Consider the following 144,179-nt stretch of genomic DNA (forward strand, 5'->3'; position numbering starts at 1 on the left):
CAAAGGAAAGACAATATAAAGATGAGCCCTACATGGGATAAGAAAGTGAGTTCCTGGTCATGGAAGGAAGCCATGGGAGGACAAAGAGAGGATGGCCAGCTGGGTGGGATGCATCTAGGAGAGACAAGTCTTACGGGTTTGGTCCACAAATACCTTTGGAGACCAAGTAAAGGGGACCCTCAATTTTTGAGGTGGCGGCACGAGCTAGACTTCTTGCACTTCTTGAATGGTGTCTGAGGAGGTAAAAGCCATGCAGCAGATGACGCTCTCAAGAAATCAGGCCATGAGTAAGAACTGGGGAGGTGGCTGGGAAAGGATGAGGGTCCAGGGAGGGGTTCCTTCTGTTTTAACTTCTTGGCCAATGTGTCTCCAATATGTCTAGCATATTATGTCTCCTTAATATATATAGAATGAATGAATGAATGAGAAAAAAGTTAGGGACCAAGTTTCAAGATTCCCACTCAGTTTTCTATCACTGCTACAACAAATTACCACATATTTGCAGCTCTAACTAACAGTCATTTATCATCTCACAGTTGCTGTGGGTCCGAGGGCTGGGCACAGCATGGTCAGCTGGATCCTGTGCTTAGAGTCCCGCCGGTTAAAAAGCACGGTGTCAGAAGAGCTGTGTTCCTTCATGGAGGCTCTGGGAAAGCACAGCTTCCCAGTTCAGTCAAGTTATTGGCTGAATTCAGTGTTATACGGTTGCACAACTGAGCTCCATGTTTCCGGTCGGGCTGGCTCTCAGCTAGACGTTTGTCTTTGCTGCTGGAGATTGCCCACATCCCTTCCTTATGCTTTCCGTGTGACTCTCTACAGCAATGGCAGGCCAAGTCATTCTGATGCTTTGGGTTGCTCTGACTTTAGTTTCTGCCGTATCTCTCTACCCTCTAACCCAAAGATAGTTCTCTGCTTTTAAGAACTCACGGGATCAGATTGGACATGCACCAGTAATCCAGGACACTCTCCTTATGTCTTAAGATCCCTAACCTTAAGTAAATCTGCAAATTCCCTTTGCTGTGTAATGTAGCTTATTCACATATTGCTGAGATTAGAGCATGGACATCTTTGGAGTCATTCTGCCTGATACAGCCATGGAAGGGTCAGTTTGACCATCAGCATCATAACGCATGTATTGTCCGTAGTAGAATTCAGTTCATCTGACTGACCGTAGACTGTTCAGGCTGGTTTTCAGACAGCAGCACTTGGAGGATGGAGAGAGAGAGTGTAGCTGAAGCCAAAATGTCTGTGCTGAGGGAAAGTCAAGTTTGTCTACATGGTGTTTGTGCTCTTTGAGGTACCATTACTAGGGAACATTAGTTTCTTCTTCATGTCCATATATGCTAAAGTCTATTTATTTTTAAAGGAGAATATATATATTCTCTTTAAAATGTATGTGTGTAAATACATATACACATATATAGTACATATATACACACATAACATTTGGTGGGATTGCCATAGCAAAGTACCACAGACCAGGTGGCTTCAACAATATTTATGGTCTCCCAATCCTGGAGGCCGGACTTCTGAGATCCAGGTGTGGGCAGGGCCGGTTCCTCCTGAGGCCTCTCTCCTTGGCGTGTAAACGGCCATCTTCTCCCTGTGTCCTTGCACAATCGTCCCTCTGTGCATGTCTGTGTCCTAATCTCCATCCTTATAAAAGCAGCAGTCCTATTGAAGTAGGGTCCATGCTAATGACCTCATTTTACCTTAATCACCTCTTTAAAGACCCTGTCTCCAAATACAGTCGCATTCTGAGGCTCTGGGGGTTAGGATTTCAACATATGAATTTTGGGGGGGAACACAGTTAAACTCAACCCTTAACATCCTTACTTCAGTTAAGGAGCAATCACGGAAAACTTGTAGAGATCTTTTGTAGGCAAATATAGCCAGCTTTGATCAACTCAAGTGTGTTTTCCACCTTTGGTACTTGGCAACCAGGTACGCAATGAAACAGCTAAAATATCCTATTTCTCAATATTTTATATAACAAATGTTAGCCCTTTTTGTGGTTGACTTGTTATTTTTATATTTCTTAAGCATATTAGGCACTGTGTCAGCGGGTGAGTCATGAGACTAGGTGTAAGTCTCGAAACATTGCAACCATATTCATCAAAATAATTAGAGCAATAACTGGGTAAGATTTTTCTGGGCTTCCTTTTCATAGCCCTACTGTTTTAAACAGGATTCCAAAGAGTCATTGCGGATGGTGAAGTCAGCCAGACTGCCTTGAAAAAAAACCCAACCAATTATACCCCCATCGAGGTGTTTGGGTTCTCTGAGTTATAGTTCACTCACACATAATGTGGTAAAATTAACACCTCCTGGGTAGAGAACAGATAAAGAAGGTTTTTAGCGGCATAGTAGGTATTAAACAATGGTGTACATTAGTACAACATATACATGCAAAACAATTTGTTAAGTAAAACTCAGTCTTATCCTTAAGACCAACTCTTAAGACTATAAATTTGAAAGCCAAATTCCTCCTTAGTTTGTCTTTTACAGATGTTCAGACGCTTAAGAGAATATAGGACAGCCACACGCGCAGTTAAACTACCGAAAGCAATGCCACTAATTCTTCTAGGATATAAGATGATATCTTAACTGCTTTCTTCACCCAAGATTACTCACTTCTCGGCTGTGGCCATAGTCAACCTTCTTTATATAATAAAACTTCACTGCCTGAAAGTCTTACATTTTCTTAAGGCAGTCGGTTCCCTTGACATGTCTTTTTAACAGATGATCATGATCAGAGCCCATGTAATTCTGTCACTGTTTTCAAAGAAGCAAGTTTATCTAATAACTTCTTATTAAATTTTTAGTTTTCACAGTAGCACCTTTGAAGGATATTCAAGGTAAACCACCTCACATCAGAATTCCACCGCTGGCTACCCTCACCCTTCCTAATGAAAATTTATTTCAGGCTAATCACGAGGTCTGTTCTTTGTTATATTGTTGAGGATTTCTGCACATGAGCTTTTGTGATATGCTAAGTTGATAACCGATAGCTTATGCTTGCCTAACTTACTTTCCATCTAGAAATGAATGGTAAATAGATAAAGCCGTAAAGAAGAAAAATCGGATTTTAAATCATGTTTGTTTTCTCTAAAAAAAAAAGAACTAACCGAGGATTTAGAGTTGGAACTAAGCCAGACATGTGTGAACTATATTAAAGATGGAGACCGTAATGCCGCTATCTAACTGGACATCTCTTTGCCATCTTGCTCTGTCTCCACTCGGTAAGTTTAGATTTACAGAATTATCACATATGAGGGCACTCAATCCTTTGCAGTGATTGGGAATTCAAATTCCTTTAGGGCCACAGGTCATAATAAGGAGACGTGGGTGATGTAGGATACTGATGAACCTGTGTTGGGCTTAAAGTACCTATGGCTTAAACATTTTTGAAAATCTGCTTTGCAGGCCAAACAAAATATACTTGTGAACTCAGACAGCCTATTTGTCTCCTCTGGCCCCAGGTCCAACGTCTACTTAAATCATCCCCCCCTTGTGTCTCAGTTGCACGTTCCCAGGATGCTAATGGTAGAACACTAGACACCTGGGGAAAGGGCCTCCTGTGACTGAGGGATTAGCTGTTGTTCGTACAAACTGTCACAAAGGTGGAAGATGATGTCCTATGGCACAGCCAAGGGAGCAGGAGTGGGGCAGCATATGAGGTGACATGTAAATGTCATGCCTCATCCATTGCCTGCAGTCCATTCTCCTCTCACCACCCTCCACTCTCCCTTGGGACTTCCTGGAACAGTGATTGGCAATTCCATCCCTCAGGCATGTAGGGTTCTCTCTGTTCCTCTGTTGAATAGCTGTGTTGGCTTCTCACTCAGTGAGAACATTCTCTGTCTCATTTCATCGTATGTTGCCAACATTCCCAATTTCCTTTATATGAAAAAACAAAACAAACAACACCACCGATGAATCTCTGTTTTTCAGAGAGAGGACATTTTGAACACAATGACTCAAATTTACTTCTTGAAATAGAAGTGTAGGGAGATTTCTTTTTTCACTGGTTGTGGTCTTGCCACATTAGGAGAAACATTACCCACCCTCTTTGCAACATGGCACAGGATACATGCAAAGACCTTGTGCAGGACCAGCAAAAATTGCTTTTCTCATAAGGGGCACAACTGGACGCAGCCACTTTTGAAAATGTGTGCATAAGGGATATATACTCGAGCCCACAACTCTGGGTGGTGACCCTAAGTATCTACTGATGTTATTTCTGAAGGCAAGTTTTAGTGCTGACTGAATGCTCCATGGTTTATTCTGACTTGTTTCCCTCACAACAACAAGAAGCTTATAGGGGTGTGCTTTTGTTCACTGTTTTTGTTGCAGGTGTGCTTCTGCCAATGCTTTATTTTTTCCTTCCATGGTCAAGAATCTCGGCCTGACAGGGACTTCTCTCCAGCCATTCCCGTCTGCACCATATCGTGTAGACCTTCCTAGCATCTTATGGCTTTGGATGTTATTCTTTTCTTGCCCCAAGATGTTGATAAAGATGGCCTCCCATATGAAATTATTACATCTGTATTTATAATTTACATCTGTAATTATACAGATTACATCTGTAAGGATTTGGAAGACGGTGGGATTAAATGAAGACTAAATGATTTTAAAGAAGGTGAACACTTCCTGTAAAAGAAAAAGCACTGCTTATTGAGTGCACACATGTGCCTCAGTAAGTATCGTTAGTTTCGGAAAATTTTTATGCTAATGGATAGATTGCAAATTGCGATCCCTTGAACAAAATGGCGCCATAGCAACATGCCGTTATTTGGCACCATCTTTTTTTTTGAAAAGATACTTTCCTTTGGCTTAGGTAGCAGTTTTTACTATCTTTTTTTTTTTTGAGATAACATTGATTTATAACATTATATAAATTTCAAGTGCCCATCATTATATTTTGCCTTCTGTATAGATTACATTGTGTTCACCACCAAAAGACTAGTTGTCATCCATCACTGTTCACATCCGCCCCTTACCCCTTTCACCACCCTCCCCCCCGTATTGTTTCTAAACAATATTTCCCTGTGATCCAATAAACCATAGTTTCTGACACATTCTTCACACAGAATCTTGAATTTGTGGACATTGACAAATGAAATTCTGTCTTAGTGCTGATCTACTTTGGGTCAAAATGATTTATTTCTCTGTAGCAACGTACAAAGGCTGTGCCAAGGTAGGATACAGTGCAGGGAGATGAGCAGTTTGCCTTTAAGAAGTTACTACGGAATTCATAGATGCATTCAATTATAGAGCTCAAACTGACCTTCAGGTCAAGGCACTCTCATGTCATCATTTTAGAAGTAAGAAAAAAAATAGGCTCAAAGGGACTATTAGTAGTTATTAATATTTTGGGGGATCACAGAGCCTTTCAGCTGATTAAAATGATGAGCCTCTCTCTAGAACAATGCACATGTGCATCAAACATTGGACACTCTCTTTGGGTTGTCAGGGCCTTGCTACAGAATTTTGTCACTGGACCTTAAGAGCCCTGAGGTTGGATGATTTGTCCAAGGTCACTCAGATGAGTTTCATAAGTCACTCCTGAAAAAGATGCTTTGGCTGGAATTGAAACTACATATTTCAGGAATAGAGAACCATCCCTTATGTCTTTGTAACCAATGTTCCCTTTAAAACAGAACTTTTAAGCTCTGCCTCAAAATATTGAAATGCTTACCTCAACAACTTGTCCATTTTCAAATGACAATTTAAAATTTATAATTGTTGTTCAGTTAGGACTCTGGCTAAGTCCTAACTGCTTTCTTTAGGTGTTTTATTTTCTTCATACTATTACATTCCTATTGTCAATGAGAATGGAAAAATAAATAAACACTATTTTGTCCATAAGAGGGTCCCCATCTACTGAGAACAGCAGTATGCATTAGCTGAATATATAAAACCCTTGGTGTTCCAAGAGACCCTGAGTTACATCCACTTCCCAGATCTGAATGCCCTCGACAGTCTTAATATGCTGACTGATATCTTCACATTCTTCAGAGCTGAAAACAAAGGTTTTGTTAATGGATGCCATTTGTTAATTCATGCCAACACATCACTGCATCTGTCTTGTAATGATAACATTTTACATTATTACAACCAAAGGTGCACACAACTGTCACAATTCAAAAATTGTGCCAGCCAAGTAATCCCCCTCAGATCCTTGGGGTCAATTTTTTTTTTTTTTTTTGCATCATTCCTGCCCAAGATCCTAATCTCCATCATTTTGAAACAAATGCCCAATTTTGGGCAAAACTCACTGTCTGCCCTTACCTCTAGCTCCTACCCTTGACAGGGTTTTGAGTCTCTTCCTATCCATAGATGTTATTCATCACTGCTTATATTTTTAAAAATCAAATTTAAGTCTAGACCAGCAAAAGAGTTACCCTCAATTTGGGCAAGATTCTATTGTATTCTTAGTGTATTTGGTCTTATATAATGAACATCATACAATATGTGAAAACTCTAATGTTCTAAACATTATTTTAATACTAAATAATCCTTTGCAAAGTTAAAAAGAACGTGGAATACACTCTTCATTTCCACGGAATCTGTTTCAAATTTTTGTTGAACAAGTAGTTCATATTGAACAGTGGTTTTAAAAATGTAATATTGGGTGTTGGATAAAGCAGTTTCACTGAAATTATAAAAATCCCCCAGCAGAAAATAATTATGTCCACTTAGGCTTAAACCATTAATGCTTTGTTCCTTTATGATTTGTCCAAAAAAAAAAAAAAGCCATAGAAAGAACTGAGGATATTTATTCTGTACATGAGCAAACACAAAAATCAAATATTAAGATTCCAGGGTTATGTTGACTAAAGAGTTAAGTTTATAGTAGGATTTCTGAGACCAAAGTCATCATACAATGAAAATATGCTGTGCTCACAAAGGCTTTCCACATGGTAAGGCGTTTATTGCTCTGTTATCAGTATCAATAAGGAGCATACGGTGGTAAAACAGAAGACTATGACTTAGGAGAGTCAGTTCAATAACTTTGGGAAGAAGAAAACCGTAAAGCTAAATATGTTGGAGTGTTTCAAATCCCAGCCCAACTATTACCTCTGGAGAGAGCCCTGCAAGACCCAAACCTGGCTTCATCAACTGAGTCATTTTCAGAGGCGTTGAGTCAGAAACCACGAGTGGAAACGCAAGTACGTTTTGATAAACAGTTTAGTAAAATCTATGAACTCTCCTGAGGATGACATGTGTGAGAAAACAAGACTGTGAGAAGAATTTGACTCTCAGAAGTTTTCATTTCCAACGTGAAAGAAATAAGTGGAAACAAAACAAATGGGTTCTTTTTAAGTACAACTTGTGTATTGTGAGTTTAATTGCGTGGAGTTGCCTTTAAGTTACGTTGGCACATCAGAAAATAGTTTGGATATCTGAAAATGTTCTGGTCACCATGAAACTGAAGTGAGTGTCTTTTTGGAAAGATTTAATTCAGATAAACAGATGAACAAACCAGCAAAATTGACCTCACATTTAAGGTTTTCATTTTGAAAATGGAGCTTGGCATCTCAAATGGTATGAACATGTGGGCTTCTGCACAGGGCATTGTCTTATTTGCCTAGAATGAGCTCTGTCCACCGGTTTTTTAAACAATATTTTCAACGGCTCAGCCAAGAGTTTGTCTAAGAATTCTGTCACCCAGGTAATCTCTGCACCATTTTCGTCAGTTACACAGGGACCATTCTTCAAACCCTATTCTGTTCCTTTCTTGCTTTCTCCCAGTGACAGCTTAGTCATTGTGCCTCAAGGAATGTTTGCCTGATGCCCTCATTCTGGTCGACCTGCCGTCCTTGCAGCCGCCTTAAGAAATCAAATACACCAAATCCCTCAAAGTTTCCAGACCAAGTGTGCAGAAGTTCCATAAAGTGTTACATCTGATGCTTTATCATCCTCCAAGTAAAATTGATTCCCTTTATACTAAAATTTAAGAGGATTTTTAAAATATTTTTTAAACAATTATAATCTATTTAGTTATGAATATACCATGTTATCTTCTCTTATTGTAAATTGAAAGTGTTTAGTATTTTATACTTCCTGTGGAAGGCTCCATAATTTTTTTACAAGCTTGTTTGGGAAACTTGCAATAATTAATACTATTTCTTTGCAGAAGCAAATACTTTATTTTTTCCAAACAAATGACTCAGTTGAACCCTGTGGGCACTGCATATAAACATTCACAAACTTTGAACCCTCCAAAGCTCATGAAGGATGCGCCAGCAAAACAGGGCCTGATCGTGAGCTGTTGTAGGTTACACACGACACCCTCACAGCTGTAGACATATCTCAGAATTCCCCTGCCTCAGATAATATTTCTCCCTTAAAGTGTGCATTATTTTAAGCTTCAATTAAAACTACTAAGAAAATGTTTTAGGATCTATTTTATAACCACCAGCATTCATTTTCTTTTCAATATTGATTAACTCCCTGCTGTAGGAAGCTTTTAACAAGCTTAAAATATTATGTTACGCCAGATTTTGATGACAACCTCAGGCACCATATTTTAAAAAGTTTTTGTCGTATTTTATGAATTAGTCCTTCGGTTGTTCAGAAATCAAATGAGTCCATTTGGGTATATGCAAATTTACAGAATTAAAGCTCTTCCACAAATAATTACATGCTAAAATACAGTGACTAAATTAAAGATGATTATCTAAACACAAATTAACGAATTTTTAAATGAAACATCCTGTCATTTTAAAAAGCTGTCATTATCTAATTCTAATTAATTTTCCACGAGATTAAAAATAGCTCATTTGTCCTATCCACAATTATTTGGATCTCTTTCTATAATATCACACAGCCTTAAAAAACTAATCAAAATACATGAGCATTGCCGGCAAAGGTTTGAGATAACCATGACTCCTTGCAGTATATTTTCATAGAGCATGCGCCCTACTAGCTTATTTATTTTTGTGTTCACAATGCTAAATTAAAGATGCTGTTCAGTGCTTGCCAAGGTCTGGAACTGATGGAAAGAATACCGCTCAACACACATAGACATCTGGACACATTTCTCCCCATTGCCTACTATGGTATTCTGCTTGTACAGATGCTCATGGCTGTCTAGAAACAGACATTCCTTGTTTTCTTTTAGTCTTTAGAAGGCTGATCTTGTACTGTTGCCCTGGAAAGCTCAGCCTCTCTCCAGCCCAGGGAACAAGAATCATTAGTGTTGGCCAGGCAAGAGACTCTTATTTTTATTGGGTTGTGAATAATTTAGGAAAAGCCATGAGACCTATTTCTGATCAAAAGCACAGGAGAAAGTCTGAAGGCAACAGTGTCTTAGAAGAATTTGGCTTTTTGAGCTGAAAAAGGTAATGTCTTTTTTGTGGTCACCCCATAGACCTGGGATGGATCTCCAACCCAAATTTGGTTTGGTTGTTAGGGCTTGGTGCTGGGGTAAACTTCCTGCTGGCACCAAAGGAGGGGGCACTGGGCTTTTTCTTATTACTTTTCCCTGATGTGGAGCAGAAGGAGATAAGGGAGGGGGTGGAAGATTAAAAGTTGTCAGGAGTCTAACATCCAACAAATGAAGTCCAACTTTTTGTTACAGCCTTGACCGCAAATGTTTGAGACTTTGCTGATGGTACCTCTGATAGACATCTTGTGAACGGAACCCCAAGACCTAAACATGCCGAAGGGAGCTGAGAGGTGAGATAAAGAGTCCCTGATGATGTCTCAGAGGAGCTGCACCAAACAGGGTAAAATGTACCTCTGAGCATCTTGTTAAATGAGATCAATAAGTGCCCCAACACTTACGTTAGCAGGAGTCGGGTCATCTTTACTTCCGGCAAATCCCATTCTAGACTTTTCACCACTCTTTCACCTTGGATTCTTCCATGCTTCCTTGATCAGCATAAAGAGTGGTCACCATCAATGCGATGCACACACAAATGGGGCTGGCGCAGTCTCTCTCCCTCATCTCTACTGCTTGGAGGACACTCCCGATGACTCACAGGAAAGAAGCACGATTACAATGTACCTGTGAAGACGCCCTCTCTAATGTCTTCATTTCCTTCTGTTCTCTCGTGCTCACAGCAGCCTGACTCTCGTCCTTTGAGCACTGTGTTACTCCCCAAAGCTCATTTAGCAACATGCGTTACAAAAGGAAGGCAAATTCCAAAAGGAAGAGAATTGTGAAAGTTAGAAAAAGTCCATCAAAATATCTGGAGGTGAAATAGCTCTGCCACTGCTTGTTGTGCAGCCCAGAACAAGTGACAGTCAATGAATAAACACGGCTGGGACCCCACACATGAATAGGATCACGCAAGCTGTATGTGCAGCTTTATCTCAATATTCGATTGTATATCTGTGATTTTGATTAAAATGTCAGGAATTAGTAATTACATACCATTTTTCAAGGTATAAGTATTATTTTGCAAGATGCATTATACACATTCATCATTAAGGTCACAACAGTTAACAATGGCAATGGCAATGAACGATAAAAATAAAAGTCCCAATTTGTTCTCATTGATGTTAGAGATGAGTCGTGGCTGGTGTAAATTTGTTGGCTAGGGAGCTGTGGTAGAAATGTTCCAAACATGAAGAACAACAATCCTTCAAATGTTGGCGGTCTAACATTCAGTTCTACACTATAGGATGTGGGTTTGGGCACGCGTGCACTCTGAAAACATGCCAGTCATTAGTGATTATGCCATGTGCAAGCACGTCTTGCCCTCTGTGTTATTTATATCTTGCACCTGTATAGATGGAACACGAGGCCATACGGGAAATGGAGTATTTACTGATTTGAAGGGTGGCTCCTCCATCAACACACAGTTGGACACCTGGTTTTCTAAGGCGGTTTTTCCATATGCTGTCCCTTTGCTCCTGGCAATTTAGATTCTGACCTGTCTTCGGATTTCATCTTTAGCTGACCATGAGTATTGCACACTCTTGGAAGCGCTGGCACAGGCAGCGGGCAGTGGTAAACGTGACAGAAAGCAAGTCACAGCTTGAAGTAACGGACTTTCAGCAGAGATGGGGAGGAGACAGGAGGAAGGGGAACGGGGAACGTGCTGATGGCTTGCCTCTCAGAAGTCCAGCAGAGTCACTACAGTTCCCTGTGGTGAATGTGGGGGCAGTGAGCCCCCACTCCGTGTCCTAGAAGACCTGAACTCTGATAGTACACCGTGATCGTTGAAATGACTTTGTGCACTGTGACTTTTTGACTGTGAAGAAAGAAAAAAAACGCCTGCAATTTTGGGAGTTTTCTTTCTTACTCTTTAATTTGATTCAGACGCTATGTTTGCCGTAAACTTTATTCAATAAAATAAATCCATGTAGCTGAGAGGTTGTATAATGTTATGAGGAAACAGAATATTTCTCGGGTGGCCTGTGATGATTAAATGTGAATTTTTTTGTGATAAGCTGCCTGAAGGTTTACTCTACCTGCGGGAATCTTATAGCAAAGTGCCTGAGAACATCCTGCTCTCATCTAAAGAGAAAAGGAAAGGCTTACCCATTCCACCTCAGCGGCAACCTGTCACTAGTCTCCTTTCTTCACTTACAAATGCTGCTCTTGTTTCCTCCTTGATTATTTATATGATACATCTGTGAGGTGGAGCTGACGATAGGGAGAAAACTCTGAGTTTTCTGTCTGACCTTTTCTCCATTTCTTTTGTCTCTTGATTACACAGCCATGGTAATAGTTCTGATCCAGATTGGGCAAATAGTAAATGAGGCATAGAATAAATACATGTCTTATTTGGGAATGCATGAATGAGTGAATGGAATTAGCCAACATAGACTAGAATATTCCAGTTCTCTGGCCAGCACTCCCCAAAATCCATAGGAGGGAGCCTTGCTTCAATTACAATTTTATCCTTTGTCTTAGTCATCTTTAAGGCTAAATTCATTTCTTGTGAAATAAATAAAGGATGAGGCCAACTTCGTAAAAATGATTGAGAATTATAAAAATGCAATGAAACACTTCTAAATACAAGAAAGGAGAAATTATATCTTTTTTGGAAGAGAAACTTTATTTTTCTTTCAGAATTTTTATGCACTTTATTTTCCTTTCAAAACTATTTTTAAGATGTTTCAGATTAACTATGAAAATATTACAAAGACTTTCCATAAACTCAGCTCTTAGTTACGTCTATTAGCATCCTGTTTCAACATGGTGCTTTTGCCATAACGAACGCCTTGATGTTGATACATTATTAGTAACTAAAGCTCATAGTTTCTTCAGATGTCCTTAGTTCTTACTTAATGTCATTTTTTCTGTTCTAAAGTCTGATCAAGGATCCCACCTTACTTTTATTCTTCTTGTCTCCTGAGGCTCCTCTTGGCTGTGACAGTTGGGAGTCTAAGGACTTTCTTTGTTTTGGACGTTCTTATCCACACTGAAGAAGCAGGCAGTTACGCAGGACATCCTTCAGGGCCGAGTATTCACATATACTATTTGAAATTCTTCTGTATGTGAGATTTGTCTCCTCTCTTATTTATTTCTTTATCTGTCTATCTATCTCTTTTATTGTAAACTTTATCGAGGTATAATTGACATACAAGAAAATTGCACCCATTTAATGTAGATATCTTGACGAGTTTGGACCTATGCATGTACTCATGATACCATCACTATAATCAAGATACTAAACCTATCATCTCCAAAAATTTTATTGTGTTCTTTTGTGTGTGTGTGTGTGTGTGTTTTGTAGCAAGAACACTTAACATGACATCTATCCTCTTGATGTATTTTAAAGTGCAGGAAAACTGTATATCTTGATTTGAGCAGACATCTGTGATATTGATCCTGTTCATTCAATATTATTTGCTCAGCTCTCACAGCTCATGACACAATGAGCTGTTAGATGAAGAACACTTGTCATGTGATATCTTAGTCTGTATAGGCAGCTATAACAAAGAACCCCAGAATGCGTGGCTTATAAACAAGCGTTTATTTCTCTCACTTCTGGAGGCTGGAAGTCTGAGATTAGGGTACCAGCATGGTCGGGTGGGGGCCCTCTCTTGGGTTGCAGACTTCTCCCTGTGTCATCACGTGGTGGAAGGGGTGAGGGTCTCTATGGAGTCCGTTTTATAAGAAGTGCTCCATTCATGATGGCACCACCCTCATGACCTAATCACCTCCAGAAGGCCCACCTCCTAATAATATCACTTTGGGGGTTAGGATTTTAACCTATGAATTTTTGAGGGGGACACAAACATTCAGGCCAAAGCAGGCGATAGCCCCAGTCATGGTGTATTACTATACAACAATAAATATAAGAACCAAGTGAACAGACATTAGTGCTTGATTTCAGGGCTTCCTCTCCCTTTGAACACATCCATAATGGAAACCAAGTCATAGTCAAGATTATTGGGAAAGAATGTGGTAAAAGGAAGTCAAAAGAATAGGTTGATCCCTACGTCTTGGTCACCAAGCTGATCCATCTGTCTTTCATGGTGCCCATGAAGACTGCTAGGCAGTCCTGATCTTGGAATTGGTGCCTTCTCACTGAGAATCTGCTCTCCCAAACTCCACATGTCCTTAGGGAAGCTTATATGGAGCCCACGTTCAGTGTGAAGTCCTGTACTATGGGCACATCATATTGACTCTGGCAACTAATACTGGTCCTGGCAAACACCTGATGCAATATAAGTGTTTGATGAATGAAGGAAGGAATGAGTCAGGTAGAGCAATTCAATTCAGCTGGAGAGTGGGCAGGCAGGGAGCGGACTCGTGGTGTCTTTCAGGTCGTGCTAACAGGCTTGCATCTTATCCTAAACAATGGCGGCAAATGAAAGGTTTTAAAAGGGACTTTTTATTGATAGAAAAGTTGTATTTTAGCAACATTGCTTTGGAACTACAATCAAGCATAGCTTAACGATGGGGATATGTTCTGAGAAATACATCGTTAGGTGATTTTGTCGTTGTGCGAACATCATAGAATGCACTCACGCAAACCCAGATTGTATAGGCTACTACTCACCTAGGCTGTATGGTACTAACCTTATAGGACCACTGTTGAATATGCAGCCTGTCATTGCCTGAAATGACCTTATGTGGTTCATGGCTGTAACGAAAGGGAAGCAAAGAACACTTGTCATGGCCAAGGCAAACATTCCACTGGTGAATCAGTGGAAGAGAAAGGTGGAAGGACAAAGAAATATTAGAAAGAAAAGTCCAGCATGAGCTCTCTCCCTCAGCATTATGTAGACACTGGTGGTTAGAATATTCTTCACTGACTAGCATGCAGAAGCATCTTCTTTGCCCTACAGGTTGCTTCTTATATTTAGAAATGTGGCATTCGAAGACTCTTATGCAAAAATAAAAGCTATTTACTCCCCGGTAAGCCAACTCTGGGAACACAGAGCTGTCAGAGGGCTCCTCTGGAGAAGCGTCCACTGGCAATTAGGAGTTGAGGATGGAGTGAAGAGCAGCGGGGAACGTCAGTGCCACGTTGAAATGCCTCATCCTTTCCACTTCTTTCTTTCCAAAGTTTCCCAGAATAATGGCTCTAAATTATTTGTAATTTTGATAGAAATTACTCCTCCTCAACTTTCTACCTGACACATCTCATGTATTAAATATCAAAACAGCAGGCCCTGGAGATAAAGACTTTGGAGAATACCATTCGAAACCCTGCAAATTTTGTAATATCAAGAGGGTTTTTTTTTTTATCAATGCTTTTAAATCACATACACAGAGTCTTTAATAATGCTTTGCTGATACTAAAGCAAGGGCTGATACTTTCCTAGGGAACTCATGTACGAACTTTTGTAAGAGACATCTACATCTTTACTCTTTATCCTGGCAGGTTCATCTGCAAATTAACTCACACAGGAGAGGGTTATAGATAAGATACGCTGTGCTGAATATGCTCAATGAGAAACAGAGTTAATTTCTGGAGGTCTGACCTTAATTCTGGTTACTTGGGGGCAGTATCAGGAGAAGAAAGTTTCTGTTTGGGGAAAAAGAAGAACATACACTGTTCTTTCAGTTCTAAAACTCATCTTTCAAGGATGGGTCAATAATTGTGGGATGATTACTTTGATTTGGCAAGAGATTGTTCACCCACAAGAGAACCTCACAGTCCACTGTAATTCTGAACACATGCATTTCTGGAGTAGGAAATTATATATTATTGAAGTGGAGAGATACAGTTTATGTTGGCACATTTTTATTGTGAGCTTACAATCTGCTAGACACTTGGTTGCCTTATCTCATCACATCTTTTTTCTAACTCTATTAACATTTCTATTTTATATATCGACAAATTAAGGTTTACAGACATTTGCCCCAAGACAAAATGCTGTAGCATATGACGATCTCAGTTACGTCATCTGGGATCTCAACCACAAAGCCACTGACATTTCAGACCAGATCATTTTTTGGGGGTGGGGGCTCTCCTGGGCATTGTAGGAAGTTTTTCTTCATCTCTGGTCCCCACCCACTAGATGACGGAGGCATCCCACCGTCTCCCAAAGATATGACAACTGAGATGTCTCCAGACATTGCTAAGTATCCCCTGGGGGCCAAAAGAACCCAGGTTGAGAATCACCGCACTTGATATTCAAGTACACTAGAGATTAAAATAGTAGTTCCCAGAGTGTCCTCCCAACACCAGAAGCATCATCACCCCCCGGGAATTGTTGGTATTTCAAATTCTCAGGCTCCGTCTCAGACCTACAGCATCAGCGTCTCTGGGGTAGGGGCAGCAATCTGTGTTTTAACAACTCTCCAGGTGGTTTTGATGCTCCCTCAAATTTGAGAGCCAATGAATTACAAGTATGCTTCATAGCTCTCCACACTTGCACTTTAAAGGGAGAGAAGGAGAAAGAGAGAGAAGGGAAATCTTCGCAAAACTTCAGACAGAGGCTGCTTCAGTTACCTTTAGATAATACGTACTAGATGAAAACTGGCTGAAATGAAGTCTCCAATTTGTAACTTAGTGTGTTTTGTTTTCTTCATCTGTAAAGTGCAGTGTTGAATCACAGCACTTGTGAGTGAGATGCTAAGAATCCTGATTTACATTTCAGTTGTCTTTAACTGATGGATGTAGTGACTTGAAAAAATTAGAAATTCTTTGTCTTCTGGTTCTTCAGGGAGGAACTATAGTCACCAGCTTGTCTCCTTAAGATGGATGACGGTGGGATTGAGTAATGTAGAGGAGAAATAATTTCCAAATTCCTCCACAATGAGGGGGCGACCAGGCTGGCCATGGTGGGAGGCTATATGAGTTTCTTCTTGCCTCTTTAACAAATTACCACAGACTCAGTGGCTTAAAACAACACACATTTATTCTTTTACAGTTCCGGAGGTCAGAAGTCCAAAATGAGTCTTAAAGGGCTACAATCCAGGTGTCTAGTAGGGGTGGTTCTCTGTGGCGATCCCAGGGGACAATCCATTTCTTGTCTTCTCCAGCTTCTAGAAGCCACATTGGCTTGTGGATATTTCTTCTATATTCAAAACATATCACTCCACCTCTGCTTCCATCATCACATCTCCTTCCCTCTGCTTTGAGAGTCTCAGCTCCCTCTTATAAGGACCTTGTGATGACAATGGGCCCACTGGGATAATGTAGGATGATCTCCCATTCTCAAGGTGCATAACTTAATCACACCTTCACAGGCCCTTTGCGGTGTAGGCTAACACATTCACAGGTCTGAGAGATCAGGACGTGGACGTCTTTGGGGGACAGTTACAAAGAGCCAGTTCTCTTCCCTTTCCCAGATGTAACCATTAGTCTGCTGCCCTGACTCCTGCAGTTTCCTCTGGACACCACCACTGGTCCAAGCAAATGGGGATACATCTTGTTCCAGAGTCATGCTGCACTCCACTGCATCTCTCAACAAATTTTGTTCTGCAGTCCTTTGGAAGAAGCACATCATGCTCTCTTTCTGACCACCCCTTAGTCATAAAGAAAAGAGGGCCAGGGGCTAAGAAGATGAAAGGAAGGATTTGCATGTCCAGAAGGGCACTTAGTCATACCTCCTAAGGATTGGTCTTCTCTTATGATCAAATGCAAGCACTTGGGAGCCTCCATCCTAATCATGGCTCCATTATTCACTATCCTAGGCAAGGCGCCTTGTGTTCTCTGGATTTTCTTTCTCTCATAAGTAAAATGGGCATAAGAAGAGTCACTTCAGTATGTCCTTGTAATGATTTACTGAACTAATAAATGGGACAGCCTTAACACCGTGTCTCCAATATTATAGGCACTCAGTGATTGATAACAACATTTTATCAGGGATTTAAATGCTACCAACTCAAGTCATTGTGTCTTTGCTGTTTATTATTTGCTATTTATTATTAGTTAACAACTTTCAAGTGCCTTCTAGGTGGTAGGTCTCCAGGATAGAAATATTAGCAAGTCCTGCTCACCAACCTCAACAGCTAAAATTCTAATCTAAAAAATCAGAGTAGGTTTAATTAGCAAATATCCACTATCTAGTCGTGTTCAATGGGCTTGTAATTGAATTGAGAGTAAAGGAAGACACGTCAACTGTCATAGTCTCTCTATTACATGTCCTCAACTGCTGAACTCCCAAAGGGCTTGCTTCTTGGAATTGCATTTGCAATAGGGAAATTCGGGGCTTATGTTGTGCAAAAATATGCACCCAGCTTCCCTTTAGCCTTATAGGCCACACCTACTGCAGGGGCAATATTTTATGCATCCTAGGAGCAAAGGGAATGATTTTTAAGATAAAGCTTATATTTTTCCATTAATTAAAGTAATACATGTCCTATGGAAAATCTCTAAAGTGACCCTTATGAAGAAAAAAGTACATTTTTCCATGTTCCTTTCCTAGAACAACACTGGTGCATTTGTGGACCCTATCTATTTAATTCATGTTTTACATAGCTTGTCTCATATTCTGCGCAAAAGAGAAGACATAGCCCTCTCTGACGGAAGTTATGAAGAGGGAATTAAGGATAGTAAAATCTCCTGGTGGACAATTTATTTTTTGTCTTCCCAGTTAAATTTATCCAATGATGGAAGGTATTATAATATGGATTACTGGAGAAAAGAAAAGATGATGTAAAAAGTCATTAAATGATTTCAGTGCAGATGGGGTCTGGTTATTGTGCGGTCATATAACTTTAGATACGAATCTGGCCATATAGATAGGCATGTAGGTGAGGATGCCCTGGGCTTCTCTCCCTGGGGGGGTCCTAATTCAATATACCATAAAAAAAGTCCACTGGGTCGTATAGTTTGGCATGTAGGCCAGGTCACCTTAGGCTTCTCTAGCTGGGGCAGCCTTAATCCACATCAAAGGGAGATAAGGAAGGGATGAGCAAAGAAAGGAAGAAAGAGAAAGAAAGGAAAGGAAGGAAAGATAAAAGAAACAATTCATGACCAAAAACGAGAGTATGTCATAAATCAAGAATTATTTCATTTCCATGCAATGAGTTCAAATTTTAAAATGTGGGCGAGCTACATGGATTAAAACCATTAAGTGAGGGACATTTTGATATGAAGAAGGTCTTCAGATTGTGTAATTCTCTAGTTGGTTGGAAATTTGAGAAGTTTGGCTCTGTTTAATAATTCCTCACAGTCTATGGATTAGAAGTGTTATAGCAAGAAGAAAATTGTCTAAAAAAAAGAAAAAAAGAAAGTTGTCTAAATAGAGAGCTATTTTGAATAAAAATGTTATAATGTTTAGTATGTGTGCGTGTGTCTGTGTAAGTTCATCTCATATGTCCTTTGTTTTCCTGCTACTGTACATTATTACGTTGACTTTTCACTTGGACACGTGTAGAATCAAAGGATGGTATACTTACTATTTTTGTCTGACTTGTACAATTATTTAAAATTCTCCAAATTCAACCAGTTGCAACTATGTTTGTGTCTCATATGTTTTAGCTTTCTCATATTACGCTGTATTTGTTTACCCTTGTAGAACTGCTTGAATTCATGTCTTTATTTGTATATTAGCTTTCCAATTACACATAGAACTTCTTTAAATTTTTTTCATTAGATGCATCTATTACACATTTTGACTGAATGTGATTTAAATATAAAGCTGATGTTTAATTTTCATTTGTATTTTATGATTCTACAAATACTAAAAATATTTTTTATTTTAATGTCATCATGGAATTTTGGCGGAAATGTTAAAACTCATTTCTCTGTGGATGCATGTTTTAAATGTTGGGAATCACAATTAATGCAAACATAAATATTTTAACCAGCCCCATGTGAGTCTCCGTGTTCTATTTTGAGAAATCTGATGGACAAGCTGGTAATTGCATTGGACATGGGCTTTCAATCAACTCAGCCGCAAGCTGCGCTTCAATGATTCACTGAGCACCGTGATAATTAATCATTGACTTTCCTATAAGATAATATGCCCACAGCCCCAGGAGACATCTAAGTATATGTCAGCCTCTTCCAGGGGAGGGTTAGCTACTCTGAGAGCAGAAACCTGTAATTGTATCTTCTTGAATTTTACAAGTGTGCTCTGTCAAAGGCCTCCCCCAAAGCAACTTTTCTTTTCCCCTTGGAGGAGAGTCAGATTAATTACTGTTCATCACCTCCCTGCTGGGTCCCATCGTTACCATATAGGGAGAATCCATCAGTGGAACTCTAGTTACACATGTGGGGACCTGAAATTGGCCACCCCAAGATATGTCTCTTTGGCATCATGATTATTTGAGGCTCATTGCTTTTGATAAACTGGGACAGGCAAGGAGGCTCTGAGGAATGGAACTTGCCCTTTGTTAGGACACATTTACGTTTGTAAGGTAAATCTCTATCTGTAAAAGGTGCCTCCCTCTCTGTACCAGGAAGAAGAGAGGCGATGACCTTCTCTCTAAAAACTCTTAATCAATACCAAAGGCAAGGACTTAAAATCTGCATTTTATTGTGCTTCTCTGGTAACCTCCTATAACTGACTTCCCTCCCCCTCCCAACGTTGGTGTCTCCTTAAAGATTAAGCATCTTTCTTTGGGCTGGGAACCTATTGCGGCGCTCATCTGTGACCCCCCAGCCCGAGGCAACACACCTGCCACCCTGCGGTGCTCACTGAGACAGCAGACCTATCTGCCGTTTCCATCAAGGGCTGTGCTGACAGAGCGGCCTCATGACTGTTGTAAAAGGGACATTTCAATCACATGTGAAACACCCTGTTTGGGGGTATATAACAACTGTGTGCACCCCACTTCTTCGGTGCCCTTTCTTCCTTCGGAAAGAAAGGCCCCGGGCCATGGTTCCTCATAAAGCTTTGTTTAATTTTCTCTTGCTATTCTGTCTCATGTGAATTTAATTCGTTCTCCGGCCAGATGAACCCCCATTTGGGGAGAGGAAATGTCCTCCTCCCCTACACACATTTTCTTTAAGCCACATTCAATTTGCACAGACTAGTTTTATCATTTACTTATTATAAGTTCTCCAGAATAAATATAGTATTTAGAGTTGCTCTTAACACAGTGTTAAGGGTAACTCTTAAAGTGTTAACACTTTACTCTTAACGTGGTAAAGAAAAACATAAAAAATTATAACTGCTCCAGATTCTATACTGTCAGGGACCATGATGTCCTGAGAATGGGATAGCTGGATTGGCTAAATCCGAAAGATGGATAAAAAAAGCAGGATAAGGGAGGACATCCAGATTAACAGTAAATAAAACATTTCCCCATAAAACATTCTATCAATTGAGACAGAGGGAAATTAGGATACAAATTTTACCAGGAAATCGACAATTCTGAAGAAATGTATAAGAAGGAGAAGTGTGTTTGCAAACCCATGCTAAGGGCAGGACATCTGTTGAATGAGTTCGTCTTTGGTAAGCATCATTCTGCAAGCTTATGCATCGTGGGTCTCCTAGAATGGAGGTCTTTTGATGTTGTACCACCCTCTGCCTGCAGTCTTTGATGTTATCTGCATCTGTCACATTGATTGACTAATAATGTTCTTTGTCTAAGTGTTTACTCTGTCAGGCTTTGGGATAAACTCTTTATTTATATTTGCCTCTTACCTTCAAAGTAAGTTTGAAAGAAGTAGTTAGGGCATTGTCCCATTTTGACCTCCACACAATCCAATGAGGTGAGGATAATGTATATTACACTCATTCTATAGGTGAGGGAGGTGTGTGTAAAGGTTCTCAATAAGAAGAAAGTAAGGATGGTAAGGAGGGAAGATGGGAGGGGAGAAAGGCAGGGAGGGAGAGAGGAAGGGGGGAGGTAATAAAGAACAAGAGAGGCATTTTTGTGAGTTACCAGAGAGATCACCCTCGTTGTAAACCTGAGCCAAGATGGAAATCTTGCTTTCTTGTCTGCCGTCATTATGGTGCCCCCAAAGAAAGGAGGAAAGACGTACCTACAGACATACAGGGAAGCATGATATTAAGATGGGATTTTGCAAATAGGCCTAGGTTCTCTCCAGGGCAGGACAGCATCGAATGTCCGAGCTCAAGGTACAAAGGAGTTAGCAAATGACAGTAGCTGCATAACAGAATCTCATCTGTAGGAGAACTTCAAGCCTGTGATTATTATGATCATTTAATGACAAGCCAGAAGAAAGCCACTGTGGCATTCTGAAAGGAAAATGAGATACCAGGAATGACACACAAGAGCAACAGTCAGTGAATGGATTGATTTTCTCAGACAGCGATGTGTGAAAACACAGCAGACGGTGCGGCCAGTTCTAACAGTGGGATGAGCCACATTCGGCTGTGAGCAAACTTTGGGAGAACTAGTGGAAAAATAGAATACGACAGAGAGAGAAGAGGCAGCTCTGGTTCCATCCATCCTTGTGACTCACAAGCTAGGTCTCTTTGGGGACATCAACTGCTCCTCTCAGCCTGGAAAGGTTCTTGGGTGACTAAGGCTCCTGAGCCACACTCAAGTACTTTTTATCCTTAATTCAATTAAAATGACAAAAAAAAAAAAAAGGACTTTAGAAGGTCCACGTTGTCTAAGAATAGTGAACACCAAAAAAAGCCCACAAAGTGAATGTTGGTTGACTTTAAACAAGGACTGAAATTTCCGAGTCAATAGCAAGGACAGAGTCTAATTGGGACCTTCACTTGAAAAATAATACTAAATTTCTAAAAAGTTTCTTCAGCTGTTGACAACCAGGTCTATGGGTGTCAGTGTGTTTCAATTTGGTTGTAAATACTAATTTCATGTGGCTTCATGAAATGTCACATCTTTTAGCAGACCTGCGATTTCATTTTGCAAGGATTCGTACTGCATTTACATTGAATTGTCAAATGTCTGCAAGATAGGATGTCGTCTAAAGACTGACAGACACTGACAGGGTTGAGCTGAGAGAGATGTTTGAGTAAGAATTAGAGAATATTTTGTGTTATTATAATTTTGGCTATTCTATACATCTCAATAGTACAGACCTCGCAAACAGGAATCCCCTTACCCCATATCCACATCTGGTTAAAAAAAATAATAATAAAATAAAGAAGAGGGAGAGAGAAATGGACAGAGACAGAGAGGCTATAAAATAAAAGCGAATATTTCTAGCCCCTTGTTCACTGGCGATCCAAAGTTTAACTATTTATCATTTTAGTTATTCAGCTGGGTTATCACCATAAATCTATACAATATGCTTATACACTTATTTCATGATGTGTCAACTTGAGAAAGGAATTTCTTGCATTTATGATACCTGTTGACTCCCCTGGCCCCCCTCCTTCAGACTTTTAGTCTCCAAGAATTATTCAGATGCCATGACACACAAACAACAATGGACTTTTTCTGAAAATATTCTCATGTTTAGTGTTTAGCGCTCATCATAATTATCACATAGGTTTGCCGCCTGTGCAAAATAAACATTGCAAATAGCCAGACAACAATTCTAGCTCAGGGACCCTTTAGACTGCTGTGCCTTTCAGGAGAGGTCAGGTAGATGAGGGGTGGGAAATGAAATCGCTATAGTTATGTAGATGATCAAATTTGCCAGGAAAGGAAAGGGGCCTGAGTTTTTGTTTGTTTGTTTTTCATTTTTGGCTCATATTTGCTAAAGAGCTTTATGCAAGGCTCAGGTTTACAACGAGGGTGATCTCTCTGGTAACTCATAAAAATATTTGCTTAAAGATCACTTTGATTTGCCTAAGTCAGCACAGCCTAAGGGTGCAATCTAGTCTTTCCTTAAATCCTACTGTTATGGGTTGAATTGTACCACGACGCCCCTCGATGCCACCTTCCAAAAAATTCTTATGCTGCAGTTCTAACCCCTAGTGCCTCAGAATGTGACTGTATTTGCAGATAGGGTCTTTAAGGAGGTAATTAAGGTAAAATGAGGTCATTAGGATGGACCCTAATGCAATCTGACTGGCGTACTTAAAATAAGAGGACATGAGGACACAGACACGCACAGAGGGACGGCCATGTGAGGACACAAAGAGAAGACGGTGTCTAACTCCAAGGAGAGAGGCCTCAGGAGGAACCAGCCCTGCCTACACCTGGATCTCGGACGTCCAGCCTCCAGAACTGTGAGAAATAAATGTCTGTTGTTTAAGCTGCCCCGTCTGTAATAGTTTATTAGGGCAGCTCTAGGAAACGAATATACCGGCTGATTTATTCTTTAATGCTCCACGTAAAAGCAAATCATGTGTCTGGGGAAAGATGACACACACTCTCACTCAGGTGCATGCACAAACTCATACACACAAATGCACACTCACATACACACTCAAACACAAACGCACTACATGGAGTTTTAGAACTCAGCATTTTGCTCTTCGATTCTTCCTGCTTCCCGGAAAGACTGCATTCAAATCTTGCAATGAATTAAAAAGGGAAATGCGCTTCTCCCTGAAGATCTTTTTTTAAAAAACAAGTAAGTACATTTATGGGGTTAAATTTTACAATTCTGAAGAGAAAGACATGTTTTTAAGCACATGGTATAAACAAAACACAAAAAATAGGAAGAAAGCCCAGTATACGTTTCAGCAAGTGCTTGCAAGTCCTTTGACAAAATTGCAGAATCCTTTTAGGAGCTTAGCACATGGATGTAATTCACACGCCACTGCAGCAGCCGTCTCTTTCTAATTCTCTGGACACAATCACTGTTAGCATGATAAGTGAATACAAATTAGCAGATGAAAGAGATACTATGAAATCGGTAAATTAAGCTTAGCCTGAACCTTCCTGCAGGGGATGCTCTTGCACTCCCCAGAATTATCAGGAAGCTTCAAAATGATGTGAGAAAGTCAGGGAAATAGGACTGCATTTCTGCCCTTGGTCATTCAGGTGAAAACAATGAGAAGTATAATTGACGACGCTATCTGCGTTTTTATGGCATAGATCTATTCAAGGCTTTGAAGTAAAATGTGTATTAAAGGAAATTGTTTGGCTTTTCTGATTTTATTCATGAAGCCTCATTTGGGAAACCATAAGCTAAGTGATATCACATTGATAACTATAACCTTGGTTTAATATTAAAATGTCCCCACAGGTGCCCTCTGGCATGCGTAATTCTGTGCGCTAACAAACATGCTAAGCCATTAATAATGAGTTAACCAGGTAAAAACGGGACATTCATTTAGAACTGGAAATGAAAGAAGGAAACATAAAAATGCAAAACAAATAGGAAGGTTCTGAAACGCAATATAAATTTAGGATATGAGAAAGAAACAAGAGCACTCAATGCATTTATATGCTTTTTTAACATTTAAAACTACTTCTCTAATTAGGTGAGGATTCTGTGAACTTACTCGGCAGAGATAATTTTACATCATTGAGGTCATCTTCTGCATGTTTATTCAGTTCTCATTTTCACTTCAATTACCTAGAATTTATTTCCTTGGGTAATTTTTTTAACTGCAAATGTTACACATCAAGGTGTGTTGCACTGCCATTCAACTCTGGAATTTTCGTTTTATAGATATACACGGGCATATAGAGATACACACATATATATCACATATTTACATGATTACACATATATTGTATATATATATATAATTTACACATATTGAACTATATATGCTATAAATACTCACATATAGAGGTATTTGATGCGGGGTCGGTGAGCCGAGGAGTCGAAAGAAAGATTTCTTAGACTGTTAAGATCTGGCAGTAGTGCTCTTTTATTTAGAGAATAGTATAGAATAGCATGGGGACGGGACCCATGGGCAGTCAGAGCTTCTGCGTGGGGACAGGGCCCACGGGCAGGCAGAGCTGCTGCCGGCATGTTGCTGTAGCTGCTGCCGCTTCTGCTGCAAAGTTGGGTGGAGAGTAAGGCTAAATTTAAGGCATAGGTATGTGAGTTATCTCTTTACAAGACAAAGGAAAGAATATGTAAAAAAGTTAAAATGGTATCAGTGCCTGTAGGGTCTGGCCATTTGGCGGTCCCACAACTTTTAGATAAGAATCAAACTGGATTGAGTAAATGGCAGAAGTCACCGCTCAAATATTATCCTCAGCCAAAGACAAAAGAGGATTTGGGGGGCGGGGGGAGCGCGTTACATGAGGTTGCCAGACAGTAAACAACTTAAGTTCTCGCCTCTGGCATTGATTAAGACTTTCTAGAGATAAGGCCATCCCCTTTCTCCCTGGCACAGAGAGGGAGGCATCTTCACAGATACAGGTTTCCCTTAGAAATGTAAATGTTTCCCAAGAAAGGGACAAGCAAATTCCACTCCTCGGAGCCTGCTTCTCATCTGTAGTTTTAAAATTAACCAGCCTAAAAATCCTCATCAGTATTCACGTATGTATTATATATTAACATATTTATACACACAAACTCATAAATATGCACATAATTCAATGAAGAATTTGCAATTCCATGTAGATCTTAGATCTATAGTCAAAATGACTAGGGGCCGGCCCCATGGTGGAGTGGTTAAGTTCATGCGCTTGGCATCCGAGGCCCAGGGTTTCGCTGGTTCAGATCCTGGGCGTGGATGTGGCACTGTTCAACAGGTCATGTTGAGGTGGCATTCCGCATGGCACAACCAGAGGCACTCACGACTAGAATATACAACTATGTACCAGGGGGCTTTGGGGAGAAGGAAAAAAAAAAGATTGGCAACAGATGTTAGCACAGGTGCCAATCTTAAAAAAAAATAAAAATGACTACATGAACTTTTGTTCATACCCTAAAATGCCAGATACCTCCACTGCTAATAGACTATAACCTAAGGATGATTTGTATTTGTATTAATTCTTTATATTGAGTGTATGTCCATTCTAGGAAAATTTGGTAAGATTTTAACCAATAAAGAAACCATGGATATAACGATGGATATGTTGAGTTGAGGTTTCATGCAGACACAGAGATTTGGGGGAAGTAGAGTGACATTCTACCATAAAAAGTCACAGTGTGGCAGAAATAGAGAAAACATTGAGTTTGGCAATCTTACATATGTATTTACAAATTCAATGGTATTAAATGCTATTTTATTATTGTTTGAACTAGTACTTCTCTATTACGGAAGATTATCATCATTTTAATATATTCTTTATTCCAATTTTTCTATTATTAATTTGGCTAGCCTATTTCCTTTCAATTCTCTTCCATTATTTGATTTTTTTCTACTTACTTTGGATTTGACTTGCTCTTTTTTCAGTTTCTTAAAGTGGAAGCTGGGTTCATGGATTTAAGACCATCAATTCTTTTTCAATATAGTCATTTAAAACTACAAATTTAAGTCCTGCTTTAGTGCCATCCTACACATCTGACAAATTGTACTTTCACTTTAATTTTGTTCAAAATACTTTCTGATTTCCCTTTTGATTTCTTCTTTGACTCATTGATAGTTTTGAAGTGTGTTATTTAGTTTCTAATATTTGTGGGTTTTCTAAACATCTTTCAATTATTCATTATAATTTAATGTCACTGTGGTCAGAAAACATATGTTGTATCAGTTGGATTTTTAAAAATTTATTGAATTATTTTTATGCCCAGGATATGGTCTAATGTGGTAAGCATTCTGTGCCCATTTGATCACGTACGTGCATCTTAAAAGTAAGCTCAATAAATACTTACACGATACAAAATATTGAACACCCAACAGGGTCAATTTTGCAATGTCTAGAATCCAAACAAAAATTTCCAGGCATGGGAAGCATTTAGAACACATAACTGATAAGGCAGAAAAAAAATAAATAAATCAACTCGTGAATGACACAGAAGGTAGAATATGTAGAAAGTGACATTAAGTAGTTAATATAAATGTATTTCATATGTTCACAAAGTTAGAGATGTGAAAGAGATATAAAAGACCCAAACCAAAATCTAGATATGAGAACTACAACATGTGAGATGACAAATTCATTGAGTGGAATTAATGGTAGTTTAGGCTTTGCAGAAAAAATGACTGGTGAACTTAAAGACGTGGCAATAAAAGCTCCACAAAATAAAACTCAGAGAAAAGAGATTTTTAAAAATGAATGGAACTTCTGTGAGCTATTGGAAAACTTTAAGCACCTTAACATACATGTAACTGAATTTCCTGATAAAGGAAGTTACAGAAATAATATTTGAAGAAATAGTGACAAATCATTTTCCATATTTGGTGTAAATTTATAGTACCGAGCTCCAAGAAGCTCAGTCAACCCCAAGCACAAAAACTACGAGTTAAGCTCCAACTTATCATATCTGTAAGATCATGCTAAAGCAATACTTAGGAGAAATGCATGGCACTCCATCATCAAATTGTTGAAAGGTAGTGATGGAGAGAAAAGTTTAAAGGATCCATAGATAAAAGACAGTTTACATAGCATGGGCAAAGAGAAGGATGGATGCAGATTTCTTGTGAGAAACACTGCAAGCAAGAAAAAAGTGGCATAACATCCTTAACGTGTGAAGTGCAAAAAAAGTCCATCAAGAATCATATAACAAGCAAAAATATATTTTAAAATTAAAAAAGATATAAACATTTGCAAACATATGAAAGCAGAAAGAATTCATTAGCACAGACTACACTGCAAGAAATATTAAGAGCATCACTTTAGTGGAAGGCAAATAGTATCAAGTGTGATTATGGAAATATGGATCTATACAACAGAGTGAAGGAAATCGGAAATTGTACTACATCGATAATGTGTAAAGTTTTTTTCTTATTATTTAAATCTCTTTAAAGATAATCAATTGTGTAAACAAATAAGATTGCAACATGGAAATTATAACTACATGAGTGAATATTTTTCTTGTTTAAATATCTTTAAAATAATTGATTCTTTAAGCAAATATGATCTGGTGTGAGAATTATAACATAAATAAACATAAAATGGATGACAACATTAGCACAAAATTAGGGAAGAGAGAAATGCAAGTGTATTCTGGAAATATTCTTATATTCTATGTGAAATGTAATGCCACTTGAATGTAGATTGCGATAAGTTAATAATACATACTATGAACCCTAAGGCAACCACCAAAATAAAAAAATAAAGATTTGTAGCTAACAAACTTACTAAGGAAATAAAATGAAATCATGAAGAAAATTCAATTAATACAAAAAAGTCAAAGAGAAAAAAGAGAACAAAAAACAAATGAGACAAATAAATAGAAAACAAATAGCAGATGCTATTTTAAACCTCATCATATCAATGATAACCTTAAATGTAGATGGTCTAAAACTCCAATTAAAAGCTGTATTTTGTCAAGTTGGAAAAAAGGCAAGACCCAACCCTATGACATGCTGCCAACTATATGTTTCTTGTAAAACGTGCTTTAAAGACATAGGAAGTTAAAAGTAGCGTGATAGAAAAAAATTATAACATGCTAACCATAATCAAATAAAATTTGCTGTGATGCTATTCCTATCACATAAGGGATGTTTCACAGCAAAGAATATTACCAGTGATAAGAGTTATTTCTTCACAATAAAAAGGCCAATTCGTTAAGAGGATGCAGAATTCTAAACACTTATGCACCTAATAACAGAGCCTCAAAAATGCAAAAATCAAAAACTAATTGATATACAAGGACAACCAGAGAAATTCACAATTTAAGTGGGAGATTTAAACACCACTCTCTCAACAATTGATAGAAAAAAGAGAGTAAAATTAGTAAGGATCTCAGAGATTTGTTCAACACTATTAACCAACTTCCCTTAATTGTTGTTTATAAAACAATCCCCCCAAGAATAGCCAAATACTCATCCTTTTCAAGAGAACACAAACACTTAGAATATTTAGATTATATTCTGGGCCATAAAACTTTTTCAATAAATTTTAAATGATTCTGTTCACATCTTTAACAGTTTGTTTCTGATAATGAAGAGACTTTTAGAACTGAATAGAGAAAAATATAGTTATCTTTGAAGTTTGTATAGAGGGTGCTTGGCTACCTGGCATTGTTTTCTACATTTAATTTTACATTTCTAATACTTATAATTTTTTTAAAAAGATTAAAATTAAACTTATATATTAAATAATTTTAGACTGTTTTTATTTTTGCCTTTTATGTAACAAGCGTAAATTACTACTGCAGAGCAAAAAGCCAGTGAAACGCATGATTGTTCACGATAGCAGGATTTTTGCACCACAGAATTTCATTCCTAAACAAATCCAAAGACTCTTTATCTTTGTTCTTAAAATACAACATCTGGAGGAGTTTTACTTGAAATTTCAGGCATGACAAAAAGCTATCAGAGGCCTGATAAATATCAGACTTCAAACGACCCTGAATAAGAGCTTTGCTCCAGTATTAAAGGAAACAGGTTTGACCTTGGGGTGCAGAGAATTTTATATTAACAGAGCAGAGGAATATCATACAAATCCTTCAAACATGAAGAACACAGTGAGCCAGGGTGATGAAGCAGTCTGAAATAGCTGAGTATGATATTGTGATTTGTAATAAGAAATATATATTTGGTCTTCATCCTGGTTTCTGGCACAGAGCTCCTAAAAACCTTAGCATTTCCTAAGTGGTGAGAGCAATACAGGTGTTTGTCGTTAAGTTAATGAGGTGACTTTTGGAATGCACCTAAGCATGGGAGCTGGTTTCCAGGGGAACCAACCATGTGATTAGAAGGTTGGAACTTTCATTGTCTGTCCCCTCCCACCTCCAGGGAGAGGAGAGAGGCTGGAGATTGAGTTCAAATGTCAATGGCTAATGATCTGATCAATCATGCCTATGTAATGGAGCCTCTATGAAAACTCAAAAGGATGGCCTGATGAGCACACAAAGATTTGGGGAGAGTGGCGCCTGGAGAGGGCCTGGAAGCTCTGCGCCCTCTCTCCACGCCTTGCCTTGCCCTATGCATCTTTTCCCTCTGGCAGTTCCTGAGTTGTGTCCCTTTATAGTAAACCGGTAATGTCGTAAGTAAAATGTTTCCTAAGTTCTGTGAGCAGCTCCAGTAAATTAATTGAACCCAAGGAGGGGGTGATGTGGGAACTCTGATTCATAGCTGGTTTGTCAGAAGTACAGATGACAACCTGCACTTGTGGTGATTGACGTCTGAAGTGGGAGCAGTCTTGTGGGACTAAGCCCCTAACCTGTGGGATTTGATGCTATCTCCAGGTAAATAATTCAGGATTGAATTGAACTGTAGGACACCCAGCTGGTGTCGTAGAATTGTTTGGTGGTGGGAAAAAAAACCCACACATTGGAATTCGGTGTAGAACCCTTACTGAGAAAGGATGAATATGTGTTTTCATATTCTGGGTAATGGGCTGGGTAACTCCTCCTAGTCCCGGCTTGGAATGGTGCAAGATGTTGGCCACCTTTATGAAGAGCCATGAATGAGGAACATAGTAGTCTTCAGACAGGATTTGAAAGGAGAAGGTTATGGATACTGATAAATAAATGGCAAGCAATAGGATATATTGGAGTAGATGAGGAAGCTGTTTGGTGTAAAACTCATTCAGCGTGACTTTGTTTTTCCAAAAGGGCCTGATGTGACCATTGAGCACGCATCATATATCTGCTTTAAGTATTTACTATGTCCCAAAGACAAGAAAAATGACCTTTAAGATAAAGAAAGATGTCACTTCCCCCACATTGGCATTTCCTTAAGGATAAGCATCTCTCCCTAGGCTAAGAATTGATTGCTGACCTACTATGACCACCCAGCTCAAGACCACAGGTCTGCTGCCTGCTGTGTTCATCAATTGCTGTGTGAATCACTGTGCCAGCTAGGCAATCTCGTGACTGTTATACAAGGGACCTTCCAATCATATGTGATACATGCTCTTTGACGCTATGTAACCACTCTTTACAGCCCAACTTCTTTGGAGTGCTCCATTCCTTTGTGAAAGGACTCTCCCAGGCCGTATGGTCCTCAGATCCGGCTCATAATAAACTCGCACAAATGTAGATTTATAGATTGGTTATGGGTTATTTGTGTCGACAATATATGGCTCTTTCATTAATCTCTTAACATGCCATACAACCTCTGCATTTTAGAGCTTGAACCTTCTTGGGAGTGTGAGAAGTAAAGACATTGGTAGGAATTAATTGTGGCAGAGACTGAATGTAAGAGAAGAGTTGAACTAATTCATCTTAGCTGCTCGTGATTGGGTTAAAGGTGTCAATAGAATTGAACTCAGAACACATGACTTTATTTTGACTGTCAAGATGAATAATATTAAGGTAATATGAACTAGATCTCATGGTGTGCCATATAGCAAAAGTACAACTAGTCTACTTAAGACCAATCTAATGCTTTTTGTTTTTTATTTTTTGAGGAAGATTAGCCCTGAGCTAACTGCTGCCAATCCTCCTCTTTTTGCTGAGGAAGACTGGCCCTGAGCTAACATCCGTGCCCATCTTCCTCTACTTTATATGTGGGATGCCTACCACATCATGGCGTGCCAAGCAGTGCCATGTGCACACCCGGGGTCCAAACTGGTGAACCCTGGGCTGCCGAAGTGGAACGTGTGCACTTAACCGCTGCACCACTGGGCCGGCCCCCAATCTAATGTTTTATCTAAACTGTAATATTACTCTTTTTCACCTAGTAAAATTGCTTTTTTGTCCTCAGTGTGGACAATATTGAAGGAGCCAGCATTCTGCTAACATGCTGGAACTTACACTGACCAATTGGAGACGTTAAACAAGTTAACACAAGCCTCAGGAAGAACCTTTGACCCTAAAACTATTCACTTTTAGATAAGTTTCTTTTTTTATTTGTTTTCCTTTTCAGAACAGAAACTGTGCATGAGAGTTTTACAATATGACAAAAATTTCAGAGAATGTCTATATGTTTGCAAAGATTTCCCAAGGTTAGGCATTTGAAAGGACTCACCAGGCTCCATGGAGCTTGCACATATAGAGATTTCACAGAAAGGCAAAGGCAAAGTCCAAGGTGAGAGAGAGGGAAAGGGAGGGAGAGAAAGAGAGAAAGAGAGGAGAGAGACAGAAAGTGGGGGGAGAGGAAGAGAGACAGAGAAAGGAGAGTGAGAAACAGAACCAGAAAGATAGAGAGCAGAGAGATGCAGAGAGATAGAGAGAGAGAGGGAGGAAGACAGAGACTCAGAGATACGCAGAGGGAGCAACAAACCCCAAGGGTCCAAGAGACATCCCTGGCCTGAGCTCTCTGCATTTTTATTCTTACATGCACTGCGCTCTGTCTCAGAATTGCGCCATCAGCATCTGAAGGGGCATCTTGATTTCTTCTTCGCAGGAGTGCACAGCAGAAGTTCTCAGCAAGCTTCGAAAGTTGCCTAGCAATCAAGCCAAGTTATCTAACTGATGAGACCAGCCGGCCACACACCATCGGTAAAGAATCTGACCCTAGGGATCACCATAGGCATCGTGGACTTGAATAACAGGTCATAAATTTCACTGCACACTGCACTTATCTTATCCCAAGACCAGAGAAATGGACACAGTTGTCCCAGTCCACCTGTAAATCAACTCTACCTTCCATGATTCTTCCATCTGCCTGGGCTGGGGGGGAGGAGGCGGGGATTGCATTCAGGGACTAATTGAGAGAAGATGCATTTATTGGCCCAGATACTTGTCTCCACAGGGTCACATTTAACACTTGGGTGCAATGAAGGAAGCATCTTGAAGTTTATAAACCAAACATCTTGAATTTCTGGTGTGAAACACAGCATTATTCACTATAGACACAGGCTGTATATGAGATCCTCAGAATTTATTTACCTTATAACTGAAAGTCAATTATACCTCAATAAGGCTGAGCAAATAAGACAAACATGCAGTTAAGTCTTAAAACTCACCATCTTATCTCCATTCTCTACAAATACAGAGTGAATAGAGTTAGTGGCTTTGCCAAAGCCACTTAATGGGTGGTTGCTCAGGGAAATAGCATGACCCAAAACAAATGCCACCACCACAGATTCAAAACAAAATAAAATGCCAAAGAAAGAGGTTTTGTTCCTGTGACTGTCAGAGATTTCTCAGGTTAAATGTGAGAATTTTGAGCTGTGGCGTGGTGGTGCTGTATGCTTTATGATGTCATGTAAAGGCTCTCCTAACCGCTGAAGTCTACAGGTCGGAGAATGAAGTGGTTGCATAAGGGGGGTTTCTCCAAGTGTACTGTGGTTGTACCATAAGAAATATTGGCTTAAAAAAACTTAAAAAATTTGTTTGTCCCCCTCTCTGAACTTCAGAGTTTTAATTGGACAATCTCCAAGAAGATGAGTTAGAAGCAAAAGGTTTCCCAAACTTTTTTTGACCTCAAACACCTATTTCCCTCTGAATATATATTAGGTTGCCATTGCCCACACTGATGAAAAGCGTGAGCCTTTAGATTATGTATGGCAAAATAGCAATTCAACATCACTTTGCCCTTACACTATCGCCAAACGATCCCTTTTAATTTCCTTATTTTTTTTAAAATTTCGCATTGACATGGCTTCCTTTAAGCTTTGCCAGGACTCCAATCACTTCGCCTGTCAAAGCGTCAGCCATCTGTTGCAACTGATGTAGGTGGTGGTGGCCAGACAATTGCAGAAGTCAGGCAATTAATCAGAAAGCTGAAAACATTTTTACTGAAAGAGTCAAGTAATTGAAACATCCCTGAGAAGCTATGATCGATCTACTTATTTCTTAGAAAATATCTAGTTACTAAATAAGTATGTCACATTTTTTTCCTCAAGTTTAAAACATTTAGGTAATTCCTATCTGAGTGTTTAAGGTTGAGTTATAATCCTTTAGTCACAACCCTCAAAATTCCCTCCCCTTCCTTTTCTCTGTCCAAAGGGGAGGTGGAAAATAGGAAGGAAGTATCAAAATAAGAAGAGTCCTACTTTATCTTTCTGAAACAAAATAAGCTAGCATCTTTTCTTGAGGGCCCATAGTTTCTAAAGTAATTTTCCTTGAGAGAGGGATGGAAATCTGAGTTTTCCTTTAAAATAAAAATATATTAGTTTTCATTTGAAGACTAAATGCATATGGGTTTATTGACTTTTTTAAAAATTAGAAATAGCATATTTGGAAAATATTTGGGGGGATTAGAGTAAATACATGGGACAGAAGATAGGCTTTTACAAACTCTTAATGCATTATTCATCTCAAATATTATCAAGTGTTCATAGAAAGTCAGAGTGACCCCAAATGGCAAGGGAGAATGTTTTCAGAGTGTCCTCATGGGGACCTGTTGCCAGAAGTAGATGGGATTAGGCACCTTTCTTAGTTCAGAGCGTGTCCAGAATGTCATGCACCAGCTGCAGGTCCGTATTGAATGGTCCCTACAACTTTTGAGTCTCTACTTGTGTGTGATCAAGCTGTTTGACCCGGCTTAAAACACAGAGTTGAAGCAGGACTTCCTTCAGCTGCCCTGTCTCGTTCTCCTTTGGATGTCCCTCTGCGTGGTTTAAAATCAGGCACCTTCTAAAGAGCAGCACCGTAGAGAGAAAGCAAAAGTTCTACATTTAATGATAGTTCTTCAATCACTGAAACCACCTCTATAGCATTGGGCTATCGCGAAAAATGTTATTTCTGTAAAACCTATTTAAGAAGAGTCCAACTACATTATTAGGCTATTTTACCGGATCATTTAACACGTGTCTATTTGCTATTCACATTTGGTGCATCTCTATCTAATGATGGTCAGGAAAGCAAAGGTTGGGGACCAAGAAAATGGAGCGTTTCGGGGCAGAATAGCAGGAAGTGTTTTATGCCTTTAATTCTAGTAGCAGAAAATATTTGCATAATATCACTGAAATGCAAGTTAGATCCCCTACGAATGTTCTGAATGGCCCATTAGTGTAATTTTCCTTGGGCATTTGCCCTTTTACATTGTATATGATCTTAAACATTTTCAAATAGCATCATCATTCTAATTATCTTCAAATCCTGTGAAGAGGATGGCCCTCTTTTACCTGAGTTTTCCCCAAATAAAAAAGAGTATAATTAAGCAAACTGTCTCTTACTGATTGCATAGTGGACAGTTTTCCCTCAGTCTAGAGTATTATCAGTCATAAAGTCAGCCATGGGACCTCACCTACTGAAAAAAAACAGAACCCAAATAATAATGGCTAAGTGTGTTTTTCTTTTTTAATGTTGAGTTGTATGCCTCCATGAACAGGCATATAAAGTGTTTTTTGTTTTAATGAACAGGAAGTATTTTGATGCAGGGATGGCTAGACTTTGGCTGTTGGTTGACTGGGACATTCACGTTTGTAGTCCTAGACCAGTGGCCACCATGTATTGTGCTGCTTGCGTATTAACCACAATGAGAAGGAAAATCGTGAGAAGGATGGGACTTGTCCACTGTGGTGTGGACGGGGAGCCCTGCCCTGTGGTCTCAGCTCTTGCCAGAGTGCGTGGGAAAAGCCTATGCTACGTGAGCATTTGAGGAAAGCAGTCAGAATCAGGCCCACTTGCTGGCCTCAATGCCCCATGCAGCCAGCAGGGCCAGGGATACAAGCAGGGATGGATCCAACTTGCTGCTTGCTGGAACTCTTCTTGTCTAGGAGCAGACTTGCATTCATTTAGGATCCCATCCCAATTGTCAAGCCCCAGTGAGTCCTGCGACTATGGTCCATACATTGTCACTGCCGCTGAACTTGCATAGCTCACACGTGTGATTGATCTACTGCGAATGCCACAATACCCTGCAACATGATCTCATACCTCACCTCCTGTGAGCTGGCTCAAGAAGAAACCCTAGTCTTTTTTCTGCTTGGTTTCCCATCACTTGGCACAGTCACTATAAATGTGTAGTGTATTTGTTTTAGACAAATGGGTTTGGGGAAGGAAGGTACACATGGGCAGAGGCAAGACAGACTCTCAGAATGTGGAATTGGGATGTGGAGTGTCTTGCATGCGAAAAGGATGAAGAATGCGCCTCTCGGGTCCAACAGCGCTGGAAGGACAGATAACTTGAAGTTTAAACACAGGAGCAACAGACCTAAACTCTCTCCTAGCTCATCACTGAGGTGCCCCTCTCAGGAGTCTTTTCTTGACTTTTCAAGTCCATTTTGGGTGGTATATTGGGGAAGATCATGGATTAGAAGACCAATGATCCTATCTTGATTCTGCAGCTTTCCAGGAGGAAGACATTGGGTCAGACCTGAGATATAGTTTAAGTGAGTTTGAAGGAGCAAAGTAAGGACAAATATCTTCCTTTCATAACGTAACTGCACAGCCACAATGAGATGACATGCAAGGACTCTGGCTAGGACAAAGTTATGAAAACGTGTTGCACTACCCGGAGGAGACGTCTATATTTTTGGAACCTTGACAGGATCAATGGAAGGAGCTTTCAACTTTCGTGGGGAACCAATATGGTGCAGAACATTCATTTGCATGAATAGATTCAGGTAAGTTTTTTTAAAAAATCATCCAGCATATGTATATTTTTAAAACATCATTTAAGTGCAGGAAAAATGAAAAGCAATAAATTAGTCATGCAGTGAAAGTGGCCACCCAGTATTTTAAACAGCAACCTTACATCTGGGGAGTTCAACTCTGGAATCTAGAGGCCAATTTCAGAGGTTGACGGTGCAGGATACAATCCAAGAAGAAGCAAGACAAATTTAAAATTTTAGAAAACCTAACATATTCGTATATAAAATCTTATATCTGAGTCATTTCTACACCTTATCTTCTTGTTTTATTACTGCTCAAATAATAATGATCTAGTGTAGGCTAGGAAATATCACAATAATTTACACATAGGTTTATATTATATGCTTGCAAGTAACTATCTGGAATTGATTTTATGGTCACTAATCTTCGGCTTCTTTTGAATTACAAAGATATTAAAATTAATTTACTCTTGACTTTTTCTGAGGCAATCACCCATTTCTTTCGGATTACGTGCTTCTACACTGTTCAGATTCTATTATTCTTCTCTAAGGAATGTTATGTTTTTTCTGGCTTTAGATTTAAAAAGGAAACAGCATATTTAAAAGTCAAGGAAGGGTTCAAAAAGAAAAGGTTAAAACAATATAAGTTCCTCATAATGCTGCCAGCTAATTATCTGTGTGGTCCCTGGAAAGTGAAAAGGGCACGTCATGCACAGGACAGTTTGTTTTCTCAAGTCTGTAGGGTAGTCACTTTAATCTTAAGGGCTACAGACTGTCTATTCACGACAAACTAAAATCTGCCCGTCAAGTGCCTGCAGTTCAGTGTGGGAATTTTCCCCCAAATCACTGCCATGGGTTGGCACTGGGAGCATTTGGGCACCTCCTTGTTTTCTTTAGCTGCGCTTTCTTTGATTTCACCTTTAAGAGGTTCTTCTCGCTGTCATTTCAACATTCATCCTAAAGCCGTTGAATACATTTTCTGATGGCAGGTTTTAATTGTCCTTATGTTCTAAAACAGAAGACAGCACATGAAAAGATACACCGTGTGACATACGTAGCAACAGAATAAGCCTGGCTGCTGCAGGGAGGAGAGGGCTTTCTGGCTGCCTCAAGGGGGACTTTGGTGAGTGGCACAACAGCAAGATAAACTGCATATGTAGTATACGAGGGTGCAGAAGAGAACTGGACATTCAGAGAGCAGTGAGTATTCTGAACAAATGCAGGTCTCCTCAAGCTGCTGGCTCTCCCAAGATCAATCCGTCAAGAAGGCCCTAGAGGGCAAGGGGGAAAAAATAGACAAAGCCAGCCCACGGGTGGTGTGTGACTAGGGCTGTCTGAGCCGGTGTGTTGGCAGGGTGGGTGAAGTTGATGGCTGAGTTAGCCTGGGGCAGCTGTGAGTGTCCGTGGAGATCAGACCAAGAGGACACAAGAGAGACATTTGCTTTTATTTTTGTCCCACCATTGCCTCCTTCCTCACCTCTCTTCACTTGGACTTTTGAGGCAGCTGGTGTCCTGAGTCAAATAAAGCCAGTATAGAAGCTTGAGCTTGTGAGAAGCTGAGAAAAACAGGTGGAGGGCAGATCCCCTCTGGCAGTTGAACTGTGTCTCACAACTGCCCATTCGGGGATGGAAGGTGAAAAGGGGGGACACTGAAGTGGGTCTCCATCACGCATTTGCCAAACCTAGATCCCCGTACGCCTTGATGCCCTCACACATCCTGTTTGCCCTGAGAGGTGGCAGAAGTCTGCAGCTTCGGAAAGGTGCTGTCTAATGTACCTGCAGAGAACTCGTCAAAATCTGCATGGAGTGGATTACCAAAGCCATTAGCATAAGAGGTAGGACCCAACGACTTTGAAGTGGTGCACAAAGATGTCCAGAAGAATGTGTGGTGCTAGACTGACCATTTTAAAATATAGTTGTTTTCTTAAGCACTTACAGACTATTACAATAATTTATCATGAATTAGGTCATAGAAACACTCAAGAAATATCAAAGATACAGTTTCATAGAGAGCACGCTTTCTCTTCACCTCTCAATTTGTATTATGTTGACATTTATTGACATGAATTTATAAATTAATAAGAAAGTAGATAATTAATTCTTGCATATTTAATAAAACAGAAACATGCATAGATAAACACCTCATGGGTTACAGGAAACATCATCACTGGAATTCTAAAGTATGATTAGAACTAAATCATAATGGGTATCCTTCCTATCAGAATTCTATGTTGAAGTAAAATTGGGTCACGTGGGGAATTACATCCTTAAAAATTTAAATTTGAAAACAAACTTCCTCAAAAATGCTGATCTAAGTGTTCATATGAAAAACAAAAAGAACATTAGCATAAACCCCAAAAATGTACAGGGAAAGAGATAATATAAATAGAAGAAGAAATCAACAATACATTATGAAAGTACAACTGAGAAATTCAACACAACCAAGAGTTGCTCTTTGGGAAAACCTAGAAAAAGATGCACGCCTCTAGCAGTACTGACAAGAGATGAGGAGACAAAATACATAGGAGTAGAGATGTGTGTCAACTACTTCTCAATAAAACTGGAAAAAAAATACAAAGGAACAATGGTTTAATGTAGGAGGGGTCGTAAATCCAGATAATGTAGAAAGTAAAGAGAAGAGAATATTATCACACCTTCAAAGACTTTGACATGTGGGAGAAATGTTGAGGCTAAGTTTAAGAATCATTTTAGGGCTGCTTACTAAGAAGTAAAAAGATGGAAAATTTTATGTGTTAAAGACACCACAGCAGTGGTTAAAAGTCTTCCAACAGAGACGACCACACTGTGGTCTGTGGGTACTCGGTAATACAGAGAGAAAGGGAGTGGAAGGTAATCAGTACGGAATTGGGTATTGCTTCCCTAAAAACTATTCTTTGGGAACCATATTGCAAATTTTTGATGAAGCATTTTATTTGCTGTGCTGAGAGCAGAAATGATGAATGTTTGTACCTCAAGAATAGGGAAATTTCCCTTGTCAACAAGGGAAACATAAAGGAGAGTTCCTAGTCCGCAGCCCTACCTTATGCTGCTACCAGGTAGATGACATACATTTATGTTGAGTGAACAGTAAAATTTCTAGTATTTTATTATTCTTCCTCCTATGGACATCCGGGAGAAAGATGGTTTAAAAAAATAAGAAAAAGTTGCCTAGTCAACGCTGATTATACTTACATGGCTGTAACACTCCTCCCCAAACTTGATCTTTGTAAATGAAAAGAAGATTTTTTCCCCCCCAAAGTCTTTTCCGGTTGATCATTCTGAAATCAGACTTTATCAACATTATATTTAACTTGGATGTTGGTGAGTATTTTCTGAAGCTGATCTTTCAGAATAATATGCGCCTCAGGCTTGCAAACTCAAAACTAGCAAAGAGCATGCGCTCTGTGGTTTATACACGTTTGCTTTTGCATATGCGAAGTTTATTAAAAACATTGAGATGATTTAACTTAATTAACCATATTCTAGCAATTAGAAACTCCTTTTACAGATATAGACTTCGGAAAGTCAGTGGGTTTGTGGGTTGTCTCCATATTTCTTTAAAGGAATGAAGCCAGTGCTGTCTTTAAACAACCTTGGTGTTGAGTATTTAACACAAATAGTTTAAACTGTAGCAATTTGAAGAAAAGGAAAATTTGAAGCAGGTATATGCCAAATAAAAGCAAGTCGTTAAAAAATCAACATAAACATCTTCACACCAAATCTTATCTCTGTCAAGGAACATGCTTTCCTTCATGTCTCAGCTGGGAGTGAAAGGCATCTGAGCCGTCTACTCATATGAGTTATAAGAGAAACAATTATTTTAAGTAGAAAACTGCAATTTGAAGGCTCCTGGATATTGATGAGGCTATTGCAGATTCCTAAGATGCAAAGCCAATGCCAGGTGGCTCATTTTATGCACATCTCCTTCTCCCAATTCCACCGCAAGCCTTGAGCACATACACTGACTAGCTGAAGGTAGTTAAAACTTAACCATTTCACTTCTGATAACGTTTTTCCAAATGTAGTGTTCACGACGCCATTTGGGAAGTTTGTTAAAAGACAGATTCTTTGTTTTGTTCCAAGAGAATTAGTAGTTATGCAATGGTGGGTGGGGAAGGGGCACTCCAAAAATGTATAACTTCAACAAGCACCCCAGGTGAACCTGATTCTGCTGAGACGCGCAGTTTGCACCAGATGCTTTAGATCCACTCAAATGCTCGCACACCTGGAATGTTCAATGATTGCCCCTCAGTATTCTCTGAGCTTGGCTCAGCTTCCAGCTGAGTGGCAAGGAAGCATGGAGGTCTAAGGAGAGTGATGGAGAGCACTGACAAAATGCAAGGAGAATGTAACTGGGGAGAGATCTGGAAGTAAATAAAAAGAGGGCCTAATTTTCTCCAGGACCAGGACCAATATTGAATTCTGAGTGCACATTATCTCTTTTATTATTCATGAGGTCATGAGTCCTACCTGGGAGGTGGACTCCAGCCAGTGGGTGGTCTGTAAAGAGGACAACAGCGATTTGAAAGGTATCGTGCCTTCTCCAAGACTGAGATGCTTTCTCCGAAACAACAAAGTCTTCTCTCATGTCCACAATTCCCCATCAGGGGAGCTTCCATAGAGATGTCAGTTTCCGGTGAGCTTGATCAGGCTCCTTCGGATCACTAACATACAAGTAGATGCATATATTTGTATTGAGGTTTTGAATGAAGGTCATAACGAGATATTATGCATCTCCTTTCTATAAGGGGGCATTTCACTACATCCAAGATTATTATTTTGCTCTTAGCGAAAGCTTGTCATTGCTCATGAGCCTGTTTTAGTGTTCTTTTTGTGTGCCGTTCTGTTTGGCATATGCATGGAAGGCAATATTGAATGCTATTTCAGAGCAGATGAATCAATGTCATATAGAATTCTCTTGGTTTTGAGATACCAAGTTTTATTGCTTCTAAATTCAATTGTATAAAAAAGGAACTATATCTATGCCTTTATGAGATAATATAGCTCCAAGGACACACAGAAACACACACACACACAAATGGACTCCACCATCTTCGACGGAAACAGGAAGTGGAGAATATGAAAGAATGAGTATCCAACTGAAAGAAATGAATGAGAGAAATGAGATTCTGGGATATCTTTAATTAGGAGATCTAAAGATATCAACTGATCCCCCCAATTCTAGTCATGACATCAATTGATATAATGGACCCAATAAATTCAATATCACATAAACACTCTCTACCAAACAACTTGATGTTTATTTCTTTGAATCTTCAGCATCTATACAATATCATTGAAATTATTGGATGAATGAATTAATTAGTTTATTTCAGCTGGTTATCACTTTCTTAATATTTAACTGAATGCACAATATTTTACATATAGTGGTTGGTTTGTTTGTTCTAAATCACAAATGAGCTCAAAAATTAGGCATGAAATTCTGCTTAGATGAGAGAAAATGAAGTCTCAATGAGGTTGCCAGCTTGCCCAATGCTGTCAGTTGGATCTTTTGAGAAGCACGTGTTGGGGTGAAGTTAGGAGTGCTAGTGGTTAATCGGGGGAAACACTACTGAAAGGTAAAAGTTTGGGGGGGAATTGGGCAGGGAAATCCTGTAGAATGTGACACAGCTCTGATACCTATGAAAGAAGTGGAGGAAGCAGCAGGATTAAACAGGAAGAGCTTCCGATGGACACGCCGATCTGACACAGCAGAGTCAGCCCAGCGCAAGGTTATGAAGCAGAGATTGCCCATTGGCAGAGTCCTGCTTGCATTGGGAAGACACGGTAAGAGCCCTGTCCTGCTCAGTCATTAACCTGAGCGTAATCCTAAAGGCGCTGAAGCTGGAGGCGCTCTGCCCAATGCGTGCCTTGCAACTGAATAGCAAGTTCTTGAAGGGAGATCTGAGCCTCACTCTCTGTGGCCACCACACCAATGTCACATAGCTAGAAGGGAGCAAAGCAGAAGCAGAATCCAGTCTACAAAACTCCAAACCCTTGGATCTTTCCAGTATGTTGCAAAAAAAGATTAAAATAATGACAGAAATGCAAAATTGGGAAACAAGTTGTTTCCCATCATCTTATATGTCTACTTTGAGCTATTCGTACTATAAGTCAAGATGCAAGAGCTACCAAGAAACGAAGGTTGCATGAGGAAGCAGCAGAAGATAGACTAGAAGCTCAAGCGCTAGAACTACTAGCTAGCTCAAACAGCTGTTTACTCAACTTCCCCTCTAAGAAGAACCAGCTGGAGTAGAGGTTGCCAATCCAGCTTCCCATTATCCTGATGAATTCTCACCCAGGAACGGTGAGAAAGGCAGAGCTGGAAGACTCTAGCCTCTGCTATTTATGCTCCCAGAATGTTATAGATCTTTCTTTCATGGTGATTTCCTTCCTCTGGTGAATCCCTACTACTTTCAGCTTACAGAATATATTTTCTATATTCTATAGGCAGGAACCTCCTGTCTCCACGTCATGGTTATTTCTAACTGTGTTCTTCCTCTTCGTTCTTCCCCTCAAAATGCCAATAAATTTCATTTTTCTGTTCAGAGGTATCTAACAAGGAGGATATTCACCCAGAAAAACATTGTGTTTCACACATCAGATAAAAATTAGTAATTTACTTTGATGCAGTGTTGACTTATTAAAAGCCCAGAATTATAAGAATGTAATTTGCTATGAGAAAAAAAAAAATGATACCTCTACTTTTGAGGCATAATTTTGCTTTTTCTCAGATGTTTCAATTAATGCTCAGTATTATCACTAGCCTTCCCTGTTTTCACAACTAAACAATAATTTAGGATGAAATAGTGTAACTGGTATTAAATAAGAGTCTTCAGAGTATTAGAAATTATTGAATGCAATCTGTTACTCTCATATGTTTTTTCATCAACGATTTCTAGATAACATATTTGAGGTGGTGGCATTTTGAACATGTCTAGAGGGTAGAAGTATTCAGATGATTTTTGCTTTAAAACTGTCAAGACAACCAACATGAAAATCCTCCATGTAGACTTTTCATGTAAAATTCCCAGTGCTTCTTAAAGGCAGCTACATATCAAAGCTTTGTGGATAGTACGGAAGGGAGATTGGCAATGTAACATTTAAAAAGTGGTTAAGGGGCCAGCCAGGGGGTGTAGTGGTTAAGTTCACGTACTCCACTTCAGCTGCCTGGGGTCCCCAGGTTTGGATCCCAGGGTGGACCTAGCACCACTCAGCAAGCCATGCTGTGGCAGCATCACACATAAGAGAGGAAGATCGGCACAGATGTTAGCTCAGTGACAGTCTTCCTCAAGCAAAGAGGAAGATTGGCAACAGGTGTTTGCTTAGGGCCAATCTTCCTCACCAAAAAAAAAAAAAAAAGGCTAACTGTCTAAAATTGCAAATTAAATGTCTGTAGGCATATCTTATTGTACACTCATTTCTATTTGTGATCAAATAGGCATTAGGATAGGAGTAAGATAAATTAGTAATTCTGAGCAGAAAATGAGGTTTGATTTACGACATGAACATCAAGTCTTGGCACAGCCTGCAACGCTTTTAATGTTTCCTTAAATTGAAATTGATCCTCTTTTCTCAAAGAGTGTAATTTGAAACACCTTACAACCAATTATCCCAAAATGAAGTTATTTAAAATGTACACAGGACAAGGTGCATTTGTTAATATGTAACCAGTTCATTTGCAAACGGAGACCATGACAATTTTTGAATGTGTTTATAGAATTACCGAGATATATTTAACAGAAACCTGTTGAATTTAGGGGCAAAGCAAATACTGCAGTGTGTCCTTCAATTTTTCTTATTCGTTTTGAGTTTAATTATTAGCAAGTTTTACAATATTGCAGATAAATGTTGACAGATATAATAAGACGTAATTAGATACAAAGAAATTGTCCTTAAAACTTATTGGAGGCGGAAAAGAAGGGATGTACTCTGTATTCTTCTCCTCAGAGCACAAATACTTGTAATCATTGTCTAAATTCTCTGGGTCTTGGGTTTTAATCCCTTTCAGAATACACCTGTTGGTCCTCTCAGTCGAACAGTTATCATCTGCAGCAGGTCCACTGTCATCCTAATTTGAGTTTGAAAACCGAGGCAGCCATTTCAGGACCACACCTCACTCCATGTGGTGAAGACAGAATGGATTGGTTCTACATGGACAACTAGGTGCCCACGTGGAAATCATCACAGCAGGCAGGAGCTCCAGAGGATTGGCACCCCGCCTGCGCCTGGGCCAATAAGTCTCCCTCACTTCAAATCCGGTGGAACGTAATTCCAAGGAATTAGTGAGGAAGGAGGTTTCACTGTCTACTTTGGAAATCGTTGCAAAGGTATTCCTTAAACGGAAAGTATTCCTCTCTTCAACAGTTCTTGACACTTTGATTTGGTTTAAATATCCCTCTATCCGTAGCAGTGTGTATACATGTGTGTGTGTGTTATGCTTTCTCTTTCTCAATAAAAAAAATCAAATCTGTGCATTATTTTAATTTGGAGAACAAATCCATTACAGTAATCGAGAGATTCTAAGTAGGAATCAGAAGTCACCCATGGAAGACAAAAAAATACATATATATATATGTATGCATATATATATATTCCAAGAGCTTGCTGGGACAAATCTTGCTACATTCTCAATGATATTAATATTTTCAGCAAAATATGCTTTTGACTTAAAGGGTCCTTTTATCACAAAATTTAAATCTGGGAGCTATTTTGTATATAACCTTAATCGACTGGATTTTCTGAGTGATTTTGCCATCTGTCAAGAAGCCCCAAGAGCCGACCTGCTCTATTCACTTACCCAAGTACTTCTTCTAAATAGAGGTCCCTGGTACGACGTGTTCATATTTATGCAGAGCTTCAGGATGCACCATCCCAGATTTCCTCACTATAGTCCTGAGAAGGAGCCAGAAAAGGTACATGTCCAAACCGGAGCTGACGTTGTCTCGAGCTCAGACCTTCTGAAGCCACGTCTAAGGCTGTGGATACCACTTTACGCCACCTCTCGGGTCTCCTCCGAGCTTGTATCCATGGAGACTCCCAGCTGAGTTTATTACAAAGAAGACTTGAGTAAGTTAGAGGAAGTTGATATTTGTGAAAGAGACTGTTTTATATAAAATTTTATAAGAAGGCAAAAAAAAAAAAAATGGACAACATCAGTAACACAAAGAAACTATGTCCCACGGAAACAGGAGGAAAAGAAACGTCTGAGTGGGACGGCACGAGCCAGGAGACTGCTTCAGTCTTGGAGAAACTATGTGGGAGACAAGATTCTTGGTCGTCCCAAAGGACAGAAGCTCTTGGTTTAAATCTGTGAAGATATCTGCATGGAATAGATTGTTTTCTCCCTCATAAAATCTGCCAGTGTTTGTGTTTATGTCGGTGACCTGCCGCGGTGTTTGGGTAAAGACTTACGCCTTTGCACCAATTCAATGGTTGCACTCATGGTCCGATAAATGCACACGGATGAGTCAGGCATAAATCTCCACATGCCCCATTAATTTTGATGCTCTGGGAAGTGCATGATGCTCCTAAGATTTAACCTTCATGGGGCACCTAGAGATTTCAGGGGGAAAAAAAGAAACTACCATTTGGTAATACCTTAGTTAACATGAGTTGAAAGATTTCTTTAAGGTATTCTGTTGCAATCCCCACCATTATTGAGTTCTCCATAGAAAACAAGGCATAGCCCAAAGGATTTTTCATCTGGAGGACACTATACTCGGATCAGAGGCAAAAGTGATAACTATATTAAAATATATGGAGTTGATTATGTCCAAGTAGGAATGTACTTGTTCTCAATTTCAGGAGGAAGGGCAGGAATGAAGAACTAGTCAATCCAGATGTCCTAATGGGAAACTAAGCACATGGTACATCTTATATCTCCCTGCAGTAAAAATGTAGCAATGACTGAAAATATATAAATACACACATGCATGTACATACATAGAAATGCCTGTAATCAGTGTGGGGATTTCTCAGAAGACCAGACACAAGACTAGACAGGAAGTAATTAAAGGGAAGCTAGATATTGGAGGAGGCACCGCAGTGCAGGGCATTATGGGAAGTTCTGAAGGGTAAAGGCGTAAGGTGTTGGGAACAGAGCACCACGCAATTCTAAAGAAGAAAATAAAAGGTAGGATGTAGGGGGCTTAAACTATTAGAAGATGAGAATCTGGTGTTATAGATCCCCAGTCAAACTCACTCGGGTGAGCTGGAGACGTCAGCAATGCTGGAAGTGGTTGTCTCCAGGTGAGAATGACAAGCATGCAAATTTGACTTGTAAAAGTGGCAGCATCTAAGAGAAGTGAAGAGTCTGAAGGCCAGTATCCAGCCCCACTGTCATGGGAAACAGTATAAAACCCACCAAGAGCGAAGTGCACATCCTTAACCAGGCAGATTAAACAAAGGTTCTACCAGATAAGTAACAAATGTCAACCAAATGGATGAACATGTACTCAAGCATCAACCAATCTGATAAGTAGGCTTTCAAGAGTTGGAAATCAAACCGATGAACAATAAGCTTTTGAAAACAATGCCCAGCATTCAATATAAATGATACATTTGATAAACCAAAGAAGAACCCCATCAAAGTGAAAAGAGTTAATCAAGAAAACAAAAAATCTTTTTAATTAAGTTTGTTTAACAGAGTCAAAGAGATAACCAAGAGTAGGTGGTCAGGAAACAAGAAGAGATGGCTACAAAAACAAAAGATTAGATTTTATGCAAGCATAAATATCACTATAATTAAAAAAATAACAAAAACAACTCAGTGAACAGTGAGCAGTGAGGTTTACTAAATACAGAATGTGAGGTTGTTAAGAGTACAAATGCCCCTAAGGGAGATGTGGTTCAGAGACTGTGCTGTGGGCCACTGCAAAGACGGCAGAACTGATCCAAGAACCACCACATGAAACAGAAATGGAGTGCCAAAAGGAGGGGACAGGAGAATCAAATTGGTGTGTAGTACCCCTTGTTTCAGACCTCAAGCAAACACACATTCACTTTAGGAATGCCTCCCTGATTTAGGTTTCCAGAAATTCCAAAAATTAATATCCACCAAATAGGAGTTTTCAACCAAAGGTCACTAGCCACAATTAGTAGGTCAAGAAAAACTAAATGGCCACACTATGGATACTGGAGTTATTACATACAGAATATCAATTAACTACGTATGCAATATAGGGACATAATATATGTAATCACAAAATTTCTATTGCTAGAACTGCCATTATATGTTCTAAAATGCATTGTTCTTGTAAATGCACAGAGATAGAGATAAAATGAGATATAATGGAGAGAGGATTCTTCCTCTAAGCTGTGTGAGGAAGATGTGTGCGTGTGTATGTGTGGATGGGTATACACGCACATGTACCCACATCAATCTGTTGGCAAAAAAATTTCCATTTTGCAACATTCCCTTTCCATTTTGTTCATCCACAAAATGAAATAGAAAGTGTAAAGAACGTGGAAGATGCCTCTTGAAGCAATTTAAGAAAATTTAATAGAAGGAAGCTCATTCCCTGCTTTAATAAAGAAATGAATCCTCTAATCCAAGAGTCTGTAAACTTTTCCTGTGAAATGCCAGATAGTAAATATTTCAATTTTTCAGGCAACATGGTCTCTTTTGAAATTACTCAGTTCTACTGTTGTAGCATGAAAGCAGCCACAGACAATATGTACATGAATTGTTGTGGGTGTATGCCAATAACATGTTATTTACAAAGACATCAGGCAGGCCAGAATTGGTCCATGGGCTGTAATTTGCTCGCCCCTTCTTCCCTTGCTACAGCATCAGCATTGCTTTGGAGACAGTTAGAACCTCAGCCCCACAAAGATGTATGAAAGCAGAAGCTGTATTGTAACAAAAGTCCCAAGTGAACGTTTTAAAATGCATTGCTGATCATTCTGCTCTGCACTGTCGTCTTATAAGATTCAGGAGAAGTAAAATTAGTTATTCCCTGTGGTCCCAATATATGTTCCTAACACACACACGCACATACATACACACACACTAAGGTTTGAAAAACACTGCTCTCACACATGGTTACTAACAGCGTCAATTATTAATTAACAGAACCAGTTCATTCCATGTCAAAGGAAATGTCTTCCTTGTTGACCACACCTTGACAGTTGTTATGAAAGCCTCAAAGTGGGTGAAAAAATAAAAATCAACTCCATAAGGAAAACATATTAAAAGTGTTTAAAGAGGAAGAATCTCTTTGTTATCTCCAATGTTCAGTGAGTTCTGACCAAAAAGGATCCTTCTTTCAGATCTTCCATGAATCTAATGTCTTCCATGGTCCAGGAAACCATCACTGTTAGGTGCTGGTTCTGCAGCCAGGCTCCCACAGCTCTTTGATCAAGAGGAAAGTGAGTGAGGCTGCAAAGAGAAGTTGGCAGCAGCCATGCATAAGAAGCCCTAAAAGTAGTCCAGTGGGTAGAAGTGGGCCGCAGAGTATTCAGGGGGAACTTCAGCAGTTCAATGAGGCAAAGAGGCTGTCTCAGTGTCCTAGAACCGCAGGAGTAATGAAGACCATAAAAAACCTCATTCCAGGGAGGCCTACACTTGTGGCTCCAACAGCATCTAACTGCAAAGCCTTAGCAGGAAAATACCGTATGTCAATTGTTCATTCATGGATGGTGAATGGCAAAGATGAAGATGATATAGATGTAGATGATATAGATGCAGTTGTTGATATAGATGTAGATGATATAGACGTAGATGTTGATATAGATATAGATATATAGATGTAGCTGTAAATAGTGATATAGATATAGATGCAAACAGATGATACAGATGTAGATAATGACATAGATGCAGATACAGATGTAGATATAGATATCTAGAGAGAAGTAGGTGTAGATATAGATGTAAATGTAGATGATATAGATGTAGGTGTAGATATAGATGCAGGCATTATAGATGCGGACGTAAATGATACAGATGTAGATGTAAATAATATAGATATAGACAGAGATGGAAATGGATATATAGACATGTATACATACATCTATATGTCATTGTCTATGTCTATATTTCCATTTCCACATCTCTATCCCAGACTGGAGCTACCTTCAAAGAATGTCACTCTCACAGAACTTCACGCTTTTTGGCCTCCTGTGGATGCACCAGAATGTTCCACCTACATGATGACCCACAACACACAGAATCTCGAGCTCTGAAGCACTCCCTGCTCCACATAACCCACATAAAGAACCACTTGTATGACTCCCAGGAAAAGAAGGAAAACCACCACTCTTATGGTAATTTTCATCACTCCTGTTCATGGAATTTATGGGCCAGAACTTCACTTTCACTTCCCCAGACTTTGAGATTTAGATTTAACAAGAAGAAATACAGTGGAAAAAAATTAACAGCCGAATTGGACATAACTGCTGAGTAAACCGTATTTTATGTGATCGATTTAGACAAATACATCCTTCTCCTTATATTTCAAAAGTTTTGCTCCTGTGCATTTGAAAAATTTTTTTTTCTCTAATCATGCTTGGGAATCAGTTCTATTTGCATGGTTATTTCTTAGAAATAAAAACACAAAGGAATCTTTAAGAAACATTGAAAACAAAGAGTTGAACCTTCTGTCTTGCAATGTGGTCTTGTGAGATTCAAGAGGAGTAGTTCCAAGTATTCACTATGGCTCCAATATATAATTTGAGTATGCACTGCACACACACACACACACACACACGCACACTCCTCATAATCCTAGACATTCCGCATAGCTTAGACAACTAAAATACCGCTGCCATGCAATTAACAAGTGGTTGCCTACTTGAATAGGTTCATCCAGCTGATGAGTGAAAATTTCAATATAAGAAAAAAAAATCCCAGTCCTTTTCTCTTGTTGACTAATTCTAACAAAACTAATCAACCTGACTCAATCAACACAGCAAATATAGTGAAAAAATAAGTAAAATTGATGTTTTTTCTCCATCAATCTTCCCATACCATCATACACCAAAGATACTTAAAAAGTGATACTTAATAAAGAAATTAGTGCCTCTCCCTGCAAATAAGCTCAATCCTGTTGTGTTTAAGTCAACAATATAGTGATGAAGGGAAAAGGAGGAATGGAGATATTATTATGGAATAGAATTAAGAAGACTGCAGTTCCTATTAAATTGGTGAATTGGATGCTAAACACGTTCAAGTTTCTGCAAGTCTTCCAAACCCCACCTCTGCACACCCACCACGGCCCCTAAAGAATTCCTCTCATCATCTATGTTTCTCTAAAGACATACTTCAATTTTTGTTCATTTCCTTAAATGCCTTTGCTTCTCCAGGCTTCTATCTGAGTAACTACTGAAAATGCCTTTAATGTTTTCAATGATGAGCCTGTTGTTTCTAAATTCTTTGGAAAATTTACAGCACTTACTCTTTGGGACTTTACAGCTATGTGACTTTATCCCTGAATTCCCTGAGTGACCAAGATAAGCAGAGTCTACTTGCCAGCTGTCAACCCACAATGGAGGAAGAGTGAGTGAGAATAAGTCTTGGTTGATTTAGCCTGTGGAGACAGGGAAGTGCTTGTTACAGCATCATCACCTTGCCTACCAGACAAATACATCACTATTCTCAAGGTTGTGTAATAATATCTTGCAACACTTCCAAGAAATTATATCAAAGCCATATTTTACTCTGTCTTCTAAGTATGATTCTGCTTCTTTGGGGCTCTCCTAATCTCTCAGAACTCATTGCTTTTACACTCTGCCCAGGATTCACTCCTCAAGAACCTACCAACTGAGTACTGAGCTAAGCTGTTTACAATAAACCAGCAGTGATATTAATTCAAGGATTTTCCCATTCAAGGATTATTTGCCCATTAACATAACATAATCCCTTAAGACTAAATTTCAACAGTTAAATTTCAGGTAAAAGTGAACAATGGGTACTTGAAAGATTTTGAGAAATCATCTCCTACAGGTACATTAAAATGTACAAAAAGCCTTAGCCTTACTTAGGAGAATCAATTCAAGTTTCGATCTGTTTTTGATTAAATCTGTGTGCTCTTTTAAATCTTATTTGTGGAAAGAAATAGATCAATGTTGAATAACTAAATACTGTTTACTTTATTAAAATATATCTAAATATATATAATATATATCTGTACAAATCTTATCTAAGATTTATATCTTGCCTGTACAATTTAATTCAGATCACCTGGACAGAATCTGGGTGGTGATGAAAATTTAGCGAAAAAAGGTACTACTCCTGACTTCCTGTAGAAATGAGGTTTCATACCAGCAAGCTTCAGAAGTGATCAATAAAACCCCTGCATTATGCAACTAAAACACATAGACAGTTATGGTAAGGCCAACAGAGCTTGAGTGTGGAATAAAATTTTACTATAAAACAGCATGAATTTTAGTACCATTTTTTTCATATTTTAGATGGAAACACAATGCATTTTTCAAGAGGAGATGCTATAAATAAATATCAATAATGGTCTCTGACAATAAAATGTTAGTTAGCAATACACAGAAACAGGCTTGAAATGGACACATTGAATGCATTGTGTTGCACACATGGGTTATATAACCCATGCTATTTTACTTCCCAGCTTATTGGGTTGGGAAAGCACAGTGGTTTAATTCAACTGAGTCTTGACCATTGCTAGTTAAGTGATGTTGGGCATGCCCCTCAGGCTCTTGGAGCCTGTTTCCTCATATATGAAAGAGAAATAAGATAAATTGGATAAATATATGCAGTATAGAGCTCAGCGGCAAGGCTTATTTCTGGCCAAAAGAAAAGAATGAGATGGAGAAGATGCACCCTGTCTATAAAATGGGTCATCATGAATACTCGAAACTTGAATGTCATGAGGAGACTCAGTCCTTTCTTGAATTCTATCATATGAACAGAGGTTTCAGAGAACACTCAGACAACTGATTGGACAAGCCAAGGAGATGACTGAGTGCATTTTTTCTTGGAAATTTTAAGTAGGTAAAGGTTGGAGTCAAGACTGCCCAGGCTCTTACTTGCAAACTGCCTGAATCTCTTTGGTATGGTGTAAAGAAGAATCCCTTCAAGTATCATAGATGACGCTTAGCTCAATAATGACAGATAGATAGATAGACAGATAGATATGATAGATGATGGTAGACTAGATAGATGATTGGTAGATTGGTAGGTGATTGGTAGATGACTGATAGATAATTGATAGATGATTGATAGATGAGGATAGATTAGATAGATGATAGACAGATTGATAGTTGATTGATAGATGATAGATAATGGATATATAGATAAATGGATGATTGATAGATAATAATAGATGATAGAAGATCGATTTACAGAAGCTAGTTAGCCAGCTAGATAGACAGACAGATAGATATATAGACAGATTGATAGATAGAAAGACAGAGAGAATAGACAATCACACTTAAGCATGAACGAGCCAGCCCTAATGGCCTAGCAGTTAAAGTTGGGCATGCTCCACTTTGGCAACCAGGGTTCAGTTCCCCAGCGTGGAACCACACCACTCCACTGTCAGTAGCCAAACTGTGGCGGCAGCTCACATAGAAGAATTAAAAGGACTTACAAGTAGAATCTACAACTACGTACTAGGGCTTTGGGGAGGAAAATGAAAGAGAGGAAGATTGGCAGCAAATGTTAGCTCAGGATGAATCTTTCCCAGCAAAAAGAAAAAAGGTCTCTTTCTTCAAAAAAAAAAGAAAAAGTTAAGCATGAAAGTTTAGTGTAAAAAGTAACATATTGTCCAAATTTATGGAGGTACAATTTACACACAACACCCACCTTTCTAAACTGTAAAGTTTATGAGTTCCGTTAATTGTATTATTTTGTGTAACCACAGCCACAATGAAGATACAAACAGTGTGAACCTTCTAGCGAGTTCTCTATCCCCTTTGCAGTCAATCCGACATTACTCCCAGTCCCAGGCGAGCACGAATCCTTTCACTGAGCCTCTAGCTTTGCCTTTTCTAGCATTTCATATAAATGGCCGTAGGCAACGTAGGTAGACTTTTGTGTCTGACTTCTTTCACTTGACCTATTGTTTTTTGAAACGCATCTATGTTGTTGCATTTATTAATACTTTGTTCCTTTTGATAGAAGAATACTGTTCATTGTACAGATGGGTAGACAAGATGTTTATCATTCACTAGTTGATGAACATATGGTTTGTTTCCAGTTTTTTGGTTTTTTGCTATTTTGAATAAAGATGCTATGAATTCATGTACGAATCTTCATGTGGGCACATGTTTTCATGTCTCTGGTAGATACCTGGGAATGACACTGCACAGTCATATAATTAGTATATGTTTAAGCTTGGTACAGTCTCACTGCTCTCCAAATGGATAAAACCTATTATAAATGGTAGAGTTCTCCAAGTTTGTGTTCTTAACACATGATCACAAATGTTAGCAACCAGTGATAAATTAAACAGTGATGAATTATTTAGAATTAAGGCTTTGCTAATCTAAGAGGGTTTTTTAAAATTAGAATTTAAATACCCGATGTCTTATATGTCCTTTATATTAAATACACATCTTTGCTCAAATGCTTAATCTAAGAATAATTGTATACCAATTGAATTTCTCCAAGCACCATAAAATTTCTGATTGTTTAAATCGGAGTTCACAGGCTGGTATTACAAACAGACCTCTCCGATTGATGGCATATCCTAACTGACCACTTTATCTGTAAAATCTCAACATATATTGAATATATATTTTCAAGATAGATGGTTTCTTAAATTTATTCTCTTTGATTTTACATCATAGCATGTGTGTCAAAGGAAAGCAAACTCAATAATAATAGCCTTTGGAGTTACTTTCTCTTTTCCACGGCTTTGCAGTGTAAAATAAAGAATTTTGGAGAATGGATGACTAATTTCCCACGCACCAATTTCTTCTTCTGCAATTCTTGTGCCTTATGCTCTGATTCTTTTCATTCATCATGATAATGAATGAGACTCTCATGGACTGTTGGAAACTGGGGAGCAGCTACATAGTTTGTGGGTAAGATAATTTTTTTGAAGCTGTTGGTTTGCTCTGCTTGATAATTTAAAATGAAGAACAATTCTCTTTAGGCAAGCCTTTGCAGAAGGCAGAGTTCAGTGTTCTTCAAAATGATTCATTGATTAGAATCATGATTTGCCTGCTAGAGTCAAGTCTTCGTGGAGCACTGACTCATTTGGGCGTTAACGACACACGATTGTCTCGTTAGATACACTGAAACGAATGTTCTGTCTGTTAAGTCCCGCTTCACTATGTTGTAAATATTTGTTGATTCTGGTTAGACTTCCCACATTGTTACTTGCTTTCAGAGGTGGCCAAAAATATTAAGATGAATAATTATATTTTTAAGTACCACAATTATGGCATACTTGCATGGTGATCTTTGCCCTCGGCTGTAATTTAATGTGTTGCTTTATAACGCCACCGAAAGTAACCACAATGATCTTTCCCTTTTGTAAGACAAATTATATTGTCTATTATCCTTGATTGAACAAATTAAATCTGATTGAGTCTTCTTTATTCAAGGAAAGATTATTTTGTGCTTTCTACAGGAGCATATTTTTCTTGGAAAAGCAAGATCAATATAAACAATTGAAAGAATTAGTGATTGTACTGTTTGAATATGTAATTTAAAGTACTGTTCACAGAACTCTCTATTTAAGGAGTCCCTGGTGGTTAATTGTTGAAGAATATTCATGAGAACTTCAAGCTTCAAGGACAGAACTTATTTCTTCATTAAATTAGGGCAGGAGAGAAATAAAGGTTTAGAAAATAATTATCCTATAAAATATCTTTAAATGCAGAACTTCTTTTCTTTGTTTTAAAAAAAAATCTCCTGAGCTCTTGACTATATGTGAACTTTCCATTTTAAATTAGCTTTTGTTGTTTATCTTATCAATGGATGGTTAGTTGACTAGTATATTAACTTGATCCATTCCCTTGCTCGAGAACTGGCTATTAAATCAGAAGTCGGTATATCAAGATGATATACCACTAAAGAAAATACAAAGTTGTTGAATAAATTGGCTGATGGTATATTGGAGATTCTGAGACTGGCCTTAGAGATTTCACTATGTTTTGTCTTTCAGTTCATTGTTCAGGACTTAGGAAAAATCCCCAGATATATTTTAGTGAACCTTGTTTTTCTCTACCAAGAGGGATAAGTAAGTTCTTTAGGGTTGTGATTCAACTATGGGATGGCAGATATTGCAAACATAGTTGATATTTTAAGAAGAATATTCATTTATGGATGCTAAGAAGCCAGATAGCTACTACAAAAACATAGTCATTTGCCAAAATAACTTAGAGAAAAAAATGTTGCTTTCCATTAGAATATATTTGTGTTTTTAACACTGAATTTGGTTGTACCTTAATTTCTGGGAATTTACTTAAAATTAATGGAATAAGTATTAAAGGACCCAGGACATTACTATATTAGTACATTTTTCAAACATATAGAAAAGGACTGTATTGGCTGGAGTAATAGCAGCTGCACTTACATATACACCCTGAATTCTAACTGGCTTTATACAACAAAGGTATATTTTTCATATCACAGCTATGTCCACCATTTGGACAGAACTCAGGCATCTGGTCCCATCTGTCTTCTTTCTCTGTGCAGGATGTGTGTATATATTTATACACATACACATATATATGGATACATACTATGTATCCATATATATAGGATATCTGTGTATTTAGGGTATCCATCATCTAAGTTTCAAAACTTTTATTCCTATGGGACATGCAAAATATCAAGAAAACACAGAGTTAAAATTCTTTTCTTTATGGTAATTCCAGCATTCAAACATACGGCCGAGAAACAACCGATGCCTGAGACCTGTTATTCAGGTATATATTCTACTTTTGTGACACTTCCTGAACTATGAATGCCAATAAATGTCAGCGGCAGCCCTGTTCCTTGGGGTAACGCTGTCTCTGCCGCCCTCCAGGCTCCATCCAGAGGAGCAAGGACGAGCTCCCACAATGACTGCTGCAGTTTGGTGGGTGCCCAGGTGCAGCTTCAAAAGAGGTGTGTTATTTTTCTCTTGCACCCCTCATTCTACCTAGCCGCAAAGAAGGGATGTGTTCTCTTCGTTACTTTGAGCTGCTTCCTATCTATCCCTCATCTCTCCGTCTGAAAACACCCAATGTTGAATCTCAAGCACAATAGCCTCGACAGCTCACAATTCTTCTTGTTGCAATCATCTACCAGCACCCAGGCCTCACAGTCATCCTTGTGGCAATCATCTACCACCACCCAGGTCGCTGTCTCAAATTCCTTGAAGATTTTAAGTCCTGGCTTACTGTCATCATCTCCAACATGGCCCTTGCCTTTATTTTTGGTAATACCCCGTTGAGTTCATCCTTCCTTCATTACTTCCTCCTATGACCATGCCGTGGATTGCCATTAGAAAGACTGTATCACCACGCTCTCCGTTCCTAGCCTCCCACTCTCTGACCATCGTCTTCTATCATTCAGCTCATTATCGTTAGTCCAACGATACTGCAGTATAGACTGGAATATAAAAGTCCACTCCCGTGACCTTTGTTCACAAGCCCCTCATCCCTGAAGTCTGGAGGGACTGAGTCTGACGTCAAAAGAAATCTGCATCATTTACTTTACAAATCACTTCCAGATTTTCTCGCCACCACTAGGAAATCTTGTATGATTAAATGCAGTCCTTATTAAAAATTGTCTGAGTTTTATGTAGCATGCTGGATGGTCAGGTAATTTCATTGATTGATTGGCTATTTGACGAGGTTATGTTCCTCTGTGACAACCCCACCAATAAAACAAAATGAACTCCAATAGCCTTTAAAATTCTCCCCACCATTGTAGAAAAATTTCCCACTTTGCTCTTACTTCCTTAAGAATACATGGGATTTATGTTGATATATTGCCATGATATGGCAACTAGCGGATAATTAATAAATATTTGCTGCATTCATTGAATGAATGAATGGATATTTTGATTCTAATTTATAATGTTTATTCTAAATCCATTTTATAGTAACTTTGCTTGTCCTATATTTCTATTCTTATCAGTAAAAAACAAAGACTGTTTCTCCCTAAATTTACCAATTCTTGCCCGTCAAACCTCCTTGATGAAGTCACAATCCCATTATTTTTGAAAACGCAGTCACTTTTGTACTTTTGATGAATCCTTAATCTTTTCAAATTGCTGAAGATTCTTTCATTGATTTTTCCCCTCCGTGGGATTTATCTTATCTTCTCTTTTAAATTAAATAGAAATAAGATTTTGATGAGCAAATCCTATTGGAAAATATTATGGCTTGTATCTTCATGTCCATATTAAAATAAATCCATAAGGCTGTAATCAGCTGCAGTTTTATTTGACAATGTACCTGTAAGAATCATCTCACATATTCATGGACATTTGATGCTTGTTAACAGGATTACATGTATTTCCCATACAGCATAGATGAAATAAATACACATTATTATTAATATTTAAAAGATTCTTAGTGATGTTAACTTCGTTTAGTTTTCTCATTCTGGTGATATATAGTTAAATTTGCCTGTGGGGATAGTTTAATGAAATACTTGATCTTTCAATACCACTCCAGTACTGTGAAATTATCCTGTGCACTAGGAGCTCAAAGAATCCTTTTTTGAGTTAGGGTCCTGCATGGGGCTAACTTATACCAGACAGGTAGACTAGAGTGATATGCAAAGGATGAAGGTGACCTTTGCTCTTTTGGTTACCTAAGAGGTAGAAGTGACATATATAATGGTATATGATGACATATCATTTTATAGATGCTTATATGGGTTTATACTGCTGTGAGCAGGAGTGTCCAGACCTGCCTTGTGTCTCTTGATAGGGGTTTTCATGGGGCCAGTTTTGTGGTCCAGTTGGGTCTTTCTCCTGCCTGAGTCACTTCTGGTTTTGAAATATCCATATCAATTTCTAAAGCTCTCACAAATTCCACAAATTAATGGCCACACATTAATAAATCCACTTCTGTTTAAATTGACTGGAGTACTTCTGCCACAAAGAATGCTCTGACTCCTGGAAATATGAAATTGATCATCCTAGCTTTATTTATTTTTTTGTGAGGAAGATTGTCACTGAGCTAGCATCTGTGCCAATCTTCCTCTATTTTGTATGTGGGATGCCACCACAGCGTGGCTTGACAAGCAGTGCTAGGTCTGCGCCCAGGATCTGAACTCCCAAACCCCAGGCTGCCAAAGTGGAGCGTGCGAACTTAACCACTATGCCACCAGGCTAGCCCCCCATCCTAGCTTTAATTAGGGTTCTGTTAACGATTTGCTAGTGAGCCCTGGGATTCGAACATTCCCAAGGATTCCCAGAACATCTCAAAGGTATAATCTTTTCCAAACTTCCTAATCCTTTGCAGCCTTAATTTCATCCATGCTTGTATTGTGTCTATTTATTCACATTTTTCATAAATTGGCACTATGTATTTAAGAGATGTGTTGCCAAGTGACATTTTGACATGAGGGAATTGGTCCAAAGAAAGGCACATTCATCTCAAGGATATTACTCAAGATCGTATGTTTTTAAAACTTATTTGATTGCATGTTTATTCTTTTAATTGGATTTTCAAGCAACCATGTTACTCCTTAGAGCTTGAGATCAAACCCCAAACCTCCCATTATGCCTACATGTTATTTTAAGAGCAGCCTCTTGGAATATCTGAAGGCATGTCCACGTTAAATTCTTCTACATGTCTTAGGGTAGTTTTCATTTCACACTTTTCTCCTTTGCTCCATGTTAAGAGTCTCCAGTTCTCACTAAAATTTCTCCAGGATAATATTTCCAGGAACCTTTTTGGCATCTTTCTCTGGAAATAACTGTGATTGTCTACTTTTGCATGTGGTGCCAAGCTTTAAACAATACTCAGTATGTTTATCAAGACTTGTGGCATCTATGAGCCTCCAATGAAAGGTGCCACCTGAACGCACTCTTTCTGAATCAGCTTTCCAGCAAGAGTAATAGCCCTCAGCCACGGGGAGCTTAGATTCAAATCAAAACTCTAGTGTTTTTAACCTGGATGTCTATTAAGGCAAGAAGATTTTAAAGAAGAAACCAAATATGCATGAACCCACCATGCTGAGAAAGTGACTTTTAATATTAATATAAGCATTGCCTTATAGTCTTTTTTTTCTTTCTACGTATGGAGAGAAATCACTTAAATATTTGGGATCCTACATTAGATGCTATTTTATTTGTGTTCTGTTCATTTAACAGTCTCTTATAACTTTCTCACATCATTCAGTATCATGAGTGTATATAAGAAAAGCTTTAAAAAGACTTGCAGCAAACGCGTGCACACTTTGAAGAATTCCCGCGAAGAAGACAAAGTGGATGGTGGGCAGTGATTTGTACTAAAATTGCAAAATGGAGGGCTTAGCCATGCCAATGAGAGATGTCAGCGACAGGTTTGATCTATTTTTGATTTTTTGAGGAGCCTCCACAGTTTTTCCCTACAATGGCAATCATATTACAATATATAAATGTATCAAATTAACGTTATACACCTTAAATTTGCACAATCTGTAAAAAATATTTCAATAAAAAATAAATTCAAAAAAATACAATGACCATCTTCCAGATAACCTCCTCAGTCATTAATCCATCAAGAAACCTGTTATTTTTCAGTGCCTGCTACCCTCCAGCTATGTAAAAGAAACTAGATAAGAAGCTCAATGCATTGTGAGATAAATTCCTCATTTGTATGCTCACAATACTCATATTTGGGTTATGGTTTGCGTCTTGGGTTTCACATGAGCAGGAGATCAGAGCTGGCTACTTTTATAATGTGCATTGAAGTTTGTTATCTTCTACCCGAGACTAACACAGTTAATGGAAATGATTTCACTCTACTCCACTGTAGTTCACTGGGCTGAGTTTCATAATTCAGCTGTGGGTAGCCGGAAATGCAGGATTGAACTTTATATTTTTTCAAAGTCCCTTCGACTGAGAGTCACACATTTCAGGTTGTTCAAGAGAACAGAAATGATGCCTCCAAGGGATACTTTATCATAGCTCTGCATGTGGAAGGAATTGCACTGAAATTTCCTTCCCCACTAGTTGAAATGGGCTGTAACTTTTATTTGAAACTCTTTATGGAAAAGCATAATCTTTGTATCCAAGGTTAAGTAGGACAAGAACAATCTTTTTTTTTTTATTTTTTAATTCCCCTTGGTAAGAATGGATCAAATTGCGTTTTCCATCCATCAGGATATCTCTGAAATCAGTAGGGACTAAAGGTATGAATAATTGTTCTGTATCTGGGGAAGAAGCAAAGGGACTTTCCTTAAACTCGTTCCATTGTATTTCTCAGATATTTTCTTATTCCTTTATTCCCTCCTTCCACCCATCGTTTACTTATCAAATATTTATTGAACACCTGTTAAGGGAAAGGCTATGGGGAAATCAAGATGTCTGAAGTATCTTGAAGAGCTTAACGCAAAGAGCCAGACTTCTACAAAACTGGGGGGAAAATGGAGACACCCTAATAATAAATGAATGAGTGATGTGCCAGGGTCCATCACAGTCAATATTGGGACAAACAGACATTTAGAAATGCCCTCAGCCCTGTTGATTTGAAATGACGACGGTGAGGTTTTGGAGACTTTGGCGAGAAACTGACAAGTGTGGAGTGTTGTGGGTGACTACTTGAAAGAATGAGACCCCACTTGAAGGCAAATGGGAAAGAGCATCCCTTTCTCCTGCGAGCCTCCCTCAGGATCAGAATGTACTCTTCCCCCCGGTTTCTTTTTCCTCCAATATCTGGTAATACATAGAGACATCTAAAATATGCTGCAGAAGTTGAAGGTATGCACCTCACTTTGGAAATCTCCTTTGCCATGATTTACACAACAAGGGTGTAGCTTGTAAGAATATTGTGAGAGGTTTGCGAAAGTGTGAGCATGGTAAAACGCTGATTTACTCAGTAAGGTATCTGGAGGGGTAGAGAACACATTTGTAGACCTAAAAAATAGTTTCAGGATTTTACAGTGAAGACTGTTTCCATAGGAAAAAATATCAATAACTTTATTGTGGGTACATAAAATATTGCAGAGGGGCATATATCAAATTTCAACATTTTATAGTCAAATTTTAGCCTGGCAATGTTTTCCTGTCTGTGCAGTACCCATTTGATGGGACTGGATAAGCTAGATTGATGCCAGTCTTTCTTGTAATGGATATGTGGATTGTATCTGGATAATATGTTTTTTTTTTTTCCTTTTTCTCCCCAAATTCCCCCAGTACATAGTTGTATATTTTAGTTGTGGGTCCTTCTAGTTGTGGCATGCGGGATGCCGCCTCAGTATGGCCTAATGAGTGGTGCCATATCCGCGCCCAAGATGGGAACTGGTGAAACCCTGGGCCACCAAAGTGGAGCCCGTGAACCTAACCACTCGATCATGGGGCCGGCCCCTAGATAATATGCTTTTTAAGACACTAAACCAACTCTTGTTCGCATTTGATCATCCTGGTGTGTTGTATGTATAATGTGCTTGATCAGTATTCACTTGAGATTGTGTGCATGTAAGTCCCATCCTACACTGTGCCTGATGTAATAACTCAGGTGTGTGTGCCATTTTATGTGTAGAGTCCTTAATAACTCATTACAGATTTAAAGACACTTTGAATATTCATTATTTCATTTAATTTTCCCACAAACTCCTTATGTGAATAAGTGAGTTGGTATTACATTATGTTTGAGAAATCTGGGTGTCGGGTAGGTGAAGAGAATGGTCCATGATCTCGCAGCTCACAAGAAGTAGAATCAGACTGAAAACCCTAGAATTTCACATCCTCTAATTATATCCACACAAAACAGTCTGAGAGGTGACTTTTATAAATTCCTGCGCTGGTACATAACTATTGGATGTTTCGTTTAATTTTTTTTTCTCCCTTTGTGGTCTTATCTGTACATTTTAGGAACTAGGTCAGGTAATTTTGTGTTCGTTTTAGCTGTGGACCTCGTTCTATTCTAGTCTATTCTATGTAAGTGTTTTCAGCTAGCAAGAAAGTCCTGAGAGCTTTTAATGTTCGATGAACTATTCATATTTTTTTAATGAAGTTAAGTTGGTATGACAAGTATGACTTAGAGAATTCTCTACAATACTGAAAATTATTAATGGCCTGCTCTTCATATCGTAATGTCCAATTATGGCCAATGAAATGGGCACTTTGAACTGCACCTACTAAGGTACAATGACACAGGAGGACTTTCATCTGTGCTCTGATCCGGTTTGCTGTTAATTATTTTCCAGCAAAGAGAGATTAGCAGAACTTTGAGTCATTAAATCCCTTATAGAGCTCACACCCAATAACCCCTTAAAGAAAGGGAAAAAGGAGCTGACTGAGCGTGGATTGCCCCACAGCAAGCATCTCTAATTCATGGAAGTGACTAGAGATGTTGCCTAGCTCCTAAGCCAGAGAGGTTCCCAAAGCTGCTTTCAATGGCAACAGTGCTACTGGCCATCTGATCATGTCATCCATAGTTCTGACATCGACATCATTCCTGGCTAAGCCGTGCAGTAGAGAAAGGCTCGACAGGGCCTCTGAGCTTAGCTGCACATTGGAATCACCTGAAAACTTTTAAAACTACAGATCCACGCGTAGCACCCTCAGAGGCTTTTACTTAACTGCCTTGAAATGCACCGTTGGAAATGCGATATTTTAAAGGTTCCCGGTGATTCTAATATAGAGGAATGTCCAAGAATTCCCAGCTGGGAATGTTGATTAATTGTCACCCATGACGCCTTTTGCTCGGAGTATAACTTTTCTTAATGCACGCATTGCCCAAGAGACTTCATCTAAGAACAGCGTGCGTGTTAATATGCACTACGACGGAAATACCACTGCTGATGTTCAGGAACATGTGCAAAACGTCCTCGGGCCATCTCCAAGGTGCATGCAGTTCCAGAGAGAGGCCAGCAGGTGGCGATGTTGATTTGATGGCTGGGAAACGAACTCGTTTGGTAGCTCTCAGGGACTTGGGAAGTTTTCCTTAAAATCTGGCATCTTCATGCGACCCCCTCAGGGGCTTTGCTTTGTTTAACTACACCTGCAGCTTCTGATGCCTGGAGAGAGCCAATTATGCATCATTAGCCTTCCTACCTGAGGTGCTGAAACCACACTTTATTCACTGTTTTTGTCCAAACCACGTTAATGAGTGTATTATGTGCATTTGTTCTCTTTTAATGTGCAATGAAAAAAAAGAGAAAGATTATCCTTCCAGACTGACGTTTGATTGTGGACGTTGATTCCAAGAAAGGGGCATGCTGCAAGAGGACGCTGAAGGAGAGAGAGCAAGCAAAGAATTTGTGAAGAAATCTTCACCCATGAGCAACAGAGGAAAAAAACACTTCAGGCTGGAAGTTGAATCCAGCTGAAAAGACATGCATTTAGTCTAATTAAGTTAATAGACCCTTCAGTGGGTGGAACAGAATTTTTAGTTCCTGTACATTAAAACCATGGAACACCACCAAGAAAAAAACGGCAGAACAAAAGCACATTTTCACCCACTGGAGATCAATTCATACAGTGAATAAAGTCAGATCAGACCTAGGAAAAAGAAGCACAAAGGAAAATATTTATGGAGCATTAATTTAGCTTTCAGATGTGGTGAAGTGATTATAGACAGCTTTGTAAATCATATTGGTTATATTTTTCTTCCACACACAGTATTATAGGCACCAGGCCATCCCTTTATTCATTTAAGGTATATGGAGCACCCACTACACACGAAATACTGCCCGGCCCTATAGAGATGAAAGCAGATAACTTCCAGCTCCTTCTAAGAGTTGTTCTACCTCTAATGCTGCTTCTATGGCAAATTGCATATAAGGTGGCCTCTATCTGTTTCTCCATGTTGATAGAAATTGCTGACACCTGGCCAGTGCTCAAGATTGTTAAGGTCATGAAAGTCCAAGAAAAGGTTGAGAAATGGCCACAAACAAGAAGAGGCTGTGAAGACATGACAACTAAATGTAATGTCATCTCCTAGATGGGATCCTGGAACCGGGAGTGTGCAGGGTGGGGGGGAGGGTGCAGGCAGGGAAGAACATTAACAGAAATATTGGTGGAATCTGAAAAAATCTGCAGTTTAATCATGATGTACCAATGTCAGTTTCTTAGTTTTGACAAATGTACCATAGCAGTGTAAGATATTAATAATGGGGGGAACTGGACGGGAATTACGTGGGGACTCTACATATTATATGACAATCTTTCAGTGAATCTAAACTTATTTCAAGATTAAAGAGTCTATTTTTAAAACTCAGTAATAAGCAAGCAAACAACCCTATATACCAAATAAACAAATAAAGATGAGCACATGGTTTGAACAGATACTTCACCAAAGATGATAGACAGCAAATAAGCCCTTGAAAAGATGCTCAGTATCTTTAGTTATTAGGGTCATGCAAACTAAAACCATAACCATAGGGAGATATTACTACACACTGATAAGAATATCTGAAATGTAATCAATATCCACAAACAACCCCTAACAAGACCAAGGGTTGGGGCTGGGGAGTGTGAGGACTAACATGCTGCTGGTGGGAATGCAGAATGGTACAGCCACTTCAGAAAATATTTTGCTGGCTTCTTATAAAACTAAACATCCAATTACCATATGAACCAGAAATTCTCTCCTAGGCACTTACCTAGGAGAAAGAAAAAAAAACCTTATGCTCAATCAAGAACCTGTCAATGAGTATTTATCATGGCTTTATTTGTAACCATGAAAAAGTAGAAACAACTCAAACGTCCTCCATTGGATGTTGGGTAAGCAAGCTGTAGAACATCTATAAAATGGAATAGGACTCAGCAATAAAAAAGCAAAGAATTGCTCATGCATGTAACAACCTGGGTGAACTTCAAATGGGTTAATCTAAGTGAAAGAAGCTCATCTCAAGAAGGTGCATATTGTGTGATCCCTTTATAGAACATCCTGGAAAAGACACTATAGGGACAGAAGACAGACTAGCAGGTCCCGGGCGCTGAGTTTGGATGAGGGTTGACCACAAAGAAGAACAGAGCGATTAGGGAGGTTGAGGAGCTGCTTTAGGTACCGATTATGTTGTCAATTTGATGACTGTGTTTTTATCAAAGCTCACAGGACCGTACAATTAGAAGGGTTAGTTTTACTTTATAAACATTATAGCAACTATTATTTTAAAAATCGTCATCATAAGAAATAATGAGAACTTGCACCAATTATGGAGCATATATGCCAGGCTTTGGGTAAGGCGGTTTAGAATGCATTATTCTCACAATTCCTTGGCTGGTTAGAAACTATGATTATCTCCAGTATATATGAGAGAAACCTAAAGCTGGGAATGGGTTGACCGTGTGTCTTCGGTCACACCCCTGAGGATGCCCAAACAAGGACTCAAACCCAGGTCAGACCAGCTCCAAAGTCCATGCCTTTCCGAGTATCTCGTCACAGTTCTTACTTTCCAGCACAATTATAAAGTTTTGAGAGAGGAACATGAAAAACAAAGAGGTCAAGAGGTGACCGGGGAGCTGGTATGATGACTCAGAAGGGAAAGGAAAGCAATGCAGCACCAATTTTCCAAATTCCTTTAAATAATCACATAACATCTCTGTTTCTAAATTGACTCAGGTTTGAGAGCTACTCCCAACCCAGATAGTAATGCGCTAATACAATACAATAATAAAAGTTTTATAAAAACAGAATAATCAGTCATATTCACCTCTTTGATGATACAGGGGGATTTAAGACTATCAGTATTCTTGATAATCAAAAAACTATTCACAGACCTGATGAGAATGAAAATGCATCTGATGGCACCTATAGTTTTGAATTGACATTCTCTCTATATGGCCATCCTGCAAACAGACCCCAAAAGCAACATTTCAGGAGACACTCTCAATGTTAGAAAGTTATATGATCCTAACTTTGAACTTCTCCAGATTTGTGGACTATATCTAGTTTCTCTACGTCTCCAGAGATGCTCATTTTTAGACATCCGTTTAAATGTGTTAATAGTGTATTGGAGAAGACAGCGCATTTTAAATGGTTTCCATAGTTCCCTAATTTGAGCCGCAGAATCTCTTTGCCTTTGTATAATTATTTTCCTGTCTACTAAGATGACTACAGAAAAACCTCTGGCAGAACTTGAAAGAAGAACTTGTGATTCAAATGACAGAAATACTCAGAGCTCTGGCCCCTGTGTGTCCCAGGGATGGCAGCTAGCAAATTTAGATGATCGATGTGAGGTTGTGTGTTTTGTAAATTGCCACCACTGAGATAGGTGAACGCCATCCTCTAAAGAGGTTCATTTAGCTCCCAACCTTTAGACAGAGGTTGCTTTTTAAAGTCAACTCTCTTGGCTTTTTAGCTCATGGAAAAAAACAGCTACTCTCCTGGTATCAAAGCTTAAAACTCCCAGAACAATGAAATAGGTTTAGAATATGCTTATAATATTTTTCAACAATAGAAATAAAGTTACAACAGGAAAATCTTATTGACAGTCTCATTCCTGAGCTATTTTTCCCCTGGTTTTTCATTTACATCAGATTCTTATTTTAAATCTCCTTTAAATGTGCGGTTCAACAAAATTCAAAAGCAAATGCAGTTCTCTCAGTAATAAGCGTTATGGGATTTGTTTTCCCATAAAGAAGCTGGTACTTATGTAAAGGTGGTTAAAAGAGTTTAAAATTTTTTAAACAGCAGTGAAAGAAGCTGTTAAGGGCCTGGTAGGATTCAAGCTCAGGATTAGGTAATGCAGCTAAAACACATTCATACATGCATGTGTTGTTGAATCTGATTCACTCGAATGTGAAAAACAGTCTGCAATTTTCGAGAATAATGCCCCAAATTTTCTGTCCTTCTGTTTACTTAGTCAATCTGATTCATCATGCTATCCAATTAACATTTGTGCACTTTATTGTATATTATTTATACTTGAATAAAAAAGTTTAGATTCCAAAATTTCATTTCTTCATAATAAAGCTTTGTTTTTAATATCCCTCGGCATTTTGTTGGTATATTACAGTAACATAAAAAGTATCAGACCAAATTTCTGATTTCCAATATCTCCTTAGTCACTTACGTTCTTTTGAATTATATTCTGTCTGTGATATTCTGTCTGTGATTCTTCAATGTTTATAAGGCTTTGTACCGAATCCTTTTTCGTATAGTGAGTTGTTTCTTTTATTTTTCCCTCTGTTTTCTTAGCCTCTCAATACCGTGATGCTCTCCATTCTCTTTAGCATTCCTCCGAAAAGCATGTTTGACAGAAAATTGCCAACAATGATTAGTTAGAAACTCCCAGTTTTGCACCTTCACCGTGCCTCCCCAGAGCAAACGTTATGGGACCATGTGTTACAAATTCTTAAGCAGATAAAGTGTTCTGGTTAGTGCAAGGTAAAACTTAAGCTGTAATGCTAACACACAGATTATGACATAATAAAGGGAAGCGACATCGTAAGTAGAAGGTATGTTGATTGGATAACCTAGTCTCCAACATAAACCACACCCACTGCACCGTTAGGATTGACGTGCACTCATAGTTTCCACAGAAGGTTAGACGGCTGATGGCAAATCCGGCTTGATTCAACCAACATTTATGGAGCCCTTTTGTCAAGAATCAGGTCATATTTACTCTAGTATTCTTTCAAAGAACCTTGATGACATCTGAATTATTTCCCCCACATTTTACTCATGAGGGACCTTGGGCTTCCAGAATTAACTAATGTATTAAGAGTTAGACAGTTACTCTTCAGTCTCTATTTCTATCTCAAACTCCAGGATGTTTTCCAACTTCCCCGGGTCAACTTGGAAGGGAGAGAGGATTTGGTTCAAATTCTGGTCTTCCTCTAAAATATTCTTATTGTGGTGGTTGTTACCCTGCTTTGAATATTTGCCGCAACTACACCTTATTTGAATTTCTGAGGTTTTGAAATATCATGTACTTGTGAATTTCATTCATAATCCATTGTGATATCTCCTAGTGCTTATAGAATATGACTTTTTATATTTAAAACTATTTAAAATTATATAAAATGAAACAAGAAGGACAATGGATTTCCAGTGGCCACTATCTAGCATCAATAGATTTAAACATTAAATTTTCCATTCAAATTTTTATATTAAAAAACACAACATGAAGAATCCCTTTGCCTTACAGGAAATATGTCCCGTCCCCACCCCCACTGGACAACCATTTTCATGAATCACATATTTTGAATTTTCTTGAATTTTCATGAACGTCTTGTATCATTCAAATGCATGTAAGTACACTTTTACTGCTCAGACACATACTGATAAATACTATATAGTATTTTTGTGCTATTTTTTTTAAAGATTTTATTTTTTTCCTTTTTCTCCCCAAAGCCCCCCAGCACACAACTGCATATTCTTTGTTGTGGGTCTTTCTAGTTGTGGCATGTGGGATGCTGCCTCAGCTGGCTTGATGAGCAGTGCCATGTCCCCGCCCAGGATTCGAACCAACGAAACACTGGGCCGCCTACAGTGGAGCGCGCGAACTTAACCACTCAGCCACGGGGCCAGCCCCGTGTGCTATTTTTTACATTCAGATGAATTTATCATCCGCAGTATCACTTTCACACAATGTTGACTCAGATGTATCTAGTTCATTCATTTCAGCTGCTGAGATTAATCCATTTATTTTTTCCATTTTTCATCTCATAGAAGTACTATTAATTTTATTTTATTTTTTATATAGCATGACATTTTTATTTTCCTTTTATGTTTGAGCATTTGTCTGAAAAGATTTTATTGACTCCTCGACCTTGAATTATATTTTAATTTGGCATAGAATTCTTTGTTGGTATTTATTTCTAAGGGACTCTTTCAAGATACCTACTGTGTCCTGCAGTCTAGCATTGACTGAAATTATGCATATTTGTATTTCTTTATATGTAATTTTCTTTTCCACAAACACGTTTCAGCTCCCCCAGGCACTTTAGTCTGTGTACTAGTTTTTTCTTCTGTTCTGGCATTTGGAATTGCCCTTTCTTGCTTTTGAGGTCGGTAATAGTTTAGGCTTCTTTGAATCCAGTGTCTCTCCGTGTTTCCAGCTGTATAGTGGATTTCCTGCGTCTCTCAGGCAGGATGTGACAGTTCTGTCTTAACTGAGGCTATGATTTGTGGGGGCTGTTTTGGTTTGTTGGTTTTCTGCTTGGTGAGGAAGATAGGCCCTGAGCTAACAACTGTTCCCAATCTTCCTCTTTTTGCTTGAAGAAGATGGTCCCTGAGCTAACATCCGAGCCAGGCTTCCTCTATTTTGTATATGGGAAGCTGCTGAAGCATGGCTTGATGAGTGGTGTGCAGGTCCATGCCCGGGAGCTGGACCTGCGAACCCAGGCTGCCGAAGCAGAGCACACGAACCTAACCACTATGCCACTGGGCTGGCCTCTGTGTTTTCTTTTGGTTTTGTCTTCATGAACACTATCGATGCATGCATATAGCCATTTGCCTTTATGTATCAGGCACTCTGATAGAAAAAGGTTCACAAAGCCAACATAATCTAGGTCCCTGCTCCCAAGGAATTTATAGCATACACATGTACTAATAATTAAATCTGTGTTTTTGATAAGGTGCTATCATTTCTACGAGGTTACATAGGAAATGCATTGATGTAGAGCAGAGGGGCATTTACCCAACACCTTGCCCGTAGAAGTCCTTACTAAAATTTAGATTATGATTGTCCATGTAAGTGGTATTTGAGCAACAAGGAAAGAGAGCAAGGCAATGAAATAGCAGTGTGTTGATTCATGGAGAAGGGTGGGCACAAGTGAATGCATAACGGTGGTGGGCATGGTAGGTGAGGGTGGGGGTCTAAAGGGTTCTATTTTCTTCAGCAATCTTTGGTTGCTTCCCACATCCATGTGACATTCCTGAAGCATGGGACAGTCAGAGATACTGACTGTTACAGTCATTGGAAAGGTTGTCCTTGTGTTGTAAATCATATCATTATAATTCTCATAATTATGTTCTGATTTATCTGCAATTTTCATGGCCTCCAGCCTCCAGTTACACATCCCAAAGGAATTTACGGGGGGCATTTGTATCAGAGAGTTTGGACTGTAGTCAATTCCAAAAAATAAAAGAGTTTCAAACTTCTCCTCTGTTGAAAGGGATTGGTCCCACTCTATGCATATATATGCACAAGCACACATCCACAGAGATGTCCCAAGGTGAGGTGTACCATTTCTCATAGGTGAGAAATCAAAATATGCTCTTGAATCTTCATGATTATTATTTTTCCAGGTGTGAACCGTATGGTAAATATCTCTGTAACATTATTTTTTTTCTTTTAACACGTGGATAAAAATTCTCATTTCTAAGAATTATCATATGGTAGCTTCTCAATTAATATCCCACATAAAGTGTCAAACCAAGATGATGTAATTCTTTGATCAAAAATTGAATCAGTTTCTGGGATGATGGCTGTGGCAGTAACAGCATAGTTTCTGGCTATTTCCAAATCCTCACACAGGAACAGACAAACCAAGGAGATAGCAAACCCCAAAATCCACGGGCAATGATTACAACAGAACTAGACGACGTGGCATCCAGAACTGCAGCCAGCGTATAAAATGAGTGCTAATGTGATTCTTTCATAATGTTTTTAAAATGCTGCGCTGTTTGTTGGTGCACTTCAAACCAAGCCCCACAGTCATCATCACGTGTCCAGGATGACACTCTTTTCGCATCTGTTTGATTCTTTGCGTAGCGGAGCCAGCTCTGCAAACACCCAGATGTTAGTAGCTGGGCTAACTTACTGATTTTGAAAACGCAATGCAAATACTTAAGCTATGGTCCTAAATATATAGATCCTATATTCAGATTTTAGCTATCAGTTTATGATTCTGTTATACAATAAAACACGTAAGACAACTCCCTTTGGGCTAATTTTTATTTTGAAAATTGTCAAATATACAGATAGACCATGTTTTCACTGAGAGGCATCTCGTAGGTCCATTCTGCAGTGAAATGATTTAACATTCTTAAATGAAAAACTGCCAGGAGCCCCTAGGGGATTAGAGGGAAATGATTGGGGTTTATTTTGTCAGGCATTCCTGAAGTAGACTGACTGATCTCACTAAAGTGGAAATATTCACTGGAATGATGAAATGTTCATGATGGACACGTGGATTTCCAAACACCTGTGCACCCCCAACAGGAAGCTCTATTAGTGATCTGCACAGGACCCATCATTTGCTCTGTAACTGTGGTTTATTTTTCCTGAATTTGCTTAACTAATAGAGAGAATGATTTCAGAACCTGACCAAGAGTGATAAGGAAAAAAATATCCATCAATACAAGTAAGACATTTTACTATCTTGCTCCAGATACTCAGTAAAATTAGATTGACCTAAGTCACCTATTAGTGACTCAAGTAATTATTTTAGTGGCAAAAAGGTCAGCTGATTGATAAATAAAATAAACTGTGATGTCAATGTTTTCACCAGGTATGAGCTCATTAGTGGTGAATAAGGAGGTGTTTTAGCTCATTGGGGCAAATATAGGAATTTATTAGAAGAATATAGTGCATTGTGCATAGTCAAAGGGAGGATAGGAGCTGACTTTCAGGAAGCACTAGAATCAGGACATACGGGGAAAGAAAGGTTGGAACCCATGCCTGAAGATGCGGTGACATTTCCCAGAGAAGGAGTGCAGTACTGCAGAATGCTATGGACTGAACATGGGTGTCCCTTCCAGATCCATATGTAGAAGCCTTCACCCCCGCTGAGATGCTAGTAGGAGGTGGAGCCTTTAGGAAGTGATTAGATTTAGACACGGTCATGAGATTCATGATGGGATAATGCCCTTATAAGGAGAAGAGTGACCAGAGCTTTCTCTCTGCCAGGTGAGGATACAGTAAGGAGATGGAGGTCTGCCAGCGGAGAAGAGAGCCCTCACCAGGAAGCCAATCAGCCAGCACCCTAATCTCGGACTTTCAGCTTCCAGAACGGAGAGAAATAAATTTCTGTTCTTTAAGCCCCCCAGTCTGTGGTATTTTGTTCTAGCAGCTCAAGCACTCTAAGTCACAGACTGAGCAGATATTACCCCCAAGTGACTCTACTCCAATTGGCTCATGCAAGCCGCGGGAGAGCTGAACGTTTGGGGCATTATGTTATGTGTTAGGGGTTCTGTCTCATGATAAGCATGACATAGGTACACATAATTTGTCTCCTGCACCTGTCTGACTTCAAACTTTATCCCAGCATAACTTCTGAGTCTTTCCCAGAGGAGTTCGTGATATTGATTCCTCTTCAATCCATTGGATTTTCAGTTAAAGAATAAGTACCTTCCTCAAAGTTACTGGGATGGCCACTTTTATGTTTCAATGAGGCTATAGTTTAAAGTTTTCCAACAGTCCTTGGTTTTTCAGTTAAACACTAATTTAGGTGTTGCCATGAAGGTATTAAGTAGATGTGATGAACGTCTATAATCAGTTAACTTTAAATCAGGGAGATTATCCTAGATGATCTGGGTGGGCTGGATTCAGTCAGTTGAAAGGCCTTAAGAATGGAGTTGAGTTTTCCCTGAGAAAGAAGACATTCCATCCATGGAAAGCAGCTTTGGCTCATGCCTGAGAGTTCCAGCCTGTCATTCCTTATGGCCTGCCCTACAGATTTTGGACTTGTCTAGCCAGCCCCTTGATCACATAAGCTAATTCCTAACTGTCTTAGTCAGTTTGGGCTGTTATAACAAAATACCATAAACTGGGTGATTTATAAACAACAGAAATTTATTTATTACAGTTCTGAAGGCTGGGGAAATCCAAGATTAAGGTGCCAACTGATTTGGCTTCTGGTGAGGACTCACTTCATGACTTGTAGATGGCTGCCTTCTCACTGGGTCTTCACATGGCACAGAGAATGAGTTCTGAGGTCTCTGCTTATAAGGACACTCATCCCATTAGAGGGGCTCCACTCTCACAACCTCATCTAACCCTAATAACCTCCCAAAGGCCCCATCTTTAACTACCGTTACACTGGGGGATAGGGTTTCAACATATGAATTTGGGGGAGACACAAGCATTCAGTCCATAACACTTAAACTAAATCTCTTCGAACGGATCTGCTACTTGCTCTGCCTCTGTGATTGAGCCAGCGTTATACCATCACAGTTTCTTTAGCATTTCTTCCTAGAATTTACTTTGGGAGTTTTATTGCTGTGTAGCTTGCTCCAGAATTGTACTTTCATGAGAACCACACCATGGGGCTACCCATCTTAAAGTGATGGTTCCATTTTAATATTTTGTTCTTGGTGTAGGATACAATGAGAAGTTGAACATTGTATAATGAAATTAAAGAAAAATAATGAAAATAATAAAATTTCAATTGGCTTTTCCATTACTGATGAAACTTGGTGTCATACTTCGATGACATAAATGACCCAAGACTATGGACAGATGTTGGAAACAGGATCACAGTGCTCATAGCAGACATACTAGGATGGGATAGAAAAGACCCCAGAGGCAGACGTGTAAGTCCTGACGGCGGGCTAGTCCTTGAGTTGGTGGTGGAGGCCTTCCTAGAACTTCTAACAGAAAAGAGAATCATGAGGAAACAACAGTTTTTTGTTACTCTTGGCTAATCTCTTTGGAAAGTTGTGTAGCTTTACAGAAGACCTCCAAATTGTAGCTCATAATAGTTACCATGGGGTGAGAATTACTCAGCTAGAGTTTCGAGCCAATACAGATTCTCAACAGAATCTGTCTTGTAAATCAGTCCCCTGAAATGTCATTGGATCAGACAGAGCTCAGAAGCAGCACTTTGGCTCAACCTGATAAACACAGATGCCGCTGGCAATGGCATTCTTCTTTAGCTGAAAATCAGAGTGAGCAACAGGAAAATACCTTGAAGGCCAATGTTTTTCAGTTAAATTGGGAGAGATACAGGGACCTTTCAGTTAAAAATACCGACTTTATTCTCCATAAAACAATGAAGACTGATATATCTAAATATATTTGCAAACATTAGTGGGAAATTAGAGTTAATAACTTGCATGGTAAAAATGCACACAATAACAATTTGGAAAAGAGCCACAAACAAATTGAACCAGTCCTATTGGTAGTTGAAACAGAAAGATTGCATTTTTAGAACCAAATTTTTTGTAGTTGCAGACAGACTGATGAAAGATTTCGGCAGCTAGCCTCTGAGCAATGACACGAGGAACCGAAGAGACCTGCATGAACTGATGCAGAGCTTAAAGGAGGACGGAGCGCATAAGAGATACATAGCAGAAGGCAGGGTTTGCATGCATGCCACACAGAGTTATATGCTTTCTTGCAAAGTTTCAGTTACCCAATGAGATCTTTCGTAGCACTCAAAAAAATCCATGGTAACAAACCACTTCTAGAACTATTAAGGAGAGGGACTTATTATTTTTGAGTCTTACAAAATAAAAAAATTCTGCAAACTTCACTATGAACCCTTCCCCCACCATAGCTGGAACCTTGTCACTTGATTAGAAATCTTTGTCTGTTAACACAGCTCTAACACGAGTGATTCATATCGTGGGGATTCAGGCCTCATAACGTCAGCCTTCCCAACATTTACTGTCCCTTTGCAGCCCAAGATCAACTCTTTTCCCCTAGAGACAATGCTGTGGGCTAAGGGAATGCAAATCAGACAGAGTTCTTAACAACCACTCTGTATCTTCCTTGGCGTGTTCTAGCTCTATTGTGCAAAATGCTCTGTTCAGAAAGTCTACCTCACATTTTTCTCACTCCCTAAGCTTCACTGGCTCTATCAAAAGGAAAAAGTCTGCTTATTAGTTAGGAAAAAAAAGTGTGGATTACTTCAATGCAAGGAATTTCAGTTGTGCTGTCATTTGGCATATCATTCACTGGCTCTACTGCACTTTGTACACCCTGACATATGTTTTTGGCACCTGCATGGACCCTGGCCACTGACTCAGTCTTTTTGGAAAGTGGAGGTCAGAGAATGTGCACCTGGTTAACCTCATTCTACTTTCCTTGGCCTACGGTATCCCTCAAGCTTTTCCATATAACACAACTGTTTGCATTTTTTTAAAAGTTAAAGTTATATTGATTTATAGCATTGTGTAAATTTCAGGTGTACATTGTTATATATCGGCTTCTGTGTAGACTGCAATTGTTCACCACCAATAGTCTAGTTTTTATCCATCACCATACATGTGTGCCCCTTCACCCCCATGCCCTACCCCTCCTCCTCTAGTAACCACTAATCTGTTCTCCTTATCTATGTGTTTGTTTATTTTCCACATATAAGTGAAATCATGCAGTGTTTGTCTTTCTCTGTCTGACTTATTTTGCTTAACATAATACCTTCAAAGTCCATCCATGTTGTCACTGCAACTGTCACAATTTCATATTTTTTATAGCTGAGTAGTATTCTGTTGTATATATATACCACATCTTCTTCATTCATCCATTGATGGGCACTTGGGTTGCTTCCACATCTTGGCTATTGTGCATAATGCTGCAGTGAACATAGGGATGCATAAATCTCTTTGAATTGTTGATTTCACATTCTTTGGATAAATACCCAGCAGTGGAATAGCTGTATCATATGGTATTTCTATTTTTAATTTTTTTAATTTCTATTTTTAATTATTTTTAATTTTAACTTAATTTTTAATTTTTTGAGGTATTTCCATACTGTTTTCCATAGTGGCTGCACCAGTTTGCACTCCCACCAGCAGTGTATGAGGGTTCCCTTTTCTTCACATCCTCTCCAACACTTGTTATTTCTTGTCTTGTTAATTATCGCCATTCTGATGGGTGTGAGGTAATATCTCATTATAGTTTTGATTGGTATTTCCCTAATAATTATTGATGTTGAACAGCTTTTCATGTGCCTGTTGGCCATCTGTGTATCTTCTTTGCAAGAATGCCTGTTCATATCCTCTGCCTATTTCTTTTCTTTTCTCCCCAAGCCCCAGTACATAGTTGGATATCCCAGTTGCAGATTATTCTAGCTCTTCTATGTGGGATGCCACCACAGCATGGCTTGATAAGCAGTGTGTAGGTTCATGCTGAGGATCTGAATTGGTGAACCCTGGGCTGCTGAAGCAGAGCATATGAACTTAACCACTCAGCCATGGGGTCAGCCCCCATTCTCTGCCCATTTTTTGATTGGGTTATTCATTTTTTTGTTGTTGAGTTGTATGAGCTCTCTATATATTTTTGAAATTAACCCTTTGTCACATATGTGATTTGCAAATATTTTCTCCCAGTTGATGGGTTGTCTTTTTGTTTTTTGGTGGTTTCCTTTGCTAGGCAGACGTTTGCTAGTCTGATGTAGTCCCATTTCTTTTCTTTTCTTTTATTTCCCTTGCCTGAGTAGACATGATAATTCAAAAAGATACTAAGACTGACGTCAAAGAGCCTACTACATATTTTTTTTTTCTAAGAGTTCTATGGTTTCAGGTCTTACATTCAAGTCTTTGATCCATTTTGAGTTAATTTTTGTGTGTGGTGTAAGAGGATGCTCTACTTTCATTCTTTTGCATGTTGCTGTCCACTTTGCCCAACACCACTTATTGAAGAGACTTTTCTTCCTCCATTGTGCGTTCTTGGCTCATTTGTCAAAGATTAGCTGTCCCCATTTACATTTTTAAATCCAGAACAAAGGAGAGAGGACACAGTGCAACCTCTTGCCACAGAGGACCACACAAGGGGCAGCAGCTGTGGAAAGAAATTTGACAACTGATGGCAATTCTTCACATGTTAATGACTTCCTGAATCTCACTGCTCCTTGACTTGCTTTTAAAATGCACGCCAGCACTGATTACATTATGGGGAAGCAGAGACCAGAGTACATCAGAGTTCAGTTTAGTGCCAAACAAGCCATTAAGCTGATGCAGGGGCAAAATTCATGTGAACAAAGAGAGACTCCAATTCAGGGGAAGTGCTTCAGGGAGGCATCCAAAAGCCTTCATCACCCTTGTCTGAACTTGAAATTGGGGGAAAACATTGAAAACAAGCTACCATCAAGTTTCAGGGTACTGCCCACAAAAATTTCCCTTTCAATTTTCTCCTCTTTTAATAATCATTTAGTGAGTATCTGCTCTGTGTTTGATACTCATCCACAACACGTGGAAAATACCAGCAAACAAAAGATTAATAGTAATAAAAAAATCCTGCCACTAGTAACTATTCATTTTGGTAGTGAAGGCAGGAAATGAATAACATACATAAGTAAAACATATGATAGGTTAAAAAGTAAAGGATAAGGAAAAAATAATACATAAAGAAAGGGGTGTAAGAAGAGAGATGCATCAGCTGAGAGAGAGAGAGGGGCAATTTTAGGTAGGATGGGTACAGATAGCCTGACAAGGGAGGTGCTATTTAGATAAAGACCAGAAGGGATCAAGGGGCCAAGTCTTTGAGTGAACTTAGCGATGGGAGATGGACACGAGTGGGCAGCAAGAACACAGGCGGGCAGTTTTAGCCTTTAGAAGTCCTAGAAGTAGAAGCCTCCTTGATGAAGGATCCAGGAAAGGATACATCAAGCTGTAGTTATGATGGCTGTGATTTAAGGTAATCAAAAAAGAAAGCTGGCCTCTGACATCCCCCTGGGTTAGAATTCCTGCCCCTTGAGTTCTAGGATTGGTTGCAGCCTTTCTTCTGACCAGGATACACCTTGGATAGCAGCAAAGGTTTTACATAGCCCTACTTTTACCTCTCGTGATTCTGCTCCATGAACAGCTATTAAAATGATTCGCCATCCTGGTATCGTCACTCTCTTGTTCAGTGGTTTTCAAAGTGTGGTCCTCACACTTAAAATGATTCTTTAACATTTTAAAAGAATAGTTACGTTATCTTACCTGAAGTCATTTGACTGATTCCCATTGCTTAAGATATAGACTGTGAGCACCATTCATCCTGGCCAGCAACTTCTGCTTCCGCTGCTTTTTCTATTCCTGGATCCTTCAATTGACCTTCCCAAATAATCTGAATGTTTAAACTCCCCCAAACACACGTTGTCTTTCAGCATATGTGATTCTCTCAGCCTGGATTTTCCCATCCTCTTTTAAAATGTACCTGGTAAAAAGCTAATGTTTATTTCCATCCTAGTTCACAAGTCACCTGTTCTAGGAAGCCTTTGGTGAGCCCTCAGGTAAACTGAGTCACTCTCTCCTTAATCCCCTCTCTGTATTTAAGTCTGCTCTGGAACTGTAAGGTGATTGGATTATTTTACACATGTATCTCTCCAGATGGACTGGATTCCATGAGATTTTTTTCTTTTGTTTTCTTATTGAATTTTGGATGTGAAACTTTGTAGACCTCTTGGCCCATAGAGAGAAGGAAGGGAAGATAGAAAGAAGAAAGGGAGGGAAGGAAGGAAAGGAAGAAGGAAAGAAGCAAGGAGGGAAAAGAAGGAAGGAGGGAGGAAGGGAGGAAAGAAGGAAGGAAGGAAGGGAAAGAGGGAGGGAGGAAGCGACGGAGGAAGGGAGGGAGGGGTGGAAGTGGAAAATGAGGAGGGGATACTTTCTTTAAATGGAGTATGTGATATTTGGAGGAAATGAAGTAACAATAGGACCCCTATTGAAAATTAAAATAAAATGTTTATGACGTCACCTTAGCTAGTAGAATTCATCCAAAACATAGGTAGAGTCTGATATTAATAGATTTACGAGAGTATTCGATCTCACTTCCTTAGATTTAAAGCTGAAGTAAATGATCATGGCCATCTTTTCTTGAGAGTGGCTGCATATACATATTTTTCAGTATATTCCTCCTGAGAGATCCAAAGGGGAAAGAGCACCACCTTGATTTTGTGTGTGTGATTCCTCAGCTTCCCACAAGTCTCCAACATGTTTCTTAGTGCCCAGTCTGTACCTTCTGACATCTTCCTTCTTCCTCTCTCTAGATTTGTGTCTCTCATTTTAGCCCTGCAAGTGGCATGCTGTGATCTCCAAAGCCCTTTGGTATGGAACTTCACTCCTGAACTTGCTTACATTGATAAAACAAGCTAATGAATTCTTGTGGAAATGGATTAAATACTTATACAGGAATTTTATTGGAAGGTTTTATAAGAAGATCTACAAATCACTGTTATTATGGGTCATTTTCTGGGGTGCAGAAATAGCTTCATATTATAGAAATGGATCTTATAATGAGACCAGTTCAAATGGTGTTGAGTGGAATATTTTGTTTCTATATAATATCTCTCATTGGGATAAATTTTACTTGCTTTATGAATATAAAACGAGGAAGCTGGAGTGCCAAAGAGCATGAACTTTAAAGCCCAATGACCAAGCTCAATCCTGACTCTTCTTCAGTGGATTGTGAGACTGTTGAAGACTAATTCTCTGAGCTTCAGTCACTCCATCCGTAAGAAAGGTGAGAATGCTGGTTATCGCAAAGAAATCACATGAAAGTTAAACAAGATATGTATTAGAAAATTTTGACTATTCAGTAGGGTTTAGTTCTCTTCCTTGTGCTCCCTAAATTATAGATCGTTTTATAATAACGTGGTGATTTTAATCTGCTCTACCCACAACAAATATCATAATGTTTCTTGCTGAGTCCCCTTTGTACTTGGGGCCACTGCTCTGATAATTGTTTCAATTATTCAAGAATGCATTCTTATTAGTTTTCTAATTTTAACTTTATAAGCAAACACTTTAATTATCCTTGCAAATTTTTTTTTGAAATTCAAATAAGGAACAAGTCCTATTGAATTGCTGCTTCCAATCCTTGCCATCTCTTAGGAAATAGCCATTATATCATTTGGTATACATATATATGTACCCGCAGGCAATATGTAGATATTTAAGTTGCTTTTGTCAATAATATTATATGGTGCCTATGTACGATATAACCTAGCTTGGAGATGTGACAGAGTTAGTACATACAGATCCATATCGTGATTCTCTGTGTTGTGTATTACAAATGGCAATGCCTTTTCTTAGTCATCTCCCTACTAATGGACATTGAGATTGCCTACAATATTTTGTTACTGTATTTACTCAAAGCTCTAATAAACAACAAGTTAAATGACAGAATTAGATTTCTCACTGGTCGCTTTCAGTAATTAGTTGCCTTTTTATGGTGCTAATTAAATGTTAAATTCCAATTGCTCATTTCCAGTATATGGGAAAAAAACTGACTATTTATATTAACCTTTGTCATGAGACTTTGCTACAATCTCTTATTAGTTCTAGAAGTTTCTTTGTTGTTGATTCTTTGGGATTTTCTGCATCTACCAGCTGTGAAAGAAAAATGGCAGTTTTACTCTTCTTTTCCACTCTGAGTGATGTTTATTTCCTTTTCTTGTCTTATTGCATAAGCCAAGACCTCCAGTATGATGTTGTATAGGAGTGGTGAGAGAGGGCATCCTTGCCTTGTTCCTGATCTTACAAAGAAAGCATCCAGTTTCCTAGAATCAAGAATGATGCTACCTGTAGGTTTTCTGTAGATGTTCTTCATGAACTTGAGGAAGTATCACTCTTTTCTTAGTTTGCTTAGAGTTTTTACCATGAATCAGTGCTGAATTTTATCAAATTCTTTTTCTGCATCAATTTATATAATCATAGGACTTTTTTCTTCTTAAGCCTGTTGATTACATAAATTGATTTTTAAATGTTGAGAAAGGCTTGCATACACTATACATCTTGCTTTGTCATTTTGTATATTTATTTTTAGACATTACAATCTATTTGCCAACATTTATATCGAGGATTTTTGCTTCTGTATTTATGAGAGACATTGGCCTGTAGTTTCCTTTCTTATAATGTCTTTATCTGGTTTTATAATTAAGGTGATACTGGCCTCATAGAATGAGTTAGGAAGTGTTCTCTCTGCTTCCATTTTGAAGAAGAGATTTAGAAATTTGGTCTTCCTTGTTAGGGGCTGAATTGTGTACTCCAAACTTCACTTGTTAAAGTTCCAAGCCCCAGAACCTCAGAATGTGATGTTTTTTTGGAGATAGGGTCTTTAAAGAGATGATTAAGTTAAATTGAGGTCGTTAGGGTGGGCCTTGATTCAATATGACTGGTGTTCTTATAAGAAGAGGAGATGAGGACACAGACACAGAGAGAAGACCATGTGAGGATACAGGGAGCAGACAGCTGTCTGCAAACCAAGGAGAGAGAACTCAGAAGGAACCAGCTCTGCCAACACCTTGGTCTTGGACTTCTAGCCTCCAGAATTATAAGAAAATAAATTTCTGTTGTTTTAACCACCCAGTCCATGGCCTTTTGTTATGGCAGCCTTTGCAAACGAGTACATGTTTATCTCTCAAATGTTTGGTAGAATACTGTAGTGAAACCATGTGGCCTGGTACATTTTTAAAAGTCATCAATTATTGATTCAACGTCTTTAATAGATAGAGGCTATTCAAATTACTTATTTCTCCTTGTATGAGTTTTGGTAATTTGTGCCTTTCAGGGAATTGGTCCTTTCCATCTAAATTATCAATTTGTGGGCAGAGAGTTATTCATAATATTCTTTTATTATATTGCCATTTCCATGGGATCATTAATGATGACCTTCTTTCATTTGTGTTATTAGTAAATTGTGTCTTCTCTCTTTTTTGTTTGGTTAGCCTATCTAGAGGTTTATCAATTTTATTGATCTTTTCAAATAACCTGGTTTTTGTTTTTTTGATTTTTCTTTGTGGGTTTTCTGTTTTTTAATTTATTGATTTCCGCTCTAATTTATAGTATTGTTTTTCTTTGATATGCTTTAGATTTAAATTCATCTTTCTATATTTTCTTAAGGCAAACACTTAGGTTATTTATTTTAGATATTTCTAAAACATACCTTTAATGATTTAAAATTCCCTTTAAGAATAGCTTGCACTGCACTCCACCTGTTTCAATAAGCTATATGTTTTCCATGTGTTGTCCAGGAGTGTGTTGTTTCATTTCCAGCTCTTTGGGGATTCTTCATCTATCTTTCTGTTATTGATTTCTAATTTACTTCCACTGTGGGCTGAGAACATATTTTGTATCATTTCTATTCTTTCAAATTTGGTAAGTTGTGTTTTATCACCCAGAACGTGTTCTATCTTGGTATATATTCCATGTGAACTTTTGAAGAATGTGTCTTCTGCATTGTTGGATGGAGTATCCCGTAAATGCCAATTAGAACAAGTTGATTAATAGTGTTGTTCATTTCAACTATGTCCTTACTGATTTTTTGCCTGCTGGGTCTATCCGTTACTGAAGGAGGTAAGTTGAAGTTTGCAACTAGAAGAGTGGATTTTTCTATTTCTCATTTCAGTTCTATGTTTTACTGCATTTATTTTTATGGTCTGGTGTTTGGCAGATACACATTTAGAATTGGTGTGTCTTCATGGGGAACTGTCCCCTTTAACATTATGTAGTGTATGTTTTTATCCTTGATAATTTTCCTTTTTCTAAAGTGTGATTTGTTTGAAATTAATATATCTACTCCAGATTTCTTTTGATTAATGTTAGCATGGTATATCTTTCTCCACACCTTTATTTTAACTGGTCTGTGATTTTATATTTAAAATGTATTTCCTTTAGACAACATATATGTGTCCTCTTAAAAAAATTAAATACACTGTTATAATCTGTCTTTTAATCACTGTACTTACAACATTAACAATGTAACAAAACATTGTACTTATTGGTATAGTTGGATTAGTAGGTAACATATTTGTAGCCATTGTATTTGTTCTTTGTTTATTTTCCTCATTTTCAACCCCTTCTATTTTTATTCAAGCATTTTAAATAATTCCATTTTGTCTCATCTCTGAGCATATGAATTATACTTTAGTATTTGCCTGAGCATTATCAATATACATTTTTATCTATATGAATACCGCTGTACTGCTTCGTGAGTCCTGCAGATCCCTCGTAATATAGATAGGCTGGGCTGACCACTTTAGCAGAGCTAAAGTTTTAACGCTGATAAAGTCCAATTTATGAACTGCTTCTTTTATGGGTGCTTTTGGTGTCAACTTTGCCTAGCTCTAGATCCTGAAGATTTTCTCTAATTTTTTTTCTGAAGAACTTACAGATTTATGTTTTACATTTAAGTTGATGATATTAATTAGCAACATCTCATTTCCCCCTCTTTCCAACCCTTGGCAACCGCCATTCTATTCTTTGCTTCTCTGAGTTCGACTCTTTTGGATACTTATAGACGTGGAGTCAAACAGTGCTTGTTGTTCTCTTACTTAGCATAATGTCCTCCATGTTGTCTTTTTAAAATTTTTTTTAAATAGCAGCTCCATAGTATTTTCTTTTTCTTTCTCCCCTTTTTTTTAAAGACTGGCACCTGAGCTAACATCTGTTACCAACCTTCTTTTTTTCTTCTTCTTCTTCCTCTTCTTCTTCTTCTTCTCCTCAAAGCCCCCCACTACATAGTTGTATATTCTGGTTGTAGGCCCTTCTGGTTGTGCTATGTGGGATGCCACCTCAGCATGGCCTGATGAGTGGTATCATGTCCGCGCACAGGATCTGAACCAGCAAAACCCTGCTCCGCCAAAGTGGAGCACGCGAACTTAATCACTGGGCCATGGGGCCAGTCCCCATGTTGTCTTATATTGCAGGAGTTCCTCCTTTTTAAGGCTGAGTAACATTTCATTGTATGTATAAACCACATTTTCTTTTTCTAGTCATCTGTTGATGGTGTTGATGTTTTTAGGACATCTTGCTATTCTCTCCATTATTTTTTAAGCATTACATTAAATTTTAAATTAAATTTAAATTTTATACATATGTATATAAATTTTCTGTATAATTCTGCTTATATATGTCTTTTACAAGTGGCACACATCTGAATATAATTTGTTACCCCAGATAGGGATACTCTAAACATAAAAAAAAATATTGATTACAGACAGAAGACTGCATGAAAATTAAAAACATCTGTTCATGAAAAGACAATGTTAAGTAAGTGAAACGACAAGCTGTTTTGTATTGACAGTAGAAATTAAAAGCACATCTAACTGACAAAAACTGGCTGCAAAGTGTGTAAAGAAAGCAACAAGATTTTCATCTAATACATTTTTGATGTAGGTACCCACTCTAAAATCATAATTATTACTTTTGTCTTTATAAAAATTGTACAAAATCTGTATAATGTATTTTAAAGTTACTTTTTATAACAATACTTAGCTGTTACTGAGTAAATAGTCACTATTTGCTTTTTAGCCAATATATTTTTAGAGTTAATTTTTATAAGAATACTTAACTTAGTTGTTACTGAGGAGAGAGTCACTCTTTGCTTTGGCCACCTGGTCAGCAGACTCCTAACACTGCCACAGCCACAGCGGGGGAGGACTTCATCATTTGTATCCTGACAGTTTGCCTAAATTAATGCTTTTCAATTAAATTCTCTGACTGATTCAATAACACTTAGGAAACAATGTCTATATTGTAGGCATTTTCCTAGCTGTTAAGGATACATCAGAGGGGAAAAAATGACAAAGACATCTGCATTTATGGAAATTATTTTCTAGCTAGTGGACACAGACAGTGTAATAAGTACATTATCTAGTATTCTAGAAGATGATGAGAGCTACAGAAAAATAAGGAAGATGGAGCAGGGTATGAGTGGTCTGCCATGTGAGAGTCAGGTGTTGGATTGTAAATAGGATTATCAGGGCAGGCCTCTTTGAAAATGTGCTATTTGAGCAGAGACTTTAGAAGAGGTGAGAAAGTTGAGTATGGTTCTATGCAGGGGGAGGAGCTGATATTTCAGGGAAAAGGATTAGTTCAGGCAATGCCCAGAGGTGCAAATCCTCCAGGCACTTAAGCATAGCTTGGAGGTCAGTGTGGTTGGACTGGAGTGGCTGGTAGAAGTGCAGTTCACAGACAAAAGTGGCCAGATGATGTCAGACTATAGTCATTGAGAGGACTTGGGTTGTTACTCTAAACAAAAAGTGAGTCATTGCAGCATCCTGAGAGAGAAAGAACTCATATGGCCTGTGTTGCCCCAAGAGTAAGAAGGTGTGGTTTATACACAATGAAATACTACTCAGCCATAAAACAGATGGAGTCGTGCCATTTGTGACAACACGGATGGACCTTCAGGCTGGTATGCTAAGTGAGATAAGTTAGAGGGAGAAAGACAAGTACCCTATGATTTCACTTATAAGTGGAAGACAAGAAACAACACCAATAAACATACATATAGATACAGAGGCTAGATTGTTGGTAAATCTACCAGAGGGGAAGCGGGGAGGGAGGGGGGCAAAAAGGGTGATTAGGCACATGTGTGTGGGGATGGATATAATTAGTCTTTGGGTGGTGAACATGATATAATCTACACAGAAATTGAAATATAATGATGTACACCTGAAATTTATGTAATGTTATAAACCATTGTTACCTCAAAAGAAAGAAAGAAAGAAAGGATAACCTGGCTACTGTGTTTAGAACAAGAAGATGAAAGAGTGAAGAGAGAGGCCAGTTAGGTTGTTGAATCAAACAAGCAGGAACCGATGGATGGTTCTGCCAAAGTAAAGCAAGAGAGGTTCCCTACTCAATCCACACCTTTAGGATGGGATAAGAGGACGCAGTGTACAAAAGAAAAAGAAATGAACCAGGATCCCAAGGATTTTGGCTGAACAACTGAAATAACGGAAACAGAGTCTGTTTGAAGGTGAGATAGAGTTTGGTTTCAGATGTGCTGAGTGTAGGATTCCACTGGGGAATCCAGTGGAGATATGGAGGTGACAGTGGGGCATGGAGCCTGAGGTTGGGAAGAGAGTTCTAAGCTAGAAATACAACTGTGAGAGAAATTAGTGTGCAAATACTATTTAAAGACATGATACTTAGTGAAGTCACTAAGTAAGGGAAGATAAACAGAAAGAGAGGAGGAGAAAATCAACAAGAAAACAGAATAAGAAGAATATAGTGTCTTGGACATTATACGTATCTGTTTTGTTCACTGATAATTGGACACCTACAGGAGTGTTTTGGTACAGATTGGCACTCCACAAATACCTGTTGAATCAATGTGAAAAAGACAAATTTGACACTGGTAATTAATAAGGGTATAGTGATGGACACAGTTGTTCTCCTTAAGATTCAGTCACGTGGAATAAGAAATTATTCTGTGTTTTATGTTGGTAGTTTAGTGAAATAAGAATCAGGAAGCAAACGTCAAGGTTAAAAGGCATCTGAAAGTGTGTCAAATGCATTTGAATTTTATTTTATTCTTTGTTCTCCAATGAATGCAAAAAAGAGCTCTCTTATCTTGTAAATTTAAGGAAGGAGATGCTTTGCTTTCATTCGCGATAGGATTCTTCATGAGAGACTGGACTGTTCTTGAAGGTCAGCAGCCTTGTAGTTGAGCCAAAGTAAAAATGCCATGACAACCAAGGACAACTTGCAGCTCTCTATGCTGAATAAACAGCATTCTTGAGAAATGCTGTCTTCAGATTTCAGAACTCTGAGACAGAAGCAATATAGCAATGATATAATTTCCAGTCAGGAACTTTGCATTCACGCAGCCACTAAAGGTTGCCAGTCTCATGTTAGAATGTATATGGGCACTCACAAAAAAGAGAGCGATCATAAATTATTCCTATTACTGCTCACGAGTAAATGTGCCTAAGAGATAGGAAATCAAGTAGCCAAAGATTAAGAGTACAAAACCTTGTAGCGAGAAAGAAGGTGGGGATTAAAATGCAGGTCTCCTCATTCAGCACACAGCTTGTCACAACTTTATATTCATAACGAAACTTTGTTGCAGAGGAAAGGAATGGATGGTATCATTTATTGCAGAATAAGCCAGCAAGGAAAAATTCTCTTCTTGCACTTCAAGAAAAAAAGAAAGAAAGAGAGGGAGAGAGAGAAAGAGAGCAGAGAATGCAAGCCAGAGAAGGAGGAACAAATTCTCCACTTGGTTGCACACACATGATTTCTGAAGAATTATTGAAGTATGCAAAGTCTTCATATGGTAGAAAAAGTAGATTGATTCCAAATTGATTACAAATTTAAATGTTGGCAACATTTATAAACAAAACCATTTTAGCTGCTTGATTAAATTGGGGATTATCTAAACTCTGCATGAAATTGATTCAAAGTACAAAATTATATAAACCATTGATCTCTGGTTCAATTATACCCATGATCAAAAGATTGCCATCACCAAATCCACAAAGCCAGATGTTTGTTGGGCTAAGACTCTGAAAATACTAATGAAGAAAACCTGCTGATGAAGTAAAATTCTTTCAAAACAAAGGAAAATAAAAATTTTACTCAAAAAATATAGCTAGCTTTAGCCGGGTACCAAACCTCACTATGTGTCACAAAATTTGTGTGAAAATATTATTTGTCAATAATGATGTGAAAAACCTAGAAAAAGTGCTCTCCACATGACATAAATTGTATTTTAATATTATTAATCACGTGACCAAGAAGGTATTGTCCTGGGACTATTAAACTTTAATAGGACGAAATAGAATCTTCAAATATGTTACACACTAATGCCAACATTTTAGTGCACCTGAAGTGTGTGCAGGAAATAAATACAATTAAAATGTCATTTCCAATTATCTCTGTCTATTAATTAAGACTTTTTTTAAGATTCTCTCTTCTGCATCACTGCCTTTCCAAAATTTTCTCAAACATAATTTTTGGTGCATTATGCTACTTTAAAAGCAAAATTTGATATAAAGGCAAGTTAATTAAAGAGTTGGCTTTGTTACATGCATAGTTTGATAAATACTTCACATAAAATAGGGCATTCAGAAATATATCCCAAAGTAAAAATAAGTTAATATATGACGAAGGACCCCTTAAGATTTGAATGTTTTTAATGGCAAATGAGTAATCACCAGGGAAAAAATGTTGTTCCTACCAACTCTCTCTCTCTCTATGGATTGTTAGATAGATTCTATGGATCAAATAGTTCAAATTAAAAAGGAAAATAATACGACACTAGGAAAAACTTGCAAAAATTTTGGTTCAATAATTTCAGAGTGATAAATGTTTTCATAGTACTGAACTAGATTACTTTTAAAAGATTAATATATTAGACTACATTTTATGCATTGCATGGGAAAATATGATAAGGAAAATCAAAAGATGAAAGGAAAAGTAATTAAAGACTAACTTTTTAATATATAAAATAAACATAAAAGTATTTTTATATATACATATATAAATTAATAAGAAAAATCCAATAGAAAAAAAATGGAAAATATACATAAATAGATCATTCACAAATATTCTATTTAATTTATAAAAATATATTAATCTTATACATGTTAAGAGAAATATAAATTAAAACATTCACTCATTAGAGCAGAGAAGGTGACAAATTTAATGACACTCCCCAAATTGATAAGCGGCTGAAGAAAAACTCTCATATATAATCGGTGAGAATGTAAATCATTGTAGCAACTTTGAGAATGATGTTGCAATACCCATCACAGTTAAAAATACATGTGTATTTTGATCCAGTAATTCCAGTTATAGAGTTGGTTTTAGTCAGGATTTTGTAGCATGATAGTGGAGCCGAGCCTTGCTTCCCTCAGGATGATTCCTGGAAGCTATGCCCAGCACCTGCCACCGCTGCCCCATTGGCTGGGATGAGGTCCAGATGGGTATGCCTAGCTTCTTGGGGATCTGAGCAGGTGAAGATTTTTATCTGGACCTAATGCCTTTCCAAGCAAAATTGGTATCACGTAATGTTTTCTTATTTAGATATATGAAAAGAGCAAAGAGAAGGACAGTAGGTATTGTGTAAATAAGTGCATGTATGAACACACACATATATATGTATACTCAATGCATTAATATATGAGAAGACACTTGGTAAAGTGAAAAGAAAATCTCATTCCAACCTAAGTAATCATGTTATTCAAGAAAACAAAATGTTTTCTTTATTTATTTTGCTGCAAAACTTACTTCAAATGTCAATTAAAATAAAATTCAGTATGTCCCAAAGTTTAAACTAAAAACAAAATTTCTTTACACATCAAGTTTATCTAGACAAGGTGATTAGCACAAGACGCAGAACCTGTCTGAAAGGAAAACCATTTTAATTGGTGTATAATAAACATTACAAGCACTCCCAATTGGAAACACCTAGATTAAGTCGAGCCATACTGATTAATCAGGGTCTGGAGCTGAATGTTGACTCTGCATCATTTCTTTCTTGTCTTCCATTTCACATTTGCTGGGTTTTGGCATGGCTGACTCTCCCCTCAAATCAAAGTGGATATACCATGTGGAAACCAGGAGTAAAACCTAGTGTTACCTTTATAGATACAGTGGAAATGTCCACACCGTGGTTCTGGTTTTTATGTATAAAAATTGCTCTTTAATGGCTGAATGACTCTACCCTTTCTGAACTCTCTAAACCTTATTTACACCTGGATATGGATAAAGTTTTGCTGTCACAGAGAATGCAACAGCTGGGGAGATCATATTTCACTTCTCTTCTCTTCTCATTTTCCATCTCCAGCTGGGAAAGTTCAAGGAGCTAACAAGCTCTAAGAACATAAAGGTAATGTTTGGCGCTAGGGGGACCATCATGACTACAAAATTAGAGGTGTCTCTAATTAGAGGTGGGTGGAATGAATAACAGCATCAGAATCAGGTTGAAATGATGGGTCTACCGATCTTTCACTGTGTAAACTTGAATACATTCATCTCTCTGAGACCTACTTCCCTAGTCTTTGAAGTGAGGAGAATTCTGGTATGAGAAGTATTTATAAGGATCAAGCAAGAAATTGTAAAGAATCTAGACTCAAGTCTGACATATGGTATGGGATCAATAAGCAATGATTACTTTTCTTTGAAGACAAATGCTAAAATAAGATGGGCAGAAAGTTCCACAGGAGGGAGGATGATAGTGTAGGTAACTCTTCAGGAGGCAGGACAGAAGTGCTCATGGAGCTTACCGGAGTCATGAGTTCCCTACAGCAAAGGGATGGAGTGGGTACTGGAGCAGAGGAAGAGGGCAAGATTTGGTAAATCGTAAGGAGGTGATGTAGTCGGAGAACTGGTGATTAGGGTGTAGACTCAAGACATACTGTCACTCAATTTTAAAGAACTTTGTAAGGCAAGAGTAAGCAGTGATATGTCGTGGGGGCTGGTTAAAGATAACCTAAAGCATGAGGCTTGGTTTTGTTTTGTTTCAGAGCAAGATAAATTCTTGGAGACACATTGAGTGATGAAGTTGAGGTTGAAGAGAACATAGTTAATGATAGCAGTTTAGCCATTTGTTATGGGTTGAATTGTGTCCCTCAAAAAGACAGGTGAGTCTTCACCTCTAGTGCCTGTGAATGTGAACTTCTTTGGAAATAGGGTCTTTTCAGATGTAATTAACATATAAATTAAGATGAGGTCCTACAGGAGTAGGTGGGCCCTAATCCAACATGACTGGTGTCCTTGTAAGAAGAGGAGACACAGAAACAGACACACCAAGAGGAGAGGCCATGTGAAGACACAGACTCAGAGGGGAAGGCCATGTGATGATGGAAGCAGAGATGGGAGGGAAGTAGACATAAGCCAAGGATGGCCAGCAGCCCCCAGAAGCTGGAAGAGACAGGAAGGATTCTCCCCTAGAGCCTCCAAAGGGAGCACAGCCCTGCTCACACCATGAGTTTGGACTTCTGTCCCCCAGACCTGTGGGAGAATATATTTCTGTTGCATAAGCCATACAGTTTGTAGTATTTTGATCTGGCACCTATAGGAAATCAATACAGATTGTAATGACATTTGAGGCCAACCCAAGGGAATGGACAAAATGAGCATAATCTGTGTGGGAACAGAGAACCAGGGATGGACTTGATGAATAATCGCAAGTTACAATCTGAATCTGAGAGAACAGAAGACGAGATGGCTGACACAAGTCTCTCCTACAATGCCTGGTTGGATGATGACGACTTTAATCCGTTTAGTGAATACTGTGGGAAGAGAAGTATTGGAGGAAAAAAATGAGTACATTGTAGATTACACATTTGAGCTGTCTGCAGGGAAATTAGGAAGAGAAATCCAATAAGTAACCAAGAAAACAGAAAGGAAACATCAAAGAACCCTGAGATTAAGCAAGCAAAATGGTACAAAGAAGACCATGACCTAAGAAACCAAAAAGAAGGGATGTCCATGAGAAAGAGGTGATCCAGAGTCCCAAATGCACGAGGTATCTGTTTTGCAAGACTTACATCTGGTAGCCAGACCATGCAAGTCTCATCCTAGGTTGCCATTCTGATAAGAAGCAGAATCAGGAAAAGAATTTAGACTGTCTTACTCCCAATCCAGGTGTGGAGGTCAGTTCAAACCTAAATTGACTGCCAGTGCAGAACTCTGTAAGGTCACAACGTTTCTAACCAATAGGAGCTTTAGAAACCATGGTTTCTCCTATAGTTGATCATTTAGCCATAGAGAGTTTGGAACTTCCTCTCATGGTGAAAATTCTAGACCCTCCTCATGCACTTGGACGTCCCCTGGAGAGGCTACTTTCTAAGGATGTTTTCATTTAAGTCCACACATTACTGAGCAGGCAGAAAGAAGAGGAACGGCTATTTATTACCAACTATTTTCCATGCTTGGAGTTAGGGGGTCTATTACATCATTGATCAGAGCTGCAGCTGAGACTGTTTCTTCAGTTTTCCATTCAAGGAAGCAGGTGATGTGATTTTTCAAGGCCACAAAATTGCAGTCGGCCCATGTAGTCTTTGAAACCAAGCTTGTTTCTCTGTAAACCCTGAGCCCACTCTATTTCTCATTCTGCTGCATTCCTAGATGACATCTAGCGACTTCGTGTGTTTTCTGGATTCCTGTCAAGGTAAAGTTGCTATGGGGTGCAAAAGCACTTTCCGTGAAATCATTGTGATATATTTGGCTCTCCTCTTGGATATTTTTAAGAAGGAACAAAGTGCATGCTGCCTCTTCCTGATCTGTAGCGTGATGAGTTAATGTCCTGCTTTTTGACAACTGTCCAACTCTCTAACTCGTCTGCTGCTTATGTCTGGTAGACTTTGTTCTATCAGGTATCCTTTGACTTTTAAGAGTCTTGAATTAGTCTGCAAAGGAGCAATACCGCTTGTTTTCTTGTGAGTGCCACAGATAATATAAACCAGACCCCATGAATAATGCATGAGCTCTGATTTCACATCAGGGTTATTTCTGGCACTGAGTGTCTGCAAATAGCATATTAGAGCAGGCACTTTTTTTTAATGATGATTGAATGATGAAAATAATGAACAGGCATTCAGCCTTGGAGACTCCTGGCTTCAATGTAATGTGTATACATCTAATACTTTTAAAAATGTAGACTTGAGAAGGCTTAGCAGTTTGACAGAGAGATCCCTGGCTCTCTCCTTTATGTGTGTTTTGTCTTTAAATAAGATGCGTGGATCTCTTATTTTTTAAATTTTATTTGTATTTATTTTTTTACTATGATAACTGGTTCATAGCATTATATAAATTTAAGGTGTACATCATTATATTTTGATTTCTGTGTAGATTACATCATCTTCACCACCCAAAGACTAATTATAATCCATCACCACACACATGTGCTTAATCACCCCTTTCACCCTCCTCTCTTCCTGCTTCCCCTCTGGTAACCACCAATCCAATCTAAGTCTCTATGTGATTGTCGTCGTTTTTACCTTCTACTTATGATTGACTTTCTCCCTTTGACTTATTTCACTTAGCATGATTCCCTCAAGGTCCACCCACATCACAAATGGCCGGAATTCATCATTTCTTATGGCTGAGTCGTATTCCATTGTGTGTAAATACCACATCTTCTTTATCCATTCATCCCTTGATGGGCAGCTAGGTCGTTTCCAAGTCTTGGCTATTGTGAATAATGCTGCAATGAACATAAGGGTGCATGTATCTTTTTTTTTTTCTTTTTTTTAAAGATTGGCACCTGGGCTAACAACTGTTGCCAATCTTTTTTTTTTTCTGCTTTATCTCCCCAAACCCCCCCGTGCATAGTTGTATATCTTAGTTGCAGGTCCTTCTGGTTGTGGGATGTGGGACGCCACCTCAACGTAGCCTGACAAGTGGTGCCATGTCCGTGCCCAGGATCTGAACCCTGGGCCGCCGCAGTGGAGCGTGCGAACTTAACCACTCGGCCACGGAGCCGGCCCCAAGGGTGCATGTATCTTTATGCATTCGTGTTTTCATGTTCTTTGGATAAATATTCAGCAGTGGAATAGCTGGATCATATGGTAGATCTATTCTTAATTTTTGGAGGAATCTCCATGCTGTTTTCCATAGCAGCTACACCAGTTTGCACTCCCACCAGAGTGTATGAGGGTTCCCGTCTCTCCACATCCTCTCCAACACTTATTGTTTCCTTTCTTCTTAATTATAGCCCTTCTGACAGGAGTGAGGTGCTATCTCGTTGTAGTTTTGATTTGCACTTCCCTGATAGTTAGTGATGTTGAACATCTTTTCCTGTGCCTTTTGCCCATCTGTATGTCTTCTTTGAAGAAATATCTGTTCAGATCTTTTGCCCATTTTTTAATTGGGTTATTTTTTTTTGCTGTAGAAGATATTTACAAACTATGTATCTGATAAGGGGGTAATATTCAAAATAGATAAAGAACTCATACGTCTCAACAACAAAAAAGCTAATGACCCAATTAAAATTAAAAAATTATCCTTTGTTTTAAAGAGTGCAGACTGACTGTGTGGCAGGACACTGAATAATGAGATTGAGTTTCCTAAAAGAGCATCATGGCTTTCTTTGAATCTTTTATTGTAGGATGATAACCACCACTCCCTGAAATAGCCACCACTAATGAGCTATCCTTTATGATAGCTTAGCTCATACTACAGTAAGAGGCATTTTCCATCCATGGAAGTCTGAGTGTTTAGCGGTCAAATTGGCAAGAAAACCCCTGGATACAAAGTCTGCAGGTTGATATTCTAGTGGCTTTTTGTCCAAACACACATTCAAATTACAAGGAGAATAAAAGTCTGGGCAAGGGCAAAGATGAACCACATAGGGCTGAATGTCTTCCAAAGTTACATAATGCAGCCTTTATCAGATGTTGGAATATTCCCTCTTTGTTCCAAGAAGGTTTCTTCTGACTTTGCACGTAAAACTCTAGTGGTGCTGAGCTTCTTACATGGCTGAGTCATCCTGTACGTTTGAAAAGCTTTCATTGTGAGGTTTTCTATTGCTTTGACTTTTTATTTTTGATATGCTTTTTGTGGTGAGGAAGATTGGCCCTGAGCTAACATCTGTTGCCAATCTTCCTCTTTTTTTTTTTTCTCCCCAAAGCCCCAGTACATAGTTGTATGTCCTGGTTGTAAGTCCTTCTGGTTCCTCCATGTGGGATGCTGCCACAGCATGGCTTGATGAGCCATGTGTAGGTCCATGCACAGGATCTCAACTGGCAAACCCCAGGCCACCGAAGGGGAGCCAGTGAACTTAACTGCTACACCACCAGGCCTGCCCCTTACTTTGACTTTTGATGAAATACTCCCTCCTCCAATGCTTTAACATGTGATCGGAGCTGGAGCTGGATTTCAGAGGTGTCATTTGCCTCTCCCAAGACTCTTTCATTCAGAAATATTTATCGTCTGTTCACTTCCAGGAACTAAATCAAGCCCCAGGGAACACAAATGAATGAGTCTGAATTCTTTTCCTGAAAGAGTTTGTAAACCTGTAGGAATTGAGGAAGCACACATGGTATTTTTTAGAGAGTGGCATTTCTCAAGTATTGATGAGGTCTTGATTGAATCCAGTGGTAAAGGAAAGCAGAGGACGTAAACTGGAGAAGCTAGGAGACAAGAATCCACAGTATCTGTACCGAGATAGATACAGATATGAAACGAGGGAAGTGTCTCTGCTGAGGTTTCAGGCTGGACTCCAGAATGGGTTAGGAAAGCTTATTAAAATAGAAAGTCCTGGAGGAAGAGAAGGCTTTGGAGGAAATGATTCTTGTTTTAGGAATATTAATTTGAGGTGCTTTTAATCATTTGAGTGAGTTCAAAATCATTTGGTCTGGAGTGCAAGAAAGGAATCAAGGATGGAAATAGGGACTGACGGGTTAGCTATAACATTGGTTTCCTAGGGCTGCAGTGGCAGATTGCCATAAACTGGGTGGCTTGCAACAACAGAAATTTATTCTCTCCCAGTTCTGGAGACCAGAAGTCTGAACTCAAGGTGTCACAGGGTCACACTCTGCGGGACGCTCTAGGGGAGGGTCCTTCCTGACTCTTCCAGTTTTTAGGGGCTCCAGAAGTCCCTTGGTTTATGGTCACATCACTCAAACATCTGCCTCTATCTTTACTTTGTCTTAGCTTCTGTGTCTGTGCCTCCTCTTCTTATAAGAAGACCAGTCATCAGATTTAGGGCCTACGATAAATCCAAAATGAATTCTTCTCAAGATCCTTAATTAATTACCTCTGCACAGACCCTAAATCCAAATAAGATCCCATTCTGAGGTTCCAAGCAGACATGGATTTAGGGGGACACTATTCAACCCTGTAAAGCTACAGAGAGACAATATTGAAGCAGGCAGAGCTGACTGACTGGAGGCAAAGATAGAGTGACTACAGAGTTGGGCCATAAAAGATGCCTGGAGAACATGTGTGTTGATGGGAACATCAATATGAATAACGCTCAAAGAAGACAGGCGTACCCGTCATGTGGTAGGAGGAAATCAGGGGAGAGATGTTTCAGAAGCTCAGAAAGGAGACGGACTCATACAGATGAGGAAGCGTCCCCAGGGGAGGGAATGGGGAGCCAGTGTTTAATGGGTATAGAGTTTCAGTTTTACAGGATAGAAAGAGTTCTGGAGATGGATGATTGTGATGGTTGCACAGCATTATGAATGTATTTAATACCACTGAAGTATATGCTTAAAGATGGTTAAGATGGTACATTTTATGTTATGTGTGTTTTGCCACGATCAAAAAAAATAAATAAAACAAGCTGAGGACAAGGTTTTCTAAGCTTCAACGTGCCCTGGGTCTTCATCGTCTCCCATCACACAAGCTTCCATGGCTCAGGGAGTGTTCTGAGTCACAGCACCTGCCTCAATGCGGAGTTACTCCTTCAGTCTAGTATCAACCAAGAGGATTTAACGCTTGGTTTAGGCTGTTGTGTATCTTACTAATAGCACTGAGTTGTGGTAATTTTTTTTTTTTTTTTTGAGGAAGATTAGCCCTGAGCTAACGTCTGCCTCCAAACCTCCTCTTTTTGCTGAGGAAGACTGGCCCTGAGCTAACATCTGTGCCCATCTTCCTCTATTTTATATGTGGGACGCCTGCCACAGCATGGCTTGACAAATGGTGCATAGGTCTGCACCCAGGATCCGAACCCGTGAACCCTGGGCTGCCTAAGCGGAACTTGCGAACTTAATTGCTGCACCACCAGGCCGGCCCTGAGTTGTGGTAACTTTTAAATAGCTTACCAAAAAAATGATTTAAACAAGCAGGACAGAGAGTGGACTGATGGTTTAGAGACAGAAAGAGTAGAAGGAAAGAAAATAAAATTGTCAATGACATTTTAAAGTTAAACTAATTTCTCCAAGATTTGGTAAGGGAAAAATAAAGACTAGAAATTAATGAGCTATACACAAATATAACAAGAGTAATTTCAGATTGTAATCATTTGTCATCTGCCATTTAAGGAAAAGCAAGATTTTACTCATTTATCTAAAACCTTAATAAGTTCTTAGGTTTATCTTCAAGAATCCATTTGGGGGATGTCTGCTTTAAACTTCTTTTCAGGATAAAAGTTTAGGAAAGCAAGCTTGGTGATGAACTCATCGTTAGATGGACAATTCTATTTAAAACATAATCAAAATGAAAATGAAGAATTATTAAATTTTCAAAAATTTAATTCTTACCACATGCTTTCTGTTGATTTCCATTGGGTATTCTGTAAATTCTGCCCAGCTATTGAGCCAGACCATCTGTATTATCTCGTAATTGATCTCCCGGGGACCTTACATATGTAGTCAGTTTAATGTAGTTCACTCAGTGAGACTTGATTTATCATCTGGGTGTACATTTCTAATGAGAAAGTGCAGGTCATTTTTAGACAATCTAAAAGACATACCTCATTAGAGAGATATGAAGAAAGAATGGCAATGGTTAATCTAATGTAGGTATAAATTAGCTACAATAATCACTTTTTTATTAAATATATTCAAAGTGAAAGGGCCAGTGTCCATTCAGGTATAGAGGACATAATTTCTAATGAAATAAATTACCATATTTATTAAACCAATTTAGTTTCCTGATGCATGAATGCTAGGATAAGAAGTTATTTGATATTAGAAACAGAGGGGAAGGACAGATGCTACAAAAAAAGATAAAATGGAATCATTACTTTTTAACATGTGCAGATTTGGAAATGAACTACTAAGTAGAAATGAGTAGATAAAGTGCATGCCTTTAAGATGAGGCCAAGTTCTCTCAGAGCCCATCATGGATGTTCTTAATTGTGGTACCCAATTAATTACATTTAATTTTATCTATACTTGTTGGTGTTTAAGGGGTCACTTGTGCATCTGACAGAGTTATGAGTTTAATTCCTGATCTGTCTTCTCTTTTTATAAAACAAATTAAGCATTATCTAATCAAAATACTCAAACAAAAATACACCAGGCCCTTTGAACAATAAGAAGTGAATAATCTTGGAAAATATAAAATGATCATCTGTAAAATGATCCATTTTTTTAATTTGACTCAATGATTTTAATAAAAGTAATATATAGAAAAGTGATAATCATGATTATAATTATTTAAAGATAAAAAGAAAAACAATGCCATTCATGATAATACAGAATGTACCATTCATAGAAATATGTTCATCAGGAAATACATATGATTTAAATAGACGGAAAAGGAAAATGCAAAACTACTCATTTATAGAGAGAGACTGGAAAAGGCTATTTGGATGAGCAGCAGACCTGTTTCTAGTCTTCAAGTAAAATATATGTTTATGTTGGATGCTGATGTTTTCTGGGCAGAAGGCCATTCCTCATACCTTTGCCTCATCTGTTGGTCATTTTGAGGTTACAAAAGCTCAGAACTAGTGCTATACATAAAGTTACCCTGTGACCACGCAATTCTGCCCCAAGAGAATTAAGTATCAACTCAAAAAACTTGTGCATGCATGTTCATAGCAGCATTATTCATAATGGCTGAAAAGTTAAACAACCACCTGTCCATCAATCAACAGACGAATGGATAAACAAAAGATGGCCTAGTCATACAATGGAATATCATACAGCTGTAAACGAGCAGTCCTGATGCATACCATAACATGGATGAACCTTGAAAACATTATGCTAAGTGAATAAATAGTCACAAGACCACATAATATATGATGCTGTTTATAAGAAATATATAAAAGAGGGAAATCCATAGCGACAGAAAGTGGTTGCCAGGGGCCAGGAGGAGGGTGAATGGAAAGTGACTGCTCACGAGTATGGAGTTTCTTTTTGGGGTGAGGAAAAATGTCCTGGAGCTAGGTAGCGGTGCTATATTCATACTTTGTGAATATAGTAAAAGCTACTGAATTGTGTATTGTAAAATAGAGAATTTTATAGTATGTGAATCAAATCTCGATTAAAACAGCACAATAATAGAATAGATTGCAGTGAATTAGGTTGAACTGACCTTGTAAGGTCAGGAAAGTGGGGAAAACTACTAATTTATATTGGTATCAATAAGTAAAGAAAGTATATTTTAATCTCAAGAATACCTCATTAGAGAATGGTAAAACCCTCCACAACAAGCTAATAGATGTCTGAAAAATATGAATATTAATTTTAAGAAAAAAATGAAAATTATTGATAAAAGGTATGGCACAGAAGAAAAAGCAACATAGAACAGACAAGAAAATAACAAATAGTAATATAGCACATTTACTTCAAATATATCAGTAATTAACACTAAAGGTTAATGGTCCAAATATTCCAATTCTTCTTAAAAGTATTTTCAGACTAGATTAAGTAAATGTTCAGAATGAATATATAACACACATATATAATTTTGAATGGCTTTGTATATTTATATTACTCAGAATGAATATATGTATATATATATTGTTTAAAATAAATTATTCATAGAAGTCATGATCATCTACATAGAAAATTTAAAAGGATCTGTAGCTATACCATTAAAAATAATAAGTTCATTGAGCAAAGTCTCTGGATACAAAGCAACACGAAAACATCAATATCTGTATGCCAGAAAAGGAGATAAAAATAAACTTAATAATGAAACAATTTGTTAAAACATCAAAATATGAAATACTTGAAAATAAATATAACGACATAAACTAGCCATTTACACTCCAAACTATAAAACATTATTGTGAGAAAATAAAAATCTTAGTTAATGGAGGGAACAGGGAGTCTTGTTCATGACTCAGGATGCCATTTCTTCCCAAATTTGTAGATTTAGCCCAATTGCTACAAAAATCTCAGCAGTTTATTAAATATGTATTGACAAATTGATTGTAAAACTCAGAATGGAAACATAAAGGAAAATGAATATCTAAGATATCTTGAAACTTGAGACCAGTACCAGAAGATATACACTACCAGACATCTCTAAGTTATTACAATAAATGGTGTTTCATTGTCACAAATCTAAACTAATTGACCAGTGAAATAGAACACAGACAGTCTTGAAACACATCCAACGTATGCAATCACCCAGTCTGTGACAAATCTGACAGTAAAGTGCACTGAGGAATATGGTTTTTACCACAAATGGTGCTAGTTCAGTTGGACGTCCATGTGGGGAATATGCATCTCCACTACTATTTAACGTCATTTACATAAATTCATTCTAGGTGTATTGTATATACAAATGCACAATATAAAATAATGTTTTTAGGAGAAAACAAGAAATGTCTTCTTGATATTTCTTAGTCGACATTACTTAAATAGGACACAAACATGCTAACCATGAAATTAAATATTGATACATCACACTAGAATAAAATGCAGCTCTTACGTTTATCAGAGACACCATCACAAGAGTGAAAAAGGTGAAAAAAGCAAGCCACTAAAGAGGAAAATATAAGTTCAATAGATATGTCCAACAGAAGATCCTCTCTATCTATCTACCATCTATAATCTACCAGTCAACCTACATATTGTTCTATCTGTTTATCTATCTCTTATCTATCTCTCCATCTAGCCATCATCTAAGTGTCTGTCTGTCTATCCATCTATCTAGCCACCCATCCTCTATCCATCCATTCATCCATCCATCCATCCATCCATAACTCCTTTTAAAACTCCATGAAAAGACAGACATTCCAACATAAGTGTAGACACCCAAATGCCAACAAAAATATGAAGAGGTTCTCGACACTATTGTCATGAAGATAATGGAATTAAAAAGAGTATGATGTTACTACACTCTTATGGAAAGACTAGGAATAAAATGACAGGAAATATCAAGTGTTAATGAGGCTGTAGATAAACTGGAACTTTCTTACACAACCAGTAGAAGTGTTATATGGTGCAGTCACTTTCGAAAACCTTTTGCTACATGTTAGGATTCCGCAACTCCACTCTTTAATATATACCCCTTAGACATATGTACATGTATTTACCAGAAAGCATCCACAAGAACGTGCTTAGCAGCACTTGTTCAAAACAGCCCTATATCCAAATGAAGCAAGACACTGGAAACAATAGACATCACCATCAGTATTAGAATGAAAAAATAGTGGTAAATGCATATCCTAGAATTCTGTACATTATATCCAAATGCATAAAACAAAATGGGTGAATCTTACAAACATAATGCAAGAATCCACTTAACAAAAAAGCAGATTTGGTAAGATTCCAACTTTATGAAATGTAAAAACAGTTAAAACAACACTTTAGAACTAAAACTCATGTCACACATTAGTGACTATCTAGTGGGTGAGGCTAGATGCAGAATAGAAGCATCCTGCATGCAGAATTCTTTACAAGATTGCTGCCACCCAGTTTAACGATGAAAACGGAACTGCAGTGCTGTTTTAGAGAAGTGACTCATGTAAGAGAGCCATCTCCCTTCCTGCAGGAGCTGGTTGGGGGCAACGACTCTAGCCCTGCTTTAGCTGCATGCCTGCCAAAAGAGAAGCAACCATGCTGATTGTATCAATTACAGTCCAAAGTGAAGGGCGTGATTTCAAAGCCGAAAAAGAAGGCGTCTTGTTTGTCTCTGTGAGTATAACTGTGCAGGGTGCAGGGATGGCCACACAACGATATTACCCTATGTTTTCTTTTTCTGAAATACATCTTAGGGATTCTGAATCACTGTGTCTTCAAATACCCCTGGGACACCATTTCATTGTTCATGAATATTTCGTGATGTTGCACCATGGTGCCAAACAGAACACGAGGTGGAGATAGTCAGAGCTGTTGGATAGGCAGTGATATTGTGACCCAGGGGAGAGAGGAGGTGTTCTTTCTCTCTCTCTTTCTTTCTGCCTGTCTCTCAGTAGTAGAGTCACCTGCCTGGCAGACCAGCAGCCCCAGCCCGGAGAAAGATGGAGATGCAGCATCCCCTCGCTCCAGCTGGACTGTAATAGCTGCTCACTCCAAGCGCTCCCAGCGGGCGATTGTGGAGGAGGTAATTTTGGAAGCTGAATTAACTGGATGAGGCTGCCAGACAACCATTTGGGGCACCGTCACAGTCCTTTCCCATAAAATACCTTAATGGCCTGAAAAAGTTAATGCATGTCTCAAATTGCCTCTGTTAAAGGAGAGAACAACACACTGAAAGAATTCAGTTCAGTGCATGCCTCCCTTGCTTCTCCCACACAAACAACAGAAATATCATCATCCCCTGCTGTTTATGAAGGACCCCTGGCCAGCCAATGTGCAGCGCCCAAAGCTAATTAAATGGGCTCCAGTCCAGCTCAGGAACCATCAAGTGGGAATTTTAAAACCAAGTCTAGAAAGAAACTTGACAACGTCATCTATTGGAAAATGAAAAGATGTCTGGCCCCGAAGCCAGCTTCCTCCTCAAGCTTGTTTTCTCATCTCCCAAATGGAAATTAGGTTTCCATTCTGTTGTTATTCTGAAGATGAAATGAAATGATATATTCAAAAGGGCTTATCAAAGCGTGTGACACATAGTAGGAGTTTAATGAATATCTGCAACTCTTATTAATTCAGCAAGTATTTTTGAGTCCTTCCTAATGGCCACAACCTCTGCTGTCCATTTTGGAAGAGATCTCTGACACAGCATCTATTGCAGTGGTTCTGAAGCAGGAGCGATTCGACCATTTTTCTTGGTTACAACTCAGGGGGAGGGTGCTACTGGCATCTGGTGGGAAGAAGCGAGGGACGCGGCTAAACTTCCTACAGTGCACAAATGATTATTCTGTCCAAAATATTAACATGGCCACTGTTGAGAACCCTGATCTTACAGATGGCATTACACTCAGTCACTTTGGAGGCTGCTAAAACAGAGGGAGCAGAGAGAAGGACAGGAGAAGAGCATTGAAGTAGTTGGGAAATGTCCTTCTTCTCAAACTGATGCTTTGTGGCAGAATTAACCAAATATACGATGCCCTCTGAAATGATATTTTTACATGACGTGTTGAGACCAAGTTGATCTAGGGAAATAGTTTCAGTTTTCTTTCATCCCACCAGTTTCTGCAAAAGCTATGCAAAGCAAGTCAGAATTCTGTTTCCATGGACGCCAGCCTCTTGCTCGCTCATGAAAGGCTGAAGAGCTGGAAATATTTGCACACTGTTGCACTTACGGGTTTCAGAGCAAGAGTTTGATTAAATCACTGGGTGAATATTTTAGCAAGAGTGCATTTTACCGAAATCGATGCTCATCATGGTCATTGTGATTTTGCTATTTGAGGATGTTAATTTATGATTCAGCATTAATCTGGCAGACCACAAAAGTTAGCTTCTCAATGTTATGGATTGAACTGTGTCCTCCAGAAAGATATGTTGAAATCCTAACCCCCAGTACTGTGAATGCGACCCAAGTTGAAACAAAGTCTTTGCAGATGTGGTGAGTTAAGATGAGGTCATCAGGGTGGGCTCTAAAGCAATATGACTGGTGTCCTTATAAAAAGGGGAAAGTTGGACACAGATCAGTGCACAGGGAAAATGTTAGGTGATGACTGAGGCAGAGATTGAATGAGGCAGCAGCCCCGCAAGGATGTGGAGGATTGCCTGCAGCCCCCAGGAGCTGGATGACAGGAGAAAAGATTCTACCCAGAGTCTCAGAGAGAGAACAGCCTCGCTGAAACTTAGATTTCAGACTCCTGGCCTCCAGAACTGTGAGAGAATAGAATACATTTCTGTTGTTTCAAGCTACCCAGTATATCATACTTCACACTTGAAAAATAAATTTTTAATCGAAAAAGCCAGCACTGTTTCATGATCTTAATTTTATTAACAAATATGCATACCCAACTGAATTCTTTAAATAAATGTTAAATTTATACAGAAATTATGGCAAATACTTAGTTTTTAAATTCTGCCTTGCACTTAGATTTACTTCCAGCCATAGTAAATGTTTAATAAAACAAAAGAAGCTCAGGTTTTTTTTAAAACATAAGCGTATTGTGGAATAGTAATTTAAATCTATAATTTCAAGCAGGAGCATGGAGAGGCAAAACAGGAAGAGATTTGCTAACTGGTAATGCAATTTGCAAATATCTGCAAGTAAACAGAATCACGATAGGATCGTGTTGTCCCTACAGCATTGCATAATGAATTTAGGATTACAAAAATGTCAGTAATTATGCCCTAACCCCAAATACAAAATTTAAGGGTAAACGACATCAGGAAATCTAATGCAGACTAGAAACTCAGATGCTTCTTAGAATTTGAGATTTCTGTGAAAGTGCGAATAAGAACAATCCTTGAACAAGAAATGTTTGCATTCCTGTCTCTTGAGCAAGATTTAAACAATGAAGCATGAGAACACAGAATGATAGAAGCTTCCTGATTTCCAGAATCCCCTTGGCAGGTGAAGCCCAGATACACTGCTTGAGAGCCTCCACTCTGTTTTGGAAGCAAGTGTCAGCCAACCTGAAAAAAAATGTGTTTATAAAAGAATACCACTAAAACCTGTGTTGGGCCCTGCTCGGAGACATAAGCCATTCACTGTTCAAGGTGTGTTAAAACTCACTTATCTTACAGTTACTTGAAAGCAGAAGCTTAAGTGGTATTATTTAATTTATTATATGCATTTATTTATTTTCTCTATGTTTACAATGGTGATGTGGGTCTGAAAAAATTATTTATTTTCTCTATGTTTACAATGATGATGTGGGTCTGAAAAAAATGTAATACATCAGTGTTAACATAACTGGGAAACTTGATGCCATAATATGCAAGTTTTTAGTGAATATTTGCTTCGAACTGCTCAAAACACGTAATAAAATCTGAAGCAGCTGCACACTGCAGTGAAACTTTGCTTATTCCATACGTAGCTTACCTTGGGGACTTAAGATTAGTGAGTCTGATTTTTTTATATATTTGATGATTATGTTGATAAAGTGGCCTATATAATGGCCCAAGATTAAACAGTCATCCAAATAAGTGGATTTCCTGACTTCCATATTCTGAGGGTTGTAGAATTTGATTATGTCCTGTTTAATACTTAAAACACTTCTTGACCAGAGTAGGAAGTATTAAGAGGTCAGCAGAGTGATGCTAAATAATGACAAAGAAGGTCTCCATCTTACAAAGAGCCAGACAATTAGACATACAACCACAGATTTTGTGGAAACTACCTTTGATTACTCATAAATTAGTTTCAGCAAATGTATGATAAAGTGGTTGTGAGGGTTAATTTTGTGTGTCCCCACAATACTCAGATATTTGGTCAAATAGTAGCTTAGATGTTGCTGTGGAAGTATTTTTTAAAATGATATTAAAATTCAAATCAGTGGACTTTGAGTAAAGCAGATCACTCTTCATAATGTGAGTGGGCCTCATCCAACCAGGTGAGGTCTTTAAGAGAAAAAAGAATGAAGTCCAGAGAGGAAGCGGGAATTCTGCCTCCAGATGGGCTTCAGACTTGAACAGCAACATCAACTCTTCCCTGTGGCTCCAGCCTGCTAGGCTACCCTACAGATTCCAGAGATGCCAATCTCCACAGTCGCGTGAGCCAATTCCTTAGAATAAATCTCTCTCTCTGATATCTATCTATCCATCTCTATATGAGATAGCTATATATCAATATTCTGTTGGTTTTATTTCTCTGGAGAACCCTGACTAATACAGTGGTTCAAAGTCAAACTGATGGCATATGACTTTCTATATTTATGAAAGAGATTCCAGCAAAATTTCCTATATTGACAATGCTATTCTCCATAACTGACACAGAAATTGGCAGGCACATCCACTGTGCCAAACCCCTTTCCCCGAGGAAAATGTGCTACAGTGAAGTCACAGATGATTCTGCACTGTTTCATTATATTTAACTCTCTACATACAGCCTTGATTACAGTTGTCTACAAATATAATGCAGCCAATAATGTTCTTTAAATAACCAAAGTGCTGCTTTAAAGTCATGAGAATTTCAAGTTACTGTATTTATTTTTCCCGTATGGTGAGGCTGGCCTAAGGCATTTCATAATGTGCATTGAACAACAAACTCCTTTATCAATCAGAGGTTATTTAAATCTCACAGCCTCTTGAAACTTTGCAAGAAAGGGAAAAAGTGTGCGTGGGAGCTGTAGAGGGGAGGCAAGTGAAGCATATAAACTCGAGAAAATAGCGTCAGTATTCTGAGTTGGAAAATGTAAATCATGAATTCAAAGAGGTCAAACGGTTATGAAGCTTACTGAAAAGTTTGCATGAAAACTGTTCCAAGAGTCATGCATACCCTTAGGAGAATTTATTTTGAAGAATCACAATAAAACCCCCAATACTACATGAAGATAATTAACTGCTAATTGCTCTACACTGATATTCCAATAGTAATAATGAAAACTATTTTCATTAAAGTATAACTTACCACGATTTTTGTGCACACAAAGTTCAACCCCTTTAAATGTACAATGTGAGAGATTTTGGTAAATTGATGCAGTTATATGACAACCACAGTGTAGATAAAGAACATTTCCATTACTGCAGAAAGTTCCCTTGTGATCTTGTGTAGACAGCCCCTCCTTACCTAGCCTCTGACAACTATTGATCTGTTTTTGTTACCGTAGTTTATACCTGTTCTGGAATGTTGTAGAAATGGAATCATTGATGAAAATTTAAAATATTATGCTATCTCTGTGTCTAGCTTCTTTCACTTAGCATAAGGCCCTTGAGATTTATTCATATTGTTGTGTGTACCACTAGTTTACTTCTTGTTATTGCTGAGGATTCCTTTGTGTGGCTAGACCACCATGGGTTTATTTGTTCCCAGGTGATGGGGTCTTGGTTCTTTCCTAATTTGGGGGCTATTTTGCATGAATCTGCTATGAAAAGTCACATATAGGTCTTAGAGTGGACGTATTTTCATTTATCTGGAGTAAATAGGAAGCAGTGTTGGATTAGGAATTGCAGGGTTGTGAGGTAAGTGTATTTGACTTTAAAAGAAATTGTTTTCCAAAGTGGTCCTACCATCATACACTCACGGTATGAGAGTTCTACTTACTCCAAATTCTTCAAAACCTTTGTATTTTTGTTCTGATTTTAAATTTGTGCTAGCTGTGGGGCTAGTAGCACCCCATGGTTCTTTAAATTTGTTAGTTATGCTGAGCATATTCTTATGTACTTATTGATCGCTCATATCTTCATATGTATGTGTATGTGTTTTGTTTCATTTTGTTTTGTTTGTGCTGAGGAATATTCGCCCTGAGCTAACATCTGTTGCCAATCTTCCTTTTTTTGTACGTGAGCTGCCTCCACAGCATGGCCACTGACAGAGGAGTGGCGTAGGTCCACGCCCAGGAACCAAACCCAGGCCGCCAAAGCAGAGCACGCTGAGCTTAGCCACTAGGCCACCAGGGCTGGCCCTGTATGTGTGTGTTTTGATGGAGTTCTGCTATGATTAAACTGGTCAGATAAATAAAATGACTCACATAGGATATAAATCTATCTATATCTATGTATCTACCTATTTATATACCTACCTATCTATCTATCCATCTATGTATCTATCTATCTTGATCACTTATCTATATCTATTATCTATGTATCTACCTATTTCTATCATTTCTATCTGTATCTATCTATCTATCAATATATCTATCTCTATCATTTATCTATCATCTATCTCTATCATCTATCTATTTATCTTTCAACTACCTATCTATCTACCGATCAATCTGTCTTTCATCATCTATCATCTATCTATCTATCTGGCTTTAATAAAGGTAACACCTATGGCACAACAGGAGAAAACAATCCCAAGCACACATAGAACAGTAATAAATACAGAAATGTCTGAAAACTCTTAGGCATGATCCATTCTCCACTGAGGTCAACTGTATATTACAGGTCATTTCTTTCTCTGCTTGGCATCTTTTTATCTTTGTACATCAGCAGTTTGACGATTTGTGTCTCAGTTTTCTTTTTTTAACCCTATTTAGAGTTTGTTGTGTTTCTTGAACCATTAATGCATGCCTTTGACAAAAGTTAAGAACTTTACTGCCGTCTCTGCTCCATTCCCAGCATCTTTAATTAAATTTTGATATTTTCCTATGGATTCCCGATGTCCAGTTTATTTATGTTTTCAATCTTTGTGTTCTCTCTCTTGTTCAGATGGAGTATTTCTATCAGTCTGACTTCAAGTGTACCAACCCTCTTTCTTCTGCTGTCTCTAAGCTTCAGTGTTTTTCATAATTCTGTTATAGAAATGACATCCATCACCTCTGCCTTAGTGTGTTGATCAGACAGACCAACCCTAATACATTTACTGAAGGCATTTCACTAAGGCTTGACACAAAAGTACCAGGAGGCAGGGATCATTGGGGGGCCTAACCTGGAGGTTTCCTGCACACGGTCTCTTTTTACATGTGTTAAGAGTTCAAGAGCATTAGGAAGTAGAGTAGGGCTCTTTCTCTTCAATTACACCTGTTGGAACAGCACTAACATGATAGTAATTGCCTGCCAAGGATCAGTTGATTTATTCCAATCTCCACATAAGAGATTAGCACGTTTCACAGCCTCAGCTCCTGAGATGATGAAGACGTTGAGGATGTCTCACTATCAGCAAGTAGCATTTCCACGAAAAGAGTAAACATATAAATTAGAGAACTTGTGAATAAAGCCAATCATATGAAGTACTGATAGGACAGAATGGGTCCTCTTAGTTGAGACTCTCCTCTTCCTGCCCCACTTCAGAATTTTGAGTCACACCAGAAAGTAGTACTTACAGACACTGGTCGGAATTTGGGTCAAGCAAGGGAGCCTTACAACAGAAGCAGACAAGATTTCTAATCTCCTTATGAATTAACATCCTATTCATTTTATTAAAGCAGTAAAGACACAATTGCAAACAAAAAATGGTTGCAACTGACAATATACTGGGATCTTAAAAGCCATCAGTAAAGCTGAGTAGTACCGTTTTATTGTGCGCTCCCAAACAGATCTCAGAAGGGAGGTTAAAATCACACAAGGACAAAGAACATCACAAACATGAATTTTCTGATATTTCCACCCTTGTCTTCTGTGTTTGGGGAGAAAAAGACTTTGCTGTAGTTGTTCACTGCCTCACTATCGCTCTCAATATCCTGCTGTTTTTTATGCATATGGTTTCATACATTGCTCTCGAAGCACTTTATTTTATTTTTCTGCCAAGTGGTTGAGAAATTGCAACTAAAAGGTTACAATTGTAAGAGTCTATCTTTACCCAATGAGATTTAAACAAAATACAAAGTACTTAATCAAATAATTTAATAAAAACATAGCATAATGTATGCAGGAGGACGTTTTCAAAATTAATTATTTCTTTAAATGCATTCCCTAATAAAATACATCAGGACCCATTTCTACATGTACATGTATTTCAACACATTTCATTAATTTATTAATTAAAATTTAGCCAAATTTTGTCCTTTCGGTTATCTAAAATTCTTCAGGCAAAATTTATTGGAAAAAAAACTGTTATTTTAACATTCAACAAAGAATATTTATTCAAGTGAATTGAATAAATTCCTCAGTAGCTATTTAAATTTACCTGCCTTAAAAATATACTGAAGATATTTAAAAGTTCTTTCCACATTGTCTGTGAATATGCTAAAAAATGTTCATTCCTTCTTTTACTTCTCATCAAAAATTAACAATGTTCATTTATCTCTTAACCTGTCATTTCTATCCAGTGTGATTTCAATTTTGCTTCAAACTTTTGTAACAAGTAGGCAAGTGGTAACCTCCTCGTTGACTTTTAACAGGGGTTTCAACTAAGTCAGTCAAAAAAACAAAAGCTCTCATTTTGAAGACTTGATGTGAAAACATTCAACAAAAGTATCTTCCACCTCCTCTTAAAACTGGCAATGTTTCTACTACCAAGCATATTCGTATATATATACTGCATCCACCTAAACATGATGATAAACAGGATTTTCTTTTTTTTAGTAGAAACTAAAAGTGGTGGGTGGAATTTTTTTCATGGAAGCCTATTAAGGTAGAAGTGAATTTGTCATAGGAAGCATTTAATCAAAGTGGTAGCATTACAATTTTATTTTATTGAATGCTTAGCTTATTATGCACATTCTTTCAGTCTTTGCTGAAAAAATGCAAAGAAGAAAGTATAAATATTTTCCGTTCTCATAAACATTTGCTATACAGTAATGGGTTGGCAAATTTTTTCTTTAAACGGCCAGACAGTAAATATTTTAGACATTATAGGTAGATGTAATGCACTAACCTTGCAAGCAACTCTTGCCTCTCAAAGGTGAGTAGTTTGTGTGTCTGTGTGTTTTGTTTATTTTTTTCATTTTACCTTTACAAATGTCTAAATCATGGGGCCGGCCTGGTGGCGCAGCAGTTAAGTTCGCAAGTTCTGCTTCGGCTGTCCGGGGTTCGCCGGTTCGGATCCCGGGTGTGGACATGGCACCACTCGGCAAGCCATGCTGTGGTAGGTGTCCAACATAGAAAGCAGAGGAAGATGGGCAAGGATGTTAGCTCAGGGCCAGGCTTCCTCAGCAAAAAGAGAAGGATTGGCAGCAGATGTTAGCTCAGGGCTAATCTTCCTCAAAAAAAAAAAAAAAAAAAAAAAAGTCCAAATCATTCTTGTCTCACAGCCGAATTTGTCTCTCTGGCTGTAGTTTGCCAACCCCTGCATCAGAGGAAAGAAGGCATGCATGGATAAAATTGAGCAAAGCTTCAGGTACTTATGACAAGTGGACAAGCTTCATCCACGCAGATGGATACAGAATTATCTGTGCTCTGGGTACCACCTGCGGGAAGGAAAGAACAAAGAAGGGGCACACTTTCTATTTTAAGGAAGATTTCCTGCAAGTCATCCCACAGCTTTTAAAGTTCTGCCTCACTGCAAGAACTTAGTCATATGACCTCAGCTTGCAGCGAGGAAAGCCGGCTGTGTGGTTTTCATTTTGAGCTGCCCTGTGCCCAGCTAAGAATTCTGTTTTTATAGAAAAACAGAGAATGAATGTCCACCTACACACAAAACCCTGACTCAGAAATCATGATTTGGCTTTTTACGCTCTGTTCTCACTTCCAAATTGACATTTGTTTGATAGCAAATTTATTTACAATGGAGTACCAACTTTCTAATAAATTCTTACCACCTTTTCTGCACAGGGCAGGCTGCATTCAATAGCTGGAACTTGAGAGTGGATGCTCATTTGATATTCTTCCTGGATGCGTAGGGGTTTTTCTGCTCTCTGGTTTCTTTTCTCTCAGATGGACAGCATGTATCAAAGAGCCTTTTATCCCCACAGAAAACTTTTGTTGGCATTATCTTACTCTGCTTCTCTGCTATCCTTATCTTTTCCTTGCAAACTTTAACAAGCAAAATGCAATATCTTTCCCTTTTGCAATCCTCATGTTCAATGCTATCTACCTTAAGTTATCACTTAAGGGATCTGTCTTTGAATGAGATTTGAGCTTTTGAAAAAACATAAGGGCCTGTCTTATTTCTTTGTTGTGGCCTGACTGTGGTGCACCGACATCTCTTAATTTCCATGACCTTTCAAAGGATCTCACCGGCACTTTCTTTACAATGAACCATCTGTTCTAGAAATGAATAGGATCCGAGAGGAGCATTTTCATGGAGTGAATGTATCCTATGCTACAGCCTTCCACCAAATTTCACATGATGACCATGGAGTGCATCACATGAGTTCAGTTAATGCCGATCAAGGAATTGAGAGAAGACAGACGCCACGTCTCGTCTTTAATTCCAAGAAGTCCTGGAAGTCTATCATTGTTACTATTACCGTTATTATTGTCACTTACTTACCAAATCTGGTATTTTGACTTGCATTGTTCGATGATAGAAATTAAAATGAAGGTTAGAATTGGCATTTGGATGTAGTAATTCACCCTGAGTTTCAATAGCATGTTTCAATGATTCGATTTCTTTATCCAATTCATGTTTGGAAAGAACTGCAAAAATGGTGACCATTGATAATTTCCTGTTTCTAGTTCTCATCTTGTTGGTCAAATCCCAGCTGAAGCAATCTCTCTGGAGTTAGGGAGAAGTGTTTGGGGGTAGATTCCCCACATTAAAAAAAAATCCATTTTAGCTTAAGACAAAGTGGGAGATGTAAACTCTTGGGTCAAAGATATAATAACATAGGAGATTAAATTTTCTCACTTAAAAAATGAGGTTTTAGAAATAAATTTATCTGTGTGATAGAAACCTGGCTTTCCACCCAAATTTGTTCTCCATCCTCTCAACTGGAATTCACCCTCACTATCTCAGGACAGCCAGAATCCAGGGGCACAGGGAAATCTTCATGTCATCAGCCTTTGCATAACAGAGGCAATCAGAATTTGCTCCAATGAGGTTCCTTGAAGTGAGAATGTTCATAGATTCCCTTGCTGCCTTTTCTGGAAAACTTTTTAATCATCTTCATTGATGAGTAATTTATGTAGAATAAAATCCACACTAACAATTCACGAGAAATTGTTGAACTTGATAGCTTCTGAGAAATATATGGAAACATGAAAATCACGACAACCAAGACGTAGACCATTTTCGTCCCCCACAAACCTCTCCATGTGGCCCACTGCAGTAAATTGCCTACTCCCATCCTAGAGTGTGACAGCCCCTGGGTTTCTCTAAATCACCTGTTTTTTTTGAGAATGTCATGTCAATGGACTTATTCTTTTCTGCCTAGCTTCTTTCATTGAGCATAATGCTTTGCAAGTCATTCATGTTATGAATGTTAGTCATTTGTACTTTTTGATTGGCAAGTAGTAATCCGTCTCGTGGATACACAACCATAGATTCAGCAGTCGATAGACATTTGGGTTGCTTCCCTTTTCTGGTTATTATGAGTTACAATGACCGGCACCATCATGTGCCGGTCATTGAGTAGAAAAATCTTTTTAGTTCTCTTGGATAAATACCAGGAGAGGCATTACAGGGTGATATGTCAAGTGTGTATTTAATTTTACAAAAAGAAAGTCAAATCGGGCCGGCCCGGTGGTGCAGCAGTTAAGTTCGCACGTTCCGCTTCTCGGTGGACCCGGGTTCGCCAGTTCGGATCCCGGGTGTGGACATGGTCCCACTTGGCATGCCATGCTGTGGTAGGCGTCCCACATAGAAAGTAGAGGAAGATAGGCAGGGATGTTAGCTCAGGGCCAGGCTTCCTCAGCAAAAAGAGGAGGACTGGCAGTAGTTAGCTCAGGGCTAATCTTCCTCCAAATAAAAAAAATAAGTCAAATCATTTTCCAAAGTGGCTTTCTAATATTACATTTCCACCCACAATGTATGAGGTCCAGTTGTTCCACATTATCACCAACACTTGGAATTATCAGCCTTGCATTTTAGCCCCTCCAATATGTGTGTGGTGGTAACTTGTTGTTTTAATTTGCTTTCCCTAATGACTAATGATATTGATTATAAGTCATGTGTTTATTGGTTATTTGCATATATTCCTGCATAAAATGTCTTTAAATTGGTTGGCCATTTAAATCATTTTAATTGTTTTTTTTTTCTTACTATTCATTTGTAAGAGTTCTTTATACATGCTGGTGATAAAACCTTTATGTTATTTATTTTGTACATCCTTTCTCCTAATTTGTGGGTTAACATCACATTGTTAACATTCTTTTCAAGAATGGAAATTTTAAACATTAATAAAATGCAGATTAGAATTTTCTTTTATGGTCCATGTTGTTTTGTGTCTACCTAGGAGATATTTTCCTAACTGAAGGTCACAAATAACTTCTCTTACCATTTCTTGCAGAAGAGTTATATTTTTTAGCTCTTCTATTTGACTTTATCAACTGTTTCTATGTTCAGCAAATGAGTCTTATTCTTATCCTACAGATTTTCATTTTTATTCTATTAATATATTGACTTATACTGATGGATTACTGAGTGTTAAACTAACCTTATATTCCCATGATTAAACCCAACTTGGCCAAGATAAATGATTGTTTTTACGCATTCCTGAATTCTATTTACTAATATTTTGTTAAGGATTTTTACACCTAGATTTACTGGAGATATTCTTCTGCAGTTTCTTTTTATTGTAATGTCTCTTTTACTGTTGTGATAATACTAGCCTCATAAAACGTGAAAGTGTTTTCTGATCTTCTATTTTCTAGATGATTTGGCATACATTTGGTATTATTTATTCCATAAATGTGTTTTTAAGTTTCACCTTATAAGCCATCTCTTCTTCAAGTTTTCTTTGGGAAATATTTTTTATTACAAATTATATTTGTCAAATATACATGGGGTTAGATAAATTATCTTTTTTTTCTTTGTGGGTGAGTTTTGGTAATTTGCATCATTCGTATAATTTGTTCACTTCATCTAAATTGTCAGATGTATTGGTATTAAGTTTTTCATGGTATTTACTTCTTATTGTATTAATATTTATGAAGTCTTTAGGAATGTCTGCTATTTTATTTATTTGTGTCTTTTCTCTCTCTCTCTCTTTTTTTCCCTTGACCAGAATGGCTAGAAATTCATCAATTTTATTGAAGTTTCCAAAGGACCAGCTTTTGATTTATCTGGTTCTATTTGTTGTTTAACTTTTTTGTCTTTCCTTTATTTTTGTTCCTAACTTTATTATTTCTTTCCTTCCATTTATTTTAGGTTTAATTTGCTCTTATTTCTCTGGCTTTTGAAACAGAAGCTGAGATCACTTATGTGAGCCTTTTCTAGTGCGAGCCTTCAGTGACGCAATTTTTGTCTTTCTTTTCCTGCACACCACAAATTGTAATGTGCTTTGTTTTCATTTTCGTTTAGTTCAAAATAGATCTTACATGAGGAATTCCATCCAAATGCAGTAATTTTTGTGAGAAAAATAAATAATGGAACGAGAAACTTCCTAATAAAGTAACTGAAGAATAAAATCTACGGAGAGAAAAAAATGCTATCACCTTGGTTATTTTCTACAAGCCATTAGCTCCAATTCTTGTGGAACAAAATAGGAATTGATGAGAACTTTGCAGTCTCGAAAGCAGCAGACAGGCACAGGTGTCCTATTTAAACAGAAGCTTCATTAGCCAACATCCACCAAGTGTTCAGAAACCCCTTTGAATCTCATATTTCACCTAGTATCTTAATTGCTGATAGTCAGGGAAGAGGAAGATACATTACAAGTTGGTGTTGCACGACTTTAACTGGGTTTGAATTTGCCACACACGAAAGAACTATTTCTCCACTGGGTTTCCTTCTGCTTCATTTCCTCCCCACAGTTTAGAGCAGATGAATGTGCTGGAGAAGGACTGCGGTGATTACTGTGTCCTGCTGCTCCACTCTGTTATGCAAACAAATGCAAGGGAGAGAACAACAGAGACCATGGGCCAGTCTGGGGCTGCTGAAGCTGTCCTGTTCCCTAATTTATAAAGTCCTGAGTAGGAGACCGTCTCTGAGTCTGACGGGGAGCGGCATCTGCAGGTGCTCTCCTGTGCCGTGCTCCTTCTCCATTTATCTCTTGGGATTTTTTTAAATTGGAGCCCGAGATTTCCATTGAAGCACATACCTAGATTTTCAACTGTAATTCGGTGAACAGATTTTCCTAAATATTTGTATCTACTTAATGTTTTTCAATAGGGAAAAAAAAGTTTTCCCAAATTCGATCAGTAAACATTTGAACAAATTTGTCAATCTACAAACAATTCAGTCAACCTTTCCATACTTTCAGGGTTACAGAAATAGCATATCACATGCAGACGTCTGAAGACCTGTAAGTCATACTTGCTAGAAATATAATAAAGTAATAATTGCCATGAATATCAGGTGTGTTCCATAGAATTCACTTTCAAATTGCTTTGAAGTGCCTATGAATTCCTAGATTATTTTTAATGGGCTGTCTTTCATATATTTAAGTGAATTTCTAACTTGACTTGGCTCTGATTTGTGAAGGGAATAGTATGATAATGCCAAATAAATCTCCACATGAAAATATATTTTGCTCACATTTTCCCATGTCCTCCTTAAATATATTGTGTGTAGTATAAAGTGATTAGTTTAAAGGATACTAATCATTTGATAACAAGAAAGAAGGTCATTAAAATTTTGTTTATGTGTGCCTGTGCAAAACATGTTTATGTTCGTTGAAATAAAAAAACATAATATGCAAAACCCGGTAGCATATGACCTAGCAATTCCAGTCCTAAGTATATACCCCAAAGAATTGCAAACAATTATTTAAAGAAGTACATGTGTGTGGACGATCACAGAATTATTAAACACAATGGCAAAAGGTGGAAATAACCCAAATGTCCATCAACGGATGAAGGGATAAACAAAATGTGGTCTATCCATACAATGGAATATTTTTCAAACACAGAAAGGAATGAAGGAAGCTCTGATACACACTACAACACGAGTGAGCTTTGAAAACATATGCCGAGTTTAAAAAGCCTAACACAAAAGGTATGATTCCATTCGTATGAAATGTCCTGAATAGGGAAGTCAGCGGAGATGGAAAACAGATCTGTGATTGCCAGGGGTTGGGGGGAGAGGATCGTGAAGACCGATTGCTTAATGAGTGCGGGGTTTCCATTTAGGGTGATAAAAATGTTACGGAACTAGATAGGCTAGAACTAGTGGTGATGGGCGCACAGCATTGAGAATGTACTTAGTGCCATTGAATTGTATACTTTAAAATGGTTATAATTCTAAAGTACGTGTTTTGTCTTTTACCACAATAAAAAATCGGAAAGATAAAATATACATAATATAAACATGTATATAAAATAAAATATACATATCAGTAGAGAACAGGGTTCTGAGGTATGGAGAAGTATGAGCTATGTGAGTTCACACAATGAATTATGGGCAGAGCTGAATCTAAACATATTTTGTCCTGGCACCCATACATGTTATGTTTTATAATGCAGACAGACAAATAATGACAACATGCATATCGTTCTTCGACTGTTTTTAACTAGTACTGGCATGGAGGGTAATAAATATCCCTGTAGGGAAAAAAAAAGAGGGTTGCTTGAAAATATTCCTGCCTATGTGAGAACAAGACAATTAGTATGGTAGATTGGAAAGGATATAGAATTTTAAAGCAGAAAATTTGAGTTCTAATGAGATTTCTGGTAATTCATTTAGTCTCCCTGACCCTCGTTGTCTTCATTTATCAAATATAGGTTATTTAATGCCTAGGATGAAAGAATCAACACATATTGCCCATCTACTTCGTGTTAGACATTTTCATGATATATAGCACCTAAATTTTTTAAAAAGCCGTGGGAATCTGGTTTAACTTTGTAACCATAAGTGGATTGACTATACGTGAAAGCCGTTATAGAATTTTAAATGGCACTCAGATATTGCTTCTATCTTTTAAGTCAGGATATATATGATGAGTTTTTCTTAATTTTTAACATGGATGCACCATTTTTTCTGTTTATAATAAGTTTTAACCTTTTAGTCACGTTTCAGTAAAAGTTTGTACATTCTGGTTTGTTTTCTTCAAGGCATTGAATCCCCTGTCTTTGGAAATGTACAGGCATAGGCTGCACAACGTTTTGGTGGAATGTTGGAAAAATGGTTGAACTAGGTGATAGACACTTCGATTAGATTTTTATTAACTGCCCTTCTAAACCCATAAATACTGTGTCTTTCTAAGTATGCACATTCTTATTGAAATAGATTACAAATATGCTTCAACAGTTCAAGGACATGGCATTTCCAAAATATGTAAGTAAATCTCTTGAGAATTGAGAGCAAAAGAAAAATTTAATGTAAATAAAATTGGGAGAAAGATTTGGAGCTTAGTAAATGGATGGATGTTAATCCTTTTTCTTAAGAACTTTAAAATCGGAAGGACATTCCTTGTGATTCTGAATGATATATTCAGTTCTATTTTTAAAAAGGAGACTAGGTTTGCTTTTCCTTAACTGTTTTTTTTCCCAGAATTTCTTATGAGTTATTTTACATATCAGATGTACTAGTGGCTTGGTTTTGATTTGATTTCCATCATCTACGCTTCCTCGAAAGCCCATGAAGCTCAGACTCTGGCAATTCTCCATCACCAACTGATGTTTGGTCCTGAGACTGTGCCACCTCAATCACATCGTTACATTCAAAGGACAATGTCTAGTCTAATCTCTTTGAACCTATCCAAAAAATATGTACTTGTAAAGAATGGGGAAAAGTTCCAGAAACTCAACTCAGAACAACTGATGTGGAAAATATATTTATTGAAGAAAACTACAAGAAGATCCCTGAAATTGTCTTGCTCTTGCTAAATTCCAACACAGCCGCAGTCTTTCACATCATTTGGGGAAAGGAGAGGTCAAGGTTGCATAAAAATATTCTGCTACTCTAGTCCTTTAAAAAAAGCTCAATAAAGAGGCTCCAGTAAATTTTAAAACTTTACATTTAATGGCCTCTACTAAGATCCTGGATATTTAGAAATCTATCCATAGTAGGTGTAAATTTTACTCATCAATGCTGGGCTAAAGCAATGAGATAATTGCTTTAATTTTCTTGGGCATACATTGCCACGATTGAAAACAACTAATCTTGATGGCCCGCCTAACCCAACACTCCATCCAGACAGCACTGAAATACCGGGCTAGGGGGCGATTACAGTGAAGATCAGCCAGGCTTGTTCCCCCATGGGGTTAAGCCATCATGGGGAAAGTCTACATTTAGCCTCAGTCATTGATTACGTGAACCTGGGATGGGGAAGACCTCATCTGCTCATCCCCATGTCTGCAAAGTGAGGAACATGGGGATGACATAGACAGCATGTAACTATGCTCCCAGAAAAGGTAGCCCTGGGAATGCAGAAAGCATATTTCTGTTCTGACTTGTCCTAGACCATAACCCTCTCCTGATAACCAGGTCCACATCCAAGTACAGAATTGGAATCTTTTTCAGTGTCAATTGCATGATAACAGCACGTAGACAAGTAATAATAAAGCCAGCTGTAATTCCATCTAATTTAAAGGACTTCGTTATATAACATAATTGTGTTATGTTCTTCTCTGAATTGATTTTATCAAAAATATGTTGTAGACTCTCAGACACGTGAGAATTAAACTTTCTACAAAGGATATCTACTTGATGCAAATAAAGGTCCTTGTGAAATAACCCCCCCCCCCAAAATCTTACACTTAAAAAAATATGGAATAATACTCACTGTGTTTTGAAATATTCTCAAATTCCATCTTAGTTAAAAGGGGAATATTGATGTTAGATTTTTATTTAATTTAAAACAACTTGAACACTTTCTTATAATGGTCTGCTGAACATATGTGTCTCGTCATAAGCACATTTGCACTGCTTTTCCAAGTTCATCTTTAATGTGCTAGTTTTATGGAGGCTATGAGCATTTTGTACTGTGAAAACATACTTAATGGTTCTAAGGCCACTCCTGATGCCATTTAGAAAATGAGGAAAAACACACACTGGCATTTTCCAGTTTCCTAGGGGCTCATAAAGTCTAGAAATTCCCTTATATAATATTTGATCTAATCTATATTTTGTAATTTATGAGAAATAATTCCTCCCAGTTCAATGGCACAATGGTCTCTAAATAAACTATGCAATGTAGGCTATATGTTCCAGTGGTTCCAGAAAGCCCATAACGTTACAACCGACTTTTCACATTCTAGATGCTGTCAGATATCCAGGGAGTCATAATGATGTCGAACCTTTTGGAAAAGCAATGTGGATGCTGATTAAGCTCTAGGTTGAAGACAACAGTCTGAGAGCAGTTATTAAGAGAGGTAGTTGAATACATGGTTTTAAAAAAGATGAAAGAGGCTGGACAAGATAAATGTATTATTTATGGGGTCAGAAGGGATTTAGAGCTATTCCAACATCTTGAGAATGAATTGCCAGAGAAAACATGGAAGGAAGAAGACTAAATTGCAAATAAAGCAGGTAAATACATCCTGAAAATAGGCTGCTGAATGTGTTCATGTTAGTCTTTTTAAGACAGTGAGATCCAGGAGTGAATTGAAACAATAGAAAATGTGAATACAGACATTGGTCCCTGAAACCCAGGAGACCGTCTTACGCAGTTATTCCTAACAAGAAGGTGTGCAAAATCCTGCAGTGAAACCAGGAATAAGGCAGGTTGTGGAGAAGGTTGAGAGAAGTGTGAATGTTGCATGAAATTCAGGTGTCATTGTGTGGAGTGACTATGACTGTCAATCTTGCATGTAAGATGGAAGATACTACTTGAGGATGTTTATAAATGGAGCAGAAGGACAGACACAAATGATGGGACAAGGACTAAAAGAGAAAGAACACAGGGAATAAAAACCATACCAAGGGAAAAGCAAGCTTCATTTTATCCGACGTCTTTTACGTATAACTTGGTACTTCACCGATTCTTTCCTGTTACCCTGAGGTCAAAAGGAAATTCTTACACGTCGTGAAAGCAAGATTGTGCTGTCACTCTCTGCCTTTGACAAATGACCCCATTGACCCCATCTGTAGTGCAGAGAGGGTCTGCCTATGTACTTGGTTCTTAAATTAACTTAGGAGGCCTTAGTTAATTTAATTTATGAGTCTTTAACATTTTAGTCTTTAAATCAAAGGAAAGATGCAAATTACATCCTAGAAAATTATCTGGCAATTATACTGAATCATATGGCATACATTTACAGCCAGATTGTTTTCAGTAGGGGCCAGCAATATGCATATTTACTAAGTCCTGTCATGTTGAGCCAGGCGTCTCCTGTAGTTTATTTTATACTAAGGCAAAGAAAACCTTTGTTGCTGGATTGAAAGAATTTGTCAGTTTAATGTTGGGGGGATCTCGTAATTGAAAGCAAAATATTAAGGAGCATATTTGAGCTTAAACTCTAATACTATATGTTAGAAAGAAAGCTTTTATGGAGAACTAATTCAACAGGTAATGTCTTGTTTTATGAACTATATAAAGTTGATCTATTATTTAAAGTGATAGATTAAAATGATTAGATTTTGGTGATAAAACTCAAAGATATAAAATAAATGAAGTGATATAAATGAAAATAAAGTCATTGATGATTTCATTGATGTCTTCCTATACAAATGAGTAAATTATATATTCCTGCTTATCTAAGTTCAGTATGACCTGAAAAAGCAACACCTGCTTTTTTATCCTGGAAGTGTTTATCAGCGTGTGGATTACTACCAGTTTAGTTTATAGATGAAAACAAAGGTAGGAGGATGTTTAGTGAACCTTGTAAGTTAACCTTGAATATTTTTCTTTTTTTTTGAGGAAGATTAGCTCTGAGCTAACATCCACTGCCAATCCTGCTCTTTTTTTTTTGCTGTTGAGGAAGATTGGCCCTAAGCTAACATCCATGCCCATCTTCCTCTATTTTATATGTGGGATGCCTGCCACAGCATGGCTTGACAAACGGTGTGTAGGTCTGCACCTGGGATCTGAACCAGCAAACCTGACCACTGCACCACTGGGCCAGCCCCTTGAATAGTTTTCTTTTTAATTGAGATATTATTTTCTCATTTCTTCATGTCACTCGAGAAATTCTTGATTCAACAGAAGAAATCTACTTATCAAAGTTATCAAAATTCTTCCTTAAATTTTTGTGCAACATGGAGTTGGAGGAGACAAAATTTCTCTTTGGGCCCATCCTCCATTCTCATTTGGAACGTCAGGGAGATGGTTGACCAGTATTCTGCTCCCCAATGTTATGGACTTAGAAGCGTGGGTTTTGGAGTTGTTTCACCTGAGCTTAAAATAGTCAATTGATTATTTGCTTTATGATTTTCTAAAAGTTTTCAGACTTCATCAAGTTGGGACAAGTTGGAAATAATTAAATGCAGTATGATATTTGTAAGGCAGCTGACACGTAGAGAACCCTCGATATAGATTAATTATGGGCTATTCCTCATTTTCATACAGCCCAGGATACAGATTCCTTAACTTGCTGTAGTTGGTTTGGATGTTTTGAGCATTAGAGCAAAAGCATTCTTCCTAAAATCAATCTAATCTCCCTCATAGTCAAGTCTCCAAAAGACAAGATCTTCTTCAGGAAAATGACACTTTTTTGTTTCATTGTTAGGATTTTTCTTCAAGTAACTCTCATTTATATGTTTGATATGCAGAGGGTTTTTTAAAAGATTATAATTCTGTAATGTGAGTCTGAGCCTTAACTCTCCCTAATGCAAATCTACATGTGCAAATACATATATAATGTCGACTCCTCTGAGTAAGTGGTGAGCATCTGTTTTCTAGGTGGAATGACATGCCTCTCTGAGGTCAGAGAATCTGAGGTCAGCCATTTGATCTACAGAGTAAATATAAACCTTTGATATCTTAGTTTCAGGCTGGTTATGTTCCTTTTGAACTCAGTTTATCACATACATATGCTGCTCAAGGTGGGAGGATGTCTGAAGATATAAAACCTTCAGGAAGAAACATATTCCAATCGCTTATTAGTGTTCCAGGCTCCATGTACTTTTCATGGCTGATGCATTTTGAATGTTATGAAATGAAGGCATGAAAGATGGTAGACGAAATTATCTCGTGCTTGAAATATACATAAATCAAGTTTTGTAGTTACGGTTTGGAAACTAGCACTATTTTTAGGAGATGACTGTGTTGGTTTGCAATCATCTTTACACCTGTTTCTAATTGTATTATTCTTCAGGTTGGCACTAACCCATGCCCAGATTCGCACAGTAAATTTTGCATACAGAAAGCAGCTGGGCATTCATCTTACGCTTAATGAAGCTGTCTCCTATTTGCTACACTTTGAATTCGAGAGAAGAAAACCTGTAGATGATTTCTGCTAGTATATATATAGACAGCTTTGAGATGGCTCTTACCATGTTTGTTGGATTTAAAAGGAGCACATTTTTATGAGAAATAGGAATAATCATCATGGTACGCTATGTACATATATCCAACATAAAAGTCATCTTCTTTATAAACCTGTTGAAAAATGAGAAACACATACACCATGCACACCCCCCCTCCTTTTCCATGACTCCTTCATATGCCAGCGCCATGTAGGGTCTGTGTAGTAGTCAATATTTCCCATCTCCCCATGACAACCATTCCTGCCCCCTCAGACAGTAACTTTCCTAAGTGCAAGGTTTGACTTTCCATAAAACATTTGCCCAAAAAACATAAAAAGTGAACGGATATATATTCTCTAACATTTTTAGATACAGCACATAATTTTATAAAATATCTACATGAAATGTATAATAATTGTCTATGTTTGGAGAAAAATCTTTAGGAGATTCAATATCTAATTCATTAAAAATCCGCAAGCCAAACAAGTCGAAGGAAAATGCGAAATGCTTGTAAATGGAGGAGCCCGTGTTATATTATGAAAGCAAGAACCCTAATAAGAGTTATACTAAGGTGTAGACAGAGCAAGTCGTTGGTTAAATACTTACAGAGCAAATAAGAAGAATGTCTTAAAACGTTCAGAGGTGAATAAGTTGTTCACGATCACAATTTCAAAGCAATCAGCGTCCACCAGTACCTCCATTTTGAGGATGGGATTAATATTACATAGGAGTTTTAAGGCTCAATAAGTGGAAATTACCAAACAACTTTTGTAAAATATATACAGGATTGATTGACAAATATTTATACAGATTTAATTTGTGCAACGTATCATATTTGGTAATTAAACAGACATGTACATAACTTGAAGCTGTCCCACATTCGTAATCAGAAACATGTATTCCAAATACAAACAAAAGTAGCCATTTTCAAGTTTGTTCATGTTAGGGACAAAACAGTTCTCTCAATGGAAAGTCACATGATAAAAAACACAGGAAAACTAGTATATAAAAATCCATATGTATTTTTACTTAAAATGAAAACTTCAACATGAATATCTATATATTGTTCATACTGAAAAATAAATTATTTGCTAGTTTCTGGTAAAACTTAGACATTGATAATTTGGTTTCAAAGCATTTTCCAAGACAACTTTCTATGACCCCCTTACTTCAAACAAACAAAAACGTAACTGCAGAGGTGCACCTATAACATCATTTAATCAGCTGTGCTTTAAACTTCTTTATGCCGTGTTGAGGGAGCTGAAGACCCCAAGCTGATGAGGAACAAGCTCAGTGCTTACTGTGCATCTGTCCCAGATTTTGTTATATTTGTGACATCATTGTATTCCACTTCACACTCCTTTTCCATATGTAAAAACTGAGAATTGAAGACATTTAATTAGCCCAAAGTCTTCAGAGCTGGCAATCGAAAAGTTTCTCTGATTTTATTTGATGATCTTCCAAGTATTTTACTGTCACCCTGTAATAAAACATGGACTTCTTGAACTTACATTAGTAAAAAAAAAAACTCGAAGCACTATCTTTGCATACATGTATAATTAAGCATGAGAAGCAGCTTTATTTGCTTCTCACAAGCCTTCAGAGGGACATCTTCAGCTTTAAAGAACCATGACGTTATAGGAGAAAAGTTAGGAAAATGATAAAATTATGTGTTTTCCCATCTAAAACTATACCAGAAGTAAAACGACTTCAAAGCTGTATTTTTGAATATCATAGTGAAATGACTAGACATTTCGTGAAGAAAAACATGGTAACATAAGTAACTCAGGCTGTATTATTCAGCCAAAAAGTTGTTGTTGTTATGTGCTGTCAAGTTGGCTCCAAGTCCTGACAACCCTGTGAACGAATGACGTACACAATGTCCTGTCCCCAGCAGCCGCCTCAGCTCCGGGAGACTCATACCTGTGGCTTCCTTCATGAAGCAAATCCATCTCAGGTTTGGTCTTCCTCTTTTCCTGCTGCCATCTACCTTTCCCAGCATTATTGTCTTCTCCAAAGAACCCTGCCTCCTCATGATGGGCCCAAAGTAGGACAGCCTCAGTTTCATCCTTTTTGCCTCTAGTTCAGGTTTAATTTGCCCTAGGACCCACTTGTTCATCTTCCTGGCAGTCCAGGGTATCCATAGAGCTCTCCTCCAACACCATATTTCAAATGAATCCATTTTTTTCCTGTCAGCCTTCTTCACCGTCCAGCTTTCACACCCGTACATAGTGATTGAGAATATGAGGGTGTAGATAATCTTGGCCTTGGTCTATAACGACACCTCCTTACACCTGATGATCTTTCCTAATCCTTTCGTTGCTGCCCATCCAAGCATCAGTATTCTCTTGATTTCTTGGCTGCAGTCTCCATTAAACTGATGACTAAACCAAGCCAAAAAGTTAGGGTGCAATAATACGAAAATCTAAAAATGCAAAGGCTCTAACAGAAAGAGGCTTGTCTCCCATTTTCCAGGTTGGTGGCTGGCTCTGCTCCATGGAGTCATGCAGGGATCCAGGCTACTAATAGCTTTGCTACTTTCAACTCCATACTTTCCAAGGTCTCACTTGTGGTTGATTCCATTCAAGTTGGGGGTAGAGAAGTCACATGTTGGAGAGACACTAGTTCTCTAAATACCCCACATCTGCAAGGGAAGCACATGATTTCACTCTCAATCACTCAGAAAGGACTTAGTCTTATGTCCATAACTAACTGCCAGAGGGGCTTGTCAGTTTTAGCTTTGGTCCAGCGGCACCATCCAACTATCAGCCTGTTATTAGGAAAGAGAAATGGTTTTGGTGGAGCACGGGCGGTTCTTTGCCATAGCAGGAATAGCTTGTGGGATGAAGGATGTGAATGCAGAAAACTTTCTGTGGCAGTAAATTTAATTTTCTTTTTGGTATTCAAGTGTAATAAGATTATCATAACATGTTAACAAATTTCTTTTTAAAAATCTTATGATCATACTACAGAAGATCTATGAGAGCACATTTGTTCCTGTAGTTTGTGTTGTGTGCGTATCTCCCAAGTACAACCTACCTCGAGACTGGAATAGCAGATCTCTAGTACAATCTTTGTACATTTACACGTGACTACACCGGAACACTGTGGTGACATTTTTCTCCCTTTAAAATAGTATCTAAAGTGGAATGCATCTGATTTTAACCTATTCAGTAGGATTTAATTACACAAAATTTGGTTGCAATTTACAAAACAAATGATTTACAAAGTGAATTCCAAAATGATTTCCAATCTTGCAGTTTTATGCATTGTGTTTTACTACAGCAACGATCTCATTTAAACTGTTACACTGAGCCTCTGTCATAGCAATAATATTGTGAAAAGCTCCTAACAAAGTTGCTTAATAGCACAATCTCTTTCTGTCCAAATATTTTTAATGTAATTACTGTGAAGTATTACTGCCAAGTACTATGAAGTTCTATAAACCAACTATAATATGTTTCATTAAAATGAATAATTCATTTCTGGTTTTTGTTTCTTCAAAGCCTTCTTTCAAAACAATATGTTATTGTTAAAGGATCAGAAAAAAAAATTAAGGTTGCTTTAAGATTGGGACGTGCTTTCTTTCTCTTTAAATGAGATTATGTTTCCCTCTTTGTGGTTTACGACAAAATTTAGCTCTTAGAAGCTGCCTCTATTTATGTCAAAACTACTCTTGTGCAAGATGGACTATGAACACCTGTAAAAAAGCCAAGAGTTCAAGATGGTCTCCTTTAAAGATCTGATCTGTCTTGTTTGCCTGTTGTATAACGCTGTCTCAGTATGACCCAATCTTTGAGGATTCATCTCTTTTATAATTAAATTCCCCTGAAGAAAGTTGCTCATCTTACTCTCCATCTTTTTCCAATTTATTTGCAATCTAGCTCAAGTACACATTTGGTAATAAAAAACACTTCAAAGTACAGAGCAAACTCTAAAGTTTCTTAAAGAGTTAAAACTTAAGTTTCAACACTAATATTACTAATTATGTTTTCAAGTTCCATGCTTTCTAAGTGGCAGTATTTTTATCTTGACCAGCTTTAAGGAGAATCAAGCATTTCCAAAAAGATTATTCCTAGGTGAACTTGCTTTGCTGGCCCAGCTTCTTATCTTAGTTTCTCATAAAATTTTTCAATGATTTCAATGATCTGCAATTGTGTGTGTATGTAGACAGAGAAATAGATAGATAGAGACATGGTTAACATCTACAATCAGTTGGCTTTAGGTAAGGGAGATGACCTTGATAATGTGCATGGACTTCTTCCAATCTGTTGAAGGCCTTAAGAGCAGAAACTAAGGATTCCTAGAGAAGAAAGGATTCCCCCTCAAGACTGTAACGTAAAAATCCTTCCTGAGTTTCCAGCTTGCTGGCCTGCCCTAAAAAATTTCAGAGTTGCTAGCCCCCACAATTGAGTGAGCCACTTTCTTAAGATAAATCTCTTCATTGGTTCTGTTTCTCTGGAAAACTCTGACTAATACAGAAATCACTCCATGCTTATCATTCATGATATTTTTGCACTTAATATATTTTGTAGCGTGATGACACATTACTGCAGAATGATCTGTGTCTTTTATCTTGAAGGACACATAGTACTCTTCTGTGTAGGTACACTAGGTGCATTTTATTTATTTATCTCTGGATAGATATTCTGGTTGTGCTCAAATTTCCTTTATTACGCAAGACACTGGAGTGACTTATTCGTGAACAGTGTGCTGTTCTAAACATTTTTATAGGCGAGATTTCAAGAGGAGCCAATAATGAAAAGGAAGCCCTTTGAGAAATACCACCATAACCTGCCTTTACTTCCAAATACAGTTTAAAAAGTGCAACCTGCCACATACATATTTGGGACCACAACTTCTATGAAGAGCTCTAGATGTTGACAATCATCTCAATTTCCACATCTACAGGCACGTCAAATTTAACACGTTCCAAAGAGAACTTTGAGTTCTCATCCTACATAACTGCCTCTCCCCCAGTTCTTACTATTTCTGCAAGTGGCACCACTCAGTTCTTTAAGCCCACAATAAAAGGGTCCTAATGGATTCCTCTTTTCCCTGACCCCGTGCATCTAATTTATCAGCAAATACCGTCAGCTCTACTTCCAAAATGCAGTCTACTTGCTCCACATTTTTCACCTCCATCGCTACCCTCATTAACTCTTCCTATTATTAGCCTCCCACCTGGTCTTCCTACCCTAGAGCATAGCTCAGTCTCTCCATGCAGCCAAGGAAATGTACACAAAGCATACTTCTGATGGTGCCACTCCCTTATTTAAAATGTGTCCATTGTTTTCTGTTTTATTTAGAATTGAACCCAAACATTTGCCAAAGCCAATGAAACCTCATTTGTTTCGATCCCGCTGTTTCTGCAGCTCTTTCACAGGCTCATTATGCTCCAGCCACATTTCTTCTCCTTCAAGTGTAGTCAGTCCTGTTTCTGCTGCTGGGCCTATGCTTGTACTGTTTCTTAAGCTTAATGGGCAGTTGTCCCAATCTGCCCATTGTTGCCCTGTGCCTGTCGTGAGTCTCCACTGGCATAGAACTTTGCCCGACCATGTGATTCTAAATGTAAAATGTGAAGCAAACATTGAAACCTGTCACAAGGCAAATTTAACTGCAAGGCTTGAGATGATTCCTCTCTACAAATAATGTGAAGATTCTTCACTAGCAGCCTAGGATATGACATCATAATGACATTCTCCTCCTCATCCTGATTTAAGTAGGGAAGCACACAGGTTGAAATAGTCGAGTGCTGGTAAGGTGCTTATGTCTACACTGCCTCAGAGGAGACAAGTTGCTCTGTGAGGCGACTGATTTGGTCCGGGAAGAGGCACACTTGGCATTCTTCACCCAGCGCCTTGATGTTGCCGAACTAGAACTGCAGAGAGAGTATTTGAAAGCAAGATGCTCTGTGGGTTGTTTATACAATGAAAAAAGTGTGAAATGGACTAATTTCAACGTGAAAATCAATCTCTATGGCAATACTTGCTCTCTTCTGCTCCCAAATCTTGAGTTATGGAATAAAAATGTGTACCATATCTCCCTCTGAGCCATGGAGGTTGTTTTTTGCCTTTGCATATTATGATAATTAAGATTTATGTGGATTCTATGTTTCATGCCTGTGGTTGAATCTATGGAATGTGCCTGTCTCAGAAACCATCATCTCTTGAAATAAGACAGTGATGCTATATAAAACTTTTCTATTTTAAGGAATTTTTAACTGCTGGATCCAGGGAATTTAATGTAATAAATATTGATTGAGGAAACACTTTAGCCAGGTTGTGCTCTACCACTGGATATATTCGGGGCTAAACAAGACTTAGTCCTTACCATCATGATACTTGCTACCTAATGGAGGGGTTGGGAAAATACCATTAACTGCCTACAATGGTGATACCTAACAGGGGGCAATTTTGCTCCTCCACGCCAGGGGACATTTGGCAATGTCTGGAGACAGTTTGGGTTGTTACGACTGATGGAGCTTTGGTATCTAGTAGGTGGAGAACAGGAATGCTGCTAAACATCCAACAGTGCACGGGACAGCCCCCATAGCAAAGAATTATCCAGCCTCAAATGCCAATAGTGTTGAAGTTGAGAAACCCTGCTTTACAACTTAGGGAAAATAATACATGTGCAAAATCGATATATAAACCCAACACGGCTATGAGGATCTATAGAGAGGAGCAAAGATTTGGGAGATTTAGGAAGATTGTGAGGATGCATCCAGACACGTGATCCCATTGTATTTGGATCTCACATTTATGTCCTTGAAAGAGTAGCTCGCACGCTACCACTATTACTAAATACCACTATTTAATGCAAGGGACACTGGAGTCAGATACCTGATGCTATTCACGGACGGGCTCACCTTAGTGAGAGCAAGGAGCCATACGTGCAGTTTGAAGCACCATGGCAGATGGACACCAGCCTCCTTCCAGTTCTGACACCTGGCCTGAGCGCTGGGGACAAGGGGAAGCTGCAGATACAAGGGGAACAACACATGACCATCTTTGAAACTAACAACATGCTCAGGTCATGCTCCAGCTTTTCCCTATGTAAAGTCATATTTTTAAGTACTGGTGTGGAGTTAGGACACTGTCAATGTTACAATAGTCTAAGAGTGCTTTAGACAGAATTAAACCTGAACGAGGGATAATGAAATCTTTCAAACTTTGCCCCTAGTCACAGCTAGAGAGCATTTCAGTGGTTAAAGCTCAAATAACCATGTGCTTATGTTTTATTTTTCCCAAACTGAGTGGGTAGAATATCTTTGTTGAGCAAACATGTTCTAATACATGCTGATTTCCTTTGTCTGGTGTGTAAATTTAGGATTGCTGATGTATATTCATGCTACTCAAATGCTAATGCTCTTCAAGGTAAATAGGTACATTCCGAAGACCATAAAGTGCCCCAAGATGATAAGAAAAGGAAATGTTAGGGCAAAGAGTGAGGGAACCCCCCCCAACCCCAGGATTGGGCTCTTGCGTTTGGAGGAGTTGCAATGGATGGGAGAGGCCATGGGGATTGAGATTACTGGCAGTAAAATCTTCTTTCTCTGCCCCAAATTGCCTTGAGACATGAATTCCTTGGCAAAAGGGATGCTACATGGGATAACAAATGCTGGAAGGAGACTCAGGGGAGAATGCACTCTCAGTTGCTTGGAAAGGGTGGAGTTCAAAGCAAATTAAACAAAAGCCAATCTCTGTCTCCATGTCAAGTCTTAGCTAGTGTGTACAAGGGAAGACACTCTCTGCTCAGTTTCATCTGTATGCTTATTTATAAAATGTAGAATATATTGCAGGGAGTGGATTATGTTTAATTAGCTATTATTCTTAAGAGATTCTTCACCTAATGTTTTGAAGACTGTGGTGAAGAGCTCCATAAACCTATAAGATCATAGCTCTCTCCTACACGGGTCTGGTTATTAAGACTTGTTCCCCAGCCCCCAACAAGTGTAAAAGTGAATACGTGTATGAGACAGTAGACCTCATCAGTTAATAATTAAAAATAGGCATTGCTCCTCTGGTACTTTTAATTCTAAATCACTAATAATAAGTAATGAGATGTACAATAGATAAGAGCTAATAATGAATTTTCCTTGCTGTATTTGCAAAAAAGAATAGATTAACTCTTGATTTTCATTATTTCATAGGACACCTTTTGATGACTACAACTCAATGTACGTAATGAAATTACCTCACAGCGTATGCCCTACACACCCCAGGGTATTAGTGGAGAAGCAATCATGCCTTCTTAAACAGGTATTTTTTACATAGCCTCACACTGGGGGAAGATTCTTGAATCAAGGTTTCTTTTAGGATTCATGCACGCAGTGATCTGCTTTTAATTATACATGAAGAAATCCTCCTACTCAACTTTGACTTCTACTTTATAAATAAATTCATTGTGTATGCTCAAACCTACATTATTGAATATAAACCATGACTTGTTTATTAAAAAGAAACCTTAGGGGCCGGCTCCGTGGCCGAGTGGTTAAGTTTGTGCACTCTGCTGCGGCGGCCCAGGGTTCAGATCCTGGGAGCGGACATGTCACCACTCGTCAGGCCACGTTGAGAGGGCGTCCCACATCCCACAACTAGAAGGACATGCAACTAAGATATACAACTGTGTACAGGGGGGGTTGGGGAGATAAAGCAGAAAAAAAAAAAAAACGAGAAATCTTAGTGTGTGGCTGTCTCACCAATTCCACAGATCCCTGAGTGCACAACTGGAACATTTACATAACTGTGGACAGATCCAGGGATGAGTTCACTTTCAATGTCTTCACAATCGAGAATTATTGAAATACATCAGCTGATGTTAAGGAGGATATTTCTGCTCTATTTCGGAAGATTTGCTTGTGTTTTCCTATTGATTATCTTTGGCATTAGCTTATCTTTTCTATAGGGTCTGCATGCCTGTGGATTTGAAGAAATTGATCCCATGGGATAACAGTAATGAGCTTTATGTTATTGCTGAGACTAATATTTTAAAAATCTCTGCTGTACACAGGGCAATCCAGGGGAGAGAGGCCATGGCAATTACGTATTTAGTGCAAACCCAACACTACATCAAGGGGTAAAAAAGACGTTTCAGATCTTCTGAGTGTGGGGCGAGAGCACCATTTCTTGACTCAAGGAACAGCCTTTAATTTGTCATTGTTGATTGAATAATATACTTCTGATTTATTCTGAATTTAAAATAATTCTCAAAACTGGGCATTGTGGTTCCATTGATGCTTAGAAATCATCCCTCGCTGAAGCAAACAAGTAAGCAATTTTGATACAGTACAACAGTTGTGGGGTTGGCTCTCTGGACAAAAGGTATTTATGTAGAAATGGCTTTTTAAAAAAAGTTCGACCTAGGACTTGATGAAGATGAGGTATGTGCTGGAGACGGCTGGGCTCACGCCTGAAAGCGCAGACGTGTGCGGTTGCTCTGCCTTATGTTATACAAGACACTCAAAGTCAACACTTCCTTTTCTTGAGATCACAATGGTCGTCTTTTAGCAAAGAAGCTGAGAAAAAGAGTTTTATCTTGAGCCAGACCTTTACAGGGACGTTCACATTCCACACAATTTTGAATTATTGCCTCACATTCTTGTCAAAACTTTCAGTCCTAGCATTTAGTCGCAGAGCATGTCCTGGAAGTGCTGCTAAGTACTTTTCTAGAGCTAAAGAATAAATTGTGTACGTGTGTGTAAACTTTTCCCCTTGTGCTTTGCATAGCACTGTTTTAATTTTTCAACTCTCTGTCCATCTAATCCTAGAAAGCTGAGTGTCCACAGGTGGGCAAGGCAGTTTTCTTTGGAAATGGCTGATTCAACTCCTTTATCCCATGTAACTTCACTTCCTATGAGGAATCTGTTAGAAATCATTTCCTAAACTGTACAGAATCGTGGCCTCTAATACAATCCCTGCCTGTGTCTTCGTATACTCTATTAGAAAGGGTATTTAATGACGCTAGTGAGGATTTGTTTTTGGAATCATTACAAGCCTATTACCACTCAATTAACTGTCATTCAATTACACCCTGGATTTATTGGTGAAAAGAACAATTGGTCTGTAAGACCACACAGAGAGTGCGTTTCTCACTAAACTGAACAAGATGCCGATGTTGAGGTAGCAGATGAAGTGGACACTTAAGGATAGCTGACATGAAGTAAATAGAAAAGAAGTTATTTGAAAATATTTAAAGAGAGCATAAGAAGATGAGTGAGATAATCTATGAAGGCAGGAATGATTTTGTAGCCCACACATTTTCCTAGGGAACAGAAGTGTGTTTGTTTGTTCTGTTAGAGTATCACAGTCCCAACTCAGCACAAAAATTTGGTACAACGTACACAAGGAATGGCATTGTATGGGCAGTGTCTTAGTTTCCTGGGGCTGCTGTAAAAAAGTGCCACAAACTAAGCTTAAAACAACAGGAATTCATCCTCTCCCAGTCCTGGAGACCAGAAGACTGAGGTCAACGTGTGGGCAGGACCAAGCTCCCTCCGGAGGCTCTAGGGGAGGGTCCTTCCTGCCTCTTCCAGCTTCTGGGGGCTCCAGGTGTCCCGTGGCTTGTGGCCACATCCCTCCTGTCTCTGGTTTCATTTTCACATGACTTCTCCTCTGTGTCTCTCTTCTTCTGTCTCTTACCGGGACACTGTCATTGGGCATAGGGCCAATTCTAACCTACCAGCACCTCATCTAAACTTGGTTACATTGGGAAAGACCTTTTTCCAAATAAGATCACATTCACAGGTTCTGGGGGTTAAGACTTGGACATAACCTTTTAAGGGCCACTATTCAACCTACTCAGGCAGTGTCTTAGAGAAATCAAGTAAAAGGTGATGTTTTCCAGAGATGAGGAGTCAGTGTGAGATTTCCAGATGAAAGAAGACCAACCCAAGACAATGTAAGTCCTTGCAAGGGTTGGGGAGTGGGAGAAAGCATAGAGAGGGGGTGTGGATTTGCTTTTTCACTGTACAGAGCATTGCAGTTCCAATACATTTCTCTTAAACTTCAAGTGATGTGGAGTTTGTGCTGTTACGTGAAATTCCAAATCCCTCTCTTTTACTTTCATTTACAAAGCACAGGCTTTGAAGTGAAAGTTTAGAGAAGGAGAGCTTTGCAGAATGTGTTATTTGCAAACTAATATTTTTAGAGAGATGCCAGTGTACTATGAAAAAAAAGCAATAACGACACTACAAGGTGATACAGACCTCAAAAACACTAATAAATGAAAATGTGCCACAGTGATGGGAAGAGATCTGAGGTTAAGCTCCTATGGAAGGAGAAAAAGAATACGCAAAGAACGGCAATGATTCTGCAATGAATCTCTCCCTAGCCATTTCACTTCAATGCTGTTTAGTGAATGTTAATCTGCATCCAAGAGAATATGATTAATTGAGCTCAGAGAGCCTCCTGTAGACCCTGGAAGCATTGCTAGCAAGTGTTTCTCCACTTATCTCCAAAGTGATACAGCCCAGTTGGTGGGTGAACACACTCACTGTCTTGGCTAGAAGCTTGAAAAAGCAATAAGGCTGGTTAAATACTTCTTTAAAAAACTTAACATCACAAAGATTTAACATTCTGGATGAAAGCTAAAAACAAAATTTGTTTTCAGAAGACATGAATCGATTCCAAATACATTAAGATAATCTTAGTTAACAGTAAGGTAAATAAGAGAAGGAAGAGAAAGAAATGAGAAGGAAGTGAGAAAGAGAAAGGAGAGAAACACAACCTGTGATCCACAGAGGCATAATGTTTCTTTTCTTGCTGTTAATTGTTATTTATTTCCTTATCTTAACTATCAGTTCTTATCATGCTCTTTAACTTATATTACCCCCTAGGACTATAAAAAATCTGGTATTTTCCCTGTGCCATATGAAATAAGAAATACTAAAGAAGGTTGAACCACAAGTCATATCACACCCATTTTCCATTCAAATTGAGAAGTTTGTAAACTAGAAAACGCAATGTATCATGACAAACTGTTCCATGTATAGTCTGTGCTTCCATGTCCATGACCTCAATGGCCCTGACTCTTTCCAAATTCCTCACATCCTCTTGCCTCATACATAGTCGCTTAAACCAGTACTCATTCATTGGCTCACAGTTTTGTAGGTCAGAAATCTAGTGACTTGTGGTTGGGTTCTCTGCCCAGAGTCTCACACCCAAGGTCTCAGTGGGCTGGGCTCCTATCTGGAGGTACTGTAACAAATCCCCTTCAGGTTCGTTTAGGTTGTTAGCAGAATTCAGTTCCATGTGTTGTAGGACTGAGCTTTTCCTGGACGGCTATCAGCTGAAGTATGCTCTCAGCTCCTGAAGGCAATCACATCCCTTAGCACTTACATGGTCCCTTCATAGCCAGAAGTGGCACATTAGGTCATTCTCATGCTATGATTATGCCTGCATTACTGGCCAGCAGCCAGAGAAAACCCTCTCCTTTTAAAGAGCTCATGTGTTTAAACCATGCCAAGCTGGATAATCTCCTTATCTTCATGAATTTTCATGTAAATATTTAATACATCTGAAATGTATTATGGAATATAGTATAAGTGGAGGTATGGGCTGGCTTATTTCTAAGTGAACAGTCAGGAAATGTTTTTTGCAAAGGGTCAGGTAGTACATATTTTGGGCTTTGCAGACCATATGGTTTCTCTCATTGTAGTATGAAAGAAGACATAGACAATACACAAATATATGGACATGTTCCAATAAAATTTTATTCACAAAAACAGATGGAGGCCCAGATTAAGGCCACAGGTTGTAGTTTGCTGACCATTGTTCTAGATAGAGAGGTGAATTGGCCAACCCTATTTATCATATGAGCCTTCCTTTTCCCAATAAACCAAAAGGCCAAATTTTTCATATATGCAATACAGTGTAGGATATATTTATGAAATTTCTAGCTTATTGCATTAGGTAAAATTTCCCACTTTTTCCCAACCCTATTGCCAATAATAACCAGAAAATCTGGCCATGATATATATAGAATACTGTTTGAAGGAAACAGAGCTGTAAGAAGCTAGAACTTGAAGGCCCAACATAATAGAGAGAAAAAAAACACATAGTTAAGTCACATATTCCATTCTGAAGTCAATGTCTGCCCATTAACAGATTTACACGTGTATGTTCAGACAGTGAGATGAGCAGAAAACAGAATCAAGCAGTGATAGAAGTAGAATTATGGGGCAGAAGAAAAAAAATTGGAGTTTAAAGCCCACAAAGGTGGAGGACTTGAAAAAAAGGCCCCAAGCTCTGAGTCAGGCCTCACAGAAGGCTGGATATTATAAGTAGCAGGGAACTGGCAAAATAAAAGCTCTCACAAACATACAGGGACAGGCTCTAAGTAGTTCCATTCCTATTTGGATTACGGCACCAGCTGCCTGCCAGAAGGAAAGATAAATCCTGTCTAGAGGAAGAACACATTGTACAAAAAAATCCACATCTTTTGTCATAAAAAATGCACAGAATTCAATAAAAATTATCAAGTACATCAACAAAATTAAATACAAATGGAAAAAAACCAGTTCATATAAATAGGCCCCTGTGAGATCAAAATATTGGGAGTTAAATGTAGACTTTAAATAATGACGACTACTATGTAAAGAAATTGGAGGACCAGATGGAACATTTCAGCAGGTAACTAGATAGTCTAAAACAGAATCAAGTGGAAGTTCTAGAAATGAAAAGCTCATTAACCAAAATTGAAAACTGAATAGATAGGTTTAACAGCAGTATAGACACTGTTGAAGAGATAATTAGTGACATGGAAGATTGGTCAAAAGAAAATACCCAGCATGCAAGACAGAAAGTAAAAACAAAGAATGGAAAATGGAGAACAAAGACCCAAAGAAACTTATGAAACCAGATGAAAACTTTGAGAACATCTGTACTTGGAGAGTATTAGAAAGATGAGAAAGGAAATGGAACAGAAGCAATGTCTAAAAGTTTGTGGACTTTGACCAAAGATTTTCCAAAACTGAAGAAATCATCAAATGTGGAATCAAGAAGAACTACAAAGCCCAAGCATGAAATAAATCAAGGAAGCATCAAAATGAATATCAGAGTAAATGAGCTAAAAACCAAAAACACAGAAGAAAATCTCAAAACAGCCAGAGGAGGGGGAAAAAGACGACTTTCATAGAAGCAACAACAAGACAAGTGGAAATAATGGAAAGCTGAAAATAGTGGACTGAATCTTGAAAGTGCTGTGCAAATATAGCTGCCAACCTAGAAATGCCTACAGAATATGCCTTTAATCATGAAAGCAAAGTATACACATTAAAAAAAACGAAAACCAAGAATTTATCAGTCAACCAGAGCTAAAGGAAATACCAAATTTGTGTTTCAAACAAATGGAAAATGTTCCTAGATAGAAACACAGAGATGACTGAGAATTTCACTAATGACAATTTAATTCATGAGCAATATGGATTTTATAGACCATAATAATAATGCCCTCCAGGTGTGTGTGTGTGAAGGAAGTAAAATTAAAACAGTAAATGAACACAGTAGTAAAACAAGATGAGAGAAGATAAACGATAATAAAGTGGCCTCATAAGTTCACTGCATTTTCTGTAAAGTGGTGTAGTAAACACATTAATTTTTATTAGACTTGAAGAAAGCATTGGCTCATTTTCTATTTTCCAAAGCAACTGCTAAAAATAGAGTGAAAAACTAAACAATCATAAAAGTGACAAGAAAGGCAGAAATGCATAAAAATAAAAATATTTATTTTATCCAAAAAATGTAAAAACATTCTTATAATAAGTACTAGCAGTCTAAATAGTATAATTAAAAACAGCTTTCAAACTGAAAGGAAATAATATGCTGCTTCTGTGAGGCAAACTCTAAATACAAAAACAGGTAAAGATTAAAATTACAATTATGGAAAAAGGTGTATTATGCAAATACTAACCACAATACAACTTGTGTAGCAATACTAGTATGAGATAAAATAAAACACAAGGGAGAAATCATTATTAATGATATAGACAGAAATTTCATAATTTAACTGGAAGATAAAAAAATGTAAATCTGTTGGTGACTAATAGGAGAGCTTCAAAATATTTCAATCAAAATTTCACGTATCATAAAGGAGAAATAGACACATTCCTTTTTTTTTTTTAAAGATTGGCACCTGAGCTAACAACTGTTGCCAATCTTCTTTTTTTTTTTTTTTGTATTTCTACTTTTTCTCCCCAAATCCCCCCAGTACACAGCTGTATATTTTAGCTGTGAGTTCCTCCAGTTGTGGCACATGGGATGCCACCTCAGCATGGCCTGATGAGTGGTGCCATGTCCACACCCAGCATCCAAATCAGCGAAACCCTGGGCCACTGCAGCGGAGCATGCAAACTTAACCACTCGGCCATGGGGCCTGCCCCAGACACATTCCTAATGATGGACTATTTTAACATAAACTATCTCTGTGCCTGATAGAGTAAGAAGGCAAATAATTAAGAAAGTTAAAGATTATTTAAAAGCACCTGGTACCTAATTGACATATAATGTGGTGCAGACAGCAACTATGGATTGCATATTCTCTTCAAATGCTCAAGGAACAATACGCGAACACTGCACCATAAAACAAATGTGAGCACATTTCATAGAACTGGAAATACCACGTGTGCTCTCATCCTGGTGGCATTAGCAGAAATTAAAGAACAAAAAGATAACTAGAAAATTCCTGAATGTTTGTAAATTAAGGAAAACAGGATTAACTAACCCCTGGGACCAAACAGATATATATGGACCATTAGAAAATATTTTAAACTTAATGATAATTAAAATGTGACTGTCAAAACTTGTGGGATGTACCCAAATTTAGACTTCAATGGAATTATATAGGCTTAAATGTATTGCTATTTGATTAATGCTAAAAATTGATGCTACAGGCATCTGTCTAAGCAAGTTAAAAAAAAATGCAACCAGTTGCACTCAAAGATGTTAGAAGAACATGAGTCAAGGTAAGGGCAGAAATTAATAAAAAAGAAAACAGGAACTGCTTCTGAAATTGTGGAGCAATGACTTTTGAAAACTTGCTCTTTCATAAAAGCAATGAGGACACCTGCAAAAGTTGTCAAAATTAAAATATCCAAAACTGTGCTAATTAGCCAAAAGCTTGCAACAATCAGAGGAGAGTTTATTCAAGAGAAATGGTTGAATTTTGGGAAGAGCAGGAAGTTGTAGGGTTTTATTGTTTGTTTTTTTTTTGTGAGGAAGATTATCGCTGAGCTAACATCTGTGCCAATATTCCTCTATTTTATGTGGGATGCCACCACAGTGTGGCTTGACAAGCAGTGCTAAGTCTGTGCCTGGGATCTGAACCTGCGAACCTGGGCCATCAAAGCAGAGAGTACAAACTTAATCACTATATCACTATGCCACCAGGACAGTGTTGAAGTTGTGATGTTTTAACTTGATCCACTCCTGTGCCCCTCACCCAGCTTCACCGTCACCATAGAATCCAGCAGCTTTGCAAGCACCATTTTTCCTAAAAAGCTCCATGCCAAGAGATCTTCTCTACTTCATCTGTCTGGAAGCTCCCTGGAAAAGCTCTGTTCACAGGATTTTTTATTTGACTTGACTGAAAGCTTGCCCAGTGAGAAAAGCTCTTTCCCCACATTACCTAGCAACAGCAGAATGCCAATTGTTCTCAAGTGCACATGGAACTCATTTTTAGTTAGACCCTGCATTAAGTCACACAGCAAGCCTCAGTGAATTTAAAAGGATTGAAATCATGCAGAGTATGTCTTTGACCACAATGGAAGCAAACTAGTTATCCAGAACAGAAGGGAATTATAAACATATGTAAATTAAACAGCATGCTAATCAATGACTGATGGGCCAAAGAAGAATCAGAAGGAAAATTAGAAAAGAACTTGAGATCAATGAAAATGAACACACAACATACCCAAATGCATAGGATGCAGCTAGAGTAGTGCATCAAGGGCCATTTACCATTGTAAAAGTCTATATTGAAAAAATAACACAAGCTAAAAACAGTAACATAACTATTCATCTAAGAATCTAAATTAAGAAGAGCAAATTAAGCCCAATGCAAGCAGAAGGAAGGAAATTGTAAATATTAAGGTATAAATAGATGAAATCGAGTATAGCAAACCAAGAGAGAAAGTCAATGAAATCAAAGTTTGGTTCTTTGTAGAAATCAATAAAATTTTCCAATCCTTAGTTAAGTTGACAAAAAAAATAAATAAATAAAAGATGATTCAAATTATTGAAATCAGAAATAAAAGAGAGACATTACAACTGATTTTATAGAAATAAAAATGACTACTTCAGAAAACTGTGAATAATTGTATGCCAACATTTTAGATAACCTAGACAAAATGGCCAAATTCCTAGAAAGGCTGAAATTACTGAGACAGACACAAAACAATAGAAAACCTGAGCAGACCTATAACAGTTAAGAGTTTGAGTTAGTAATTAAAACACACACATACAACTTCCCACAAAGAAAATGCCGTCCAGATGGCTTCACTACTGAGTTCTACCAACTATTTTAGAAGAATTAATACAGTAACTTTACGAACCCTTCCAAAAATGAGAAGAGAAAACTTCCTGATTTATTCCATGATACTATTGCCTTGATACCAAAACCAGGCCAAGACATCACAAGAAAACTACAACCAATATCCCTCATAAATATATACACAAAAATCCTCAATAAAAGCTTGCACATCAAATTCAGCAACATATAAAAAGCATTATGCACCATGATCAAATGGCACACATGTTATTGTGGTAAAATTTCAGGGATAAAGAGCACATTTTAGCATTTTCCACAAGGGAAGAGCATTTCCTTGCTATGAAAGGGAATCACCTTAGATAAGACTTTTCATCTACATCACCGCAAACTTGAATGCAGTGGGGTAAAGTCTGCAACAGTTGAGGGAAGATTTCTCTACCCATCCATGAATGCTCGCCTAGCAGAGCCAGGAGCCCCGTGTCATGCTTACCAGAATGCACCAGATTCATTTTCCTCATGTGAGTTTTGAGTTCAACAAGGCAGGAAAATGGCCAGCCAAATGTGGATTGCACAGTCTCTGAGATCTCAACACAGAGTGAGGTAAGGAAATAGTGATGAAATACATAGACTCACATCACTCATTTTATATGACTTGAATCAATAACATATGTTTAATAAGAATCCTGGATTCCAAAATCCACATACATAAGGAGAAACCTAATAAAAGCTTGGAAGCATACATTTTAAAGTATTTCAGCAAAACCAAGACTTTCAGCACAGTACGGATATGGGTACTTGGAAGCGTTCTGAAAGTGCAACCCCAGGAGAGGAGCAGCAGAAAGGGTGAGTAGTCGTCAAAATCTCTCAGAAAAGGGGACACAGTTGACTTTTTTTTGATAAGCTAATGGAGTCACACAGTTTGTACGTAAATGTGTGCGTTGAAAATTAAAGCACAAACTAAATTTCAAAGTGTAGCCAAAGATGGCTCTTAATCATGAAGATAATCATCCCCACAAGTAAGAGAGAAGCAAATATTAATGACAGATATGCATTTTTCAACTATTGGCAAAGTTTGAAAAGTTTTATAATGTGGTGGTCGAAGGTCGAAACAAAATAGAACTCTTCATACATTTTGATGACAGTGTAAACTGACTCAACCTCTTTAGGGGACGTTTCTGCAATATTTGCAAAGTTAAAAACGTGCCCTTATTGTCCCTGTGATTCGAATTGTCAGAATTCATGCCAACAACCCATGCTCAACTGTGTCCCAAAATGTTAACGTAAAGACAAATAATGCAGCATGATTTGAAGTAGCAATAGATTGTAAGTTAAATTCCCATGTGATTAGGTTAATTGAATTGTACCATACCAATTTTATAGAATAAATATTGCAGAACTTAAAAAAGATGAAGGTGATTTGTATTTACTTGTATAAAAAGATTTATATAGCTGTAAGCATCTCAAGAACAAAATTGAAATATATTACATAGAGTATGCTATAATATGTGAACAGATTGCCACAGAAGTGTTCCGAGTGATTGCTTCTTAGGAGGGATCCTTGGGGCTCTAATATAGCAGCAGGACTTCATTTTAATTTAGTATCATTGTCTGTTTTTTAACTTGGCACATGCATTCATTATTTAAAAACAAACAAACCCATATGAGCCCAATTTCCAAATTAAAGGGTGAATGTGCATGGGGAGTAAAGTGTGAGCATAAATTTGACCATGCTAAAAACATGTAAATAAAGAAGAAACAACAGTCAAGCATTAAAACAATAAATCAAGTATTAAATATCAGTTATCACAATGAATATGGAGAAGATAAAATTTCCTGTCAAAATACAGACTGTCAGGTAAGACAAAATCTATCTGCGTGCTTTCTAAATGATACACACTAAAACTTTTTAAAAAGGAAAGCAATAAAATTAAGACGTGAGAAAAGATCCAAAAGTAAATGCAAATGAAAAGAAAGATTGAGAGGCTGTGTCAATAGCAGACTAAGCAGAATTGATGTTCCAAAGGAAGACCCAGGGACAGGTATGACTTTCGAGATGGAAAACTCTGTTGGCCCCTCCCCATCTGCTACTACTGGCCTTTTCTTCCACACTTGCAGAACATTAGCCCATTTTAGAAGATGAATACCACACACTCACCTTCCAGCCTTCTTTTCAGTTTTGAAGATGTAGTGCATTCTGGTCATTAAGGCCTGGGAGATACTGCCTAGGACTCTCAGCGTTGAATGAAGTCAGATGGATGAGATAAAAGAGCCTCTGCTCCCATTCACATCAACATGGATGGACCTTGAGGGTATTAAGTGAAATAAGCCAGACAGAGAAAGACGAACTCTGTATGACTCCACTCATAGGTGGAAGTTAACATATAGACAAGGAGAACTGATCCGTGGTTACCAGGGGAAAGTGGGGGGGTGGGGGGGGGAGGGCACAAAAGGTGAAGTGGTATACCCACAACATGACTAACAATAATATACAACTGAAATTTCACAGGGTTGTAAACTAACATAATCTTAATTTAAAAAATTTTTAAAAAATGGAAGAATACATGCCAAATATTAAAAAGAAAAAAAAAGCACCTCTGCTCCTTCCAGATCTTGAACATTGCATGGAAGATATGTCATGCTCGAAGCCGCTGCAGCCACTTTGAGGCCAAGAGAATTGCAACAAGAAAGGCAAGAGTTTTGCAAAGAAGATGACCAAGATCCCTGGATTGTTGAGCTGCTGAATTAGCAGGCCCTGGAAGTATCTTCTGGCCTCTTTCATGTTACCAAAAAATATATAAACCCCTATTGTTCAAGCTGCTTTATTTGGGTATATTTTTAATTGTGAAAGCATCTTAACTGCTATAGTGTGTTTTGGAAAAAAACATCTAATCCATGAAAAAACTATAAACACATTTTTATGTACAAAACAACATATCAAATGGATCGCACCAAAATCTCGTTGAAATAAATACAAGAATAAAATGATAGAAATAGCTTTTTGGAGCTACCATGAGATATTAATCAACAATTAAAAAAAAAAAGAAACTATTGATATACTCAACAATTTGAATAGATCTCCAGGGTATTCTGCTGAGTGAAGAAAAAGTCAAGTCAAAAGGTCATATACTATATGAATCCACTTGAACAATAGTCTCAAAGGGACAAAATTATAGTGAAGGGTGACAAATTAGCAACTAGCAGGATTAGGGATGGTGGAGAGAGGTGAGGGACCATGTCGTTATAAAGAGGAGACTGTGTGGGGATGGGCTAGTTCTGTATATTGATGTTGTTGGTTCCTCGAATCCGCTTAATGTGAAAAAATAGTATAGAACTAGATGCGCATTGTATCACTGTCAGTTTCTTGGTTTTGTGTTGTACCATAGCTACGTAGGATGTAACCAATGGGGGACCAGTTGGAAGGGGACGTAAGAACTCTCTGTGTTATCTTTGCAAATTCCTGTGACTATACTTATTCCAAAATAAAAATAAATAAGTAAAAAATAATGTAAAAATGAACAAATGAATATGAAGTTTAGCGTGTCTTGTCAGAGGTAAATTTAATACTTTAAATAATGCATTTTTCATGATTTCTGACGGTATTAAAGAAGATTCATTTAAACTGAGTGGTGCCCTGTGCTACTCTATGAATACTTCAACACTTTGCATGACACACATCTGCTTATTTTTCCCTTTTAGGAATTTTTAAATGTTTACAATAATGTAACACCCTCATTCACAGTTTATTCCTCTTCGAGAAATAAAATTCCAGATTCTAAATAACTCACTATCATTCACTGTATTGTTTATTATC

This window comes from Equus przewalskii, chromosome X (genome assembly GCF_037783145.1).
Source record: "Equus przewalskii isolate Varuska chromosome X, EquPr2, whole genome shotgun sequence".
Taxonomy (NCBI): Eukaryota; Metazoa; Chordata; class Mammalia; order Perissodactyla; family Equidae; genus Equus; species Equus przewalskii.